The sequence below is a fragment of the Pinus tabuliformis genome, chromosome 8, assembly GCF_031772625.1.
Source record: "Pinus tabuliformis cultivar Carrire ecotype Pingquan chromosome 8, CPIR1, whole genome shotgun sequence".
Lineage (NCBI taxonomy): Eukaryota > Viridiplantae > Streptophyta > Pinopsida > Pinales > Pinaceae > Pinus > Pinus tabuliformis.
This window is the reverse complement of record NC_142294.1, coordinates 1,404,745,005-1,404,878,500: the sequence shown is the minus strand read 5'-3', so window position 1 is coordinate 1,404,878,500 and position 133,496 is coordinate 1,404,745,005. Positions and strand designations below refer to the sequence as shown.

The 133,496-nt window shown below is 38.7% G+C and overlaps 1 protein-coding gene across 1 annotated transcript; it reads right to left on the bottom strand.

Annotated features, from left to right (window-relative positions):
- Window positions 1–16,287: 16,287 nt before the first annotated feature.
- On the bottom strand, window positions 16,288–129,368 carry LOC149240812 (uncharacterized). Its single transcript, XM_089373844.1, has 6 exons — window positions 129,007–129,368; window positions 17,671–18,232; window positions 17,349–17,449; window positions 17,129–17,218; window positions 16,920–17,047; window positions 16,288–16,693 (listed from the first exon to the last, which is right to left on the bottom strand). The coding sequence occupies exons 1-6, from the start codon at window positions 129,193–129,195 to the stop codon at window positions 16,549–16,551; spliced, it is 1,215 nt and encodes a 404-aa protein (XP_089229970.1). The 5' UTR covers window positions 129,196–129,368; the 3' UTR covers window positions 16,288–16,548.
- Window positions 129,369–133,496: the final 4,128 nt, after the last annotated feature.

The following is a 133,496-nucleotide window of genomic DNA, read 5'->3' as shown; positions in this document are numbered from 1 at the left end:
TTATGGAAGTACCTAAAACTAAAACGAAAGAACAAGAAAATGAATGCACCAACGCCACAAATGAACACAAGATGTAACCTTGGAAAACTAATACGAGAGAAAACCAAGCAAGGATGTGAGGTTTATGTTATGCTCTATTTTTCCTAGTTAACAAATATAAGTACAAATAACATGGTACTCACTATGGAATTTCCCTAGGGATTATGACTTGAACAACTACTCTAGAGTTTGTTACCTCCTATATTATGCTTCAATAACCCACTCCTATATGTTATTCTCAACTATGGAACAACAAAAATATTTAAAGAATGGACCCCTTCTCTTCCTAGTGGCCCAGTGTTTAACATGGTTTGATAGTCATTTAGGGTTAGGGTCATGTTTTTTGCATGCTTTAACCCTTAATTAGTGTTAGGGTTTTTGACCGTATAGAATCTTCTTGAAATTCCACACCTGACTAGTCCCGCATGTTTGGGTAATGGGGGCTTAAATGGCATCCAATTAGTACCATGGTGATCAATAGGGTAGGTCAACTGGTGAGAGTAAAAAATTTCACAAACAAACTCTAATTTAGGTTATTTTCACACCATGGGAAGACTTTCAATTTGTACAACAACATCAAGGGGATAATATCCATGTTTGCAAAGTTTTAATCCCAAAAATGTGTCATTTGTTGCCTCAAAATGGTTCTAGAAGGTTCCAGACCCCAAATCACTAAACCGAGACTTGCCCCCTAAAATGGGCCTTGTAAGCTAATTCCTCCAATTTTTCCACCCAAAAAGTACCAAGGTAGATGATAAATTTTCTCACAAACCATTCTAGATCACTCCCTCTAGGTTGTGACTACAATATTTTTCTCTTTTCTTTTGCTCATCTATCAACTCATTTGTTGTTGCCCTTTTTGAAGTCCAATATGATGTAAACCAATTTCTAGTTCATCTCATCTATGCTTCACACATTCAACCACTATATTATTTTCGAATATGCCTCCAATGTGTAGATTTTCCTGTAGATTCAACAACTCATGTACTTTTTCTAAAACACAAGACAAGAATATACTCTACTTTCAATAGAAGAAACCAATCAATTGATTAAAACAATAATCAGCAAGAGAAAGATAATCAATCACACATAACACAATATTTCTCTAGGAAAGCAACTGCTCAAAACCCCAACTATCTATATTGCATTAATCATAAATCCAAGAAGAAAATACAATGCTTGTTCTCACTAGAACAATCCTTGCACAAGTATGATCAACTGCTTCACAAGCCCGCTCTAGCAAACACTTATCCAATTATGCTGCCTGCCAAGCCCCTATTTCCTTGCGTATTTCCTATGAAGATCAGCCCATATTTAATTGGGAAATCCTTCCTCCAAAACTATGCAATCCAAACTTAGGTCCATAACTAATTGCATGCATGATCTGTACAACTTGGAAAATCATACAACTGATAGTACATTGTCCTTGCACTATAGAATCAACTGGGTCTTTCTCTAAAATGACATGCATGAGTTTCTCTTGAGTGAATCTCTAGTTAGCTAGAGTAACACTGAGGATGCACAAGTGCACCAACTCACTACTAGACCTCTACTAGTTCCTCCAACATTTAGAACTAGTTTAACTGACCATAACTCAATCAAACTGAGTTATCTAATTACAACTCAAATAAACTCATCATGGACACCTAAAATTTAGGGATCACACATACATGACTACTTAAATACTTCCAACTCAAAACTCCTAAGTCAATTAAGTTAATTAAACTTAATTAACTATTTACAAGTTGCTATGAGAATAGAATTCAATTTAATTCACAGTTTAATTCAAGGACAAATTAAACTAGAATTTATTGTGCCATTTCTCAACACTCCCTCTCAACAAGAAAGGGATTACCATCTACCCCGATCTTGTCTCTGTGAAAATCAAATTTACATCTTGATAATGCCTTTGTCAAAATGTCAGCATCCTGCTCCTTTGTGGGAATGTACTCCAACAACATAATCTACCTCAATACACAATCTTGAAGATGATGATATCATATATGAATATGCTTGGACCGATCATGAAAAACATAATTTTAAAAGAGTTTGATACAACTCTGATTATCATAGTAAATCACAGTTGGATCCATATGCTAATCAAACAAACCAACAAGAATCTTCCTCATCCATATGGCCTCACATGTTGCTTGACGTGCAGCCATGTACTCTGCCTTTGCCAAACTGAGTGCAACCGATCTTTGTTTCCTAATGTACCAAGAAACAGTTGCTGACACAATGCTGAAGATCCCTCCTCATGTTCTCTTCCTGACAGATGGACTCCCTACCCAATCTGCATCGGTGAAGCCTTGAAGCTTCACTCCCTATGTCTTTATGTATGACAATCTATACTGAGTAGTGCCTCTGACGTATCTCAACACATGCTTGGTCACCTTCCAATACAGCTTGGTTGGCCTAACCAACGCTTGACTAAGTTGGTTAACTGCATAGTACATGTCCGGTAGTGTGTTCACCAAATACATGAGTGAACCCACAAGTTGCCTGTAAATGGTAGCTTCCACTACTTCACCCGAAGTAGAATCTTCCCAGCGCTTGACTAAGTTGGTTAATTGCATAGTACATGTCTGGTAGTGTGTTCACCAAATACATGAGTGAACCAACAAGTTGCCTGTAAATGGTAGCTTCCACTATTTCACCTGAAGTAGCGTCTTCCTTCCTCCAGTTACCTCTTAGAGGAGTCTACATGGGTTTACTGCTCTCTATGTGGAACCTTTTCAGTATCTCATTGGCATACTTGCCCTGAGAGACAAAAATTTCCCCATCACCTTGCCATACTTCCATGCCCAGAAAGTAATGCATGAGCCCCAAGTCCTTCATCTCAAACTCTCTTGCAAGATCCTCCTTGCAATACTTGATCAACTTATCATCACCTGTCAAAATCAAATCGTCGACATATAAAACAATGATCAACAATTTACCTTCCACCACAATGTGGTACAGGTTCACATCCGCTTCAATTTTGGTGAAGCCCAACCCAGTGAAGTAGCTATCGATCTTGGTGTACCAAGCACGGGGTGCTTGCTTCAGCCCATACAATGCTCGCTTGAGTCGGCACACATGCGACTCACAGTCAAAGGTCTCAAAACCTTCAGGTTGCTCAATGTACACCTCTTCCTCAATCTTGCCACTAAGGAAGGTTGTGTTTACATCCATCTGATGTATCTTCCAACCCATATGCATTGATAGTGCCAATATGGATATGATCAATGAGTACCTTGCAATAGGAGAAAAGGTCTCATCATAGTCAATCCCCTCTACCTATGAAAAGCCACAGGCCACAAACCTGGCCTTATATTTCTCAACACTACCATCCATTGCTTGTTTTACCTTGTAAAGCCATCGAGAGCTCACCACTAACTTGTCTACTGGTCTGGGACCTGTTGTAGTTTCGAAATTATCTGCCTCAAGATCAGGGAAAACCACCTGCTCGGGACCTTAAATCATATTCCTTTCTGTTTGGGATGGTGGTCCTTATTGGTTCAATTGGGTCCAATTACTCTCTCTCTACCTCTACTGGCTTAAAGTATAACTTTCACCTACCAATAGAGAAGGGGCATCAGATCGAGTTTTCTTGCTGATCAGACAAGAAAGTGATCCTTAAGATGATCTAGGGCTCAGCCAAACCACAACTAAGTTCTGCCTAAAATTTAATTTAACAAACCTTTACGATATTAACTTATCCTAATACTAAAGTTATATTAGTCATTAATATATAATAATATATCTCTTCTATGTGACTATAACTAGTATCAAATTATATTAATATCAAACTATGATAACTAATATTTTATGTTATTAAAATAACACTAATATTACTTATTAATATATAATAATATTAAGATCTATCACAATATGTTCTAAATAATATTACTCAATATAATCCTAACATGAAACAATTAAACTATATATATTGTTCATATATATTGTATTACTAAATCTTATTTTAATATATAATCTAACTATATTAGAAATATTAGTCTTACCGAAAATTAATATTCTAATTAAAATTAAATCTAATTAAAAAAATTGTATTAATTATTATTAACTATCTATTCTAAAATACACTATTCAATTAATCTAATTCCACACAGATATGTATACATTCTAACATTACAAACTAATGTGTTACCTTTACCCATTATATTAAATCTATTAAATTAATGTTATAATAATGAGTTATGTTAACTTTAATGTTAAAAAACAATCAATGTAATTAATTCTAACATTAATTGAAGATTAAAATTAATCCTACAAAATGAAAGTTATCAAATATTAAATATTGTTAATTAATCTACAATATGATATAGTTCTTTATGATTGATTTTTTAGTGATTTGAATAAAGATTGGGACCAATCAAAAGTTTGATTGATATAAGGGCTCAATCTGGCCACTGAGAATCAAAATGTTTGCCTCTATGAAAGAGGACTTTATGCAAAGTGGAAATGGAGATGCATGTGTGATTCTATCCTACAATGCAAATGTAACTTGTCTGAGCCAAGATAAGAATTGTCTTATCTTAACTAAGAGCGAAAAATTAACTCACAAGGGAAGGGGTTGTGTTTGAATTTGGATTTAAAATATTCGTAAGACACTAAAATAGTTCAATATCTTACAAACAATGAAAACAAATATACAATGAAAAGATGTTAACAAATAGTTGTTAATTCTTCAAAAGTTCACAAACAATTAATAAATAGTTATTTACTGTCACAAAAGAGTCTTCAGGAATTCTTCAAAAATAATTCCGATTGAACCAATAAAATCTTGCAAAGATAATTTCACAAAGACAAATAATTAGAATAAACAAACAAAATTAACAAATAGCGTTAACATTGCTTATTTATACCAATTATGCTGATAAAACCAAATTAAAAATAATAATAATAATAAATCTACAAAAACAATATAATAATGTAATTGAAAAACAGACTTATCATTATAGAATTCCTTCAAGGACATAATTCTACAATAATGCGAGAACAATTTAGTTTACAGAATTCAAAATTCTCAATTATCTACAACTTATTTCAACACATCACAGTAATACAATACATTAAAATCCTCTTTGACAGTCTCCTTTAATGTGCAAAAACACAGACTCTCCATTATCCACCAGCAATCCAAATCATAAATGTGAAACTATTATAATTTATTAAATCTAAAAAAAATCTAAATAACATTCAAACATAACTAAAATCTAATTTAACACTAAAACAATAAAATAAAATATTCTAACCTAAGATATAAATAAACTATAAAACAATAAATTAAAATTTTCTAAAATCAATGTAATAACATTAAAATATAATTAAATAAAAATTAATTTAATTTAAATTGAAAATAAAAATAAAAATAAAACTTAAACTAATTTTAAATTACTAATAAAATTCAAACAAAATAGATTAAATTAAATAAAATATTATGAAACTGATCTTGATAATGAACTACACTTGTTAGTTTGAAATGCTTCTTTTATATAATTTTCACTTAAAAACTTTTTTCCGTAAATTAAAATCAAATAAAAATAATTACTTATATTAAACCAAAAATAATGAAACCTCAAAAAATCGACTTCCCTTCTTTTCTTTTTTTTTGAATTAGCGAAAATTTCAGTTCTCTTACGCCGCCATGCACCGCAGGGTCTTCTTTATTTTGCTTGATTCATTATCTCTTTAGCATGAGATTTTATTTCGGAAGGTTTAGAAATTTTATAAATCTCACGTGAAAATGACATGGTTTCGGAGTTCCACTAGCAATTTTGTTTTGAGTAAAAAAAATTGATTCGACCCCAAGGATCGGCCTTCTTTACTCTTCACACCGTCTCAGAAGTTGGGGCAAATCCGGGATTCCTTTCACCAGATTTCACCCATAGATATTCTAATCCCGTTTGCATTGTCACGAAGTACCTGCAATAAAGAATTAAAAAAAAAGGCGCAATTAGTTTGACATAACAAAGAAATAATATGAGAAATTTTGTTTTATGCCATCTTATCAAAATTTGTTAAATTCCGAATGCACAGGGGTCCGATTAGCAAGTTGGGGGAAGATTTGCTAGGCGTGGATCAAGATTAGATTGGTTATGTTCAAGAATTTATCTTCAACAAAAAGAGTATATTGGAGATTGCATTCCATGGAGAGTAAATATTCTTATTGAACAATTAAGAAATTCCACCTCTGACTGAGTGGATGTCTCCACTCCAGGATCTTTTGCATGTGGCTGCTCCACATCAATCTGAGGCCCCTCAACAGCGTGTCATTGAAGCTCCCTCTCAAAGGAACATCTCATGGCCTTCTCCTCATCGAATCTAACATCCATGTGAACCATTGTTACCTTGTTGGTCGGCAAATACACCCAATAGTTGTGAAGTGTATCAATGTAATCCACAAATATCCCCAACTCTGCTGTTAGCTCAAGTTTTTTTCGTGCATCTTTGGTCACATGGCAATATATCGATGACCCAAAAGTCTTGAAGTGAACAACATCTAGTCTCTTCCTTGAGAAAACCTCCTTTGGTGTACTCATCCCAAGAATCCGATGCAACCTTCTATTATGCAAATAAACAGTTGTGTTGCATGCCTCAGCCCACAAGTGTAGTGGTAGGCCTTGATCATGCAACATCATTTGTGTTGCCCTTACAATGCTTATGTTCTTCCTTTCGACCACCCCATTCCGTTGTGGGTTATGTGGTGCCATCAACAAACGTTTAATCCCTTCTACCACACAAAAGTTCTTAAACTTAATTGAGACATACTCACCATCGTTATCACTCCTCAGAGCTTTAACCTTCTTGCCAGACTCTTTCTTGACCAATGCTTTAAATTCACAAAACTTTGTGAAAGTTTGATCTTTCTTCTGCATGAAAAAGATCCAACATTTACGAGAAAAATCGTCAACAAATATAACATAATACATGTGTTTGGTTGTGGATGTTGTCGAGAATGGTCCACACACATCTGAATGGACTCGCTCTAGAATCGTTTGTGCTCGATTGTCTTTGTCGTGAAAGGAAGCTTTGGTGAATTTTCTCAAAGTACACCCCTTGCATGTATCAACTTGCTCTAGCGTACCTTTTGAAACACTGGTAGAAATCTGTTGCATGATTTTCAAAGCCCCATGACGCAACTAACCCAACTGCTTGTGCCAGAACTCACTGATGTCTTGGCTCTGCACCTTCTCTATTTTCGTGCTCATGGTAGTACAATCTTCTATCTCCAACTTGTAGAGATTCCTCCCTTGAATCCCTATCATCTTTACCTGTCCCATGGCTATATGACAAAGGAACGTCTTTTCCTTACTAAAGATCACATCATAGCCTCTATCCTCTAGCATGGCAACAAATAGCAAGTTCTTCTTCAACCCGAGAACATACATAACATATCTCAAGGTGAGAGGAGCACCTAACTCCCTCTAAAAGGTAACCATACCCAATCTAGTAGCACTATACCTCCCTTCGTCACCCATCTCTATGCATCTGGAGATCCTTCTCCTCCATGTCACTTAAGAGCTCCTTGTTGTCAGTCATGTGGAATGAAGCCCCACTATCTAGGTACCATACACTACCCATCATTAATGACACCATGCATGCAATGAGAGTAAAGTCCAATTTGAATTGAAAGGCAAGAGCCTCACCCACCACTCCTCATTAGGACTTCTTCTTGGAATTCTTGAGTGGACAGTTTATAGCAAAATGTCCCAGCTCATGACAATGAAAGCACTTGACTTTCGACATGTCTTTCTTCTTGCCTCCATGACAAGAATTTGATTTGAAATGGGACGCCTTCCCCTTCCTTTTCTTTGCCTTACCCGCTAAGGCACAATGTTCTTCATCACCAGTCTTTGATGAGGATCCATCCCTGGTGCCCCTCTAAATCTCTTCCTGTACCAAATCCGACCATAGTCGTTCCCAATCTAGCCGCTTCTCTCTCCCATTGACAGAGTCCTTATAACTATGCCAACTCTTGGGGATTCCTAGAAGAGCTAGGCTCACCATATCATCCTCGGCAATAGTAATCCCAACACTTCAAGCTCATCTTAACAATGAGTGAACTTGGTCAACTATTTCGGAATTGAATCACCCTTCTCCATCTTGATCTTTCTGAGTTTGTCCTTCAGTGACAACTTCCAATGGTCACTGTTATTCTGAAACAGGTCCGTCAATTCTTTCCACATAGCATACGGAGTTTCCTTGCCATGGAGACTCGAGACAATGTGGTCTCGAACTCCCTCAAGGATTATCCCCCTGGCCTTCGCTACACACTTCTTCCATTCGGCTAGATCGTTAGCATCCAATGTTGGAGGCTTAGGAATGTCTTGACCAATGAATTCCTTGAGGCCACTGTCTTCCAACACTGCTTCCATCCTGTCCTTCCAGGCTATGTAATTTGAGTTGCCTTCCAAGGCATACTCAAGTCTCAAGCCGTAGAATGTCATTTGCCAATCCTGAAGTATGAATTGCAAATTCAAATTTCACTTATAACCCCAAACTCGAAATCTCCTCTAGTATATTGTCTTCAGCTCCAATACCATGTAGATTTTCCTGTAGATTCAATAACTCATGTAATTTTTTAAAACACAAGACAAGAATCTACTCTAATTTCAACAGCGGAAACCAATAGATCGATGAAAACAATAATCAACAAGAAGAAGATAATCAATCGCACATAACACAATATTTCTCTAGGGAAAGCAACTGCTCAAAACCCCGACTATCTATATTGCATTAATTAGAAATCCAAAAAGAAAATACAATGCTTGTTCTTACTAGAACAATCCCTGCACAAGTATGATCAACTCTTTGCTTCACAAGCCCACTCTAGCCAACACTTAGCCAATTATCTTGCCTGCCCAACCCCTATTTCCTTGCGCAATTCCTATGAGGATCAACCCATATTTAATTGTGAAATCCTTCTTCTAAAATTGCACAATCCAAACTTATGTCCATAACTAATTGCATGCATGATCTGTACAACTCGAAAAATCATACAAATTATAGTATATTGTCCCCACACTCAAGACTCAACTAGGTCTCTCTTTGAATTGACATGCATGAGTTTCTCTTGAGTGAATCTCCATTTAGTTGGAGTAACACTGAGGATGCACCAGTGCACCAACTCACTACTAAACCTCTACTAGTTCCTTCAACAATTAGAACTAGTTTAACTGACCATAACTAAATCAAACTGAGTTATCTAATTACAATTCAAATAAACTCATATTGGACCCCTAAAATTTAGGAATCACACATACATGACTACACAAAGACTTCCAATTCGAAATTCCTAAGTCAATTAAGTTAATTAAACTTAATTAACTATTTACAAGTTGCTATGGGAATAGAATTCGATTTTAATTCACAATTTAATTCAAGGACAAATTAAACTGGAATTTCTTGTTGCCATTCTCAACACAATGTATCTCACTATCCACCTATGTTCATTCAAAGAGATACCTAAGATGATGGTTTGTTTCTTGAACTTGAACACATAATTTAATATAATTTTTTGTTAGTTTTGTCAGAAGTATTTCTACTTGTTTCGCTTTGAATTCCATTATATATAGAACTATGATTCCAACAAATTTTTAGAAGTCTCTCGTTTATAACCATGGGTTTCTTTCCTATCCTCGAGGCTTCTACATGGCTCTCCCACCATAATGGAGCATGTCTAAACAATTTCAACTAGGGAGACAATTTCAAGAGTCGTTAGACTCGTCAACCTTGGGATATTTCGTACTCTGTTACTCAATGCTTACATCATATCTCTCTTCATCCTTCATTGTCAATAGTTGTGTTATCATCTCAATTAATGTAGCAATGCTCTACTCCAACCAAGTAAACATAGGGTTGTGGCCTTCCTTGGATTGTTTGACATTATAATTCTTTGCAACTATGGCTCTCCACTCTTTTGATGTACATTATGGATGTTTATCACATTAGTTGTTCTCCAAATATTTTTAAACTTGTTCTAATACCAATATGATATGTAATCACTTGGCATAAGGGGCCAAGTCAATTCACTGACATAAAGGTTAGTTAATTTTGCATAATTTAATTATGGTTTATATTTGTTTATTATCTCACTGTGAACTAAATATAACTACATAATACTTTAGTGTAATTTAAAATGTAGTAAAGAGTGCTAAAAAGGTGAATTAGGACACAATAATAAGACACATTTTATCCTAGACAAGTGGACTTTGTTAGTGCTTTATTATGCTCATGAATGGTTACAAAAAAAAGATATACACTCCTAGGTGGAGTTTTTGCACATTCTTACTTCTTGGCTATGATTTGTAGATTGCTCCTTGGCTTTGACACAAGGTTTGTTCCTTGTAGGTAGGGTTGTACATTACTCTTTGTCATCTCAATCTAGGAACACTTCTCACTCCAAATCTCAATGTTTTGCTTCCACACCATCAAATTCCCAACCTTTCCAACTCTCAATGATACCATACAATCAAGAATCGTCCACTTTTTCTTGTCTTAGACTTGTCTCTTTATTACATGTCTTCGTCAAATCATTTGACCTTGAAACAATAGAATCTGGTTGTCACAACTATGTCTCCATGTTCTTAGCATAGGCTCAAATGTTTCCAATGGATCCCTCAATATTACTACCTATTGTAACAGATTTTTGGTGTTACAAATCTTCTTTTAGATTTATTTTTGCCAATGTGAATGCCACATGGCATCTTCCTATTCATTGGGTTGCACATGTGCCACCAACCTATGTGGTCACATCCTCCAACCAATAGGGCCTCAACTATCCTATTAATATTTCTTCATTGTGTGGGGCAAGCCCTCTCTTTAGCAATGTGGATGTATCGATCTGAAGGTCTAACAAGTCTCTTGCTCCAGATCTTTCTTTGCATGCCCTTAACTTTTGCAGAGGTTGGAGCACAAGGGTAATCTCCATGCATCTAAAGATTTGTGTCCCTAGATCTCCACATAAACCAAATCTTTGTCATTTTATGTTGGATCACCCTTAGTTCCCCTTAGATGCATCTTAGTTCCACATGCACCAAGATTTCTAAGGAATTGTTAACAATGTTTCAAACATACTTGTAATAAGGTTTCAACAAAGGGTTGTGGTCAAAAACCTGGGACTTCAACACTTTAACTGAACATAAAAACCTTTAAAAACAAACCATTTCTCTATTAATTATTCACATTGGACCACTTGGTGATATCATTTCTAAGGGTTGCAACAAAACAAAACCATAACTAACCATGAAATATTAATCATGCAAGGCCTTCACAAGCCGCCTTCTTTATGCCTTTCCCACCTAAAATGTAGTCAAGGTCCTATGGAAAGATGTATCAATATTCCTCCTTCAGGGTAGAGAAGAATATTGTCATTATGTCTAGCCTTTCCCCCTATGTTGGCGCCTTAACCTTCACCTGGGTAGTGAAAACCATCTTGAGAATTGCTCCATTCAAGTTTGGTCCACTTCTCATGGATGTCGAACCCCAACATGCAAAGTTCTTACCCCTTTTGTTATCTTCCTCCATGTCTTTGAATGTGTGTACCTTTTACCCAATATCTAAAAGTTTAAATATACATAAAAACTAGCACAACCATATAAATTATTAAATGGAAACATTAATAGGCATCAAAGATATATCTTATATTTCCAATGTTTAAAAAAAAATAAAAATAAAAATTCCTTTAAATTATTATTATTATTATTATTAGTATTATTATTATTAAAAAAAGAATACAAGTTAAACATATATACATATGAGAAAAGATGTAACAAGATTCTTAACCATGGAGATTCACCCCAACTTTACCATGGAGATTTCTTAACCTATAAGTAGGCTTTGTTACACTACCATGGGCCAATACCATGGTTTACTAATACCACATCACCCAAAAAAACAGTAACTCATGTTCACATGACAATCTTTTTAATGAATCAATTTAATTAAAAATGCAGAAAGTGTTGGGAGTTGGGAATCACAATTGACGTTAGACCAAAACCTGCAAGCCTTAGTCTCTGCTACAATTGTCAGAATTAAGATCCATGAGAGGCAGGTTAGTCCATGTCACAAAATACACAGGAAGCGTTGAACCCAATATCCATCTCCCACCCCCAGTGCAAGTCAAGATCCATGAGACGCAAGTTAGTCCATGTCACAAAATACACGGGAAGTGTTGAACCCAATATCCACTCCCACCCCCAGTGCGAGTTGACTGAGTTTCGAACTCAATACTTGTTGCTCTGATACCCCTTGTTGGGAATCACAATTATTGTTAGACCAGAACCAGCAAGCATTAGTCTCTCCTACAATTGCTAGAGCTAGGATCCACGAGAGCTAGTTAGTTCATGCCCCGAAACACACTGGGAGCGTTGAGCCAAATATCCAATAAAAAGAGTATCTAAAAATATTTCAGAATACGTTGCGTAAGTTAAATCCCTACCACCCACCTAATAATTAAATTAAAATTTTAGAAATTTATTTCAAAATAAACAAACCTATATACTTAATTATATGAAAAAAAACACATCTATTAATCAAAATGACATAAATAAATAAATAAAATACACAATAATGTATAATCATAAAACTACCATATATATATATAAGTATATATACAAAGTAAAAAACATCATTTTCTTGATAAACTTAACTACATAAAAATTATTTAAAAAATAATAATAATAATTAAATATATTACATTTCATGTGGCAAATAAAATTTGATATTATGATTCAAATTATATAGGTGAAACACATTAGTATGGATATTTTGACTCTTTAAAATGTAAAACAGTGATATAATTTATGAATAGATTATTACTTAGATTTGTTCTATTTACCAATTAAGTTTTAAATTTAATAATTTTTATATTTTAATCTGGTTAGGTATAAACTACTTTCTTTTTCAAATTATATATATATATATATATTCAAAGAAATAGTATTTATATTCAATTTTTATATATATATATATATATATATTTCAAAGAAATAGTATTTTTAATTCATATAAATGTAATTTTAATTTATTTAAATTCATAATATATAATTTTTTCATTTTCATATTTAGCAATTTCAATTTTTGTAAAAAACAGAATATGCTGGGTCAAGTGCTGGGTCCAGTAAGTGCCTTTATTCGCTAAAGTGCATGGATTATACTTTTCATTTCCTGCCTGTCTTCAGCCGGTAGGACAGGGTGGTCTTATACAATCTTTTTATGATAGCAGGAAGGAAGAGGAGATTTCTTCTTGTCTTTTTCATTTGCTGCCGTAATGACATATATAATGAGAGTGATTTCCTAGCTAGAGAGAGAGAAGAAAGATTGGGGAAAAAGAAAAGAGAGAAAGATTTCTTCGCTCTTCTCTTCAAATAAGAAATCTCTTTCTTTAGATAAAAAAAAAATATTATTACTATAGCAAAAATACAAATTGAGTGGTTGATAAATTAACTCATTATAAATATTAAAACATTTCATTATACATTTTACATTGTTAAAAGTTTAGAAGTCGTAAAATTTAATTAAATTATATTTGTAGGTGTTAAATGTTAGAATGTAACTTTTTTTTGGTTATAAATTAACACCTATTTTATCATAGATATTATTAACTTCTAAATAGATTTTCTTACAATACCATGGACCAATAACATGGCTTATCAATACCATATACCCAAAAACCATAACTCATTTCAAATATATATATATATATATATGTTTTATTTTAAGTTAATTTTATAACATTTTTTTTAAATTAAAACATAATACTTACAATAAACATATAATATAACAAAAATTTTAGTCATGGATATTCATCTTCATTTTATCATGGATATTATTAGCTTGTAAATAAGTTTTGTTACAATACCATGGGCCAATACCATGGTTTATCAATATCACGTACTGGAAAACCATTACTCATTTCAAAATCAAAATATTTTATAAATGTTTTATAACATTTTTAAAATTAAATCTAAAAGCAAAAGGCTACAAAGAAATGATGTGGCGGTGTATATGGTTGTAAACATTTACATGTGGGCTCAATTAAAAATTAATAAAAGGTTAAAAGTAATTGCCTAAAAGGGCACTATCCAACAACTGAGTATATGTCTAGTCTAAACATTTTGACTAAAAAATTATTAAAAATATTAATTATAATTATCAATAAAATATTTTGGCAATTATAAATTATAATTAGTTATAATTAATAATAAAAAATCGTCAAGAGATCAAATCTCTTTAGATACAAACATTTTTTAGAGTAAAAGGAGCTTTGATCCCTCTCCCTCTCAGTGCTTGGTATATTCAAAGTCAAGATGGATCTAGGCCACTGATAAAAGAATTAATATATAAGTTAAACATATCTACATCTAAAAAAAACATGTCAAGAAATTCTTAACTATACAAATTCACTCCCACTTTACAATAAAAATTCTTAATTTATAAACATGTTTTGTTACAATATTATGGGCCAATACCATGGCTTACCAATACCACATGTTAAGAAAACTATAACTTAATTAATATGACATTTTTTTAATTATTCAATTTAATTAAAAAAGACAAAAAAACAACAAATGAAACTCAACCTTTAATTTGTAAATACTACAAAAAAATATTATTAATACAACCTTTAAGTTGATACAATAAAAAATATTATTGAATATTTTGAGAGATCAAATCCTACACTTAACTAATTCACCTCATAATTATTAATAATTAAATTAAAATTTTAAAATCTTTATTTCAAAATAAAAATACCTATCAACATAATTACTCTTAAACTTCGCTGGACTCTTTTCAAAAAACTTCGCTCGAAAATGATTCGAGGCAAATTTATTTATGATTATAAAATTCACTGTTAGATTGTAATATAGGTTCGTTTCGTGCCTTTACTTTTAAATCCCTATGGTAAACTGCAAGTACTCAATTTCTGTAAGAAACCAAGCACTACTCAATAAACATTTTTTTTTGAAGACAACAAGACGGTTACGAAAGCATTTCCTTCGACAGCGCATCCAACTCTGAGTAAACACACCCTGAACACCCAAGGATGTACGCCTTCTTCTTCCCGTTCAATTTACGAGGATCTTTATACATGTACAAGCAAACTCTCAGTGTTTGGAAATGGAGGAATGCCTCCATTTTTCAGGACTCCAAGGATTCTATTAGCTCTACGTTGGTGCACATATCAGCTTTGCTCGAGCCGGCTGGTCAATGATGGTTCTTCTTCTCTTGTTTTGTTTCTATTCCCTCTCAGCTCTCTCTCTGTCCTATGCTGATCTTTTTCTACAGTATTTCCCTCTCTTTTTTGGATGATATCCTGGATGTTTTGATATATTGGGTCTTCACTTAAGGCAATTGTTCAGCTCTTTCTTGACATTGGCCCTGATTTTGAGCTTATGCTAGGCTTCAGCTATATATTCTCTGCTCTTTCAGAACTGCAGGCCGACATGTTTTGGCTCTTTTGTATGCTCATTATATTTTCTTAATATAATACTACGATGATTTTCTTTCTGAAAAAAAAAAGCAAACTCTCAGTAAACCATAGTAACACAAATCTCAAGCATGATGCCAAATTTCTATGACACAAATCTCAAGCATGATGCCAAATTTCTATTACGGTCTTATATAAACCATAGTAACACAAATCTCAAGCATGATGCCAAATTTCTATGACGGTCTTATAGAGATTACTTCTACGATGGTCTTATAAATTATTTTTAGTCTAGTGGATGTTAAAATATCATTTTATTTCTAAATTCATTTTTAAAATATCTTTCTATGACGGTCTTATAGAAATTACTTCTATGATGGTCTCATAAATTATATTTTTAGTTCCATGGATATTAAAATATCATTTTATTTCTAAATTTATTTTTAAAATATCATTTTATTTTATTTCTAAATTCATATCCCATCAAGCTTAGTGACTATATGGCTATTTTCTACTATAATCCATTCTTTTCTTCAATTAGTTCCAAAACACAATTAATATTTCTAAAACGTCAAAGCAAGTAAAATATTAATTGAGAAGTAAAGCACATCAATCATGTACATAAAATGAAAATTTCTATGTTCAAACTTTACATGGACACTCATACAATAATATCATATATCCCAAATACTCACACAAATGCTGCACCTTTTCAGAATTCCCGTAATCACCAATAATCACAATGGGTAGTAAAACAAACAGTTCCTCGTAATGGTTTCAGACTTGCTTGCTAATGAACGTACAACAGTATCTAAACTGGAATAAATATATTAATCTCATTGTAAATAGAAAATTACAAAGAACCCAATGCATTCTCCCAGAATGATATTTATAGCAGCATTCTTTTTGTACATGTCCTCTTTGTTATTTAGCACTTCCCATTCTAACATTCACAGCGACCTCCTCCCGGTGAGTATTTTTGGTGCGGGTCATCCATAGTCACATTACATTCACCTTCATTAGTGTTTTTACTTCTGGAAAGAAATGAAATAGAGGAAATGAGAACCACACAACTAATGAGTTGAGAGAGGCTGTGCCATATTATGGATTGCCCTGTAGCAAAGAAGACTGCATAGAGGAAGATTAGACTTTGAATCTCTATATTTGTATGTGTTGTTACAGGATGGCCCTGCACATTTCTCACGGGCAGGAGGATACCTGACAAAATAAACAGCATAAGCAATTAATTAGGTGGACTTAAATGCGTCGTCAAATTACTTCTTAAAAAAAGGAAGATATATAGGTACCCTCTGCACTGAATAACCCAAAATGCATTGAGCGAGAAAGCCATACGATTTATTACAAAAAGAATCCCAGTCGTAAAAACGGCAGTCTAATGTGATATGTTGTAAGAGCAAAAATCTAAAAATGGTTCAACGCTAACCTGCATGGTACAGAATTGAATATGCCTAGAAATTCGGCATCTTCAGAAAATGAAACAACTGTTCCAGATGGCCCAATAACCCATCTTATAGTATTTGGAGCCATTGTCTTTGCAGCATCCCTTTTCTCCTGTGATCGTTGTGCCAAGATAAGCAAAATTACTATAACACAGATCTTCCAAAATAGAATAAAGAGAACCAACCCACCTACCTGTGCCATTTCATCCCTTTGTCTGCGGAGCTTTTCCTCTCGCTTTTGCTTCAGAGTGTCTTGCCCTAATATTTTCTTAATTGCATCATCCTGTAACGTTAAAGTAGAGAAGATAAGTTAGTTCAAAAATAGAAGAATGACCACTTGGACTGCTACAATGTATAAACAAAAAGAAATTAGAGAACAAACTATCAATTATATTTCTGATAGTTTCATGTACCTGAATCTTTTGAGCTGCCTTTTCAGCTTGCATCCTGCGTCTCTGAGCTGCATCTGCTTTCTTCAATTGCTGTTCAAATTCTGGAATCTTTTCTTGCCGTTCTGTCAAAATTATATATACAATGTGTGTGATATTTGGCAATGTAACTTACAGAATGTCCAGAAATTGTATATCTATAGGATATCTGAGCACAAGCACTTTAAAAGATTAAAATATAAATGTTGGCAACAGCAACAAGAAAGATGAAACATAAGTAGAATGGAACTCAAAATTTAACTGAAAAAATGGCAGGGCTTTTACAAAAAGTTTGTCAAATACTTACTCCTTTGACTAAAGTGAGGCAACCCATCTGGAAATTCAATCAAACTTTCTCTGGCTTCTGGAACTGCTCTTGAGAATTGAACAGCCCTCTGCCGTGCAGTCAAAGGAACTTTCTTACTGTCAACTATAAAAGATGGACTGTCGGCTTTCCTCGTCTTGACATCATCAATCTCAGAATCTGAACTTTCAGAATCTTCATTACTTGATGGAGGTCCTTTGTCATCCTCATCATCCTGATACAGTTCTTCTAATCCCCTCTCAGATTTCAACTTTCTCCTAGACTGTGGTGCTTCATAATCATCCTCATCTTCAACATATTCATCTTCTGGCAAATATTTCTTTGGAATCCTGGAGCTCTTTCGCAGTGGTAGGGGTGGACTACCATTCGTTGTGTCAATCCTTCTAAATATTCCTCCATCTAAATTTCTGCTTCGAATATCTTTTACAGTGGAATCAGAATGCCTACCAGCGGCAGGTATTTTAATTGTCAGTGAATGCTTTGGTGAGTCTTGGAAGTGTTGTTCTGTATTTGGAGAAAAATCATCTTCATCATCTGAATTTTCCTGTGAGAACATTGTCAGAAAAAAGCACCGCTCAGATATATTCTTCATATATTACGTAGAACCTTACTCACCGCACAGAATATAGAGAGTGATGAATATAAGCTCATATTGAAAGCCTATGCTGGTTTACTAGTCTCTCTTCAATTTGACATGACATAAATAGCACGAGGTTAAGCAATAAGAATTGATCATATTCCAAACATAATGTTCACAATGCACAAATCACAAGTTTTGTTCATAAAATATTTTGGAATTTACAAGCAGAAGTCACAGTCTCTTTGACTCTTCACACCAGAGATTGAATATTACAAACACAATAACAAAACATTTGATTCTTGCCACACACTCGCAAATTCCAAATAGTACGAATCAATTATATATAGCACTATTTTAACTAGCATAGATCCATTTTAAGGAAGGATATATCAAAGTACCAAGAGGAATAAAAAACACTCGAGGTGCAAATGTCAATATTTTGTTTATCACTCTCAATGCGTGCTAGATCCAAGGTTGAAACTCGAGATGGATCTAGGCTAGTTTACTTCTTGAAGATAGATAAATAACAGGTCGACTCTTTTTTTGTTTTGACTCTGGAAATCAAGATAAATAAGACATTGGCTCTTTGTTTTCAATTTTTTAGTGTTACATACACAAACGAAGTGTTGAATGCCTTCTCCTACCAGGGCTGTAGAGAAACGTGTTTCTCTCGACACAAATAGTTCTTTAAGTGGGCCAAAATCTAATGGAGTCCTTGTTAGTGATTTGGTTAACTGGTAAGCACATTTCCTCTTCGTGTCATCTCAATCCTACGTAGATGATCCACTAACAATCAAATTGGCCTGCAGCAGCATCCAACCCTTACCCTACTAGGTTGCACTTGAGCTACCTGTTCGTCTTCCAATTGTCCTTACCAGCATCATCTGGCCTCTTCAAATCAGACTTTGAGTCATATTCAACTCCACTTACCATCCCTGCTTCCTAAGTTGAATTGCCAATTTCAAAAGAAAATACAGGTTCCATGTCATCAACCTGATCTGAATGAAACAAAGACGTTATGACTGCCTCATCTTCAATTAGAATAGCTGGATATCCTGGCTCGCTGCTTTAAAATATTCAAACCTATATACGCTCACAGAGTGTTATACGAGTGCATGCTCTCCCAAATGGGCGGGGCACACCAAACACTTCCCTGCATTCCCTGATTGAGCAATAAGGAGACACACAACATTTCCCAATAAATGGGGAGTATTTACGTTTTGTGGGGGACCCCTAGGCACTCCCCACCAAAGGGGGATGCCAGGTTGCCCCATCACATAAGGAAGACTTTTTCTCGATGACCTTAGAAAAAGTACAAAATAATGAAAAAAACACAAAAATTATAATAAAAAAAACATAAGTGAATGTGAATATTCATTGTCCATGTTTCTGACTTGTCATTGTTTCTCATAATATTTAAACTTTTATTCTCTAGAGTTTCAGATGGGTTCCCGCACATTGAACCCCAACATTTCTTTTGATGTTCTTAAAATTTTGGGGGTGTCTCCGCACATCCCCTGGACATGTTTCCTGTCGCTGCGTGCCCCCATCCTGGAAACTTGGTTGAACACTATGCTTAAGGGTTCCTTCAGCTCCCTAAAGAATATTAGCATCGTAGAATTTCTGATGAAGCTCCATATCCATTGTTTTCAATCTTTAGTACATGATCCACATCCTGATCCTCCTGTAATCTCTGAGAGAACTTAAATTTACATGAAACCTTACTATTCAAACTCCAATTTACCAAATGTAAATATCAAAACTAACTAACCGTGGTTCCATGAATTCATCGAAATCTTTTTATCTCATAACTCTCATTCCGTAATCTCACTTTCCCTTGGCTCATTACTTCCCTACTGTAAGTCCACTATTCTACATTCTGAATCCCTAACCTTCTATTCAGCCTTGGATTTTGATGCAGGGTTACCCCCGCTTAAACCCACATTATGCATAAAAGTGCATAAACACAGCTGTCCCAGGTATTTAACTCTCAAAGGAGTCAAATCTTCATAATATCAATGGTTAAGGCCCTCTTATTATCACATCCGGAATGATTCATAAACTTTCCAGAGTCTACACATTTACCCACCTTTTCCTTTAGAAAGGAAATTAATCACCCCACTTAAAACCTCCTATCGGGACTTCCTAAACTTCTTATGCCCGCATATATAACCTTTTTCCCACTTATATGTAACCTTCCCTCTTTAAACATTGCTACACATATATTTAAACCACAAAGGCTTTTATCAGTGCTATTTCCCTTATAACTCATTTACAAAGGAAAATACACCCAAAACATACCTTTTTTCGCCTTTCGTACGACTCCTGCACGGATCCCGAGATACCACCTTTATCGCTGATCGCAATCGACTATTAGGACTTTTGCAGGTCACAATACACAATTCAGAACCCTTATAACTATCGGGATTTCCTTTAGAAACCCGAGACCATACATTAATTGCAATATAAAGGAATAACGGGAAAACCCGCTCCGGCGCACAACGGGATTTCAAATCTTATTGACCCGCCACTATAAACTCCATCGGGTCCGTATCCTCCATATTATCTCTTCCATACTCTGATTGCCGACCTTCGATTCCTCTGATCGCCGATCAGCGCTTATCGTTATCGGCGTATCAGCCCTTCATTATAACACCGAAGCCAACCCTTTGACCTCTCCGATATTCGATAAGTGATCAGATCTAGACCGTCTATTTGAATCTTGATCCGACGGTCCACACTTAATCACATGCTCGCGATCTCTCCATTTCAAAAGGCCCGTTCTGATGTCTTCAAAAGGGATTCCGCCGATGCGACTTAATCCTGGTTGTTGATCTTAATGATCCAACGGCTGCTGAGCATCCATCCTTTACTTCTCCGCTCGACTCTTTTACTTGGTTTTTCGCGTTTTCTTCAGTTTTCTCTTTATGGTTCAGGTTTCTTCAAAGGTTCTGCCTTACATTTTTCTGCTGCACAATTCATTCCCACTTGAGCTTACCTCCACATGCTCCATTAACCAATGTCCTTTCAGAGTATTACTCGACCCTTTAAATGGATGCAACAATCCATTACGATTCCTTTGAATCGTTTTTCTCTTCTGCACAGTTCTTCAGCACTCTGCCTTCTGCTTCCGCTGCTCAACTTCCTCTGAGCTTAACTCTGATCTTCTTCTGGATTCTAAGACCAGTAATGATTCCTCTGAATCATTTTGCTCCTCTACGCAACCTTCAGAATTCTGCCTGCAACCCTGTTATAGAACCTACGAATTCATAAGTAATTCATTCAAGAAATACTTGTTTCACGCATACTGACATAGTCATGAATAAACCACTATATATATATATATGGACAAATGATTACATTCAAGACTTCTCTGTCTTGCATAGACCTATTCTTCACTATTGTGGCCTCTTTTCTTTGACACTGCCCGTGGGCTTACATATATGCCAGTGAGTTTTGTTGAACTTATCCTGGTTTCACTCCTAGATCTATTGAACCAACTCCTAGATGTACTCTATCCTCTATGTCCATTTCTAATTCATTGAATTCTTAAAAGCTCTCCCTCTAGTTCCTTGAATCATGCAACTGTTTAAGAGTTGTAATTGACTTTGAACTCTTTTGTCATTACTGCTCACTCATGTCCCTCTTATTCGAGAGTATTTACAAGATATCTCACACATCTAATTAATTCACTTAAAAGCCTAATATTACATTAATTTATCACTTAGGAATCCAACTTCCTAAAAATACATGACCCCCTATGTCTACTTAATTACAATGATTTTCTCTTGGGTTGAATGCTCCTGCATCAGATTTCTCCTGGAATAAATCTCATGATAATTTACAATTCAATTTTATGAGGTTTCCAAAATTTCATGTGTCCTTGAAAATATCAGAATGAATATTTCTACCCCACAGTTCTAACAAAATATTACCGAAGTTATATTTTTTTCTCGCACTACTAATCTTTGTTCTAATACACTCTCTAGCAAACAGCAACCCTCACAATGCAATCATTATCCTTCTTCGAACTCTTATTCTCTTTTTCTAATGTATGAGAGGCCTCGTAGAACTAAGAATAATTCTACAAAAATCTGCATCCGCCTGCATAGCAGTTCGTAGACTATTTTCAATGTTCATGACGATCTAGATCTTTGCTGGATTTGCTCATACATGCTGAATACAGCATCATCCTCAATTTCTGGCTCCAACCCACATAAATTAAATTATCAACTGGAAAAAGTTAAACTCTCCATCCCTGTCTATCTTCCATCTTGCTAGAGAAACTCATTTTCCAATACTAGTAACATCTTATTAGATTTGTTCTTTTTTATGGTGTCCCCCCTCTTCTTTCTCAAAGAATTACTTACTGTTCTTTTGGGACATTTTAGGTTCTTATTACTGCAAAATCTAGCACCTTCGTGCAAAGCCTCACTAATCAAACTAGATGGAGAACAACAACGAATTAGTTACCCACTATCACTCTATGTCACAAGACATGGCCCTTAGGGGTCCCATGTCCCATATCCTGCGTGTTGAACACAACACGACCCATAAAACGTATCATAAAATCAGGACATATGTTTGGGCTGTGTCGGACACATGCCCTAATGTGTCCTGATTTTAGGACACATGTTCCACTAAAATCCCAAAGTAAAATGCACCACGTCTTGATTTCTTTTCATTTTTTCTGTCAATTTCGTGTCTGTTTGTGAAAGGAATACTGCTGAGTGTGCGACTCATCGGTTCGTAGGCAGGCAGAAGGATTTGCGGGCAGATCCTAATGACCCAGTGCTAGAGCCAGTGAATTTTGATGATGAGTGTCTTGAGGGCTCATCCTCCACACCAACAAATGTAGCAACACATCTTGGATTGGGCATAGTGGAGGAGGACAGAGCAAAGTCAAATGGCAGTAGCAGTGATCGTGATTATGACATTGGGGAAGACTTGGACTATTGATAGAGTCGTGACTAGTGAGTTCTGACCAGTACCACTAGCGAGCTATGATATTCCTACCTATTTTGTATTTTCCAATGGCATTCCCTCAGTATCTATGTAATACATTTTGATTTTGATGACTTAATGAAAAATCTGCAATTTGTGGTTTTAATATCTAAGTTCTTCTAAATTTCTAGTTTTATTTTATCAATCATGATATTTCTAAATTTCTAGTTTCTAATGTGCTTGAACAATTGTTAATAACATGAACAATGAACAGTGAACAGTGAACATCATTGATGTAGTAAATTAATAAACTAGCTAGTTCTAAAATTGTGAAATTGTAAATACTAAATTACTAAATACATATCATCATAATTCATATCCGTAGATGTTCTAATTTCTCAAACATATGGATCAAGCACTATATTTCAGTGTTTTTAATATGTGTGTGTGTGCACGTGAACATTTATAACAGCAGAGAAAAATGCCAAAATCCATGATAAACATGTGAAAATTTAGGGCTATTCAATGAGTAAGGGAAATCAATCACAGCAATTTTCAACCGCTGAAAACATATAAAACAACAACAGAAACCCTAGACGTCAGCCCTAATTAATAGCTGAAGAAACATTTAAAATGATATTTTCACTTTTCCAATTGAATGCATGCAAGGTCTAGCCCTATAACAATAAGGTCCAAGGTAAATAAGGCTGAAAATGCAGAATTTGTTGTAACCAAACCCTAAGTTACCCCAAAAAACATAAAAATGAAAATTTTAAAATTTTATTTTTATTATTTTGTCAATTGACAAGAGATAGGACTAGTAACTTTCTCTATTAAGGGTTAATGGAGTCTAAGGCTACAATTCTATGGAAGAGCACTGATAAAAGAAATTTCAAAGAAAGGGAGAAAGATACACTTAGGTTTCTCAATTTCTTAAACCCTAGCATCCTTCTATCTTATTTAGCAATTAAAAGCGAGGAATTTATGCTTAGGTTGCTCATGGGAAACTTAGATGAAAATTTTCAAGGAGATGGTAAAGCCATAAAATATTCAATAACACTTCAGTGAAAATTTCAACAAAACCCTAATTCTTCAACAAATACAAGATGGAAGAAGATACTCTCAATAAATTAGCACAAAATCATCACAGAATCTCCAATCATCATCCAAGAGAGAGAACCATCCAACCAAAATATCCTCCCCAAGACAATTAGCTCAACTAGTGCTCCATAACAACCAAGAAAGAAGAAGCTAACTAGTGCCCATTAGTCTCCAAGTGTGTGTGACAATGATCCAAGGATAAATCGACTCCCCTCTACTTATATGAGAGCAACCAAGTCGATTTATCCAAAATTAGACTAAAATCCCTAAAGTAATATTAAATGCAATTACAAGTTGGATAGGTCACAAGCCAACCCTCAAAGATAGCAAAGATAAAACAAAAATAAGCCTCTTTTAACCCCACACATATGAGCTAAAATGGCTCCAAGGGTGACATCATCCTCCATCTCTCATCAAAATGTGACATGAATGACTCAAGGGGGTGGCGAGTTGTGACATCTCATACCAAAAGTCACATCTCATCAAATGGTGTTCAATTATCAAGCAAGGCTTCATTTCTTGTTCATCAAGCAATTACCAAAACAATGAAGATCACAAAGAGACAAAGTACACAAGATATAGGCTCCAAGCTAGGGAAAAACCCCTCTAAGGGGAAAACCCAGAAAGAATACTTCTCTTCTTATAGAATCTGTTCAAAATGAGACTTCCAAGACCCAAAGACCAAAGCCCAGAATCCTCCCAAGCACCAAGTCAGCCCACCAACAAGATCTCTTCAAAGCAGCTTCACAACTTTGACCTTTTGCAACTTCACTCTAGAATTTCAGCTCTGCAACTACACTTTAGAATTTCATCCCTGCAACTGGAAGCTACACAAAAACCCTATCAACTTTGCACATGTGAATAGAGAGAGATATTATCCCAAGAGACTTCGATTTCTTCTTTTCTTCGTCCTTCCAGCTATTTTTCCTTCTTCGCTATTGTTGATCAAACTTGATAAGATGGATGCTCCAAACGAGCAAACTCCTCTTATTTATAGCCTTCTTAAGGGGTCGAATACCCTCCTTAGGCTGACTTCATCTTGACTGGGTCAACTTGGTCTTGGAGGATGAAATGGCTTTCTTTGACTCAAAATAAATATTTTCTTTTGTTACAATGAGTCCGAATGGGACTATAATACATGACATAAATTCTTCTTTGACCAAGAAAGACCTAGAAAGACCTAGAAGCATGAAGAACATGCTTTTGACCTAAACTAGAGCATGAAACCCATGCTTTAAATAAAATAAAATTTTCTTTTTCTTTCTCTCTTTCATCATATACAAAATATACAATATGCCATGATTCCATAGGTCATTATGAAGACCGAACCTAGTTACAATTTCCAACAGAAGACAGTGGGCAAAGTGATCAAAGTTGACCAAATCTCCAATATAACAAATCGTTCAAGAGAACAATTTAGATTAGGTCACTCAAAAAGGGGCAAGGATAAAGTACAAAAATTGTACTGATGTACAAAATAGATAAAGACAAATATAATATATATGTCCACTAGAATGTCTCGCTGCTCTTCCTCATGCCAATCTCTATTGCAAACATCATCAATTTATAGCCAATGGCAATATTTTGCAATGTCCAAGCCTCCCTGATAAATCACCTTCCAAAAATTGCAAATTTTTGGAAAACAATTGGGCATCATGATGTGAAGTAAAAATCACATTTTTTCTTCAAAAAATCATGTCATAATAGAAAAAAAAAACATAAGATTCTCTGTGTAGAATTTCCTTGAAATTCTGGAGCTGCTTGATGAACCAATTGAAACTGGGTTCGATTCACCAAGACCCAGAATTTCTCTACCAAAAAATTTGCAGCAGAATAAAACACAGAGATAAAGACACAATCACACAAAACAATAACACAATATTTTCTAGGGAACCCAACTGGGAAAACCCTCTGCTAGTTGTAGAATTTTATTGACAGAAAATAGAGCAATCTGATCTCTTTTACAAGGCAATTGTTTCAACAGAGAATACAACTTTTCTCACTGCTTGGACTAAGCTAGAAACCTCCCTGCAAGACTCGACCTTCTGCTCCCTATTTCCTTGCGCAACCTCTGCTCTTATCTCACTGGAAATCTCCTATTTCCTAGCGTTGAGTAGGCCCCTATTATTTAGGAATTCTTCCTAAATCCTAGTGCACTTCTGCAAGGAAATTATCTGCCTCAAATCTGCATCTAGGCTGCTCCTAGATACTCTCTTCCCACAACAAGCTCTCACACACACAACCTGTGCATACAAGAATGAATTACAAAGGTGCCTTCGTCCTCCTTATAAGTAATTCAACTCAGCTAAATCTGGCAAGTTAATTTTGGAACTCGGACTTGTGATTGAATTGTTAATTGAGTCAAACTGACTCTTCTAACGCGTTTTGCCTTAATTAGAAACTGAAGCTCACTAACTCGTCTTTTTCCAAGAATAATCTTGCACTCGGAGACAAACAAAACTGAGCCTCCAACTCCTGCACATGAGTTAACTACTCCATGACTCGTCCTGATTTCTAGTAACTCGTGCATGCTAAAGGAAGATTGTTTGTGGTCATCTTGACTAAGGTACCAGTCAAGAAATCCTTCACTCACTAATTTTCAACACTATGATCCCATATAAGCCCGAAGCTACTTTTTCTTGAGAGTAGATGGCTATTGAGAGCAATCGTTCTCATCACCATCAAAGAATTTTTTGTGGATTGGAGATTGATTCCTATCTTAAATTTTCATATTCCTATGTATTTGTTAAAATTCATGATGTAAATTTTTTTTCCTGAGATTGATGCAAGGATTTGCAAAATGCATAGTGCTTGCCTCCTATTGATTTGTCATTGGTTATATAATGATTTTATAGTTCTGGTCTGTTTTTAGCAGCATGCTTTTATGTTCAGTTATCTGGATTTTTTTCCCTGGGTTGGAAGTTTGAACTAGGATGTCACCTTGCCAATATGCCAAAGACTTTGAAAACCATTTTGGCAATAAGGCAAATCTAAAGACAGGAAAACCTACAAAAAATGAGTTGTAAACTGAAGAAAGATTATGATGTGAGGGATTAACCACTTGAAATACCACCTTGCTAGAATTGCAAGGCATGAGGTTGACATTTTCCTAGTTCAAGCTTAAAAATCATGCAAGATATTGATCAATCTATCCATGGGAAGAATAAGAATGATAAAGCCATTCTCCAACTTGAAATTGCCATCCGAGTAGTTAGAAACACAAGAACCATAGGGATGTCTAAGACAAGGGGCAATTGGAGGGACTCCCTAGGTTCACCTTCTATAAGGACCTCGATTTTATTTGTTCTAGGAACTGAACTAGGGGCACAACCTTCCCTCAAATCAATGGTTAAAATAAGGGAGAAGGAAGAAGCTGACAAGATTTTGGGAAGAAGTTTTCTTTAGAGTGACATATAATTTAGCATGGCAAAGAAAAAATTAATCTACCAAGCAATGTTTGATATTGTCACTCTTGTTGGCCCAGAGAATAAGGCTCCTACCTATGATGAGTTGCAAAGGCCAATCCTTCAAAAGAAAAAGGTCAATACATCCACTAGTTTGGAGGACCTAAAACAATTATGGATGGACACTAGACGCACAGTGATGTTCGATGGTTGGATGGATGGGAAGGGTAGGGAAAAGGATGTCAGGAGTGTCATGTTTAGGGGCTCTCCTATTCTAGAATCATGCTCCCAATCAATTTGCTCAAGGAGCACACTCACAACCATTAAAGAATGCATGGTACCCTATGTGAGTGCCCCACACTCCCCATCATGCTCCTAGGAAAGGAACAACTACCACACAAGGAGGGAAAAGAAGTTGATTTTTCTTTTCATTTTTAGTAATGTAAGGCCCACCAATAAGCCCCACACCAAATGCCTTCTAGGTCAATGCACTTCAAGGTTTATAGGAGACAAGATAAGATTCACCAGTACTATACTAGATGGAATCCTAGTCTAGCTAGATTTTCTTGTTTAGAGGTACCTCGTGTGCTTGAGATTATGGCCTAGGTAAACACATCCATGCATTAAAACCCATCCCCATCACTCTTTCCATCATGTCAGTAATCTTTGAGTAGGAGTCTGTTTATTTTGGAGTGCAACTTGGTCTTCTTGCTAGTTTATGAGGAAGGCAAATTTGTGAGACCTTGGAGTGGAGAAGAGATCGAATACAACCATAGCCATATTCTACTATTTCTAATAGTTGAGATAGTCATATTCTACTATTGTTGATGGTTAGAATGCTAAATATGTAAACCCACATCCCATTCACTATAGTTTTTATTTCATTGTGGATTTGTTATATTCTCCTACTCTTTCTTAAACCTCCTCCTCCCTCATTCTCTTGCAAGTTTTTCATTTAATACTTTTAAGAAAATGTTTTTCATGTGGTGTATGCTTCAATTTCATAGTGTTGATGGGAAATAGACATGATGAGGAAGAAGAGGACAAATGTCAAAGTGATCCATCTTATGAACATGAGGAAGGTTTGAAAGGGGATGGAGGTGACTATTAACAATTTTTCTTGCAAAAATCAATATTTTATGAAATTTTGATTTTTATTATAAAATACATTAGAGAGTGTTTTGTCAGGGGCCTTAATACCCAGCGATATGACCTACATACCAAGTAATGGCGCTTATTTGAGTCCTATTCTAAGTCACATGACACGAGGACACGTAAATACGAGTATTAGACACAACACAACAACCCCGGAAACAGGACACAAGGGACATGTTATATATATATATATATATATATATATATAGATAGATAGATATTAAAAAAATACTGAAATATAGTGCCTGGTCCATATTTTTTAGAAATTAGAACATCTACAGATATGAATCATGAAGATATATATTTACTATTTAGTAATTTACTACATCAATGATGTTCACAGTTCAATGATCATTGTTCGTGTTATTAACAATTGTTCAAGCACATAAGGAACTACTAACTAGAAATTTAGAAATCATGATTGATCAAATAAAACTAGAAATTTAGAAGAACTTGTGCATTGCACTCTCAATGTGAAGCTGTGAACTGCGCTCTCAGTGTGAAGTTGTGAGCATTGTGCTCGAATCCAACAAAATTCCTCACACTGGCTAGCAAATTCGATTTCGGCGATGAGCAAACTCGACTCCGACGGCTAACAATGACAAAAAAAACCCAAAAGTAAACCATGTCACAGGTTTTAAATGTCACTTTTTGTGGGACACGTCTTAAGAGCCAAAAACGTTAGGGCACATTTTTCGCCATCTCTAAAACACATTTCTCGATTGGAGGACACGAGAAAAAACGTTTTCGACACGTTTTAGGGCATGTTTCGTGTCCGACACGTGAAATACGGGACACGAGACCACGAGGGACATGTCCTGTGAGCTAGGTCCTATTGTGTATTGTCTATGATTGCACAACTTATATTCATTTTGGCCGACTAATATGCACAATAATTAATAAAGGTGGGGCGGGGATGGGAGCAATGTGGCATAATCGTGTTCATTTCAACACCCCCAAGTAGTATTCCAAAATTGTTTTAATTCCCCCAAAAAATTAACACGAGCCTGATAAGTAGTAGGGTAGATTAGTAGGGTATGTTAGCAAGGAACGTCGTGAGTGGAGAATGACATCAGCATTAAAGTGTCACACATTTGTAACTCTATCAAATAAGAACTTGCTGTGTGGATATAACTTTATATTATATGAAATAGAAATTGGTAAAGTTTGTAGTTAAAGTCAATACAAAAGCACAGACTCCCAAAAAGTATCAAGCTCTTTTACAGCGAAGAACATTTGAGTATTGTTGATACTCTCTCTCATTCTTGTTTCGATTAAGAAATAAGATATGGAGATAGAGACTCATCCCAACCTGTCTTTCCAAACAACCTCAACGATTCAAACCCCAATTGAATATGAACAAAACTTAATTAACAGAGATTCTGATATTTTTCAGACTGTCCTCTCCTAGTTCAATCCTCGTGAATTGAAAAAGGTTGCTTGTGAGATCTGCATGATTGTCTGCATATTTGGGAGTCAACCCTATACATACTTGTAGTTCCACAATGGCACAAACCTATTGTTTTCCCAGGTTCATCCCCTGGTGTCCTTAGAATTACTTATCCAACAAAAGAACTATAATTTCTGCAAATGGGTTTGTTTTATTTTATATTAATCTCGAGTCTATTTTGAGAATGTTATGTCTTCCCTAGAACCCTGAAGACCAAACCCTGCATGAAGAAATTATGTTTGTTGAATATAATGAATTGATTCCAAATAAAAAGCATGTTTTGTTATAGTCTTATTTAGATAAAGATGTTGTTCCAAAAAGCCCTCCTACATATAAATATAGGAATTTTCCTTAAATATCTAAACAAGCTATAACTATGATGTGTATGATACTAGGTCATGACCATGACCAAACTATAGACAAGCTATCTAAGGGTTTATGTCAGACATTTGTCCTCCAAGTATGAAAACCTTTATCAAATTCAACAATGCTCATATTTGGTTGACATTATGCATTCTCACTGGGCATGATTCCAAGCAACCAGATATTTAAAGTATTAGTCCTATTTGGTTTATTTGATCTTGTTCTTTCAAGCTCAAACTTTTCAACATATCCAGTTGAAGGCAGATGATAATTTAGGAAATCCCTATTTAGTAACATAATGGACTTTCATGGTTAGAAAGAAGTCATAAAACAAGGGTTTTCTTCATATTGTTAATCAATTTATGTTTGTGGCATACATATTTTGCATGGAAGTCCAGCACCAAGAATATTTACAGAACTTAAAGGCTTTTGTAGTTGAGTCCAGAAAACAACATTGGAGATTGGTTGCTATCTGAAAATCATACAATTATTAGAATATATGGTTCACAACTAAAACCCTTTAAGTTACTAGTTTTCTTGACACCCAGAATATTTGCTCCAGAGTATATAAGACAAAAACTTGATTCAAAATATATACGCTTTGCTTCTAAAAAACATCAAGTTACCTTTAAATTAAAAAGGAAGTTGGTCCTATTACCCACCACTTGTGGGTGACACCCATAGGAGAAATTTTTTCTCCTACATTGTCTTCAGTCGGCAGCCAGGAGCCACCAGATAGCTTGATGTGCCATCATCTCTGCCAACTGAGCCAACCATTATGCACCCTCGCCCATCTGTCATGATCGTGTGTTTGAACATGGGCCTTCTAACCCCGAAGGTACGACTTTCATGATGTAATTGGGTATTTTTGCTTACTTATCATGGACACTTCTGGGCATGGATTAGTGGGGGGATTCGCCGAAAAGAATGGGCTTGGTCTGCACTCTTGTCCCCTCGTCCAACTTGGTGGTTAACCTTGTATCCTAGTCTCATGGGATCTCCTCTATTGACTACTAGCTTTAAGAGTGGCATTACATGGGAAACCCCGATCTTGGTTGCATGCTCTTGATTCCCGACATCACATACATCACTTCCATCCGCTCATTATAACCCCTTTTCACATATTTCCCATCCGGGACCACAAGGAGTTAGCCCCCCTCTCCCCTTGTCCACACTTTGGGTCGGCCCTAGAACGTTGCCCTAGAGGTTGATGCAACTAAAAAGAAAGTTAAAAGCACAATTTGGCCTCTTACAACAGGAAATGTACCATAAAATACAAGAGATGGCCAACACATAAAAATTTAGCACGTGGGCAAAAGCCAAACATGAGCTCTATCTCGTATCATGGCCATCACCCTGGTTCCTCGGGCCCTTATGTGAGCCCCCTACATCATTAAGGAACCCCTGATTGTCCGAACCCCTAGTGAGCGATGAACTACCCAACCTTAAGGGGGTATTCACTGCTATATCATTCATGTCATGCTCTCATTCCCTGGTGCCCCAAGCAGTGATAAAAGAAAAATCAATAAAAGGCAAAAGTCATATGAAGGGTGGAAAAACAAAGGTCGGGGTAACTTGTACCACAATTGCTCCCTCCTACATCTATAAACACATGTGGACCTCCCTCGTCATAGCTACCTGTGTACAACAGCATGTGGTTTGGAGCCTTCCCCTGATGTCCCACTCCATTCCATCATTATGTCACATGACACTAGCCATATGGTGGATGTACCATGGACCTGTCACTCCCTTAGAGGTTGAAACCACTTAATAGGGTCCTTGATTAACCTCCTCCTTGAACTTGGAGACACTTGTACACTCTAAAGCCCATTATGGAAGGGCATGCCACTATGAAGTGCTTACTTGGTTGCATGACTTGTAAGCTCATTTGCTTAATTACACTAATGATTTGTTGTACTGGAAGGTGAGAAGATGCATTGAATCTTATGCAGGATTGCAGGTGGTTATTCATCTTGGGGTTTGGTCTCCCTATACAAGGTCCAAGCCCTCCAGAGGGTCATATTGGCATTTATAGGGTGTGCGTTGAGAGTCATGGCACTCCACTATAGCAGAGAGCAGATAGCCATGCCATGGGATCCTTCAGCACCACTCATTGCTTGCTCGTGTTCCACTTATTTGATGATGATGATGCACCTAGACCACCTTGCCCAACTAGCTACACACTTGCACCACACACTTGGCAGTTGATCTAGGGCCTAGATGGGGTTGTGTCTCACCATGGGAGACAAAGAGAGGGCTTGCATCATTGTTCTAGCCCTTGTAGATGGGATACATGCTTGTTCAATTCAGTTGGAGACCCATGAGGATGATTTTGTGCCCCCACAACCACTTAGGGGCACCACAGGTCATTTGCTTGGAGATCAAGGGGCCATCCCCTTCATCACTATTTTTGGAGCCCTTTTATTCATTTTGGCACATGTTGGACTCCATTTGTTGAAGAATCTAGGGAAAATAAGTGGAGTGTGATTCTTTGTTACTTGATAGCAATTTGTGGAGTCTTTTTACTTTTTCTTATTAGCTTAATCTTCTTCTTCTTATTATTAATGAATGTGTGTGTACTTCATCAAACTACTACCAAAACATAAGAATAAGAACACAAGATGTTGGCTCTCTGCCAGGGCCAAAACCTCTCTACTCTTGAGAGGAAAACCCTTTAGTAAGTTTTTCTTATTGAAGCTTCTTATTGATCAATGCCAAACCCTAGACCCTTGACTAGAAGATCCTCCAAGCACAAGTCAAGTCCTTCCTTTTCTCTGCACTATGTTCCCCGGCACTTTGTCTACCTCCTTTCGACACTGTTCCTCGACACTTCGTCCTTCTTCTGGCACTTCATTCTTCCTTTCTATAAGTAGATCTTCTAGGAGAGATACTTTTGCTTCACCTAAGGATACTCATTCCTTCTCTAGATCATTTGAGTTCTTTCTTGATGTATGGTGGTAGGATGAGTGTGACAGCATTGTAGCCCTAATCTTCGCACATGTGAGAGTTCTTGTTGTAGTTATAGGGCTCCCTCTAACTTCGCTTGAGGTCCTTCTCTCTTCGCTTGGATAGGAGGCCTAGTAAGCCTAGTTTGAAGCCCAAACAATGATGGATGAGCAACCTTAATGTTGTTGTTGTAGTGACCGCAGTCAACCCTTTTATTTCTCACACGTGTGGTTGTAGCTTACCCTAAAACAGTCCTTAATACTTCAGTTATCTTTCCTCCTCCTTCGCTGCTCTAGAGGCTCCCTTAAACTTGACTTTTCCACCCTTTACTTGGTTGCACTTGCTCGCTTATTTCAGAGATGATCTTCGCTATCTTTGGAGGAGTGGACAACCTCTATATATAGAGGATTGTCCCTCCTTTAGGCCGACTTGTAGGCCGACTTGCTGCATTGAGGCCGACTTGACTTTTGTTGCTGCAATAGGTGCTTTTAATGGTGCCATTGCTTCTTTTGATGGTGTCTTTGCTAGGAGGAGACTTGACTTTGCTTGGAGGTGTCTTCTTTGACTCTTATACATAATGTAACATGCCCTTAAGGTCTTCAACATAATTCTTTTGACTCTTTGACTTTCCTATAGCACTTTGACATGTGCTAGACCTACTTCAATGAGCAAGAAACTCATTGACATATATTATAAAAATAATATTTCTTTTCTTGAATAAATACAAATATCAAAAGTACATTTATGAAGACCAAACCTAGTTACATTTCCTTCAACACCATTTGGCCTCCCAACGGCCCTCCTAGCTACTTGTCTATCATTTCGGCCCTCTTGAGAGGCTTATTTTACATATTATGGCACTATTTGGTGGGCTTGTCACCAAAGGGTTGTTATTTGTACATTATTTTATTATTAGGGGCATCATTAGGCCTAATTAGGCAATTCGAATCTCTTAGAGGATCATATAAATTGATGAAAGGTTCATTTCATTCCTCATCGCCACCTAGATTGGAATCTCTTTGGAGAAAAGAACTTGGCCCTGCTATTGTTTTTTTTAAGGGTGGCTCACGGACACTGGGTGGCCGCTACATCCAAGGGAAAATCCAGGCAGATCAACCCGAAGGGACCCGTCGGCCAAACAAGCAGGGCCTAACCCCAAGGGCATCGAGGAGATTTGACCCTGTGACCTCCCAATTGGCGAGGTACTTAGCAACAGGAACTTGACCAACTGAACTAACCCTTGGGGTTTGGACCTGTTATTGTTGGATGAATTGGATGTTAATTGATGCATTTTGATGTTTGGAAGATTGTTATCTTGTCTTGGAGCTTCATTATTGCAAATCAAATGGATGGATATAATCTTTTTGTCATGTAAGTGCTTTCTTATGCGAAATTTTTCATGTTTTATGTCTAATGTATGGAATGCTATGCTTGGATTATGTTTGTGCCCTAATTATTGATGCGAAATTCATAAACACATATAATCTTGGCTCGTTGTATATATTACTCATCTTGGCAAGAAGATCGAACTATTCCTAGGGGTGGGTTAATACCTTTCACCTTGAAACTCCATTAATTTGTCTAAAGAAGTATAAATTTCTCTTGTAACCTAGTTGTTGCATCTCTAAGGCATGCAAAGTTGCAGGAGGACTCCTTGAAAGAGCGAAAATCCTAAATCAATTTCACTTTGACTCCATTCTCCACAATTGGCTAGGCACTGGTCTCAATCCTTGATGATCACCCTAAATTTTCCCCTTTCCGAAATTTTTTTTGCCCTAACCCTAGACAGCCTAGTTAGGGCATCGAATGATTTCCTCTATGGCCATCTATTTGAGATGCGAGTTGGTGGAGGAATGTGTTGATGTCTCCTCTCCTTGCCCTCCAATTTTGAAGACAATCCCACGGTTGGTTTTAGAGAAATATCAAGCCCTAGTCTTGAAACCATTTTGGTCTAGGTCTCCTTAGGTTAGTGGCATTCCAAAGGGTCTATTGCGCTTGAAAACTCAAAGGAAGTTAATCTCTCTTGACCCTTTCCTCTCATCCTTGCTTGACCTAGTAGGGCAATGTTTCCCAGCCCTACTCAAGGAGTGTGAACATGAGGGTGCCAGATCCCAATGAACCAATGACAAGTTAGACCTGAAAAATGGAGGTGGTATTTGAGGCTTGTAGTGTGGCATGGAAAGTGTCAAGTATGGTGTAGAGGATAATGAACACGTTATTTCTATCCAAGTTTTCCAAGTAGTGCCCTTCCTATAACCCTAAGGCCTTAAGGGAGGTCCCACTAGACTAGGGCTAAAGATTAACCCCCTGGTAAGGTGAGAGAACAAATTTACAGTCAAAATCGGTCAATCTTCCGGATCACCCTTTATTGATATTAAATGTCCAAAACAAAGAAGTATAAGCACCCAATTGCAAAATGATCAAAGTATCTTTTGAATAGCCTCCCAGAGTCCCACCCACCTTCATCGAAGTAGAAATGTCGGATGGTGAGAGGTATGTGGTTGGTGCACATGGCAGAGACATGGCATATCATCAGTGACTAGTGAATATCAGGGGTGTCATTGGTTGGTTAGCTGTCAGATGTAGGAGAAAATTTTCCTCCTATGGGGTTACCCATTTTGGTGGGTAACAGGTCCATTCATAGTAAACAAGGGGTAGTCGAAAAGATGCTTCTAGAGTTAGATCTTCAACAAGGAGAAAAATCGTACTATGATCCATATTAGGTGATTTCCAATAAAAGGGTGTAACTTTGATCTGCCCCTTATGAACATCAAACATAACCAACATTGCAGAAACATGCAAATTAGAATAGTTGCAACCAGGTACAATGTCTATTAAAGCAGATGGAATGCTTATATTGCAAAGTCAAACATAAAATTTTGATCAGGAAGAAGGTATACTATAATCATCAGTCAATTGAGTCTCCCTCAAAAGTTCAAGACAAATAAAAGAACATATTTGGAGTCTTCTAAAATTGTTTTAGATATGGAAGAAAGTAAAAATTCAAAAAGACCAAAGATTGAGGAGTGATAAAAAAATAAAGGTAGACAAGTACAAATTCAAGAAGAGACTTCAACAGTCGAGCTTGTTTTTTCTATTGAATATATTACTTAAACTGTGATAGAAAGTCCACATGTTCAAGAAGGCCAAGAGAATATTACAAGTTCAGACCAATCAAATTAAAACAATTCGTTCCTCAATTTATGGATATTAAAAAACAGAAAGTCCAGGTAACAAAAGAAATGTATCCTCAAATTTGGAATCAGGGCCCTTCTCAAACAAGGTTATTGTCAACTTTGGATTTTTAAAAGAGAGATTTGAATCTGACAATTTTAGATCAATAATAAAATAAGTTGGAAATTATGGAGCCACCCAACCAATGTTGCATGAAGCATGGATGTTTTTTGAAAGTGAAGCATCATTTTCCAAAAATCTAGGAAGCTAAGCGTCTCGAAAGCGTCTATTACATATACATATTTTTTTTTTGCATTTTTATTTAAAAAAAACATCCAAAATACCAAATTCGTTGTAGAAGATATGAAAACATGCATATTTGTACATAAATCAATATAGATATGGCAACCACTGTAAATCAATGATTAATTATTTGAGCATCAACCATCTAAAATCTAGGTTCATCTCTTCTTGTCTAGCCTCTGCCTCTACTTTAATTCTACCCTAAACCTTGCAGTTATGAAGGTAGCTTGTCCCCTTGTAGGAACAAAGGCACGCGCTGGCTCGTAAGACTCAAGGGACGGGTATCGTTAATGACACCACTATGTCCTCGCCCCCTCTTTCTTACAGTCACCCCAATTTTTACCCTTTGGTAAGAGCTCAAGAGGAGGACTTCTCATCTAGATTAGGCATTTTAGATTAAAAGTAACCAAGATAATTGCATCCAAATCTAGTGTAGGTGCATTTCATATTAACACATCTCATGGTTTTACTTGCAATTGGTCATTTTACTTGTCATTGCTGAATTGAATACTTTGTTTTGGCAAGCATTATTTCATCTATATTTTGCAAGTAGAATACTAATTATTTTCCTTTTGCAAGATATCCTTGTATGTTTTGATTTAGCAATTGATCATATATCTTGGAGGCATCCTTATATCTTGTATTGATTATTTTATTGTGCTAACATTTTCTTGTTTCACTTTCAGGATTACTTGTGCTTTTATTTGAAAGCATTTCATTTATATTAAGCAAATATCTTTCATTTTTTAGCAATACTTTAAAAGACACTGGTTTTTCATATGTTTATGCTTATCTCATGTGTTGATGGTTGTTAATGGTTATTTCATTTCATATTGCTCACATCATATTTGCTTGTAATCTTAAAAAGTAATCCACTTCACTTTAACATTCTCCTAGAAACCTCACATCTTTAACTTAGTTTTCCTTTAGGGACCACCCCCCATAACTAGCCTAGGAGATAGCTTAAACGGAGAGAATTGGGAATAGGTTCCTTGCCACCAACTACACCTTGTGGGGTTAAAAGCTTCTCTCACTAATTGTAGGTAGGTGTAGGTGGCAGGGTCAACGGGTCCATATAAGGTTAGCCTTCCCCCTTCCCTTACCCACACCTTGGGTCAGGCTTGGAATGATGCCCCAAAGGTTGATGCAACTGCAAAGAAAAGTAAAAGCATAATTGGCCACATCCAACAGGACAATGTACCACAAAACGGAAAAGATGGTCGAGACAAACACATTTAGCACGTGGGCAAAAGCCAATACATGAGCTCTACCCCATTGTCATGGCCATCACCCTCATTCCTATAGGCCCTAGATGAGCCTCCTTTATCATTCAGGAACCCATGATTGTCCCAACCACTGATGGGCAATGAACTGCCCTACCTTAAAGGGGATATCCACTGCTACACCTTACACATCATGCTCTTATCCCTTGAGCCCCGAGCAGTTAATCAAAGAAAAATCATAAAAGGCAAAAGGCATATAAAGAAGGGTGGAAAAATCAAGGTCGGGGCACCTCATGCACCACGATTGCTCCCTCTTATACATTATATACCCAAGTGTGGGCTTCCCTTTTACTAGCTACCCTTGTACCCCAACATGTGGCCCAGGATTGCCCCTTTCATTCCCTACTCCATTCATCTCTTTATCACATGCCACCACCCTTTGAAGGATGTACCTTGGACATATTATCCCCTTTAAAGGTAGAAACCACCTAATAGGGTACTTGGTTAACCCCATTTGGAGCTTGGAGACATTAGCACATATCAAAGCCCACTATGGAAGGGCATGCCATTATGAAGTGCCCACCTGTTGTCCATGGTTTGTAAGCTCTTTAACTCGATTTCCTTAAATGACTTGTTGTACTGGAAGGCTAGGGGATGCATTGGATCTTATGCAGGATTGCAGATGGTCTCCATTTTGGGTTTGGTCTCCCTATACAGGACCTAACCCTCCAGAGGGCTACATTGGCACATGTAAGGTGTGTGTAGAAAGCCATGTGCCTCCACAGTAGTAGACAACACTCCATGGATCCCTAGAGATGTTTAGAGATTGCTCGAGATTCACCTATTAGATGAGGAAGATGCACCTGGTTCACCATGCCCAGTCGGCCCCACAGTTGTACCATGCACTTAGTAGATGACCCAGGACTTGTATGTTGATGTGGCATCACTTACACCATCATCTGAGCCCTTACAGATTGTCTACAACCATCTTCAATCTACTTGGAGACCCATGAGGTTACTTGTGTGCCCTCACACCCATTGGGAGCACCACAGGTTTATTATTTGGAGAAAAAGGGGTCAACCCCTTGTCCACTACTTTTGGGAATCCTATTCATCATTGTGACAGTTATGGACTTCATCAACCTTCTCAGAAGGCCTGACGACATGTATTATTGATCATTCGACCTCTTAAGAGGCTTATTCTTTTGTTTATGAGCTATTTTGGTGGGTTTGTCACCAAAAGTTGGTTGTTTTGCACATTATTTACTCTAGGGGCTAATGTAGGCCCAAGTAGCTAAATCGAACTCATTAGAAGTGTATAAATAGAAGTGATGAGGATTCATTTTAGCATCATCACTTGGATTTGGAACTTGTATCTTTTTAGAGATTTTCGCTATCCTTCTTGGAGGACGAATTTTTGGAGCATGGAATGAATTTTGATGTTTGGATAATATTCATATGTCTTGGAGCTTCTTGAATGGCAAGTTTTTGGATGGTTGGATATATTCTTACGCATGTAATTACATTTTAATGCTATTCTTTCTTTCTAATTATGTCACATACATTGTTGCTGGGATTTCGCTATACTAGGGCTTATTTGTTGTATCTCTTATGCAAAGTTGTGGAAATTTTGTTCCTGGATAGTGAATGCTTCATGTATGGGCTATGTATAATGAATGAATGTTCCTAGGGATGTTTCATTATTGAAATTCATCTTTATAAGCCATCTGTCTTGCAAAACGAAGTACAAATTCTTTGAAGCTTCTTTTTTTGTTTCCCTAGTGCCAAGCGAAGTTGTTTTTTAGGCCTCCTTGACCTAGAAAATTCAAAGGCCCATAGTCATAATTCTACCTGACTCAAGTCTCCCCAAAGGATTAGGCACTGGTCCACCCAAAGGTGATCACCTTAAACCTTTTTCATCCTACAACCTCTCCTTTTCTAGGCCTAACCCACTAGGTCCCCTAGGGCATCATCTATCTTGCAAACCACCCATCAAAAAAATTTGATCTCTTGGCCCCTACTGTGTTGGTGTGTCTCTTAGGCACCCTCCAATTTTGAAGAAATTATGACAGTGGGATTTTGAGATATCTCAAGCCCTAGCCTCGAGATTGAATCTTGCCCTTGGTATCTTAGGCTAGAAGCCTCATTAGGACCCTCACATTGGTCCGTTTCTCCCTCTGAAATAAGTCCAGCATATTAGCGGTTGCTAAAGCCTACCCCCTTTACCTACCCCCAAGTCCACTTGGTCCTGTGTGGTCCCATACACTATTAAGGGTAATTCTTCAAGGATCACTACGAATCCAAATCTTCACAAGAATTTCAAGGTCTAGGAACCTCCATTATAAGATACATACCCTAAACCTAAACCTTGAAGTTCCCCTTAAGCCCTTCCTTGAGAGCATTAAACATTGCCTCTAAAGCAAGCAAGCCACACATTTGAGCCTCTCTTGTGAAGAGGCTTTTAGGATCACCCCTCACCCTATCATTGATCTATCCATTTAGTGATCCCCATCATAACGGGTCTCCTCCCATTGGTAAAAGTCTGTAAAGAGCAAGGAACCTTATCAGAGGTGACAGTGGGCTATTGCTCAATTTGTTGCCCTTAGCCTAGTAGTAGTCCTTCAAGGATCCCCTTTTAGGACGCCTGCTAGTTTGAGTGGTAACAAGCCTAATAGTGGATGGAATAAAGGATAGCCTCATCCCACATATATCCAACATAGATTTTGCGCAAGAGATTTGGAAGGATACTTCTACATTCAAGCAATTATGGAATGCATGCAGTCAAGAAGAAGTCAAAAAATCTTTAGTACGCAACAAGGAGAGTGAAGAAGAGAAAATCTCGAATTCCTATTCCACTCATCACAAGAATAAAGGAACCTTCAAGAAGTCCAAAGGGCCAAGGAAGATAGACCTATCCAAGATTGAATGCTACAATTGTCACAATATGGGTCACTATAGAAATAATTGTCCTGAGAATCCAAGGAATAAAAGAAGAGATAGGGATCAAGCAAACATTGCCAATGAAGGTTCACCAAAGAAGAACAAGATGGAAGGATCCAAAGTCAAAGACCTATTTTCTAGGGACTCTTAGGGACTCTATCCCTTACATATCTTTCTACTCTAAGTTTTGAATTGTTTTCCTTTATGTTTTGATTTCTAGTACTTGTAGGTATAACATGCTTTGGAAGAACATTTTTGAGTTGTTGTAGGTATCCCTCGAGATTGGATTAAGAGGGAGCACTTACCATTTTACCAAAGATAAGTATCTTACTCCTTGTATTACCTTTTCATATTTGGTTTCTCTCTCTTATCCAAATGTGTTTGTATTAGATGCTAATAACATTTTTTTTCATATTTTCCTTGTTTAGGAAAGCCTTGTTGAATGCTCAAGGGTTATGGAGAAGACCTCACAAGACAAAGCATGATAGAAGTTCTATTGGAATTGATGTCCTACAAGGTTTGTCAAGAAAACAACTCAAAGGTATGTCTTAGACCATAAGCTTTGTTCTCTGCGTGATAAAGATAGATTCATTCATTCTAATAAATCTGCTTTACATTACTAACAAGTGTTATGTCTAGGACCTTTGAATATTATAAATTCTTATTTAGGTGATTAATCATCAAGTTGAATCTACCCTCCTGAAAATCATCATGTTTATGGAACCCTAAAAGGTTCTCTATAAAACCCTAACCTAAGGGTATGCCAATGCTAATGTGAAAACCCTAGACTACTTAGGGTTACTGATGAAATCTAGAAAATAATATTCTTTTGATGTTAGGGGTTTTGATGGTAATGGAAACCCTAGTCCTTTAGGGTTGGATGGTAATGTATTCCTAGACCTTGAGGTTTTGGTAAATTAGGGTTTATGAGCAAAACCCCTATAATATCTAGAGTAAGCTTCTAGGAATGAAACCCTAGGTGTATGTTTGTCTGTCATATGAAAACCCTAGCCCAATCAAGATTGTTATATGTCTAACTTTAAATGCATTGATATTTGTGTCTTGGGATTACCTAGTGGATATTGATATGCTTGTGCATGAAATCCAAGATGTGTACATGTGCTAACTTAATTGTTGATAGTGTGTAAATTCTAGGGTTTGTAACTAAGCCTTAGTAGAAGTTTGATATTCTAGGATATGGTGATATTGTTTCCATTATGATGGTAAAATCTAAGGATTTACAAAAGGGTTGGTCATATTGTTGAAACCTTAGATTGCGTTGTTATTGGTTTTGATTGTTGAAGCTTAGTGTCTCATGTATGGAATCTAGGTTTGCATTAAATCCTAGTAGAAGTATAACATATGAATTCTAAAGATGTTGGATGCATTATAGAACTATATTTTTTTGAATTGTTTCTAGGGTTTGAAATATATTATAGTAGAGTATGTCATATCTCTGTAAGAAATATTGAGACCCCAGATATAATGGGACTGATATCTTGATTAAGCCACTAATGTGATCTTGGGGTTATAACCTAACCCGAGCAAGAAGTTGAGGTTTAAAAGTATGTGTCTCTTGTTGATTATGAGCCTAATGAAGTTTAGGTGTTGTCTAAAGTCTAATACTTCCGTGATTCTAATATAGTTAAGTTCATGTTTCTATATATGTATTTGGTTGTACTTGCTATCTAAGTTGTGTAGGTCCATAATCTTCAAGAGGTTAAAGATATTCGCAAGTAAAGTTGATTTAATTGATAATCATGATGAAGGAAGTTATATGAATGATGATAATCAAGATGACTTTAATAAGAAGGATTAAAGCCATGAAAGATTCTCCAATGCTATGGAAAAGAGTTGATCTCCCTAAGTTAAGAGGGAGCCTGGATAAAGGAAAGAGTACAACTCCCAAGTTGAGAAGGAGGGCATATTAGAGTCATGATGGATACCTTGAAGAAGAAATTGAAGAATGAATGTTGAGGTGCTGCTGAAAGAAGGAAAGCAGGATCCGGTTGTAGAATATTTTGTTGCGTGTAAAGTAGGAAGGGAAGTTGTATGATTGAGGAATCTTCTGTCAAGATTTGTTTGGGAAGCCTCTAAGTCCTACTGTGATAATTGTGAAGTAGCATCAAGATGTTTGAAGACCCCAAAGGTTTTTGCTTACTTATGTGTAAGGTTGTTACTGATTGGGGTTGTGATTGTTCAAGTAAATCTCTCGAAGTTTTGGAAGCATGCTTGATGTTACCGATTTGTTTGATCGGGAGAGATTTGATGTGTTGAGGCTTTGTGTGTAATACACATTACTTGGGAGGACATCTGGCCGACCTATGTGTTGATGTCTAGTTCCCAAAGTAGGGAAGGTGGCATTGGTCATAGAACTTTGACCTTGCATTATGCACCTAGTTCCCTGGGTTGATGGTTAGCAAGTAAGCCTGATGGTACCTAGAGAGGCTAAAAGCTTTAGTCCATGTTAGTCCCACCCGAATAGATTGCTCTAGTCAAGAATCTAGTCCGTGGTACCATGTGCACTTGAACTCTTCGTAGTTCATGTGTTTTGAGATCTTCCATGTACTTATATATATATGAATGCCCCCTAGTTAAGAGGCGGTGTTGAAGAATGTAACTAGGTTCGATCTTCATAATTGTATTTGAGTCATAATGAAATGTATTCTTCAAAAGAAAGAAAGAGAATTTCTTATTATTATTATGACTTATTAAAGCATGGGTTTCATGCTTGGGTCATCATGTTTTAGGTCAAAGTCCCCATTGAGGACTTCTAGGTTCTATCTTGAGTCATTAGAGTCATTATCCATTTAATGAGACCCTTCTTGGGCTTTTGAATTATGTAAAAATAATTATTATTGAGTAAAATAAGTCATTTGTCACCTCCATACCAAGTCAGCCTTTACCTGATCAAGTCGGCCTACATGAGGGTAATTCGAACTCCAAGAAAGGCTATATATATAGTGCAGTTCGATTCATTTGGAGATCACACACACAAGTTCGATATCCAAGAGAAAGAGGCAGAAGAATACGAAGTCGCAGAAGAAACAGGAGATTTGCTAGGGAAGAAATTCGAAGTTTTTGGGTTGTCTCTCTCTCACACGTGTGGATTTACTGGACTATTTACTGGAAGGTCAAAGTGCTGCATCAAGGTCGAGTTTTTGCTGCTGCATCTAGGTCAAAATTCTATTGTTGCTTCTAGGTTAAATTGTTCCTTCTACTAGGTCGAAGTTTTTGCTAGGTTGAAGTTTTGTTGCTGCTTCTAGGTTGAAGTGTTGCTTCTACTAGGTCGAAGTTTCTGCTGGGCTGAAGATCTGTTGCTGCATCAAGGTCGAAGTTGTTGCTGCAAGGTTATCATGTGCAGAAGAAGGGAAGGGTTGACTTGGTGATTGGAGGAAGTCTGTGTCTAAGTCAAGGAATCTTGGATCGTCTCGTGAAACTAATAAAAGAAGAGTTGTTCACTGGGTTTTCCCCTAGATACGGGTTTTGCCCTGGTTGGCCGCCTACATCTGGTGTCTTTGATCTTCATGTTATGGTTATTGATAATTGCTTGATGAACTAAGTTAAAAGAAGAACACAAGAAAGTTAATAAGAACATAAGAATATCATAAGTAATTATCAACATAATGAATCTGCCTCTCTATTGATGAATCAACGGCCGAGATTAAGTCCCTAATCAACAGCTAAGATTAAAATAGACTTGATCCTTATCTTTTGGAAGCTTCTCAACCTTATCTTTATTAATACCCATTAATATTTTTATTTCCCTAAGTTTAGACTTAGGAACTCATTAAAAATATTAATTATTTTAATAACTCTTCATCCAGATGGATTTTTCCAAAACCATTTCTGGGTTTTGGAGATCTCATGTGCTTTAGCCTCTCCACCAATTTTCATGGCTAGAGCACATCCAATGCTACTCCAAATCAACATGTTAGAGTGTACATGTGTTTCCTTACTCAAGAAGAGATATTAGTCCAGAACCATATTAGGTGGTTTCAATCCCTAAGGGAGTAACAGGGCCATGGTACATCCATCAAGAGGATGGTGTCATGTGAAATAGTGTTGGAACGGAGTGGGGCAAAAGGGAAGGCTCCAAGCCACATGCCACGGTACAAGGGTAGCTATAATGAGGAAATCCCACACATGGGTGCATAGATGTAGGACGCACCAATCATGGTACATGAGTTACCTTGGCTTTTGTTTTTCCACCCTTCTTCACATGTATTTTGCCTTTTATTGGTTTTTCTTCCTTTTAACTGCTCGGGGCTCCAAGAGATGACAGCATGATGTGTGTGATAAAGTAGTGATTACCCCCTTAGGTTGGGCAATTCATTGCCTACTAGGGGTTGGGATAAATCATGGATTCCTCAGTGATGCAAGGGGCACTCGTAGGGGCCCTAGGAACCAGGGCGATGGCCATAATGATAAGGGGTAGAGCTCATGTTTGGCTTTTGTCCACGTGCTAAATTCTTATGTCCCAGCGATCTTTTGCATTTTATGGTACATTTCCGGTTGTAAGTGGCCAAACTATGCTTTTAACTTTATTTTTAGCTTGCATCAAACTCTGGGGCATCACTCCAGGCCCAACCCAAAGTGTGGCCAAGGGGAGGCTAACTCTTTGTGAACCTAATGGACAAATGTGGACCCGGATGGGAAAAGTGTGAGAGGGGGTTATAATGAGTGAAGGGAAGTGATGTATATGGCATCGGGAAGCGGGAACATGCAACAAAAGTCGGGGTTTCCCATGTAGTGCCACTTCTAAATCTAGTAGCCAATAGAGGAGATCCCACAAGACTAGGATACAAGATTAACCACCAAGTCGGGACAAGGGAACAAGAGCACACTCCAAGTCTAGTCTTTCTGCATAATCCCCCCACTAATCCATGTCCAAATGTATCCAGGATAAACAAGCGAAAATACCCTATTTGCATAAAGAAAATCGATACCTTCGGGGTTGGAAGGCCCACCTTGAAACATATGATCAATAACAAATGGGCGAGAGCACATAATGCCTACCTCAAGTGGCAAAGAATGGTGGCAAATCGAGCTATTTGGTGGCTACAAGGGGCTGCTGACTGCTGAATGAAGACAAATTTAGGAGAAAATTTCTCCTATAGGTGTCACCCACTGGTGGTTGGTAACAAGATGAAAAAGAAAAAATAAACGAGAAAGCGTCTTAAACATTACCATTAGGAAGTGTCTACGGAGCATCAAGGGGGCACCGTGGGAGTGTTTGGGAAGCATAATTCTTTGGGTAACAGGATGAAAAACAAAAATAAATGAGAAAGTGCCTTAAACATTACCATTAGGAAGTGTCTAGGGAGCATCAAGGGGCCACCTTAGGAGTGTTCAGGAAGCATAATTCTCTGGGTAATAGGATGAAAAAGAAAAATAAATGAGAAAGCGTCTTAAACATTACCATTAGGAAGCGTCAAGGGGGCACCTTGGGAGTATTCGGGAAGCATAATTCCCCACATATAAGTTTGAAACCCTAATCAATTACAAAAAAATATAAAAAAAACAAGTCCACGGAACCGTTCGCCTTTCTCCCAGATCCACTCACAATCCACGGCCTATATGTTCCGGAACCACAATTCAAGTTGCCCCAATTTCATTTTTCCAAGAATCGCGAAGAAAATATGGAACTGCGGATCTGATCCGATTTTCGGATCCACGGTCACACTTGAGGATCAGTGGCAGCTCCATCTGGAACGCAAATCCACCTCCAGATCTGGGGGGAAAGGATCCTGCAACATTGCACCAGACTCAAATTTAAGATGGATGACATAAATATGGCAGATAAAGTGGATCTACATAGGTAGATTGGGGAAATGATATACAAAGATATGATGCAGACTTTAGTCAATCTAGACAAAATTCAAAATATGTCCAGCAAAATTGAAAAACAATGGAAATAGGAAAAAGTGGCCAATAGAACAAAGCAGATAATGATCAATGAATTGGAGCAATGGATAATGTATTTGGGTGCAGACAATTATAAAGCAAAATCTATCCAAGCTTTAATTAAAATGAAGGCTATTGATATCCAAGCATTAAAAAAGAAGTTCAAGATGCCAAACATTGATCATGTGCAAACATTAGAAATTGAAACAATACAACAAGAAAAAGATCAATTGTTACAACAAATAATTCAAACGAACAATCATTTGAAATTGAATCAACAACAAACTCAAACATTACAAAAAGAAAATGATGAACTCAAGGGTTTAAAAGTCTTCTTCAAATCAACCATCTACACCACCTAATCCTACATATCAATTAACAAAGACACTTTATCTTATTTAAATATTAAAGAAATTGAGACTGGGGATCTTAAAAGGTTGATCATTATTAAAAATAATGAAATTGATATTGTCAAGGATCAACTAAGGGGAAAGGAAGAAATGGTAACCAAAGAGCAAAGGATCAAAGAAAAACTGCAAAAGGACTTAGAGCAAGCATAGGAAAAGTTAGCTAGGAAGTCATATTTGGTTGGAGCTAAGCACATTCTTTGGGATCATATTATATCAGAAATAACAAAGTTTTGGAATTCTTTCATATTGGTAGTTGATCAGTATACTTTAGCTTCACAAGTTCATGAAAACATGACAAAATTTCAAGAGTTTGGAAACATGCCACTAGTGGTCAAAAATCTCATAAAATTTCTTAATTCAAAAATATGGAGTGAATTAAAAGCTTTAGGTGTCAATAATCTGTTAGTTTTTTATGGTTGGGTAGCATCGGATAGGTGTTCTAGTCTCGACTTTGGTCAAAGAGGCTTAGAAACACTAAAACTCTAGAACCCATAAAAAGTTTCAGGAGGAAACACCTAGACATCACTCAATTAAGTTAATTAATCAAATAATTAAATATTTCATAAGTCTAACTTAGGAAAAGTGATTAATTAACATAAATTAATTGAGAAAGGTGAGATTTCTCTGGAAACTAACATGGATCAACTTAGTGATGATCTTAGCCATTGATGAGGATTTAATCATGGCCATTGGTGAACCAACGAGAGATTATAAGAGGAGGTTGTTAGGGTTGGAGCAAGACACGCTTGCTGAACAAGTCCCTTGGGCAGATCGAGCTATCCAGTTGTCGTGTTTAGTGCAGGAAGAAGAGTTTGAGCCAGAGATAGAGGAGCAACAACAGAGTGATCCAGTGGAGGTTTCCAGTGCCAGAAGAGGCAATAGAGAGAGGTTGAATTGTTCCAAGCAAAGGTTGTGCGGGGGCTTGCACAGAGCCTCAAGAGGGCAGATCGATTCAACTAAGGAAGAATTCGATTCCGTTGTTGGAGGTCGGGAAAATTCCCAGTAGGCCAAGTGAATCACTTCCAAGGGCAGAGCCAGGTAGGACGTCTGATTCAAAGTGAGTTTCAAGCAATGCGTACAAGAGACTATGCAGGGACTACGCAGGGCCTATGCAAGGGTGGACGCAGATCTTTCCAGGAGCCCATTTCTGAGCCCAGATTGTCACTAGATTGCTTGTGGAGAGAGAAATTTTCTCAGTTGATTTTTCCAGTATTTCTCTCTGAGAAGATTGCCAGTGTGGCATTCATTTTATTGTACTTAGATTTATTATTGAAGAATTAATAATAAAACCCTCATCTGATGCACCAATTTTCCCACATTGAGTTTTTCCGAGGACATTTGTGCAAAATAACTGTCAAAATTTTGTGTGTGCTTTATATTTCTCAGTTCCAACATTTTATTTTCCACGACGTTTTTATTTGTGAAGAATTACAGTGTGATTTATTCATTGTTTGCCATAGCAAATAAACGGCATAATTAATCAGTTAGAAGAATAAATTTCTAGTTGTTGCAATTTAAGTAAAATTCTGCATGGTATCATAGCCAAGTTTGACAGATCAAAGGCTTAGAGGTGAAGAGAGAGAAATTTCGCAGTGCAGAGGGATTCTGAGCGAATTTATTTTGGGTCTGCGCAGAGGTTGGCCAAGCAATTTGAATTGTTGGACAATGGTTTGATTTTCCATTTGCAGGTGGCAAGAAGAGTTTGATTTGTTCAGTAGCAGTTCCAGCAGGCAATAGTGAATCCGAGAAACATTTCTGGTGAGCATATCAGTATTTTCATTGAGCAAATATGGGCACAGTTGTTTTTTGCACTAGTTTTGTAGTAGCAGAATCAGCGTCGAGTGGAAGAGAAATAGCACACAGGATTATACTCAAGATATCTCAAGTGAATTGTCCAGTATGGCCATGGACAGATTGGATATTCAGGGGGCTATAGAATTGTATTGCAGGTTGGAGGACAAATTTGCTTGCTTGACTACCTCAGCTTCACAAGGAGTCTGGTATATATATATTGGAGTGTCAGCGCACATGACAAGAGTTCGAGAATATTTCTCCAGCTATTATGAGGAGAAAAATGACTTCCAAATAACAATGGGAAAAAGGACGAAATGCACTCTAGTTGGGAGAGGTACCATTGACATAGAGAGGGAGTCAAGAGCAAACACCAGTGTTACAGATGTATTGCATGTGTCGGGATTGGGTATGAACCTGATTTCAATATCCCATTTACAAGATAAGGGATATGATGTCCACTTTGTAGGGAAGAAGGTGTTCATCAAACACCAGAACTGGAAGAGGGTGAAATTGATTGGGTACGAAGCAACAGACTGTACAAGTTGCAGTTCGACTCTCCAATGCCACTAGTAAGCAGTGGCAATGACAGTGGGAAAGACATGAATGAACTATGGCATAAGAGAATGGGATATTTACACCATGGCGCACTCAAAATGCTCAGGGAGACAATAACAGGTGTTCCAAAATTAGGCACAGAACATGACAATGTGTGCAAGGAGTGCGTGTTTGGGAAGTACGCTAAGGCAACATTCCCAAGAAGTGACAGCAAATCAAATTATGTGTTACAACTTATTCACTCAAACATTTGCGGTTCTATGTCTGCTAGATCTCTCAAAGTGTACGAGTACTTCGTCACCTTTATTGATGATCATTCCAAGAAAACCTGGATCTATTTACTGAAGACCAAGGATGAGGTCTTCGATCACTTCAAGGAGTTTAAGGCTCTGGTGGAGAATGCGACAGGGAAAAAGATCAGGGTGTTTCACTCAGATAACGGAGGTGAATACATAGATAGTGATTTCACAGGTTTCAGTGTGAAGGAAGGCATCAAGAGGGAGTGGGCAGCTCCATACAACCCACAACAAAATGGGGTAGCGGAGCAAAAGAATAGGTCTATAGTTGGGGCTGTGAAGGCAATGTTATATGACCAAGATTTTCGCAAGTTCTTGTGGGCAGAGGCATGTAACACGACAATGTATATTCAGAACAGGGTTCCTCACAGGGCATTGGGGAAGATAACACCAGAAGAAGTCTTCTCAGGGAAGAAGCCAGGAGTAAGTCACTTCAGGATCTTTGGTAGCATAGCTTATTGCCATGTACTAGATGAGAAGCGTACCAAGTTGGATCAGACTATAGAGAGAGGATATTTCATTGGGTATAGTGAGACCTCTAAGGCATACAGGATCTACATTCCTAGCAGCAGGAAGATTATCATGAGACGAGACGTGAAGTTTATGGAGGACAAAGCCTTCAAGAAATCTCGCGAGATGCCAACAGGTGATCAAAGTGAGTCAGCAGAAGCTCCATTGGTTTAGCAGCAGGGGCAGCAGCTAGGACCGCTGCAAGGATAGTCACAGGGATCCAGTATTGTTACCAATGCCAGCATATCCTCAGGCGCACAGGATCTAGAGAGTTCGCAGCAAACGGAGAAGCAGAGGCAAGATGAGGAGTTGGTCGATCGTCCCACCACTAGTGGTCGAACCAGCAGGGAAATTCGTCAAACATTAAGAGATGCAGAGGAGTTCATTGGAGCTCCTAGGACGAACAAAAGAGAACACAGACAACCAGACAAGTACCAAGCTTTGGTGGCACAGGTTGAAGAAACTTTCAACTATCAAGGGGCCGCACAGCAGCAACTGTGGGTTGATGCCATGGTAGAAGAGTATAGCTCTATTATGACGAATGATGTTTGGGAGGTAGTGTCAAGGCCTAAGGGCAGGTCAGTTGTCGGCTCTTGATGGATCTACAAGATCAAGTACGCTACAAATGTCAGCGTGGAGAAGTAAAAGGCTAGGTTTGTGGCAAAGGGCTATGTGCAAAAAGAAGGGATAGACTATGAGGAGACCTTCACCCCAGATGCCAGATATAATTCTATGCAATCAGTTATATACTTAGCAGCATAGATGGGATGGCAGATTCACGAGATGGACGTCAAGACAACTTTCTTTAACGGGTGATAGAGGAGGTATATGTAGAACAACCAGAGGGCTTCGAGACACATGAGAGGTGCACACATGTGTGCAGGGTGAAGAAAGCTCTATATGGGCTCAAGCAGGACCCCGGGCATGGTATGGTCGGATTGACAACTACTTGCAGCAAATGGGATTCATCAAGAGTGACACAGATCCCAACCTTTCCTATATGATGGTAGAGGATGAGCCACTCATCCTAGTGTTGTATGTGGATGATCTCTTCTTAACAGTGCCATCAGGGCTCATAGAGGACTACAAGAGGAACCTGGCAGCAGAGCATTACTTCCTAGGCTTGGAAGTGTGGCAGAAGGACGAGGAGATCTTCCTTGGTCTAGGGAGATATGCTACAAAAATTCTGAAGAGATTTAGGATGCAGGATTGTAGACTACAAAGATTCTGAAGAGATTCGGGATGTAGGATTGTAGACCCATGTCTACACCTATGATTACAAAATGGAGGAAGATCGATGCATCAGAAGGTGAGGACGTTGAACCCACCTTGTATAGACAGCTTATCGGTTCCCTCATGTATCTAGTCAACATTAGGCCAAATATATGCTTCGCAGTCAACACTCTCAGTCAGTTTATGGTGGGACCGAAGACAGTGCATTGGAAAACAGCGAGGCACATTCTAAGGTATGTGCACGGCACAGTCGAGTATGGGTTGAGATATACTTGAGGTGATGGTGTCAGACTATGTCGATTCACAGATGCGGATTACACAGGTACTTCAATGCACAGGGAAAGCACCTTAAGGCGTTGCTTTAGTGTTAGGTCAGGGATGGTTTCTTGGTGCACCAGGAAGCAGAAGTCAGTAGCACTGAGATTTTCCAAAGCAGCGTATATGTCAGCTAGCACAACCATGTGCTAAGTTATATGGCTTTGGAAGTTATTGGTAAGTCTGCTCAATCAGAGGTTAGAGGCGACCAGTATCTACTATGATAATCATAGTTGCATCAAGCTCTGTGAGAATCTAGTGTTTCACGATAGATCGAAACACATAGACATTCAATACCATTTCATCTGAAATTGTGTGCAACATGGAGCAATCCAACTACAGCGCGTTCCCACAAAAGAACAAGTTACATATATACTCATGAAAGCTCTAGGAAGAGTTAAGTTCATTTATTTTAGGGAACATATGGGTATAGTGTAGAACCATTTTCAGTAGTAGGACACAGTTGATTCAATTCTTAGTTGCAATAGTTGCAGCAGCATGAGATCAGTTGCAACATAGAGAAGGGTTGGCAGCAGTACAAGGTGTACAATGCAGTGTCATCCGCAGCACAAATGCAGGATGGTCTGCTCAATCAGAGGTTGGAGGTGACCAGTATCTACTGTGATAACCAGAGTTGCATCAGGCTCTCTGAGAATCCAATGTTTCACGATAGGTCGAAACACAGAAATTCAATACCATTTCATCCGAGATTGTGTTCAACATGGAGCAGTCCAGCTAGAGCATGTTCCCACAAAAGAGCAGGTTGCATATATACTCAAGAAAGCTCTAGGAAGAACTAAGTTCATTTATTTTAGGGAACATGTGCGTATAGTGTAGAACCCTTTTTAGTAGTAGAACACAGTTGATTTAGTTCTCAGTGGTAGTAGTTGCAGTAGCATGAGATCAGTTGCAGCACAGAGAAGAGTTGGCAGCAGTACAAGGTGTACAGTGTAGTGTCAATCGCAGCACAAATGCAAGATGGTTCAGCTCAGAGTGGCAGATGAATCAGAGTATGCGCAGTGGTGGGCAGTGGCAGTTTGTCACAGTTGTCAAACATCAACAATGTGTATGGGAGGATGTTATGAGATCATCCAAAACACCTTCTTTGCTAAGAGGGAGTGTTAGTTTTTTATTGTTGGGTAGCATTGGACAGGTGCTCTAGTCTCGAATTTGGTCAGAGAGGCTTAGAAACACTAGAACTCTAGAACCCAGAAAACGTTTCAAGAGAAAACACCGAGAAATGGCTCAATTAGGTTAATAGGTTAATTAATCAATAATTAAATATTTCATAAGTCTAACTTAGGAAAAGTGATTAATTATCAAGAATTAATTAAGAAAGGTGAGATTTCTCTAGAAACTCACATGGATCAACTTAGAGATAATCTTAGTCATTGATGAGGATTTAATCATGGTCGTTGGTGAGCCAACGAGAGATTATAAGAGGAGGTCGATGGGGTTGGAGCAAGACACACTTGATGAACGAGTCCCTTGGGCAGATCGAACTATCCAGTTGTTGTATTTAGTGTAGGAAGAAGAGTTCAAACCAAAGAAGGGAAGCAGAGATAGAGGAGCAACAGCAGAGTGATCCGGTGGAGGCTTCTAGTGCCGGAAGAGGTAGTAGAGAGAGGTCACATTGTTCCACGCAGAAAGTGATTAATTAACAAGAATTAATTGAGAAAGGTGAGATTTGACTAGAAACTCACACAGATCGACTTAGAGATGATCTTAGTCATTGATGAGGATTTAATCATGGTCGTCGGTGAGCCAACGAGAGATTGTAAGAGGAGGTCAACGGGGTTGGAGCAAGACACACTTGGTGAACGAGTCCCTTGGGCAAATCGAACTATCCAGTTGCCGTGTTCAGTGCAGGAAGAAGAGTTTGAGCCAGAGAAGGGAAGTAGAGATAGAGGAGTAGTAGCAGAGCGATCCAGTGGAGATTTGCAGTGTCGGAAGAGATAGTAGAGAGAGGTCGAATTGCTCCACGCAAGGGCTTGTCTAGAGCCTCATGAGGGCAGATCGATTCAACTGAGGAAGAAATCAATTCAGTTGTTAGTGGCCGGAAAAATCCCACAGGCCAAGAAAATCACTTCCAGGGGCAAAGACAAGCAAGACGTTTGATTCAGAGGGAATTTCAGGCAGTGCATACAAGAGACTGGCAGGGCCTGTGCAGAGTGTGAAAATTCCAAAACCGAAATCCTATTGCAGCAATTGGTACCTAATTGTTAACAAATTTAACAATTTATCTGCTACGACAAATATCGAAATAAACACATTACAACCTTCACAAATAAAATACTACAGAAAAATAATGCACTGGAAACTGAGAAATGCTAACACACACACACAAAATATGAGACAATTATTTTTGGACAAATGTCCCCCGAAAAACCCAACTTGGAAAAACTGGTGCAGCAGTGAGTGTTTTTATTATTATGCAACAATGAAAATCTAACTACAATCTTGATGTCGAAATCTGGAAATCCTACAAAGAAAAACACTGGCAAAAATATAGTGAGGAATTTCCTCACCCCATAGGCAAACCCCGACACAGCCTACCTTTAAAAAACTCAGCCCTCTGACCCTCTATGTCAGCCTTTGTGCTGCACTGCGTAGTCTACTTGACGTCAAGCCTCTAACTGATCTCTGATGAAGTCGTTTTGCCTTCTACTAGCTGGGAAAATGTTTCTTCGACACTCTGGGACTCCTTCCCGGCCTCTGGAACTGAAGACGTCTTTCCCTCTCAGCAAATCGAACTTGCCTCTAGAAGCTACTGCGCAGTCCCTGCGTCAACTTCTCTGTGGCTCTTCTACCTCTCTGCAAATGCACTCACTGGATCTGGAATACTTCCTCTAGCCTCACTGTCTCTGCCCCTCACACACTGCTTCAATCTTTGGCTCTCTCCAGCAACTGACTATTGCTACTCTGGAAATCGATCTGCCAAGAAATCGAACTGCTCAAGTGTCTCAAGTGATTTCTCCATCACCACATCGATCTCCTCTTATAATCCTCTGTTGGAGCACCAACGGCCAATATTAAAACTTAATCAATGGCTAGGATCATCTCTGGATCGATCCATGTGAGTATCCAGATGATTCTCGCCTTGACTTAATTAATACTGATTAATTAATTAACCATATTCCCTAAGTTTAGACTTAGGAAATATTTTAAAATTGGTTAATAATCTAATTAAGTCATTACTAGGTGGAATTTCCAGAAAGGATTTATGGGTTTTGGAGATCTCATGTATTCTAGCCTCTACACCAAATTTCGTGGCTAGAACACATTTGATGCTACAAAAATTAACACTTCCTCTTAGCGAGGAATGTGTTCTAGTGCTACACTCTCTGCCACAACACCCTGTCTCTGCATCATCTCTTGTCACGCTGCTGATGTCTGGCCACACTGCCCACCAACCACAGTGCAACTTTGATGTATGTTGCATCTGTGTTGCTGCTGATACTGCCATACTGCTGCCAACACTGCATCTACACTGCAACTCCCTCTCATCTGTTGTTGTTGTAACTGCAACATCTGCAACAAAAAAGCATCCAAAATACTGAATCAATTGTGTTTAGTATGATGCATATGTCTCCCAAGTCTCTGATTGCTACTATCATTTGCACTGTCACTGTAGGGTCTGCGTTGCTGCTGACTCTGCACTATGCCAACTGCTCTGCTGCCAAATCTGCACTGCGCTCCTCAGCGTCTGACTGCTACTAGTCTGCCACTGTCACTTTGGTACTAACTGCATCAACTACCACTGATCCATCCTGCTACCGAATACCACAGGCCCCCATAGCTAGGTAATGATCCATGAGTTGGACTCCTCAAGGATCCTGCCCATCAGTAGGGCTCTGGGGCTACAACACCAAGTCACCCCACACTTCTACAGGTATATCAGCAAACATAGTGAAGTCTTCCTCCGGCCCGGAGGAAAGCCTATCGATCTCTACTGAAGCTGCCTTCTGGTCCTGCTTCTCCTCCTTGTCCTTCTTCCTGAGAGGACACTGGGTATTGTAGTGACCGAGCTCTCCACACCTGAAGCACTTGACCTTTGACAGATCCTTCTTCTTCTTCCTTCGCTCCCCCTGCCCCCGACTGGGACCCTTTGATGTGAGGGCCACATTCTCCTCCTCAATGTTGCATTAATCGTTATCGGGATATTATCGACGCGGGGAAAAAATCGGAAAAAATCATAAAAATCAAGAAAAAATCGGTAAAAATCGGGAAAAAATCATAACATACAAAAATATTCATTTTTTTCAATCTTTTTAATATCTAAAGCATCTACAACATAAAATAAATACATTGACACATAAATATGATAAAAGAACTAATATATAAGATGTTTAATATCATTTCTAGTGCTACATCACACATAACAGTGAATCATGTCTTGAATAGTAAGTCCTGACTCATGACTCCCAACTCAGCCTCAAAATATCAACAAAAAATATAATAATGTATCTCATGATTCATATCATGAGTCATAATGTCATATACAATGAAATGAACCAAATAACTAAAGTCTAATACTATTGATTTCCTCTGCCCCTCTTGCGAGAAAATGCAATAGCTTTCCCTTTCCCTCTAGATGTAGATGCCAGTGGAGTTGGCAGTGGACTCTGTTGTGCTCTAGAAGCTGAAGAACTAGGAGCTATAGGAGGTAGACCACGTCCTCTACTGGTGGTAGGGGTAGCCCGAGTAGGTGGTGTCACCTCCTCCTCCTGTTGCTCCGCCGCCTCCTCCTCCTCCTCCCCCTCCACTACCTCCTGCACTAACCAATCATCAGCAGACTCCATGAGAGGCCTCTCGGCCTCAACCCTCCATGCAGCAGTGGTGTCAATCCCATCCAATGAGATGGCCTCCATATCAGGTGTCCTCTCAAGTTGCCTCACCCACAATCAAAGATTGTAGTAGACGTAGACCATGTCATTAAGTCGTTGGGACTCCAACCTATACAAAGATCATGAAATAATCATTATAAAAAAAAATATATTGTTTAATGAATTCAAAAAATTATTTGGAAATTTGCAATATTTTAAGTGTTAACCTATTGCGCTTCTTGTTGTGTATTTTTTCAAATACACTCCAGTTGCACTCACATCCTGAGGAGCTACATGTTTGGCTGAGGATTCGAATGGCAATCTTTTACATAAGGGGTACCCTAGCACCATACATTCTCCACCATGCATCTACAACAAAATTACAAATAAAATTTTAAATAAACATAAGAAAAAAAATGAAATTTGAAAGTTGAATCAAAGTATGAAGTTATGAACTTGAAGAGACAATGAAATTTGAAACAAACTAAAAAATACCTGGCATTTTAGTCGTCCTATCAGTCACAGCCATGTCAAAGCCAAATGTGCCACCTGCCATCCTGTATGTCTCAATTTCTTTGGAGATTTTTGTACGTTCTGCTGGAGATCGCACCATCCTCTGAACACAGGTTAAGAATCCATCCATGATCTCAGCATCAAATACGAACCCACATGGGTAAGAAAATGCGGGGTTCAAGTAGATCCCTGCAGCATGAATGGGACGATGGAGTGTGTTGTTCCATCGTTCATCAATCACTTCCCATAGGAGGAGTTGTCTCTGAAACCCCTCATCTCCCTTATCATCATAGTAGGCCCGAATGGATTCTTTCGCCCTGTCCATGGCCTCATACAAATAGCCCATTGCGGGTTTCTCACCATCAACTAATCGAAAAACCTTTACCAAAGGTTCAGTAACGGTGCACACCTCCTGCACTCCCGCCCAAAAGTCTTCCTGGTATGAAACTAGTCTGCATATGGCCTCTCCCTCTGGTTTGCGGCTCATTGTCAAAGCACGCCACTCCTCTGAAAGAAACATTCTCTTCACATCCCACATAGAATTCAAGAGAGATTGAAGAGATATGAAACTGGTGGCAAACCGTGTAATGGCGGGGCGCACCAACTCTTTGTTGTTGGTGAATTTTCTCATCAAGCTAAGCACAGATGTATGATTATATATAAATTTTGTAATGCTTTTTGATGACTCAACAATATCTTTGACAAAGGAAATTTTCCCTATGTCCTCCAACATCAAATCAATACAATGTACAGCACAAGGTGTCCAAAATAAAGTAGGATGCCTCTCCATAAGCATCCTGCCAGCAGCAACATAATTTGCAGCATTGTCCGTTATGACTTGGACAACATGTTCTACACCCACCTCCAAAATAAACACATCCAGCAAATCACATAAAGTTTTTGCATCTTTGATATGTGCAGATGCATCAACAGATTTCATAAACATAGTCCCCTTGGGACAACTAACCAAGAAGTTTATAAGGGTTCTCCCCTTTTGGTCAGTCCAACCATCTGACATCACAGTGCATCCTGTTTGTGCCCATGATTCCCTAAACTCCTCCAATCTTTTGGTGCAGTCAACCTTTTCATTTTGAAGAATCCAGCCTCTAAAGTCATGATAAGAAGGGATTTTGTACCCTGGGCCAACAGTTGCAATAGCATCAACAGCAAGCTGGAAAAATGGATTATTCCTTACAACGCTGAAAGGAATATCACTCCAAAGGAGAAATTTGGCCAACAACTTGTCAGCTTGTTCTTTCTCAGTTTTTTTAAGCATTGAAGTGATAGATGGTTGTGAACCAGGCGTGGTTCTAGGAACAAAAAATGATGAGGCAACTACCGGGTTGGTTGATGCTGAAGTAGAACCAGTGCCACTTCCTTGTTCACCTGAGCCTAACACAGACTTTGTTAGTTGCTTCTTCATTTCTGCTTTGGCCTCTCTATTGTGCTCTAAATTTTCCAATGATCTCATGGCTTTTCGGATGATTTTAGGATTTGTATTTGTGCAAGGCCCTACATCAAATCCAGGGATTTGTGCAAGGTGATACTTCAATCTGTACACCCCCCCTGACATATGTTGCCCACACAACTTGCAAGACAAGTTTATTCTATCAATCCCTCCATCAGGTTCACCAAATTCCCATAGAGGGTCCAATTTCCTTGGCATGTTTGACTTTGAACTTTGAACTTTGAACTTGAAGTTGAATGGTGATTCGGTGAACCTATGGCAAAATAAGGATTACAATTTACAAGTTACAAACTTACAATTTACATTGTACAAAAACTAAAAAAAATTACATACATGAGTAACATAACAAAACACATGGAATTTTTGACAATTTAAGAAATTTTAACAAACAAAATGAAAAATCAAATGACAAAAACCCCATCAAGATTCAAATCAATTCAAAAATATTTGATAACCCATTGAATTCTTTTGATAAACAATGGGTTATCCAGATTCCAAACCCAACCAAAAACATAGAAAAAAAACCAAAACAAAGTTACAAAACACAAAATGTTGGTGCCCATACCGGTTTGATGGAGAAAATTCGTCTCCTCCTTAGCTCTCACTCCGTTTTTCTCCTCCAATCAGCGGATTCAGCTCCCAAACGACCAAGAGGTCACTCCAAAACCCCGTCGCTGTCGGCGTGCCGCTGTCTGTGCAAATGAATTAAAAAAAATTGTGATTTTTTGTTATATAAACGCGCTGTTGGAGAGGGCCACGATTTTTTCAGGTCGAATCGCAATTTTTTTGAGAAAATCGCGATTTTTTCAAAAAAAATCGCCAAAAAGAATTTGTTTTTTTTAATCGGGCGATAATATCACCGGTTTTAAAAAACCCTCCTTCACCACCTTCGGCCCGCTCCTACTGCTGCCACTGATGTAGCTCTTTAGCAGAGCTCACCTCAACTCCTCCTACTGCAAGTTGGCCCACATCTTGTCCCAATCTGGTAGCTTGTCTCTGCCCAATATACTTTGGACAAAATCTTGCCACTCCTTAGGGACACTGTTCAGTGCCAATCTCACTAGCTCTCTTGGTTGAGGCATCACCCCAACAACTGCACGCTGGTCCCGAACCTCTTGAATCCTAGTGAGGAAGGGATCCATGCCTTCCCCCTTCTGCATCTTGATACATCTCAGCTTCTCCTCCAGGAACATCTTCCGCTGCTCAGAAGTGCCCTGATATAGCATGGCAAGAGCATCCCACATCTCTTTAGCAATATCCTTGCCAGTTATGTGTGAGACAATATGGTTGCGGACTCCATCCAGGATCAACCACTTCGCTCATGCCATCTCCTTTCTATATTCCTTTCGCTGATCCGCACCCTGGGGAACTACCACAACACCAGAATTCCGTGGCTAGAACACATCCGATGCTACAAAAACTAACACAAAGGTGGACGCAGATCTTTCTAGGAGTCAGTTTTTGAGCTCAGATTGTGGCTAGACTACTTGTGGAGAGAGAAAAATTATCTCAATTGATTTTTCTAGTATTTCTCTCAGATAGAATTGCCGGTGTGGCATTCATTTTACTGTACTCAGATTTGGTGCTGAAGAATTAATAATAAAACCCTCATTTGCTGCACCGGTTTTCCTTTTCCACAAACATTTGTCCAAAATAATTGTGTCAAATTTTTGTGCGCTCTATATTTCTCAATTCTAGCATTTTATTTTCCACAATGTTTTTACTTGTGAAGAATTGCAGTGAGATTTATTCGATGTTTGCCGTAGCAAATAAGCTGCATAATTAATCAGTTAAAAGAATAAATTTCCAGATGCTGCAATTTAAGGAAATTTTCACATAATCATACTTCTTTGATCATGGAAGCTACTAAAATTTCAACGAAAATAAATTTAACACAATAGGCTCAGACTAAATGCAATCTAACGCAATGAGGTTTTGATACTTTTACAAGTAAATTCCAGAACTTAGTGGAGATGGGATTGCCTTCACGTTTAAAAAGGGAGATCTTTTTCAATTTGAAGCATATAAGGAATTGTTATTAAAATCCAAGAATGAAGCAACCAAATTTCAAAACATGGATGGAATGTTAAAAGGCATTATTTGATTCAAATATTAAAAACAATTGAGATTGGGGATCTTAAAAAGTTGTTCATTATTAAAAATAATGAAACTGATATTATCAAGGATCGTGTAAGGGAAAGGAAAGAAATGGTAGCCAAATAACAAAGGGTCAAAGAAAAACTACACAAGATTTAGATAGGATAGGAAAGGTTATTTGGGAAATCCTATTTGATTGGAGGTAAGCATGTTCTTTGAGATCATATTATTTCAGAAACAAGGAAGTTTTGAAATTCTTTCATATTGGTAAGATGATAAGTATACTTTTGCTTTACAAGTTCAAGAAAATATGAGAAAAGTTTAAGAGGTAGGAAACAAATCATAGGTAGCCAACAATGTCATAAAATTTCTTAATTCAAAAACCTGGAGTGAATTAAAAGCTTTAGGTGTCAATGATCATACTTCTTTGATCATGGAAGCTACTAATGTTTTGACAAAAAGAAATTTAACACAATAAATTCTAGAACTTAATGGAGATGGGATTGCCTTCATGTTGGAACATAAAGGGAGAACTTTTTCAATTTGAAGCATATAAAGAATTGTTATTACAAGCAAGGAATGATGCATCCTAATTTCAAAACATGGATGGAATGTTAAAAAGTCAAACTATTGTTGATCAGTTAATACATGAATTGTATATATTATGGCAAATCAAAACTATGTTTCCAAGTCCTCCTTCATATGAGAAATATATTGAATTGGACGCCTTCAAGAAAATAGTCAACTACAATTATCCTACCAGTGACAGTTGGAGAAGCATAGCTCAATACTCCTAAGAGTTGATCTAACAGAATTAGTTGTCAAACATCCAAAAGTTTAGCGCAGTGAAGGTCCACTCATTGTTGAATTTTCTACAAGATAATACACAGTAAAAACTGATCTTATGATCTGATAATTACTTCCTAATTATTTCCAATTGGTTTATCTTATGCCACTTATATCATTGAGCAATTATACACAGAAAATCTCAACAGTAATGTAATGACAACAATAGGATCATAAAGAGATAGTGAAGCACAATAGAGACAACAAATTTTCCCTAGGAAACCCAGACTTGGTAGAAAACCCAGCAACTTTTCTTCTAGGGGAAATTATTCTTTAGCAGTACTTACAACTCCAAGAATATTCTAGAAATTTGTGCCAAAATCCAAGTCCAAGATACCAGTCAAACCTAGTCAGATACCAACTTAGTCAACACTAGTCAAGCCATCAAAATAGTCAATGCTGGTCAACTTTTCGGCTTGGTCAACCTATCTCCTGCAGTCAAATTTGAACCCGTGGTTGACCCCTGCTGTCAACATGGACTTACGGTTGACTTCCTATGGTCAACTTGGGGTCAAACAGTGTCTCTCTGTGGTCAACTTTGGACTTCCCCTATGGCCAAACTTGACCTATTCCAGCGGTCATACTTGGACAGATTTTCGATCAAACGTGACCAAATATTTTGGTCAAAAAGAGCAGGTCAAAACTCAATCAAATGGCAGCTTCTATAACTCGATCAAACTTCAAATCTTCTCCTTGACTTTGCACGTGTGGCTAAGAGAGAGAATGTGTGATCCGAATTGGTCAAAATGAGGAAGTCAACTTGTGTATTTATACTTGTCAAATGGTTGATTTTGACCGAGGGTCACACCCTTTCATGGTGGGTCCGACTTGAGCATTTGGAGCCTACAAGAAGCCCAAAAATACAAATTTTCATTTTCATTTTCATAATTCTCTTGGTCGACTTGGGAAGCCTTTTTTGCATGCGAGAATACCTCCATATGCTACACAAAAATCAACACTCCTTGTCTGCAACAGATTTCCCCTTTCGCTGAAATTTCTCCTTAAGAAAAGTTTATGAGCTTGTCATGTTGATGCATGTCTATAGATAACTCCATCCTAGAGTGGGCAATGTAACTCCTCATATGTACATGTGTTAAAATTGGAAACTAGGGCCAAATTCCACTTTGGACACTCATTTGATGGAGATAATTATTGCATTGAATTCTTCTTTTCAAAAGGACCAAAATTGACCTAAAGATCACCCAAATCGGACAAGGAGAAATGTGTTTTTGAAGTGAAGTCCATGTATGTGTAATTTTTCAAGGTCGGCCACATCATCATGTAGGCTCATGAAGCCCCAGCGACATGTCTTTCAACCCTCAACGACTTGTATAAATAAGGATGACCTCAAACCTCATTTGGCACTTCATCAACTCACACATTCTTCTCTCTCCTCATTTGATTGGTTCGTACACCTCATTGGGCAGCTGATTTCTTCACATGTGTAGCAGGAAGGAGGACAAAATTACAGAGCCAAAATTTCTAAGCTTTTCTATAGTTTGACCAAGGTTTGACCAGCATTGACTATGACTTTCTGGGCACCTTTTGACTTCAATTTTTAGGGAGAATTTATGTCTCAACATGCCGCATTCATTGGCACAAAAATCAAGATTTTATGGGTTGTTTGACCTGCGTTGAGCGCAGGTTTGACTTTTGTTTGACTAGGTTTGACCACTCTAGAGGATTGTTTTGACTGTTGTTTGACCAACTAAGGAGGCCGAGTTGAATGCACTTTGACCGAGCTGCTAAAGGGTTATTTTGACCCTTGACCATTCACTGGTTAGGGCACACACTGTTGTTGATTTGACTGTTGTTGACCAAGGACACAATTGCAAACTTGACAGGGTTGTTTTGATCAGCTATTGGCAAGTCAATTTGACTTTAATGTACTCTTTCTCTCTTTTGAACATTTGATATAATAATAAGAAGAATTGATCAAAGGGTTACCGTTTTCCCCATCTTGGGGTTCTTCCCTGGGATTCACCAAACACTGGTGTTCTCTTGTCTTGGCTTGTCTTCTTTTATTGTTCATGTTCTATCTACAGTTTCTATTAATGTGATGATTAATGTGATTGCTATTGGAAATTAAATTGGAAATTGTCATTGAGCTAACTAAAGGACGTTGAAGAAGTTGTTACAAGCGTAGAACATACCAAATATGGTTGACTTCATGCTTCTACAGATTTGGTTGTACTTGCTATCTAAGTTGTGCGGGTACGTGATCTTCAAGATAGTGAAGATGTTCATAAAGTAAAGTTGATGTGATAAGCATGATGTGAATAATGGTCATGACAACTCTGATGAGAAGGATGAAAGCCATGAAGGATTTTTCGATGGCCTAGAAAAGGAGTTGAGCCCCCTAAGTTAAGAGGGAGCTTGAAGGAAAGGAATCTCCCTAGGATAAGAGAGAGCTTGGGTATATTCCTTGTATAGGAATGATTAGATCCTCCCTAGCTAAGAGGGAGTTGATGGATATGGTTCTCTAATTCATGTGTCATGCACTAGACCAGGACTAACAGCTATAAGCTTTAGTGAAGGCCATGAGTGAAAGAAGAAAATTGGAGAATGTATTTTGAAGAGTTGCTGAGATAAGACAACCGGAACGATTTATGGAATATGTTGCTGCATGAGAAGTAGGAAAGGAAGTTGTATGAGGAATCTTCTGTCAAGATTCATGGGGAAATCTCTAAGTCCTAATATGAAAAGTTGACAAGCAACATCAAGTTTTTTGGAAGAACCCGAAGGTTTGTATCTATTTATATACATTTGAAAGTTTGTTACTGATTGGGGTTGTGTTTGTACAGGTAAATCTCTCAAAAGTTTGATAGCATGTTTTACATGCCTAGAGTTGTCGATCAGTTTGATTAGGAGAGGTTTGGTGCCAATCAGGGAGGATTTGTTACTGATTGAAATAATCTAGAAGTTGAGGCTTTGTGTGTGAGACAATGCCTGGGAGGACATGTGGTCGGCATTGTGTGTTGATGTCTAGTTCCCAAAGTAGGGAGGGTGGCATTGGTCGTAGAGCTCTGGTCTCGGATACACACCTAGATCCTTGGGTTGATGGTTAGTAAGTAAGCCTGATGGTACCTAGAGAGGCTGAAAGCTTTAGTCCATCTTAGTCCCACTTGGATAGAATGCCCTAGTCAAGAATCTAGTCCATGGCATTGCAGTGCCTACACTGTTGAGAGACCTTGGATAGATTGCCTTAGTCAAGAATCTAGTCCATGGCATTGTGGTGCCTAAACTCTTCATATTTCATATAGTTTGAGATCTTTTGTATGAATACCTCCCTAGTTAAGAGGGAGTGTTGAAAAATGTAACTAGGTTCGGTCTTCATAAAATGTATTTGTCAAAAGAATTTTTATTCTTGTTACAGTGACTTATTAAAGCATGTTTTTCATGCTTGGGTCATCATTTTATTATTCAAAGTCCCCATTGTGGACTTCTAGGATTAATAAAGAGTCATTAGAGTCATTGTATATTTGATGAGACCCTTCTTGGGCTTTTGAACGATGTAAAAAGAATTATTTTTGAGTCAAAAATAAATTATGTAACCTCCACACCAAGTTGGCCTCATGAAGATCAAGTCGGCCTCAAGGAAGGCAATTCAACCTCACTAGAAGGCTATATATACAAGGCAGTTTGACTTCATTTGGATCCTATCAATCTCTCAAGCATAGTTCGATATCTGGAGCTGGAAACTGGAAAAATGCGAAGTTGAAGGAAGGGGCTAAAAGGAGTGCGAGTTTGGTCAAGAAGGAAGGGAAGAAGAAAATCGAAGTTTTGGTGTCTCTCTCTCTCTCATGTGGGTTGGTTTAGGATATCAAAGTCTCCTTGTCAAGGTCAAAGCTGTTGTTGATGCCGGAAAGTCGAAGTTGTTGCTGATGCCAAAAACTGCCAAGTCGAAGTTGCTGCTGATGCCAGAAGCTGCCAAGTCGAAGCTATTGTTGATGCCGGACGCTGCCAAGTCAAAGCTATTGTTGACGCCGGAAGCTGCCAAGTCGAAGCTGCTAGGGTCAAAGTGCTGCTGCTACTAGGTCGAAGGTTGGATCGAAGAAGAAGAGGTTGGCTTGGTGTGGAGGAGGTCTTTGTCTAGGTTGAAGAGTCTCAAGGAAAACTATTGAAGGAAGAGATTTTTACTGGGTTTTCCCATAGATAGGGGTTTTTTCCTAGCAGAGTGCCTACATCTTGTGTCGTGTGTTTTTGTGATCTTCATGCACACATAATTTGGTAATTGCTTGATGAAAGATAATATAACAAATAAGTAAAAGAATCCAACATAATTCACAAGTAATTATCAAGAAAGAGAAATCTAACCCTAATCCTACTAGCATTGATTTCTCAATAGTGAACACTCTGTAAAGTTAAGTTCTATTTCCTGTAGAATTTACCTTGTTTTCTATAGAAGCTCTATTTCCTGTAGAATTTAGCTGGTTTTCTATAGCAATTACTTTATTTCCTGTGACACTTATTACTACTTTAATGGTTGTTTACTTTCAAGCATTGGGTTTCAATTTCTGGTGTGAAGGGGAACAGCTGCAAAATACCTAAGCCATCATTGGATAAGCTTGTTACAATAGTTAGTTGCATTTAGTAGCATTTAGTTCCACGGTACATAAAATTAGCAATGCAAAATTAATTCAGCAACATCTGAAACCTTGAAGGTTGCATAAAAAACGCACAACACTTCACAAGATTTTGCACTCTAGTCAATAATTTGAGTAAAAGTTAGGAGATTCGGTAGCTCATAAATTTTTGTAATTCTTTAGCTGATATTTTTTGGCATGATTGCCACGGAAGTGCTGAAACCCTTAAGCAAGAAAACACTTATGAATTGGAACTCCACTATAAGTGAAGAATGAACCTAAAGTTCTCAAGTGCTTTTCTCTGCAATATCTTATTTTCTGCATTATGTAGCTTGTTTTGAAGTAGAATGCATGCATTCTCATAGAGATAAGTTAGCTCCAAACATTGATAATCCTTGTGCAGGAGAAACAGAGGGTGATAGGCAAAAACAAGAGGGAATATGAGAATAGCAAATGAAAAGCAAGAAGTGAAGAACAAAGAATTTCTTAAAGGGTTCTTTAGACAATTTATGAGAATAGCAAATGAAAAGCAAGAAGTGAAGAACAAAGAATTTCTTAAAGGGTTCTTTAGACAATTTGCTACAGGAAGTTCAAGTGAGGCAAAAAAAGGATTAGAAAGGAGTGACGAGAAGCCTAAGAACAAACAAGAAGGGTTAGTTGCTGCTAAGAATTAGAAGATTTTGAATCTTCTTCATTTTCTTCTCAAGGGCTTATTTCTCTGTTCATGATTGCAGAGGAAACAGTATATGAGGAACCAATGTTGTTTGAGTTTCCCATCCAAGAAACTAAGAAGGAAGTAAAAGTAAAGAAGAACAACCCAGGTATCCTTCTTCATTTCCATGAGATGGCTACAGACAACCCTAACATATTCCTCTTTAAATTTTGAATTCCTTTATGGAACCCATGATTACAAGACCAATGCTTAGAAACTTACACCATTGTCTTATGCTTTAAATGATGTTGCACTCTAATGGTTCATGGACCCTGATGGAAATAATATCCATGCATGGGAGCAAATGAAAAACCTATTCACAAGAAAGTACCGAAAGTATTGTAAAGCAAGAAACACCAGAGATAAAATCTTCCGGATAACTCAAGGAGAAGATGAGTTTTTGGAGGATCATGCTCAGAGATTTCACAACAGCTATAAGATGTTGGAATTTCTAAGTCTGACACATTAGAAACACTTCATGCACTTTATTGATTTATCCCTACCTATTTTTTTTGTTAATTAACAAGTTATTTACCATGTAAATACTGGAAATAAATACAAGTACATGCTTAACACATTACAGATCATCAACTGAAGGAAATAGAAACAAGCACACAAGTGACACCGTTGTTTTTGGACTAATGTCCCCAGAAAAACCCAATGCGGGAAAACTGGCACAGATATCTGAGGGTTTGATTTATTAAGCAGTTTCAGAATACAATTTGGGTGTCGAATCCGACTCACCCAAGATAGAAAAACCTCGACAGTAGCACCTCTCTAATCGGAAGCAAATATTCCGGCTGAAACCCTGGATAAACACTTTGACAGCTCCATAGCTCCAATCTGTCCCACGAAACCCCAGCGTCAACCTCTAGGGACTGCGTCAGCCTCTCTTTGGCCCAGCGTTAGCCCAACGTCACTCTGGCTTGCCCCATGTCAACCTCTGGAGGCACTGCATCAACCCTCTAGCCCTCTAAGTCACCCACGTTGGCCCTCTAAGGCACTGTGCAGCACCTGGTTGCCTCTGCGTGAACCCTTGACTGCTTCTACGTCCCTCTCTCCGGCTACTGCGCTGATCCTCCGGGTGTTATCTCTGCCTCTCTGCTTCTGTATTCACTACCCCCAGCTGCAACTCTGATCACTTTCTCAACTTTCTCAATAAACCCGGCCCCAAAAAGTCAAAATCTTGATCTCTTGGTGCGTTCTCCAAGTGACCCTCAAGCCTCCTCTTATACTTTTCTCGTTGACAAATCAACGACTGAGATTAAGTCCCTAATCAACAACTAAGATTAGATCTGGCTTGATCCAGGACTTTTGGACCATTCTAACACAGTTTTATATTAATTCACATTAATATTTTATTTTCCCTAAGTTTAGACTTAGGCACTCCATTAAAAATATTAATTATTTTAATATCTCCCAAACTGTCTAGAATCTGCCCAAACCCTTTCTGGGTATTGGAGATCTCATGTGCCTCAGCCTCTCCACCAATTTTCGTGGCTAGAGCACATCCGATGCTACCCCAGATCAACACTCCCCCTTAGTGAGGACTGTGCTCTAACAATACTCCTCATCAAGTATTACCCTAATCATCCGGCATCGATCCCTGTGCTGATGCTAGGCCTGCTGCCCAACATCCTATGCACTGTTGCATCCTATATTGCTACCCATGGCCCTGCCACTGCCACTGTTGCATCCGTACTGCAACTCCGTCTGCATCCATGCTGCTGCCCATGGCTCTGCCACTGCCACTATTGCATCTGCACTGCAACCCCTCTCATCATGTTGCATCATGATTCCCATAGCACTACCACTGCTAACTGCTGCATTGCAACTCAGTTATTGAGAAGTAAGTAACTAATCTCCCAACTCTAACATCTCCGTAAGGTTAGAAACACCCTTGATGCTGAAGCTCCCTCTGTCACTGACAATTTCTCCCTCTCTGACCTCTGCGCTGCTGCAACAACTCCATGCATCTCGCACCGTTGCACATCTCTTTGTGCCATCCTGCACTGGTGTAACACTCTCGTGCCTCTCGCACTATTGCAACCTACTAGCCTTGCGCTGTCTTGGGAATCCTGCACTGTAGCTCCCTCTGTCGCTCCATCCGCATCTGTCTCTACTGACATCGCCAGTACTGTTACTCCTCTTCGAGGCTCCCATAGCAAGGTATAATCCAAGAGGTTGGGTACCTCGAGGATCCTGCCCCTCATCGCCTGTAGTCCTCCTGACTACAGCTCGATGTCTCCCCACTTCCGCTCAAGTGGTGTGTGTGCACTCATGGCACACAGAACAGAAAGGATCTTGGCCTTCCAGATGACAAAGTTGGATGCCTCATCCAACCTGTCCTGATCCCTCAGCCCATTCATGGCCATCTCTCTGCTCTTCTTGTTGACTCCTCTGAGTCTCTCTACTTCCCGCCTGGAAGTTCTCTGTTCGACTCCTACTGAGTCTACTTCCCGTCTGGAAGTTCTCTGTTCGACTCCTGCTGAGTCTCTCTACTTCCTGCCTGGAAGTTCTCGGTTCGATTCCTGCTGAGTCTCTTCACTTCCCGTCTAGAAGTTCTCTTCTGGACTCCCTCTGAGTCTCGATTTCCCACCTGGAAATCCTTCTGCCAACGTCAAGTTGCCCCTCTCCGATCGTCTGTGCAACAACAACACTGATCCGGATTCCTTGGCTAGAAATCTGCCTCGGCAGCAACTCCCTCTACCTTGGCCTTGCCCTGTTAGGTATTGTTCTGACTACAATACCCCACCAGCTCCACTCTGCAACTTACCCACAGCCTCCTAAACCCCAGCAAACTGAAGGTTAGAGCTCCTAGGCTCTGCGCAATCCCGGCACCAGCAAATCAACTTCCTCAGCCAACTGCGTCAGCCCTCCTGGCCTCTGTGTGGCTCTACGTGAGCCTATCTTTGCCTCCCTCAACCTCTACGCAGCCTCTTCTTGGCTCAATCTTGATGACGCAAGCACTGCGTCACCCCTTCCTTGCTGCTACTCTGCTAGGAACAACTTCTGTCACTCGGGACAGCTGTTTTCTGTTGTTGCTGCTCTGCTCAGCTGATGTCCTCAGTTCTCCTGTGATCTGCAACCACGCTCTGATACCATGTTGGAATTTCTAAGTCTGACACGTTAGAAACCCTTCATGCACTTTATTGATTTATTCCTACCTACTTGTTCTATTAATTAACAAGTTATTTACCATGTAAATACTGGAAATAAATACAAGTACATGCTTAACACATTACAGATCATCAACTAAAAGAAATAGAAACAAGCACACAAGTGACACCATTGTTTTTGGACTAATGTCCCCGGAAAAACCCAATGCGGGAAAACTGGTGCAGCTATCTGAGGGTTTGATTTATTAAGCAGTTTTAGAATACAATCTGCGTGCTAAATCCGACTAATCCAACAAAGAAAAATCTCGGCAGTAGCACCTCTCTACTCAAAAGCAGATATTCCGGCTGAAACCCCAGATAAACACTCCGACAACTCCACAGCTCCAATCTGCCCCACGAAACCCCAGCGTCAACCTCTAGGCACTGCGTCAACCTCTCTCTGGCCCAACATTAGCCCAACATCACTCTGGCTTGGCCTGCGTCAGCCTCAGGAGGCACTGTGTCAGCCCTCTGCGTCAGCCTCAGGAGGCACTGTGTCAGCCCTCTGCGTCACCCACGCTGGCCCTCTGAGGCACTACGCAGCTCCTCGCTGCCTCTACGTGAGCCCTGGCTGCCTCTGCGTGAACCCTTGACTGCTTCTGCGTCCCTCTCTCCAGCTACTGTGCTGATCCTCCTGGTGCTATCTCTGCCTCTCTGCTTCTGTATTCACTACCCCTCAGCTGCAACTCTGATCACTTTCTCAACTTTCTCAACGAACCCAGCCCCAGAAAGTCGAAATCTTGATCTCTTGATGTGTTCTCCAAGTGACCCTCAAGCCTCCTCTTATACTTTTCTCGTTGACAAATCAACGGCCGAGATTAAGTCCCTAATCAACGGCTAAGATTAGATCTGACTTGATCCATGACTTTTAGACCATTCTAACACATTTTTATATTAATTCACATTAATATTTTATTTTCCTTAAGTTTAGACTTAGGGACTCCATTAAAAACATTAATTATTTTAATATCTCCCAAACTGTTTAGAATCTGCCCAAACCCTTTCTGGGTATTGGAAATCTCATGTGCCTTAGCCTCTCCACCAATTTTCGTGGCTAAAGCACATCTGATGCTACCCCAAATCAACATAAGAGATCTACTAAGTACAGAATAAATGGAAACTCTCTTGAAATAGTAACTCCTAAGAGGAGTAAAGATGAATGGATGGAAGCATTAAATTTTATCGCAGCTAGAGACATCTCCAAGTGCTCATATGATGAGATAAAGGGTATTTTCAACAACTATTCAAGAGCTACAATAAGAAAAAGTAAGGGTCTAAGAGGAATTGTTGTACAACCCTCTTAAAAGCAACAGTTGGACTGACTAAGATGGAGATTAGCAACTTCAGAAGATATGAAGGAAAATATCTTGCATTCATTAGTATTGCAATTTGATATGTCCAATCAAGACGAAGCAAGAAGAGAGAGAGAAGGTTCTGGAAGTTTTCTATCCAAAATGCACCAAAAAGTGTGCTAGTCCGGATGCCCACTAAATAATGTGGAGGTCTACAACATTTGCAAAGAGAATCATAACACAACTCAGTGCCCTCAATTGCATAGCTTGAATGCCTTGTATGAACTACGAAGGGGCTAAGGAGAATATGAAGCAATTTTGCTTCATCAACCAAAGCAGCACCTCGACAAATGTTTCAAGGTATGCCTTACGAACATCCTCAGTATTCCAATTCTGCTTGGGATAATAAAATGAACCCTTCCACAAATTGGTGCTATCCCACTCCTCAGCCATGGACAAATCAAATATTATCTCCACAGTAGTGGCAATATCCAATCCCTCAAGGACAGTAGCCAACAATGTTTCCATACCAACAACCTCAACAAATAGAACGGTTTGCCCCTAAACATCCATGGAGGCCTTAGCAAGGGTGGCTGCAACACTAGCGATAATCATTGCTGCCACCTCTTTAGCAAATAACAAGTCTCAGCCGCAAAAGAGCCACCACTATCTACCCAACTTCCACCAAATCCAAACAATAATAAGTTGGTTCAACAGATATGCAATATCAAGATGATCTCACATTCTACTTATTCTGTGAAACCTATTGACTATAATGAGCTTCAACTTCGCTCAAGGAAGGTGGTGGCAAATCCCTTGCCACCCATCATCACTGAGCCAACTGAAGAGGAGCAGCTACAGAATTAAACTTCCAACTCCTCCAGATCAACCACAACGACTTTCTCCTCAACAAGAACAAGAATAACTAGAAGACAGTCCACCTTTTCCAAAAAGAACAGAATTGATTAAGACAACTCACCCCGACTTTGATTTCTTTGGAGAATTTTGGAAACTACATGTCAAATTCCTCTAATCCAAGCCATCAAAGATGTTCTATCAACAACAAGGTAGGAAGAGGAAAGATCCTCAAACCATCCATGTCTAGGTCTCCTTGCTAATCTTATGCTAAGGAAAGTTCTTACTCCCAAATATTTTGATTTAGGCAACCCTGCAATGAACATACGCAAACACTTCCCTGATATATAACACTTTGATTGACTTAGAAGCAGGCATCAATGGCATGAATAAAGGCACAATAAAAAAACTGAATCTCCAAGAACTCTTGAGACAAAACCCTATGGTTTTCTAGATGACTGACAGATCTATTAAACCATAAGGGCTGTTGGAAGATGTTGTAGTCTGAATTCACCAATGGAAGTACCCTACAGAGTTCATGTGCTAAAGACAAAATCTACATTCGGTGGTTATCCTCGAATCCTTGGTAGGCCTTGCTTGGCAACAGCTTATACCTACATTAGTTGTAGATAAAGAGATGTGTCCATCACTCATGGCCAATCTCTTAAGAGACACACTTCATATCCTCCGGCTAAACCATATTTAGACATTCAAGAACTACTTTGGGTTGATCTATAGGAGGGGGATACACTCTTTGGAGTTGTTGCCTAACCTATTCTTCCAAATGATAAAGCCTTGGCACTGACAGATCTTAACAAGGACAATAATTTCAACTTTATGCAAAACCTTTAGCCCCCAGAGGTCCAATTTAGGGGATGCCCCAAAGAATCTAATACAAATAACTTACTAATGAAGATTCAATGATAGTTATAAATTATAATACTAACAATTGTGTTTGCAAGCACAAATGGCTCGACTTGCATTAAATACTTGGATGATGTTTTCCCTGCTAAACTCTCAAACCCTTTTATCACTACAGTAAAGATATTTCCATGTAAACATGAAATATCAATAGCTAATTAAATTATCTTCAATAGAAAGAGCTAGTTGTCTTACTTCAAATCCATAACATCGTGTTTGTTTAGGAATAGAAAGCAGTGGATGGAATCAACCGCAATATCTACAAACATCAAATTTATATCACTAACAACTCTCATCCAATTCAGTAGCCTCAACGCTAAATGAATCTTGCCGTAAAGATATTGTTAAAACAAAGATGTAGAAATTGCTAGATGTTGGTTTCATATGCCCTATTTTTCATAGTGAGTTGGCTTCCCCACTAGCCATTGTCCCTAAAGAAAAGGAAAATGGCAATTTTGTGTGGACTATCAAAAGCTCCACAAAGCTACTCAGAAGGATCACTTTCCCTTGCCTTTTATTAACCAAGTAACTAGATGGCTTGTCTAACAAGAAATACTTTTCCTTCCTTGATGGTTTTAGTGGCTACAACCAAATCAAATTGCTCTATAGGACTGAGATAAAACAACATTTACTTGACCTTGGGTACCTTTACCTATCGGGCTCTATCTTTTGGCTTACATAATGCCCCTATCAAATTCCAGAGCTTTGACAGTTTGTCGTTGGACATCTTTTCAAATTTAGTCCATGACTATGTAGAACTCTACATGGATGACTTCTTGGTCTATGGAAATTCTTATGAAGAATCATCAGCTAATCTAAAAAGCATGCTACAACATTGTTAAGATATGAATCTACCCCATAGCAAATGAGAAATGTTTTATGTTGATGGATGAGGGAATAGTGTTAGGACACCACATCTCAATGTCAAGCATTTAAGTTGGCCATACAAAAATTTATACTGTTCAAAATTACCTATTCCTCAAAAGCAGCATGATGTCCATAGCTTCCTTTGACATGCTGGTTACTACAAAATATTCACTACTGAATTTAGCAAAATTGCAACACCTTCTTACTAAATATGCTAAATTTCTTTGGAATGCAGACTGTCAACAAGCTTTTGAATCCTTAAAAGACAAGCTAATCTCAACCCCTGTACTAAGTGGTTCTAACTGGAATTTTCCTTTTCACATCTAGACTGATGCTTCAAAAAAAGGCTCAAGTGTTGCTTTCGGGTAGCAAGATGTTACTAATATGTATGCTAGCTATTACATCAACAAAAATCTTATTGGAGCCAACTTAAACTACACTGTTACTATGAGGGAACTCTTGTAGTAATATATGCCATCAAAAGGTGAATGCTAAAAGTAGGTGAAGAAATATTCATGTGCCTATTTTTGTGGCTACAAAACTTTCATGCACCCACTGTTGCTGCTATAAAACTTTCTTGTACCTAATAGTGTTCCTACGGAATTCCCATATTACAACTGATTTCATTAACTTGCTTCACAACTCCAACACCTCCATCACTTTTGTCAACACCAGGTAACTTAGGTATAATTCTTCACATCTTCTTTGCAATGTTGTTGAATCATCTTTGCATGTTTTATTCTTTAATATTCGGTGATGGCTATATCGATACACTCCATTCACCAACCTCTCTTTCTCCAGCCCATATATATTTTCCACTCTTCCTGTCTATTCCTTAGGTGTTTGTTCTTCCCCGGTGCCCGAGGTCAACCAATTCTTCAATTGGGAGGAGGTTCATCAACATCTATTCCGCTAAGCTAATGAATTCCTTCACTTCTAATTATTTCATCCCAGACATTAGCAAACATGGTTGTATACATCAACCACTAAATCTATTGATGAACGACTACTAAGTTGCTAATGTGATGACTACTAATTGATCAAAATTTGACAATTGACAAGTTGACAACAATATTAATGTTGCATAATTGTGATGACATAGGGAATGAATGATAACCACTTATGTACAGTTATGGCTACTAAATTCGTTGATAATTTCACCAAACATGCAACATCTGTAACCAATTTTCACTGAAATTTTACATGTGTAAATAGCAATGGCGGATTTTAAATTTCATTGTGTTGTATTGTAGAGTTACTTTATGCCATTGATATTCCCCACTGCAAAGTTCACTGACTGAGTTTCAAGTAGAAAGTAACAGGAAGGTTGTCAAAAAAATTATCAAATTGTAGCTAGGAGACAGAATTTGCCAGTGAAATGGAAGGAGGATTGAACAAGCATGAGCCTATAGAGACAAATCAAGTTCACTACAATCTCGTAGTCCTTTGCATCTTTGAGAGAGAGATATGGACGACATTCTTCAACAAACTTCAACGGAAAAGTGGAGCAATTGCTCAAGAGTTTGCCCAACAACTCCACAACACTACTGCCACAGTTTGTGGACTAATTGTGGAAGTCACTAAAGAAGACTTTTCAAGTGACTGGCTCAACATCCACAAGGGAACACTAGTTCAAAAGCAAAACAGAGGCTCATGAAGAAGAGGCTTTTGCGTGTTGGAGAAATGATCACAGATCCAGGAAAGGAGTTTAAATGGTAAACAATGTCAAGACCATAAGATGAAACTACCCTGCATATCATCTAATACATTACTTGCAAAGGCAAGCACAACATTCTCCTTGCTTACCATTTTAAGCTATTAGAGCACTTAAGGCATCAAAGACACATTATTAACATTCAATTTTTCAATTGCAATCTATTACAACAAAATCTAGTACCCACCTTGCATTTACAACCTATACTTCCCTAGCTACCATTTGAGATGTAAGTATTCAACTTTATAGGACCCTCCCAATGAAAGCAAAGACCACTGGAGCAAGATCTATTATTAATCATTTTGGGTAAAATATCCCTACACTTTCATCCACAAGGACATCTTTGTTGATCATCATAGTTGCCTCATCTAACAAAATGTAAGCATTAGATTGGTCACTATAACCAACAAATATCAACTTTCTAAATCATGTATCTAGGATTGTTCTCCTCTTCTAGAATTAAAACATATGCTATAAAACCAAAAACTTTATGATGATTGACATGTGGCTTTCTTCCAAAACAAACCTCCTATGGAGTGACTTCTTGCACTGTTTTTCCAGGCTTTTGCAGGACACTCATTAAGTAGATACACAGTAGTATGTATTGGTTTAACTCAATATTCATTCAACACAGCTCTTAACTCCAACATGTATCTAGCCATTTCAACCATTGTTCAGTTTCTTCTTTCCACAATCCCATTCTAATGGGGAGTATATGGTAAAAGGAACTACCTATGGATGCCTTCTTTCTTTCAAATATCAACAAACTCGTTAGAGAAAAATTCACCATTATTTGTTCAAAGGATCTTAATACACTTACATGATCCCTTCTCAACTATTGAATTAAAGTCCTAAACTTATCCAAGGCATCTAACTTATAAATGATGACTTGGTTAGATGGTAAAGTAGGGTTTTCCTTGGGTAGATGGTAAAGCAAGGGTGTTTCATCCCTCTAACCCCCACCCCAAAAACCAAGGTTCAAATCCCTTCTAGAGACATGTTTCAACTCTTGTGGACGACCTCACCCATCCAAACAAGTTGCTTCAGCAGTGAGGTACAAATCCTGGGCAACTTTGGTAGAGTGGATACCCCTGACCCATGACTTTTTAGCTAAAGGGATCTTTCTAGAGTGTTATAAGGTGTCTCACATTGCATTGCAATATTCCTAAATAAGGTAAGGGCACACGTGTCGCACAATGACAATAAGAATCATATTGTCAAAAATAAGAAAGTTGGACCCACAATGTTCTAGCATAATCATCGACAAAAACCTAAAAGAATTATAGAAAATAAAAATAAATAATAGAAAATGCACCAGACCCCAAGGCTAACCTCGTAGAACCACATATATTGCCATGGAACAACCCAACACTGTTGTAGCTCTCCAGAGTCCAATGCTTAACATCTTCAAAATCCAACCTATGTCGTTTTCTTATTAAGCACATTGGAAATCTTACTTCTTCTCCTATACTTCAAACAAATTTGAGTACCATTTTACACTTGGTAAGGAAAAGATATTGAAAATTGAGGTGTCCATACCTCTAACGCCATAGTGACCCACTACTACTACTACTTCCACTATTAGTCACCAAACTTTAAATTCTCACGGGTCATGGAAGTGCATCCCACCAAGTATCCATGTGGCATTGCCTAATTTATCTAATCAGGACATCAAGATGTGTAGTCGCAGACAAGGGAGGATAGAAATCATGAATTGTTTCCTTTAGATGGTTTCAAAGTGACTTATACAAGTTAGCTCAAACTACTAGAGTTGACTAAGTGGAACAATGGTTAATTAAGAGAACCCCTAATTAAAAATGAAGCATGCCAAGGAGTTTGAGGCAAGTTGGAAAGGATGAGCACCAAAGCAAAAAAAAAGAATTATATATTTGTGGAGAATGACTTGCTTACAACACGTCACTTGGATTGAAGGGGGAAGAGGTGATTTGGTAGCTTTTACCATCCTCGTTAAGCCTATAGGTGTTGAAAACCCATAATATTGTGTCCTTCTATTACATTGGTAGGGCTCGACAACAACATATCATAATAATCTAGGGTAGTAATATCATAGTCAATTGTATCAATGAAAGGTCATATGGTAAAAGTGCAAGTGATAGGTGTGCACAAACCTATTTCCTTGAGCCTCCTAAAATGATATGGTTGTGGATGTAGTGTGGTAGGGAGCTACAATGAGTCAACATAGTGTCATGAAACCAAATTCTTTTGGCTGCCATTGTGCATGACCAACTCTCCACATTTTTGTTTGATATGGAAAGTGCACGTGAAGATAACTTCTCGCTCAAGATTAGTAGAGTGCTTATCCATGGGGAATAGTAAAAGGTTGGAGGGATTAAGATCATGGAACTCAATTTTTTGTAGTTATTCCTTAAGGGTAGGTTCTTTTATTACTTGTCGCACAAGGAGAACTTTGGCCTTCGTCTTGCAAGGCATGACATTCATCAATGAAATGACCATTCCACATATGAAAATAGTGTTATCTTCCCTTCACTTCGCCAACGAGACACACTGTCACTTGAATGTGTGAAACCAACAAAAAAAATTGACAGAGCAAAGAATATAAACACTTTGTCTTCAAGGGTTGTGGTGACCGCTTGGTGGCTTGTTAGAACTTTAAACTACAAGGGCTCTAGAGCAACTAGAGAATGCTCATTATAATCTTATACAATGTCTTTGTACTATGAGCAAACAAAAGTGCATATTTATATCTATGGATGAATTTCTGCCTTGGGAAACATGTAAATCTGCTGTTAGGGTACCAAAATCTGCCTTAAAAAGTGTAGATCTGCATGTAAAAATGTGAAAAACAGCAAGTTTAAAGATGGAAATTATGAATTATGATTGCAGTGCCATGAATCTTATCAGTTATCGAGTCAGAAAATTGATTAAGAGGAAGTGATTCCCGATGCTAACCAATTCCTAGATTGAAGCAAAGCAAAAGATATAATTAACAAATGAGATATGGCAGCCAAATAGATGTTGCCTTTATTCCAAAGCTACAACTATTACAAAGTTTGGGGGATAATAGATTCTAGTATTCTACTACAAAGCACTCGAGGGGGTGTCAAACCACTTCTAAAGCACATTCTCACACCAAAGCTCTAAGATGAATTCACATGAACAAGGCAGGAGAAACCTCTATTTGTCACTGAAAGCTATGAACTCTCACACCCTCTCCAACCTGAAAGTGGAGTGTGAAAACAATCATCAACAATAAGATCCTCCCTTTCTCTTCATCGCCCATTTTTCCTTTGTAGAATAGGCATAGAGGTATATAAATATATCATAGCTTTCAATATGGAATAAAACCACCACATGCCAAAACACAACGCCTCCAAAGAGGGTTTCATAACCCTCTTTTGTTTAAGTCAAGGCTTTTCCATCTCATGCACTTTCTTTCTTGAAAAGGTTGACCCATGTAACAATAGGCAAGTCAACAAATGTAACCCTCCTACAAAGCACAAAAAACTCATCAAAGCATGTGTTCTACTAGGGTGATAAAGTGCTTTAGCTTTCCCACAAAACATCTCCTGAAGGCATGCACTTTACTAGGGTGATAAAGCACTTTAGATTTTCCCCAAAATACCTCAAAGCATGTTATTTCTTTGTTGGTTGTGTTACCCACCATTTTGTGCGTAATATTCCTAGGAGAAAAATTTTCTCCAAGATGGTCCTTAGTTGGCAGCCATCAGCGAGCTCGCTATGCCATTTCTCCACCACCCATGTCGGCCATGTGGTCCCACGCCCATTTGCCATGATCGTATGATTGAAGGTGGGCCTCGCGAAGCTAAAGGTATGCCTTATCATTTTGAAAATGAGTCTTGTAGTTTCTTATCATGGACACTTCTGGGTATGGATTAATGGGGGGATTCAGCAGAAAGAATGGGCTAGGTATGTGCTTCTGTCCCCTAGACCTATTTTAGGACTTAACCTTGGATTCTAGTCCCCTAGGATTTATGTTACTGACCATTTTGGTTTCAGGGATGGTATTTCATGGGAAACCCTGATTTTGGTTGTGTGGTCCCGCTCCCTTATTCGCTTACATTACCCCCTTTCCATTCATTATTCCATCCATCACTTCTCCCACCTGGGTCCACATCCCTCCATCGGGTCCAAATAGGGTTAGCTCACCCCTTCCCCTTGCCCACACCTTGGGTCATGCTTGGAATGAAGCCCGGAGGTTGATGCAGCTAAAAATAAAGCCAAAAGCATATATGGCCACATTCAACAAGAATAGTACCACAAAATGCAAAAGATGGCCAAGACAAAAGCATTTAGCACTTGGGAAAAAGCCATTACATGAAGCTCTACCCCATCATCATGGACATCACCCTCGTTCCAGCAGGTTCTATGAACCTTCCTCATCATATAGGAACCCATGATTGTCCCAACCCCTGGTGGGCAATGAACCACCCCACCTTAAAGGGGGGAATTCATTGCTATATATTATACATCATGCTCTAACCCTTGAACCCTGAGCAATTAATAAAAGAAAATCATAAAAAGGCAAAAGGCATATAAAGAAGGGTGAAAAAATCAAGGTCGGGGCACCTCATGTACCATGATTGCTCCCCCCTACACCTTATAGACCCAAGTGTGGGCTCCCCTCTTATTAGCTACCCCTATGCCCCAACGTGTGACCCAAGGTTGTCCCCTCTCATTGCCTACCTCATTCACCTATCGGCCACATGACACCACCTTTTGACGGATGTACCTTGACTATATTATCCCCTTTAAAAGCAGAAACCACCTAATAGGGTACTTGGTTAACACCATTGGGAGTTTGGGAGACATTGGCACACCCAAAGCCCATTATGGAAGGGTTGGCCATTATGAAGTCCCCGCATGTGGTCCATGATTAGGTAAGCTTATTCACTCGATTTCTCTAATGACTTGTTGTATTGGAAGCCTAGGGTTCACTTATTAGACGAGGAGGATGCCCCTGATCCATCATGCCCAGCTGACCTCAAATCTACACCACACACTTGGTAGATGATCCAGGACTTCTACAATGATGTGGCATCTCCCACATTGTCATCCTATCCCTTGAGGGCAACCTACAGGCATCTTCGACTTGTTTGGAGACCCATGAGGACACTTGTGTGCCCCCACAGTCATTTAGAGCACCACGGGTTTTTACAAGGGGCCAACCCCTTGTCCACTGCTTTTGAAGGTCTTATTCTTCATTGTGGCACCCATGGACCTCATCAAGCCTCTTAGAGGGCCCTACAACATGCATAGATTATTATTTTTCCTCTTGAGAGGCTTATCTTTTCATGTGTGAGCTAGCTTGGTGGGCTTGTCACCATAGTTATGTCATTTGCACATTATTTTATTTTTAGGGACCAATGTAGTCTCATTAGCTAAATCGAACTCCTAATTGGTGTAAAAATAGGAGTTAGTTGGATTCAGTTGTATCATCATTTGACTTGGGATCTCTCTATCTTTAGATAATTTCGCAATTTTTCCTTAGAGGATTATTTTGGATGATGGATGAATTTTGATGTATGTATTTGGGTTATTTCTATCTTGGAGCTTCTTATTTGCAAATGCGGCGCTAGTTGGATATACTCTCTAACACTGTAAGTGCAAATTTAACATTATTTTTCTTGTTGCTGCATACATTTGAATTTCGCTATAATTATGGCTAATTGCTGCATGTACAAAATGTGGAATTATGTGTCTACTTAGCTTATTCTTTGTATGGGCCATTGTTAGACGAACGAAATGTCCTAGAGATTGTGTTATCTTAATAAGTTTGCACCATTTGTATGAAGTATGAATGCTTGAAAGTCACTTTTCTTCTCTTTCCTCTAACATTGGACGAAGTTGACTTTTGGAGCCTCCTTTAACAAGAAACTAAACCTTTCTTCATTATTATCCTTGACTCCATATCCCCAAGTGAATTAGGCACTGGTCCCTCAAAAAGGGTGATCATTTTAACCCTCTTTTTACCCCTTTTCCCTTTTTCCCTAGGTCTAGCCTCATTAGGTCACCTAGGGCATCAATTTCCTGGGAAACTGGCCACAAGAAAACTTCAATATCCTAAATACAATTGCGTTGGTGGATCCCCTTGCTCTCCTCCAAATTTGAACCAATTCTGACGGTGGAATCTCCAGATACCTCAAGCCCTAGCTCTAGGATCAAGTTTTGCCTAGGTGTTCCCAAGGCTAGAACCTAGTAGGATCAATTTAACATCTTTGGTAGAAATTTCTTGTTTGATCCTTTCCCCTCACCTTGGCCAAGTTAAGAACATCATTGGTTTCCAAAATCCGTTCCCTAACCTGGGCTGGGTCCACTTGGCCTTGTGTGGTCCCCTCACCTTGGCCAAGTTAAGAACATCATTGGTTTCCAAAATCCGTTCCCTAACCTGGGCTGGGTCCACTTGGCCTTGTGCTGTCCCGTTCTTCACCAAAGCCTATTTAGCAAGGACTACTCGAGAATCCAAGTTCTCATAAGGGATTGAGAACATCTTTTATAGGTCTTATACTTATGCCTCAACCCTCCAATCCTCATCCCCTTTCCCTAGAAGATCAAGTCCCTTGCTTGAAGAGCAAGCAAGCCCTATCCTTCAAACTCTTCTGGAAAGGGAATCATTTGAGTCACTCCACCCCCTCATTGATCTATACTTTATAAGTTACCTCCCAACTATCGGGTCTCCTCCCATCAGTGAAAGTTCGTAAAGAGTAGGGAGTCTTAGCTGTGGCGACAGTGGGTTAAGTCTCCATAGTTGCCCTTGACCTAGCAGTTGTCCTCATAGGAACCCCTTTTAGGTCCCCTGCTAGTTCGTGCAGTAACATTTTGGCGTCATTGCCAGGGACACGAGACGTGTGTTTTGTTCCCCATACTAATATCAACATATAAATATTGGCAACTCCACTCAAAGAACGAAGCCCTAGTTCTTCCTTGAACTTTAAAGTTAATGCTTGTAGGGTGAAGCAAGCATCTATCAAGGCACTTTAATTCACCTTGGCGACTCCATTATAATCTTAACATGCAAAATCATAGAAAATGGAGATTTCTCTTGGTCCTATACTTGAAAAACTCAATAACCAAGAGATTCAAGAACTCCAAAAGAAAGCGGTGGAATATGCAAAAACTTTTCAAAATATGTTGGAGAGCATGGGTATGGAACTCATGATCATGTTTTATAGGTCACAAGAAGTACAACTCGACATAGTAAGGTGTTCTTATGAAGAGGATCCTAGTCGTCTCCTTGACCTTGCTCACATAACTTGTGCGGTGAAGATTCTAGATAACCTCATCAATAACAATGTGAAAGGGAATACCTCCTCTAATGATGACGAAGAATTGGATCCCACAAGCCTCCAAGTCATGCAAGAAAGAATGGATGAATATACTAAGTCATGCAGGGAGGTAATGAGGGAATATAATTCTAATGAAGTTTTCTCTTGCTTATATGATGAAGAAGTGAAGCTTCATAAGATGAAATGTGAATATAAAGAGAACCCACTAATGCTCTCCTCCTAGAGGCATACTACCAGAACCATGTAACAAATACCTTAGCCATTGTTCTTGAAGAGAAGAGAGAAGAACAAAGGTCCCATTGGTCAACCAACCAAGATGAGGATGACCTTGAGGGCCCTGGTGATGAGCAGGAAGATGAATCCTTGTTGGGGCTACAGGACGAGCATGATGATTTTGAGAGAACATGTGTTGAGGACAATGAAGTTATGGAAAGTAAGGCCGAGACTGACCTTACATTTCTCAAGGATACCACTCCTGATGACTCTCCTTTTGAAAACCTTGAGGAAGGTGATCCCATGAGCTCCTTCGAGAATGACATTGGAGATTATTTCCACATTGAAAAGGAGAAATGGGAGATCGTTGGGCCCCAATTTGTGCTCCCATTTATGATACTGACAAGGAAGATGAGATTGAGATTGGTTCTTCCTTTATCCCGAACATTACTTACAATGACATATCCATCAATGCCTTTGGGAAGGAGAATTATTATTTTCCCTTGCATGAAGAAGGACAGTTGGGAATGATTGATTCTCCTTTTAACAAAAGCCCAATATTTGATGCAGGCTCCCACCAACCCACTTCATGACAACGTATTCAAATCACTTGAGCCTTTAAACTATGGGGAGGGAAATCTCGTCCAATATGACACTTCGCCCTCCCCTTTGTCTTTCCCTCTTATTCATAACCTTGAGTCTTCCTCAAGTAATTCCCTCGTCTCTTTTGATATGACCTCCAGTGAGAATGCCCCTTTTCCCCATTCTGAATATGGTGTCAAAGAAGAACCCTTTATTGAATATATTTGATCCCCTTTAACCCATCCTTGGGATTATGATCACTCTACGACCTCCCCTCCCCGCTGTGACCATCACATTGAGAGAACTATTTGTTGATTTCCTTCTTTCTCTCGCCCTTCGTTCCCCTCTCACCATCACACTAAGAGACCTATTTGTTGCATTCCTTCTTTCTCTCACCCTTCATTCCCCACTCATCAAAACCACGTGACATCCTCAAAGCATGATATTACAACCAGTAATTGTGATGAGGAGTTCTTGAGAGTGATCATCCATTCCTCCATTTTGTACCTAGAAGGAGAGCCCTAGACCTCTAGAATGACCAATTTCCTTTCTCCTAGGACCTCCCTCTACCTTGAATGGAGATCATTTTTTCCCACGTCCTGCCTACTTCATCCACCATGTGACTATGTCCACATTCAATTTGGGGGTTGCTGCATGAGTAATCATACTAGCAGGCAATGTACATTGATGTGATGATATGTTGGTTGCACTACCTTTATGATTACACTTAGTACTAGCCTTACTATATGCATGTTAGGGTAGGATGCATTGCATGTTCATTTTCTCATTAGAAATAACGTCATATGATATTTCTCATGGTAGATTAGTTGCACTTAGATTAAAATCCACACATATTTATATTTTTGTTGATTTTATGGCCTAAAATATTAGCATGTGCGATCATGAGATGTCGCAAAAGCATGTTGCCCCGTGTTTTTCCATCTATTATATGTGCAGGTGACAGGTCTACGATAACCAAGAGATTGTTGAAGTTCTCGTGACCTCTCGTTCGAGAAGCTTTGCCCACTTCTTCGAGAGATCACGTCCCAGTTGGAGCCAGATGTTACCCACCATTTTATGGGTAATATCCCTAGGAGAATTTTTTTCTCCAAGATGGTCCTCAACTGGCAACCAGCAGCCCCTTACAGCCATCAACTAACTCACTGTGCCATTTCTCCACCACCTGAGCCGGCCATGTGGTCCCTCGCCCATTTTCCATGATCGTATGTTTGAAGGTGGGCCTCCCAAAGCTAAAGGTATGCCTTGTCATTTTGAAATTGAGTCTTGTAGTTTGCTTATCATGGACACTTCTGGATATGGATTAATGGGGGGATTCGACAAAAAAAATGGGCTAGGTTCGTGCTTTTGTCCCCTAGACCCCTTTTAGGACTTAACCTTAGATTCTAGTCCCATGGGATTTCTTTTAATGACCAATTGGTTTCAAGGATGGTATTTCATAGAAAAACCTGATTTTGGTTGCGTGGTCCCGCTCCCTTATCCGCTTACATTACCCCCTTTCCATTCATTATTATCCCATCCATCACGTCTCCCACCTAGGTACACATCCCTCCATCAAGTCCACATAGGGTCGACTCACCCCTTCCCCTTGCCCACACCTCGAGTCATGGCCTGGAATGAAGCCCGAAGGTTAATGCAGCTAAAAAGAAAGTCAAAAGCATATATGGCTACATTCAACAGGAAAAGTACCACAAAATGCAAAAGATGGTCGAGACAAAAGCATTTAGCACGTGGGCAAAAGAAATTACATGAAGCTCTACCCCATCATCATAGTTGTCACCCTGGTTCCAGCAGGTTCTATGAACCTTCCTCATCATATAGGAACCCATGATTGTCCCAACCCCTGGAAGGCAATAAACTGCCCCACCTTAAAGGGGGGAATTCACTGCTATATATTATACATCATGCTCTAACCCCTTGAACCCCTAGCAGTTAATCAAAGAAAATCATAACAAGGCAAAAGGCATATAAAGAAGGGTGGAAAAATCAAGGTTGGGACACCTCATGTACCACAATTGCTCCTTCCTACACCTTATAAACCCCAAGTGTTGGCTTCCCTCTTATTAGCTACCCCTATGCCCCAGCGTGTGACCCAGGGTTGTCCCCTTTCATTCCCTACCTCATTCATCTATCTACCACATGCCACCACCTTTTGACCGATGTACCTTGACTATATTGTCCCCTTTAAAAGCAAAAACCACCTAATAGGGTATTTGGCTAACCCCATTGGGAGTTTGGGAGACATTGGCACACCCAAAGCCCATTATGGAAGGGCTGGCCATTATGAAGTCCTTGCCTGTGATCCATGATTAGGTAAGCTTATTCACTAGATTTCTCTAATGACTTGCTGTATTGGAATCCTAGGGGACGCATTGAATCTTATCCAGGATTGTAGATGGTTTCCATTTGGGGTTTGGTCTCCCTATACGGGCTCCTAATCCTCCAAAGGTATACATTGGCACATGTAGAGTGAGCGTTGAGAGCCATGGGTCTCCATAGCAGCAGATTGCACTTCATGGATCCTCGTAGCCATTCAGAGAATGCTTGTGGTTCACTTATTGGACGAGGAGGATGCCCCTGATCCATCATGCCCAGATGACCCCAACTCTACACCACATACTCGGTAGATGATCCATGACTTCTACGATGATGTGGCATCTCCTACATTGTCATCCTATCCCTTGAGGGCAACCTACAGGCATCTTCGACTTGTTTGGAGACCCATGACAACACGTGTGTGCTACCACAGTCATTTGGAGCACCACAGGTTATTACAAGGGGCCAAAACCTTGTCCACTTCTTTTGAGGGTCCTATTCTTCATTGTGACACCCATGGACCTCATCAGGGCTCTTAGAAGGCCCTACCACATGCATAGATTAGTATTTATCCACTTGAGAGGCTTACCTTTTCATGTGTGAGCTAGTTTGGTGGGCTTGTTACCAAAGTTATGTCATTTGCACATTATTTTATTTTTAGGGGCTAATGTAGGCTCATTAGCTAAATCGAACTCCTAATTGGTGTATAAATAAGAGTTAGTTGGATTCATTTGTATCATCACTTGACTTGGGATCTCTCTATCTTTAGAGAATTTCGCACTTTTTCCTTGGAGGATTATTTTGGATGATGGATGAATTTTGATGTATGGATTTGTGCTATTTCTATCTTGGAGCTTCTTATTTGCAAATGTGACGTTGGTTGGATATACTCTCTAACATTGTAAGTGCAAATTTAACGTTATTTTTCTTGTTGCTGCATACATTTGAATTTCGCTATAATTAGGGCTAATTGTTGCATGTACGAAATGTGGAATTATGTGTCTATTTAGCTTATTCTTTGTATGGGCCATTGTTAGATGAATGAAATGTCCTAGAGATCATGTTATCTTGATAAGCTTGCACCATTTGTATGAAGTATAAATGCTTGAAAGTCACTTTTCTTCTCTTTCCTCTAACATTGGACGAAGTTGACTTTTGGAGCCTCCTTGAACAAGAAACTAAATCCTTCTTCATTAATAACCTTGACTCCATATCCCCAAGTGAATTAGGCACTGGTCTCTCAAAAAGGGTGATCATTTTGACCCTCTTTTTACCCCTTTTCCCTTTTTCCCTAGGTCTAGGCTCATTAGGTCACCCAGGGCATCAATTTCGCGAGAAACTGGCCACAATAAAACTTCAATCTCCTAGATACAACTACGTTAGTGTGTCCCCCTGCTCTCCTTCAAATTTGAAGGAATTCTGACAGTGGAACCTCCAGATACCTCGAGCCCTAGCTCTAGGATCAAGTTTGCCTAGGTGTTCTCAAGGCTAGAACCTAGTAGGATCAATTTGACATCTTTGGGAGAAAATTCTTGTTTGATCCTTTCCCCTCACCTTGGCCAGGTTAAGAACATCATTGGTTTCCAAAATCCATTCCCTAACCTGGGCTAGGTCCACTTGGCCTCGTGTGGTCTCGTTCTTCACCAATCCTATTTAGCAAGGACTACTCGAGAATCCAAGTTCTCATAAGGGATTGAGAACATCTTTTATAGGTCTTATACTTCTACCTCAACCCTCCAATCCTCATCCCCTTTCCCTAGAAGATCAAGTCCCTTGCTTAAAGAGCAAGCAAGCCCTATCCTTCAAACTCTTCTGGAAATGGAATCATTTGAGTCACTCCGCCCCTTCATTGACCTATACTTTATAAGTGACCTCCCAACTACCAGATCTCCTCCCATCGATGAAAGTCCGTAAAGAGTAGGGAGTCTTAGTTGTAGTGACAATAGGCTAAGTCTCCATAGTTGCCCTTGACCTAGCAGTTGTCCTCATAGGAACCCCTTTTAGGTCCCCTGCTAGTCTATGCGGTAACAAGCTGAAGATAGCATGGGCAAGGGGAAAGCTCCACAAATATTTTTAGGATTTTACACACTAAGGATTTAGTTAAGTTCAACTTGGTTTAATGTGTCTTCAGGTAAAAGTGTGTTTTTCTAGTGTGCATTAGTTGCGTTGTAATTTGATAGTCACAATATGTTCTAGACAGAGCGATCGAACTACCCATATTCTCCTCAATACTAACAGCTATTGATCTATGGCTTAGGACTTGATTAGTCAATGATCTCTATTTAAAGAACATGGAGCGTCATTATCGATGATCGACTGTGAAAAACTCTCTTATGTACAAATTTTCTTTTGCATTAATAAAATTGCCTCAAGAGGCCACATTCGTTGGGTTGTGGAGTGTTTCCCTCTTAGAGGATTTAAACCACGTAAAAAAATTGGTGTTATGATCTTTGATCTAGTTGTGTGAGTGGTTATTGAAAGTGTTTTGTCCTGTATGGAATGCCCCATTTTCCAAATAAAAACAAGTTTTCATTGACGCATGTGCTCCACTCCTAGACCATGAGAAGCATGTGTATATGGTCTCCATTACTTCCTCCAATATGTGGTGTGATTTAGCGTAAGGACGAAATCCTAAAACAAAAAGTACATGCGAACTCATCAAATAGTGGGCCTACCCAAAACCTCCTAGGATGCTCTAGACCTTGCAAATTCCATCAAAAATAGTCTCAAAATGGGGTGAAATTTGACCAACATGCTATACATTATAATCAATTTTCCAAGAATAGTTTTCCAATCCCAAAAAAAGCACACTACTAAACATAGCCCAAAAATCAACAATCTCCACTTACCACCAAACATCACCTAATACTATGCTCAACGTTGAATCTCTAAAAATTTGACTGTCTCAACACCAAAGGTTTCTATTTTTAAGCCCCCAGTTTGATGAAATTTGATCATCATTGACCAACTTTGATCAAGAGGCCTAAAACATGTTAGAACTTCACCAAAATGAAACTTCATGCTTAACTTTCCAATGGGTATCCAAATCAACTCTCACATTTCAAGAAACATGCAATTTCAAAATTTTAGGAATTTTCCAAGATAGTGAATCTAAAGTGCCCATTTAACTATCCTCCATCCCCCATGCAACCTTCAAAATCTACATGTAGATTTGATGCATGGGGCATATTGTTAAAAATAGAATGTTAGAAGTCTACCCTAAAATCAGTTAGGCATAGCATAGGATACATTATCCCCCCAAAACACTGATCTTTAATCCCTCCCTTTTAGGAATCAGTGCCTAATTCACTTGGGGATATGGAGTCAAGGATGATGATGAATAAGAACTTGGTTTCTTGATCAAAGAGGCCCGAAAAGTCAGCTTCATCCAAAATTGAGAGAAAGAAAAGAAAAGTGACCTTCAAGCTTTTATACTTCGAAGCAAATGATGCAATCTTATCGAGACAAATAATCTCAAGGGCATTTCATTCATATAATATTGGCCCATACATTAAATTAGCTAAAACATGCTTAATTCCACATTTCAGTTATGCAACAACTAGCCCTAATTTTAGCAGTATGCAGCAACAAGAATAACGAATTCAAAATTTACTTACAACGTTGTAGAGTATATCCAACTAGCGTTTTGTTTGCAAGACAAAGCTCCAAGACAAAAAAATAGCCCAAATCCATACGTCAAAATTCATCCATCTCCAAAAAATATCCTCCAAGGAAAAAATGCGAAGTTCTCTATGATTAGAGAGATCCCAAGTCAAGTCATGATCCAAATGAATGTATCTAACATCGATCTATAGCCTCCTAAGGAATTCGAATTAGCATATGTGCCTACATTAGCCCCTAATGATAAAATAATGTGCAAATAAAACCCCTATTGGTGACAAGCCCACCAAACTAGTTCACAAATGGAAAATATAACTCACAAGGGGCCAAATAATAAAATGTACATGTCGTGGGGCCCTCCAAAGGCCTAATAATGTCCTGAAGTGCCATACTGAGGAATAAATTCCTCGGAATATGATGGACAAGGGGGTGGCCCCTTGATCTCCAAGTAGTAGCCCTGTGGTGCTCCCAGTGGGTTTGAGGGCACATAAATGACCCCATGGGTCTCCATATGAATCGGAGATGCATGTAGATCCTCTGCAAGGGTCAAAGTGGTGGAATAAACACTACCATGACACCATACAAGTCCTAGACACCTGCCAAGAGTGTGGGGTTCCTATGGGGGCCGGCTGGGCAAAATGTACCAAGCATATCACTATCATCCCAAAAGTGGATCGCTAGTAGTCTCTGAGCATCGATGAAGATCCGTGGAGTGTTGTCTGTTGTTGTGGAGGCCAATGCCTCTCTATGCACATCCTACATGTGCCAATGTAGACCTTTGGGGGTTAGGATCTCGTATAGGGAGACCAAACCCAAATGGAAGCCACCTGTAATCCTGCATAAGATCTAATGCATCCCATAGGCTTCGAGTACAACCAGTCATTAAAATAATCGGGTAAAAGAGTTTACAAACGATGGATAACAAAGTGGGCACTTCATAATGGCATGCCCTTCTCTAGTGGGCTTTGGCATGTGCTAGTGTCTCCAAGCTCCAAAGGGGGTTAACCAAGTACCTTATTAGGTGGTTTCAACCCTTAAAGGGGATAGTATGTCCAAGGTACATCCCTCTAATGGTGGTGCCAAGTGATAAATAGGTAGAATGGAGTAGGGAATGAGAGGGGCCCTAGGCCACATATTGGGGCATAAGGGTAGCTAGATAAGGGAAAGCCCACACCTAGGTATGTAATGTGTAGGAGGGAGCAATAGTGGTACATGAAGTGCCCTGACACTGATTTTTACACCCATCTTTATATGCCTTTTGCCTTTTATAAATTTTCTTTAATTAACTGCTCGGAGCTCAAAGGAAAAGAGCATAAGGTGTAAGATATAATAGTGATTACCCCCTTTTAGGTAGGGCGATTCATTACCCTCCAGGGCTTGGGACAATCATGTGTTCCTGAATGATAAAGGAGGCTCATTTAGGACCTATGGAACCAGGGTGATGACCATGGATTGGGGTACAGCTCATGTATTGTCTTTTGCCCACATGCTAATTATTTTTGTCTCAGCCATCTTTTTGCATTTTGTGGTACAATTTCCTGTTAAATGTGGCCAATTATGCTTTTTTCTTTTTCTTTTAGCTGCTTCAACCTTCGGGGCATCATTCCAGGCCTGACCCAAGGTGGGGGCAAGGGGATAGGGAGGTTGGCCCTATGTGGACCCAGAATGGAAATGTGGACCCAGGTGGGAGAAATGATGAATGGGGGTATAGTGAGTGGAAAGGGAGTAATATATGTGGATAAAGGAGCGGAACCACGCACCCAAAGTTGGGGTTTCCCAAGTAGTACCATCCTGGAACCAAATGGTCAATAAAGGAGATCCCACGGGACTAAGCTCCAAGGGTAACATCCAAAAGAGAGCAAGGAGACGAACACAAACTAAGCCCACTGTTTCCGCCAAATGCCCACTCTTTCCGCCAAATCCCCCCATCAATCCATACCCAGAAGTATCCATGATAAGCAAACCCAATACTCAATTACCAAATGACAAGACATAACTTTAGATTCAGGAGGCCCACCTTCAAACATACAATCAATACAGGTGGGTGAGGGACCACATGGTTGGCTCAGGTGGCAGAGAAATGGCACAACGAGCTAGTAGGAGGTTGCAAGGGGTTGTTGGCTACTGGCTGAGGTTCATCATGGAGAAAAAATTCTCCTAGGGATATCACCCACGAAGTGGTGGGTAACATCTCGCTCCAACTGGGACGTGATCTTTCGAAGAAGTGGACGAGGCTGCTCAAACAGGATGTCACGAGAACTCCAGCAATCTCTTTGTCACCATAGACCTGTTATCTACACATGTCAAAGATCAAATCAACGGAACATCATGTTTTTCACGGTGTCTTATGATCACCCATGCTTAATGTTAGCCCATAAACCAACAATTTTTTTTAAACCTAGATGCAACCTAATCTATCATAAGAAATATCATATGATGTTAGTTCTAATGCGGAAATCAACATGCAACGCATCCTACTCTAACATGCATATAGTAGGGTTGATACTAAGTGTAATCATAATGCCAGTGCAACCAACATATCATCACATCAATATACATATGCTTGTCAGTATGATTACTCATGCAGCAACTCCCAAGGTGAATGTGGAGATAGTCATATGGCGGATGAAGCGGGTGGCAAGCGAGAAAATATGATCTCCATCCAAGATAAAGGGAAGCCCTAGGGGAAAGAAAATAGGTCAATCTAGAGGTCCCGGGCTTTCCTTCTAGGTACACAATGGTGGAATGAATGATCACTCTCAAGAACTCCTCATCACAATCATTGTTTGTAATATCATGCTTCGAAGATGTCACATAGTTGTGATGAGAGGGGAACGAAGGGTGAGAGAAAGAAGGAGTGCAACAAACAAGTCGCTCAATGTGATGGTCACATAGGAGAGGGGAGGTCACGGAGTGATCATAATCCTGAGGATGGGTCAAAGGGGATAAAGTATATTCAATGAAGGGCTCTTTCTTGACACCATATTCAAAAAGGGGAAAGGGGCATGGTCACTCAAGGTGATACCAAAAGGGATGAGGGACTTACTTGAGGAAGACTCAAGGTGATGAACAAGAGGGAAAGGCAAAGGGGAGGGTGAAGTGTCATATTCAACGAGTTTTCCTTCCCCACAATCTAAGGCTTAAGCGATGTTAGGAAACCAGCACAAAAAAAGATAGAAAAGATAGATCAACGCCTTAGAATTCAGCCTCTTCGAGGAGGCAACCTCGTTTACATTACACAAATGAACAATTCTTGGATGATACAAATGACTAAACCTCCCTTCTATGTATAGGAGTCTAAGGGGTCACAATATAATCAAGCCGACATAATAGTAATAACATAAGGGCACAAAAATAACAATAGTGGGTTTCTATGGGGCATATGAATAACAATATGGGGACAATAGGGGCACAATAATAACAATAAGGGATACAATGACAATAGTAATGGGTGAATCACTAGTGTTATAAGGGCCTAACATGCCCCTCTCCTTCCGAAAAGCGTTGTCCTCAATGCTTGAGTAGTTTTGGATGCTTCTGTATAAAATTCCCATCCTCCCATGTGGAATCTTCAGTGGATAAGTTCTTCCACTTGATGAGATACTCCGAAATTGATCAATTTCGTAGCTATCGAGTTCTTGTTTTTGTGACTGCTTCCAGTTCCAATATTATTTTTCCTTCCTCGTCAAGTTCTAGCAATATTGTTTGAACTGGGAGCTTGTCACCTATAACCTTCTTTAAACATGAAACATGGAAAACTGGGTGCACTCGGAAGCTACAGGAAGCTCCAATTTGTATGCCATAGTACCAATCTTTTGCAACACCTTGTACGGACCATAATACTATGGTGATAATTTATTATCATTCTTAGCTTGCTTGAGGGACATTTGTTTATATGGTTGTAGTCGTAAGAATAACTAGTCACTATTCTTTCGCTGCGATGTTGATCTACCTATTGTTTCATTCTATTCTGCGCCAACGTGAGGTTATCCTTTAAGAGTTGGAGAACTTGTTGTTGATGCTCGATGTGATGTTCCACTGCTTGAACCTTAGAATTTTCTCTTAAATATGATGTGATGGATGGTGGATGATATCCATAAAGTGCCATAAATGGGGTCATTTTTGTTGCAGTATGGAAGGAAGTGTTATACCACCATTCAACCAGAGGCAACCATTTGACCCATTGTGTCTGTTTATCAGATACAAAGCAACGAAGATATCCTTCCAAACATGTGTTTACTATCTCAGTTTGCCCATCAGATTGAGGATGATAAGATGAGCTATGAGCTAATTGAGTATCAAGACAAGAAAATAATTCTATACAAAAATTTCCAGTGAAAATGGGATCTCTGTCGCTTACAATAATCTTTGGGTTTCCATGTAGCTTTTGAATTGTTTCCATAAATGCAGTAGAAACTGTACTGGCTTTAAATGGATGTGATAATGCACAAAAGTGTGCATACTTGGTAAGTCTGTAAACTACCACCATGATAACACTCTTTCCTTCGGACTTGGGTAAACCTGTGATAAAATCCATTGAAACCTCCTCCCAACGTTGGCTTGGAATGGATAAAGGTTGTAATAGACCTGGGGTCTTAATTGTTTCAACTTTATTTTGTTGGCAAACCAAACATCCCACCACAAACTTTTGAATATCTGATTTAAGGCCATCCCAAAAAAATTCCTTCTTAATCCTGTGGTAAGTTTTTAAAAATCCTTAGCACCCTCCTAAGGGAGAAGTGTGCAATTCCATAAGAATCTTTTGTTTGAGTTGGGAATTCTTACATAGGTATAAGCGATCTTTGTACCATAACGAATCATTTTTCCAGCTAAATGTATCAGATGTACTGGGATCTTGTTGTAGCTTTTGAATGAGTGCCCACACTTCTTCGTCATTCTTCCATTCCTCCCTTGCTTCGTTTATCCAATCTGGTTGGATAATAGAAATGGCGCACAACAATGATTCCACATCCTCATCCTCTCTTGAGAGTGCATCTGCCACAACATTTTGCTTCCTTCTTTTGTAGATGATTTCAAAGTCATAACCCAACATGTTTGTGACCCATTTTTGTTGCTCTTCAGAGGATAATCTTTGATCTAAAAAGTATTTAAGACTATCATGATCCGTTTTTACCTTGAAGTGTCTTCCCATTAGGTAGGGTCGCCATTTCTTAAGCGCATGCAGTATTGCCAACATTTCCTTCTCATAAATAGCTTTGTGTAAATACTTTCCCTTGATTGGATGACTTTCGAAAGCAATGGGTCTTTCATCCTGCACTAAAACAGCACCAATTCGATTTCCTAAAGCATCACATTCCACAATAAAGGTTTTTGTGAAGTCCGGCGTAGCTAAGACCGGTGCTTGGCACATTACCTCTTTAAGATGTTCGAAGGCCTTTGTTGCTTCTGGAGTCCATGAAAATGCATCTTTCTTCAATAATGTTGTTAGAGGTGCTGCTATTCTCCCATAATTCTTAACAAACTTGCGATAATACCCTGTCAACCCAAGAAATCCTCGCAGACGCTTTATGGATGTGGGGATTTTCCATTCCTTAATGGCTTTAATTTTGCTAGGGTCTACCTTAACACCATGAGATATAATATGACCCAGATATTCCACCTCTTGTACTCCAAAGAAACATTTGGAGCTTTTTACATATAATTGTTTCTCCTCCAATAGTTTGAGCACCCTGTCAACATGTTCAACATGATCCTTCCAAGACTTGCTGTAGATTAGTATATCATCAAAAAATACTAACATAAATTTTCTAAGGAAGGGTTTGAAAATGGAATTCATTAAACCTTGAAATGTAGAAGGTGCATTAGTAAGGCCAAAAGGCATGACCAAAAATTCATAATGACCCTCATGAATTCTAAATGCTGTTTTTGGAATGTGTTCAGTCTTCATTCTGATTTGATGATATCATGAACGAAGATCCAACTTGGTGAAGTAAAATGATCCATGCAATTCATGACAGGAATGGGAAATTTATCTTTAATAGTGAGCTTGTTGAGTTCCCTATAATCCGGACACATGCACCATGATCCATCATTCTTGTGCACCAATACTACTGGAGCAAAGAAATAACTTTGACTAGGTTGAATTATACCAGCCTCTAGCATTTTTGCAATCATACGTTCAATTTCACTCTTTTGGGCATAGGGATATCTGTACGGCCTAATGTTTGGAGGAACACTTCCTGGAATAAAATGAATAGCATGATCATGATCACGAATAGGTGGGAGACCTTTGGGAGTCTCAAATACCTTGGAATGATTGTCCAAGACTTTTTGGAGATCTGGAGAAATAGATGATTTCGATGTGGGAACCTCTAGCAAACATAATTGTGCAATTACAACTCGTCGTTCCTTCTTTAGAAGCTTTGTCATACCATTAGATGATTATCTTTCCCGGTTTCCCTACAATACCCCTTAATTCAACTTCCTTTCCTTCCACACAAAATTTCATGAACAGATCTTGAAAATTAAAAGCTATTGTACCCGAGGATTGTAGCCATTGGACTCCTAGTACAACATCATCACCACCCATTGGAATGGAAAGTATTGGGCTATTCAATACATATTCTCCCATGGATAGCTTGATATTATGGCACTTTCCAGAGCAGTTTATGGTTCCTCGACTTGCAACCATCACTTGACACTCTGGTGTTGGATATAGGAAGCAATTCAATTCCTTTGCTATCTTACAATGAATAAAATTATGGGTACTTCCCGAATCAATCAACACTATTACCTTTTTCTTCTTGATATGTCCTTCTATCTTGATAGTTTGAGTGGTAATTCCAGCCAATGCATTAGAAGATATGGTCGGATTCATTTCTTCTTTATCTAGGGTTTATTCCTGGAGTATATCCTCTTCTTTTGACATTTCTTGTTCCTTTTCTTCCTCCTCTTCACAATATATGTAGAATAATTTCTTCTCAGCACACTTATGACTTTTAGTGTATTTGCTATCACAACTGTAACAAAGCCCTTTTGCTCTTTTTTCTTCCAATTGTTGTGGTGTCAACCTTGTAGGTTGTGGAAGGCTAGGAGCAACAACACTTCCATCTTTATAGTTGTGAGTGGTAGGCTTCATGGTTGCCATAATTTCACTTTCCATTTTTCTTGCTAACCTGAATGCCTTCTCCAATGAATCAGGTTCCCAAAGGCAAACCTCATGTTGGATATTATCCTTTAAAGTCCCTATGAACACATCAATCCTATGCTCCTCTGGAACATCTTTTACCCTTATGTTCAATTTTTGGAAGTCCTCAATGTGCTCCATCATTAAACCCTTTTGTTTGAGATTTATCAATTAGCTGAAAAAGGTGTTGCTTTTTGTATCCTCATAATGTGCTATCATTTCTTCCGTAAAACTGCCCAAGTGACAATTTGTTTACAAGAGCAAAGCCATCGATACCATACAAAGTGATTTGGTTCCAAATATAAAGTTGCAATATGTACCTTTTGTGTGTTTTATACATTATGGAGATCAAAAAATTGCTCCATCTGTACTATCCATGTTCCGGGATCCTTGCCATCAAACTTCCTCATATCGATTTTTGGAACATGGTGGGTCGTCTTTAATCCAACATTAGAGTCTATGAAATCATGATTAACATTTATTTTGTTCTCATCATGAGTTTCCTTTACTACCCTTTCACCATTAGTGACCATTTCTTGTAGTAACTTATTCAAATTTATCTTCAATTCTTCCATCTTATCGTCCATGCCATTCATCTTAGCGTCCATGCCATCCATCTTAGCTTCCACGCCATCCATCTTAACTTGCATGCCATTCATATTAGCTTCCACGCCATTCATCTTGGTTTCATTTACCTTTAGTGAGAGTGAAATTTGTTGTACTTGGTCTAGTAATTTTGATATATCATATTGCATTTCTTCCTCTTCTTCACGAGTCATGCTAGAGCTTTCAGGTTGCTTACTAGGTGTTTCCATTTTCTTTCTTCGGGGCATTAATTAATGCTAATAATTCTTCATTATTCCCTTTGAATTCCTTCAAACTAATTTTTCAAACCAATCTTATGCAAAATTTTAAAAAAACTACACACCTTTTTTTCACTTTGTAAGAGCTCGATATTGAATCTGTTGTATCTCTGTAACTGCAGATCTCAAATATCTGAAATCTCGTCCTATGGTAGCCCTTTGAGTCCTCTTTCTAACCCCGCAAGTATGATCAAGATTGGATTCTCCAAGGAAGAGTTATGCCAAATCTCCCACGGTGACCTGATTATAGACTAGTTCAGTAGAGTGAACTTGTATGACGTGCCATGTGTCACTATTTCGACCTTAGTACCTGAAACTGATACACAGAAAACTACAGGCCATCCTCTTTTTGAAACTTCTTACGAAATTTCAATCTGATGCTCAAAACAAAAGTTATGACGATTTTCCCCAAGTCACCTGTTTGGAATGTAATTCGGGAGTCTACAAAAACCCTAACTTCCTCATATCATATCTCCGCAAATATAGCGAGACAAGCTCTGAAATTCAGACCTGAAGTTCAGAACGATTTCAAATCAAATGGGTTTTTTTTGTAGCTTCTGAAACGTCGCAGAAAAAAGTTATAGCGAAAATTCCACGATGACCTGTTTGGAGCAGCGAAACCCTAGAATCCAAAGCTCTTATACCAAATGTTAGGAAACCAGCTCACAAAAAGATAGAAAAGATAGATCAACGCCTTAGAATTCAGCCTCTTCGAGGGGGCAACCACCTTTACATTACACAAATGAACAATTCTTGGATGATACAAATTACTAAACCTCCCTTCTATATATAGGAGTCTAAGAGGTCACAATATAATCAAGCTGACATAATAGTAATAACATAAGGGCACAAAAATAACAATAATGGGTTTCTATGGGGCATACTAATAACAATATGGGGACAATAGGGGCACAATAATAACAATAAGGGATAAAACGACAATAGTAATGGGGGAATCACTAGTATTATAGGGGCCTAACAAGCGATTGGAATACATAATCATAAGGTGGGTAGGTAAGAGCCTCGTTTCTTCCTCATTATAAGCATCAAAGATTGGGCCTTCATTAAAAGGAGAGTCAAAGATTGGGCTTTCATTAAAAGGAGAGTCAATCACTTCCATCAAAGATTGTCCTTCTTTATGCAAGGGAAAATAATAATTCTCCTTCCCAAGGGTATCAATGGGTATGTCATCATAAATAGCGCCTGAGGGGAAGGGAAGACCAATCTCATCCTCATCCTCCTTGTCGGTGTCATAAATGGGAGCACAATCAAATTGAGGACCAACAATTTCCCATTTCTCCTTTTCAATGTGGAAATAATCTTCAATGTCATTTTTCAAGGGGCTAATGGGATCATCTCTCTCAAGGTTTTCAAAAGAGGATTCATCAAGAGTAATATCCTTGAGAAAGGTAGGGTTGGTCTCAATTTCACTTTCCATAAATTCATCCTTCCCAGCACGTGTCCTCATAATCATCATTTTCATCATGTGGAACCAAGGAGGGCTCATCTTCTTGCTTGTTACCTAGATTCTCAATGTCTTGATGATGCTCGATGAAAGCTTCCTCTTGGATGCTTAATGCAAGGTGTACTTGAAAATTTCTACGAAAGCCCTCAACGAACTCTTAAATAGATGAAATGCTCCTAGATTCGCGATCATGTAACCATGAGTTATGACCACTGAGCAACCCCATGAACAACAACATAAGGACATCTTGGTGAACAACCTTCTCTCTTGAAGCATGTGCATTAAATATTTCTATGTGGTTAATTACGGAGGGTGGATCACCATCAAACACGAGCATCCCAAGTAGCATCCTTCCTGTGAAATGATTAGGATGTCCAGGGTTACTAGCAATGTCCAAAGCGGGAAATTTACAAAAGAATGACAACCTATTTGAGGTATACATGAAACATATGTAGGAGTCGCCAGGGTGAAATTAAAGATGCCTAGAAAAATGCTTGCTTCGCCCTACAAGCATTGACCTTAAAGTTCAATGAAGAACTAGGGCTTCGTTCTTCCAATAAGGTCGCCAATAATGATATGTCAATATGTCGTATGGGGAACAAAACACAGGTTTCATGCCCCCAGCAACGGCACCAGAAATGTTACCACTCAAACCAGAGGGCAATTGTTAGGTTAGAGGCAACGGTAGAGGCTTAGCCCACTGTCACCACAGCTAAGTCTCCCTACTCTTTACAGACTTTCACCGATGGGAGGAGTCTATCACTTGTAAAGTGTGTGTGTCAAAGGATAGGTGGAAAGTGACCTTGGAAACCCTTTCCCAAGGATGGAGTGAAGAATGGAACTTGCTTGCTCTTTAAGCAAGGGACTTGGTCTTCAAGGGGTAAGGGATGAGGATTGGAGGGTTGAGGGAGAAGGAATAGGCTTATAAACGTGGTTCTCAATTCCTATAATCCTTGGGAAACTTGGATTCCAAAATGGTCCTTCACAAATAATCTTTATTGAGCAGTGGGACCACACAAGGCCAGGTGGACCCAGCCCAGGTTTGGGGATAGAATGCAACAACCAATGATGTTCCTATCCTGGACAAGGTAAAGGGAAAGGACTAAACAAGAATATTTACTTCAAAAGGTTGAATTGATCCTGTTGAGGTCTAGCCTTGGGGATGCCTAGGCAAAATTTGATCCTAGAGCTAGGGCTTGGGATTCCTGGAGATTCCACCGTTAGAATTGCCTCAAATTTGGAGGAGAGGGAGGGGATCCACCAACGCAGTAGCCTGTAGCAGATCGAAGTTTTTCCTTAGGTCAATTCCCGAGAAATTGATGCCTTATGTGACCTTTAAGGGCTAGACCTGGGAAAAAGTGGTAAAAGGTGAAAAAGGTGAAGGAGATGACCACTCTTTTTAGGGATCAGTGCCTAATTCACTTGGGGATATGGAGTCAAGGATGATGATGAGTAAGAACTTGGTTTCTTGATCAAGGAGGCCCGAAAAGTCGACTTCATCCAATATTGAGAGAAAAAAAAAGAAAAGTGACTTTCAAGCATTTATACTTCAAATCAAATGATGAAAGCTTATCGAGACAAATAATCTCTAGGACATTTCATTCATATAACATTAGCCCATACATTAAATTAGCTAAAACATGCTTAATTCCACATTTCAATTATGCAGCAACTAGCCCTAATTTTAGCAGTATGCAACAACAAGAATAATAATGTCAAAATTTACTTACAACGTTACAGAGTATATCCAACCAGCATTTCATTTGCAAGACAAAGCTCCAAGACAAGAAAAATAGCCCAAATCCATACGTCAAAATTCATCCATCTCCAAAAAATATCCTCCAAGGAAAAAATGTGAAGTTCTTTATGATTAGAGAGACCCCAAGTTAAGTCATGATCCCAATGAATGTATCTAACATCAATATATAGCCTCCTAAGGAGTTCGAATTAGCCTATGGGCCTACATTAGCCCCTAATGATAAAATAATGTGCAAATAAAACCCCTATTGGTGACAAGCCCACCAAACTAGCTCACAAGTGGAAAAATAAGCCTCACAAGGGGCCAAATAATAATATGTACATGTCGTGGGGCCCTCCAAAGGCCTAATAATGTCCTGAAGTGCCATACTAAGGAATAAATTCCTCGAAATATGATGGACAAGGGGGTGGCCCCTTGTTCTCCAAGTAGTAGACCTGTGGTGCTCCCAGTGGGTCTAAGGGCACATAAATGACCCCATGGGTCTCCATATGAATCGAAGATGCCTGCAGACTCTCTGCAAGGGTCAAAGTGGCAGAATGAATGTTGCCATGACATCGTACAAGTCCTGGACACCTGCCAAGAGTGTGGAGCTCCTATGGGGGGTCGCTGGGCAAAATGTACCGAGCATATCACCATCATCCCAAAAGTGGATCGCTAGTAGTCTCTAAGCATCGATGAAGATCCGTGGAGTGTTGCATGCTATGCACACCCTATATGTGCCAATGTATACCTCTGGGGATTAGGATCCCGTATAAACCACCTGTAATGCTGCATAAGATCCAATGCATCACCTAGACTGTTGACCTAGGTTGTCATTGATGTCAATATGGCAATATTCCAGATACCAGATGATGATATGAAGCCAAGGGGAAGCAGAGCAGATCCATGAGGGGAAGCAGAGCAGATCCATGAAGAGACAGGAGCAAGGCCATCAGGATAGCCAAGCCATTAGCAAGAGGAGTTACCAAAGGAGGCAGATCAAAGCATATCACAGGATATTAGAGCAAGAGAGGCATTCATATATGCAAGGAGGTCTTTGAAAGACAGTGCCAAGCCAGAGGAGCCACATTGGAGCAAGAGGAGCTAGAAGAGGAGCCATATATATATGCCAACCATATATATATGCCAAAGAAGAACAGAGCCATGGGAGGCAGCAAACAGAGCTATCGGAGCCACAGAGGAAGCAGACAGAGGTTTCGGGAGCAAACAGAGCTATCGGAGCTACAGAAGAGCCATATATATGCCATATATAAGTGTTTAATAGAGCCATACCGAAGGAGCATAAATAGAGCCTACCGGAGGAGTATAACAGCGGAGCAATATATATACAGGGTTAAAGGAGTGGAGCTATATACGCCATCGGAGAGCATATCGGAGCGCAGACATATATATGCATGCATTTAACAGCCATCGGAAGCCATATATGCCACAGATAACACTACGGGAGCAAGAATGTCAAAGAATGCACTATCAGGGAGTAATATAGTGTATATGCAGGCAGATTACACTATCGGGAGCTATCGGCGGCCAAAAACCCATATATGTATGCTTTAACACTATCGGCGGACACAAACCATATATATATGCATTTGCACTATCGACGGCATAAACATACATACATAGGCAAATACACTATCGGAGGCGGAAAGCGGACTTGAAACTTTATACACGGGAGCGGTGAGTCATATCGGGTCCGGCACCTAATATCGCATCGCTACAAGGGAGTGGTCTACGTTAAGGTCTAGACTTGGACCTTTGCGATGTGCGATTGCCGACATATATCGCATCGACACTTCGGGAGCAGGAGTTACAACGTGTCAAGTGGTTCTTTGCGATCGCCGATAGCGATATCGCATCGGACCTCCACCAAGGGCAACCCCCGATTGCGATACATATACACGCGCCGATTGCGATTTCACTATGGATCCGATACAGTATAGATGCAGGTATACAATTTCTTGAAGTCCGCCCTTTAGCCATTTTTGCATGTTTTTCCTGTGTAAATGAATTTTTGGCTTGCGCACTGTTTGGAGGCAGAAATACACTACAAAATGCTCCCGATAGTTCAGGAGGTTGAACTAATGTCGATGGTGATTGCGATCAGGACGTGGCAGGTCCGTTAAACGAAACAGTCCCTGTGTATGCCTGCTATCATGAGAAAACAGGAGTGTTGTTACAGTTTTTTGAATATGTGTCCTCTGCGTATGACTCGGTCCTCGCCATTGAATCAACGTGTCCTATGAGCACGAATAGACAGAGGAAACCGAAAGCCGGGAAGCTGAAGAAGCAAGCAAGCACAGAGGAAATGACAGTGACCGAGGAGGAAGCTGATAGGATAAGCGAGCGTTGAGGAAGCTAAAGGGCCAACGAAGAGAGGACGTCGGAGACAGAGGCATGGGGAACGAATAAAACAAGTAAAAACAGAGAACAGGTATGTTGTTGAAGGTTGTTGAACGCTGTGGAAATAAGCTGGAGGAGACAGAGGCAACGAGAGGATCCAGCAGAACAGAAAGAGGGCCAAAGGGCTAACAGGACAGCAGACAGTCAAAGCGGAGAAGTAGCCAGCAGAGAACATAAGCTTGAACAGGAAGTTGTTCTTTATGCAAAGCTTAGTGCAACTAACAGTTGATTGACTAAAGTTGTGTGAAGACATTATCAGAGAGCATGAAAGCTATTGGAGACTGCGTGGGCAGTGTGCAGAGTTGTAAAGACTTCTTCATAAGAATATTGGCTGTCATTGATGCTATAGCATGGAGACTACAGTGAAGCTATAAACATACAGAACTCAGTAGAGAAGAGTTCTGGGAGCAGAACATTACTATCAAATGTGCTTTGACAAGATTGGGTCAGAACCCTTGGGGTTGGTGCCTCAGAAGTAAGTAGGATTGGAGTCCTTGGGGTTGGTGCCTCAAAAGTAAGAAGGATTGGAGTCCTTGGGGCTGGTGCCTCAGAAGTAAGAAGGATTGGAGTCCTTGGGGTTGATGCCTCAGAAGTAGGAAGGATAGGTGTCCTTGGGACTGGTGTCTCAGGAAATGAAAGGATTGAAGTCCTTGGGAGTTGGTGCTCCTAAGTCCAAGATTGGTACCTTGGCGAAATAGAGTTGGAGCTCTAGAGGTTGGAGCCTCACCAAAGTCCAAGTTGGTGCTTGGCAACTCATTGCAACCATCTATATGTTGTATCTATTTTACTGCAGAATTAGGTAAAAGAGTTTACAAACCATGGATAAGAGGTTCACTACCAATAATAAATCATCAACATACAATACCAAAATCAAAAGCATACCTTGGACTGTCTTAAAGTAAAGATTTGGATTTGCATTGTTTTTGGTAAAACCAAGTTTCATCAAGAAGCTATCTATGTGAGCATACCAAGCTCTTGGAGCTTGCTTCAAACCATAGAGGGCTTTCTTCAACCTACACACATGAGTTTTTGGATCATGTACTCCAAAGCCTTGTGGTTGCTCCACAAATACTTCTTTAAGGAAGCCATGCAGAAAAGTAGTCTTCACATCCATTTGGTGAAGAGACCATCCTTGGCTAGTAGTTAGAGCTACAATAGATCAAATGGTGGTGTAACAAGCAACAGGTGCAAAAAATTCATCATAGTCTATTCCCTCTTTCTGAGAGAAACTTCTCGCCACAAATCTAACTTTATATTTTTCAATACTACCATCAGCACCATGTTTAATTTTATACAACCATTTAGAAAATACAACAGATTTACCTTGGGGTCTTGGAACCACTTCCCATACATCATTATGAATGATGGATTCATATTCTTCAGCCATTGCATCTTTCCACACTTGGACCTTTACAGCTTCTTAAAAAGTGCATGGTTCAGCTTGAATAATGTTGCTCATGGCTACAACAAATCCTTGGAACCAACCAGGTTTTTTACTTTCTCTAAAAGTTCCTCTGGGGGCAGCATCTTTATCAACATCTTGAAGAGTGTCACAAAACCATAAAGGTCTCCTTTTTGAAGGAGGATCACATGGAGGAGGATCCAAAAGATCCATAGGGTCCATGGGTTCATCAGCAACATCAATTTTAGCTTCAAGAACTTTTTGTATTACAAATACATCATCTTGACTATCAACATTAGGAGGAGGAAAGAGAGTGTCTCTTGCTTTTCCAAGAGTTGCATCTTCATCAAATGTTACATCCCTGCTAAATTCTATATTTCTTTGACCAAGTACGTATATTCTGTAAGTTTTAGAATTTTCACAATAACCAACAAATGTGCCTTTCTTACCTAAAGCTTCCAACTTGTTCCTTTTCTCTTTTGGGACATGGAAGTAGACAAGAAATCCAAAGATCCTCAGGTGCCCAACTTTGGGCTTCTCGCCAATGAAGACTTTTTCAAGAGTTTTGTTGTTTAGGGCACGGTGGGGAGATTTATTTTGGACATAGACAGTGGTGTTCGCAGCTTCTCCCCATAGAAACTTTGGCAATTTTTTATCATGCAACATAGCTTTGACCGCTTACATGATAGTTCTATTCTTTCTCTGGGCAACACCATTTTGTTCTAGGTTATGTGGTACAGTGGTCTCTTTTTTGACTCAGCTTCTTTACAGAAGTCAATGAAATCACTGGAAGTGAACTCTCCTCCATTGTCAGATCTGAAAATTTTGATCTGCTTTCCAATTACATATGACATGATTGAGTTACATATGACATGATTGAGTCTCATTATTAAGAGACTTGAATTTATTTTTAATAATAATATAATAATATCATAAAGAGGATAATAGTAATAATAATAATATTGATGATTAAGTTAAATATTAAACAATCAAGATTGAGTAAGGACAAGTTAAGCGATTTTCCATCATATATATATGATTGCTAATTGATGGAAGGTGATTTACTATTTTTGTAAAGTCATGGTTGCAAAGATAGACATGACTTTCTATTTTTAGAAAGTCACTTTAAATAGGTCAGAAATGAAATTTTATTCAAGGAAATTCATCCCACAGCTGCGAATTTTCAACATGCTTGAAGGACTTGGCCTCCCTTTCTTCCCTTGGAATGGTAATGGCTAGGCTGGTTTGGAGCAATTTGACCTTTCCCTCGAGTGATTTTGAGTTAAAGCTTAGATGATTATCCCTTGGGGGCTTCAATTTGCATCATAAAACTTCAACGTTCCAACATTAGCCCTTATTTTTCCTCTTTACACCATCTAATAGCCCTAAAGAGAATGATGTCATGCACACATGTGGAATAAATGATTGAAGAGATTGACTTGATGTCACTTTGCTTGAGCGTTGAGATGATTTGGCTTGTAGATGGTACTTGCTTGTCTTATCTTCTTTGTCTGCTTCATCACTTGCCTTCAAATCTTGTTGCTTGCAATGCCACATGGAAAGCCCTCTTGCCCCAAAAGTGAGTCCACTGTTGTAACTAGAAATTCGTGATGGCGTTATGACTACTTCGAAAGACAAGTGGTTCATCTTCACAACAGAGAATCAAAAGGACACCTTCTTTGCCTCAAAGGACGTAATCATGATGCCTCGGGAACTATGTTGCAGGAAACATTGTCCAAGAGGGCATTTCAGCCCGGAAATGTAAACGAAACGCTGAAAAGTGTTTGATACAGAACTAAAATGTGTTTAAGGTCGTACGGCCGCGTTTCACGAGGCTGAAACGCGGCCCTTACGGTCGCATTTCCAGCAAAAAAAACTTGTTTTCTTTTCATTTTTTTTATTTTTTCCTTTTAAGTCTCTTTTGATCTACTATGTCCATCGTTTGATACTTGTTGATGTAGCATTGTACTTTCAGCCTCATATATAAAGGTTGATTTTGGATATATATTCATAATAAACCTCATTTATCAAGGTTGTTTTTGGATATTACTACTTATTATGTGATAATTCATGAGTAAATATGATGTTAGTATGTTTCATCATCATGTATAATTGATAGACTTATAGTTTATTCAATGACATTGGACAATGTAATCATAACGTAATAATGTATCATGCAATGTGGAAAAAGTCGAAGTCGGGATTAAATCGGCAAGGGTCCAAAAGTTGAAAAACTCGTTAAAGTCGGGAGTTTTTTGAAAAAGTCGGCAAAATTAAAAAAACACAAAAATATTCATTTATTTTTATTTTTTTTAGCATCTAGAGTATCCACAACATCAAATAAATGCATTTCCACATAAACATGTAAAGAAAGCTAATATATAATATGTATATGAAGTCTAGTGCTACATCACATATCAAAATAGTGAATCAACCCTTAAATCTTGAGTCTTGTTTGAGTCTCAACTCTCAAGATGGTCGACTTTTTCGGTCGACTCCCGATAAAATCGGGATTAATTCGACTAAATCGCAATTTTTTCGGCAGTGAAAAAGTCGGCCGATTTAATCGTTTTGCTGAAAAAATTAGGTTTTTGGGATTTAATCCCAACTTTTTGCCGACTTTTTCCACCATTGGTATCATGTATGATTTATAATTGCACATAACACTTCTTAAATGTCCTAACATATATATATATCGTGTTTCCCCGTTTCTGTAATTTGGGGGGGTCACGTTTCGTACCCACACCTATTACGAAAACTCATACCTGTTTCCCTGTATCATGCAACTTAGATTGGGAACTATAAGACTATCAAGATACAAAGCCAAGGCCAAAGGAGAGTGCAGAATACATAAGACACATGGCACATGTGGGGTAGCAGGTGCACCGAGATCAAAAGGGATAATGTCATGGAAAAGTATATATGGTGATCACCCTTACAAGGCTTTATTGATGCAAATGCTCCCTTAAACCATGAGTCCTAGCAATTCCTACTCCATGATACCCGCAGACCATCCCAAGGTATAAGAATACCCATCAAGGCAAGGAGTTATCGCCCACCAAAGAGAAGTCAACAATGCCACAGAGCCAGACATATAATAAAATAAACAAGACAGGGAGTAGCCATGCCCATCCACACCAACCGGGATCTAAGAGTCACTTTCACAAATAACACACACCCACATGGCTTTACAGGACTATAAGGCACATCCTTTAGGCTTATATGGCGTGGCCAAAAAGTTCTAGAGTACTCATGTTGAAGAGGGGTAACACCTCCCATGTACCTATATGGCCAAGGTACTCAACAACTATCTACATTGAATGGTGAACTATGTAACTTTGAGCTCACCCCATGTAGTATACATGAAAATACACTAGAACATAACACTCAAACTTTGTGTAGGCAAATCTGGTGTTAAAATTGTATTCATCTAAGGGGATGTTCCTCCCTATGGGATGTTGAGAATCCTAGGACCATGAAGTTGATCAATATCTATAAACACACATTTGGAAACATGTCAGTGACTCAAATCAAACCCCTAGAGATAACCTTAGGACTTGACCTAACTCAATGTAACCACCCTCCAACCTAAGACACAACATACAACATTGAAACTCAAATGTCTAATTTGACCATAATCTTCACAAGAAAGAATTTTTATTCGGAAATAGACTCTAAAAATGTTGAAAGCATCTCATGGATGACTACTAGATTTGTCCATGTACCTGAAAAGAAAACTTTTTTGGTGAAAAATAGAATTTGAACATGTAGAAACTATCTTGTGAATGACCCCAACATTGAAATTCAAATGTCTAATTTGACCATAATCTTCACAAGAAAGATTTTTTATTCAGAAATAGACTCTAAAAATGTTGAAAGCATCTCATGGATGACTACTAGATTTGTCCATGTAAATGAAAAGAAAACTTTTTTGCTCAAAAATAGAATTTGAACATGTAGAAACTATCTTGTGAATGACCCATTCTAGCATACTCACCATGGAGAGTAAAGAATGAAAATCATTTGTTGAATAAACATAACATGAAAGCAAATAACTAAATAGGAATAGCAAAACTAAAACCCAAATCAAACTTACTCTAGAACTAGAATTATACACAAACCAAAAACAAAATAAAAAGGGGACTGGAAGTCTAAACCTAAATTATAGAAATATTTGTCTTTTTTTTTCCTTTGTTTCCCTCTTTTTTTCATATGTGGCCCAAGCCATTCATTACCAATCAACATACTCAAAATACTAATGAAGGCACTCAAGCTATCAAGAAGCTCTTAAAACTTGTGAATGCACTCAAATCTCCAATGAAGCCAACCATGAAGTTGGCTAATGCAAACATTTGTTTTTATGTGCTAAAAAATCAACGAAAGCAAAGGAACCAAGAATGATTAATTATGCACTTACTAAGATGACAAATCCTTATCTAGAAAGAAGGAAAAAACCCTAGGCATTTCATCGTCATCCTCTAAAATAGATGCTCTACGTATTGCTCCACTAGATCAACAAAGCCTCTTGAATCTAGGCAATGATCAAACTCAAATGGATGATGAAATAAACTTAGGCTGAGATACCATTACCAAATCAATAGATTTTTCCCATTGCTCAAAAATAACAATAACTGCTAGCAAATTCTCACTACTATAGGAAAACCAATTTCACCCTAAACTAGAAATTCTATGTCATATATAAAGGTACTTCAACTTTAACTTTAACATGGCAACTAAGGGATATCAATTGCTTAGGGACTAGAGTGTGTACATCATCAAATATAGGAAGGAAAGACATTGTTCATAGAAGGAATCTTATCAACCACTTCATCCTTATCAAATTCAACAAATTCTCTTTCAAGAAAGGAAGAAGGGGTGTCGAAAACAACCTCACCATCATCATTCCATGATGAACAATAAACTAAATCAACATCTTCCTCAGAAACATCATTATCTTCATTAGGGTATATGAACTTGCATATGCATTCTACTTCCAACTTCAACAAAGATATAATATAACTAAAGGTAACCATGAATGAACCACCCTAGAGAGTCTCTGGCGAAGGACATCACAGACAACTTCATCAACCCATCTTCATGTTTCATATCAAAACAGTTAGTAAACCAATCATAATCTCTAAGATGTCGGTGAACTGACTCACCCCTTAAACCTTCATAATATGTAAAGTAACTACACCACTTTCTTTCCTCACTAAGAAATGGATTAAGATATCCTATGCGGCATCAAAGTTTGAGGGAGAAAACCTCTAATCATCTTTAATCCATATTTTCTCTACTGATAATGCTATCAATAAAAGTGTGTGATCCCTTAATATGCATGGTTCATATGCAACAATAACTATCATCAAACAAACTAGATCCTACATCCAACGGTCTCAATAGGTGATTAATATTTACAATAGCAACCTGATGTTAGGTGAAGAATACCTACAATAGGAACCTAATGCTATAAATACCAAAAAACTTGGCTTGCCCCCCCAACAATGGTACCACACTATAAATGTTCACAAGTAGTTGATGTCGAATGGTGAACTTTGTAACTTTTAGCTCACCCCATATAGTATACATGAACATATGCTAGAAGTTAGAACATAACACTCAAATTTATGTACAAATTTGGTGTTAACAAGGCTTATTAGCCTAAGGTAACTTAGCTTCAATCTTGAAAGTTAATCGAAAGGCAAATCTAATGAATAAATTGGAACGAGGATTATCTTTAGAAGGAAGCATAGGTAAACTCAACACAGAGTATTTTCAAGATCCCTTGCCTCAATTTCATAGGTTTAGTTGAAGTCCTCAATCCTATTGGACAATTTGCCCAATGCTTTATCTTAGTTGTAGCCATTGTGTTAGCACTACATCAATGTACCCTAATGGGTAGAACCACTTGCAAAGGACAACCTTGAAGTCATCCCAAGCAATGTTGCATGATCCTTCCCCCCCACCCAAGGTTCCAAAGACAAAACCGCGTCCCATACGGATCTGTGGGGGATCCTCTAGCAAAACCACGAATTCTAAAATCGGATCTGCAGTTCCGCCGAATTGGGTTAGTTCATGGAAATTCGGAACTACGCGGCCATGATCCGTGGTTCCAAACAGGGATCCACCTCAGGTCCGCAATGGATCGAGCACAGATCCAGACGGATCCCGAGTGGATCCGAGGCCCAATAAGGGGTTCCACAGAGGCTGACCCACTTTTTATTTTTTATTTTTTATTTTTGCTTTAACTTTGAGTTAGGGAAAGAATAGATGGGGATAAAATTCATTTCCCCTATATTTTCCTCACTCATGCATCTTTGGAGAGCTTGGAGAAGAGAAACTTGAGGAGAACTTGGAGGAGTGAAAGAGGAGGAGTTAGGAGGAGTGAAGGAGTAGGAGCTTGGAGGAGTAAAGAAGGGTTTCCATCTACAAGAGCTAAAGAGGTAAGTGAAAACCCCAAACTCCCTCATTTTTCTGTCCTTGTTTGTATTTTTTTTCCTCCCTCCTACTCTTTCCCATTCTTTCTTCTTGCTCATTTCATTGCAGGTTGTCCATCTATATTCATATTCCAAAATGGTGTTCTTTTGGCTTGTATGTATCATTCCACTTTTGGTTTTCATGATGGTAAAGGGGGGGTAGGAATAGAAGGGAAGAAGAAAAACAAGAGGATAGTGGTCCCCATATGAGTGACCCAATGTATGATGAGGAGGAAGGGTTTGAAGAGGAAGGGGATGAAGAGGACACTGAAATGCAAGAGGGAAAGCTGCTTTGACACCCTTGTGGAATTATGTGACCAAACTTGAAGGGGGAAAAGGTGGTGGTAGCTGGAGGAAAATCATATAGTGGTTCATATACCCGTGTGAGAAGGCATCTTTGTGGGGTGATGGACAGTGATGAGAAAAAGGGTGTCATGGGGATAGCAATTTTCCCTAAGATTTCAACTAAACAAAAAAGAAAATACATCCAAATAGAGGAGGTTGCACAACAGAAAAACATGAAACAAAAAACTCATTCTGAATCAAGTGCAACCTCTAGATTTGGTAGCTCATCTCCTCATGGTACTTCTGCAACCTTTGGAAGTAGAAAAACGATAGGGGATTTCCTAAATGTTGTTGGGAAGGGTGATGTGGATGCAAATATAGTCTGGTTTCTTTATGCTTGCAGTGTACCACTCAATGTGCTTCGCTCACCCTATTGGCATGATATATTTAAGGGCATCAATGAAGCCCCGAAAGGATACAAGTGCCCCAACTATGAGAAAGAATAGCATTATTAGAAAGAGAAAAAACAAAGGTTCAAAGAGCTTTGACACGTTTTACAAATGAGTGGGTGAACTGTGGGGTATCCATTGAATCAGATGGGTGGACAAATATTAGAAACCAACATTTGATAAATGTTCTTGGTGTTTCTGCTAGTGGTGCAGTGTTTATTGCAAGTCATGATTCCTCCTCCTCCATCAGTGCAACTTCCCAAAACATTGCAGATCTCCTATTGCAATCAATCAAAGATGTTGGTCCTAATAATGTGGTTCAAGTGATCGCTGATAATGCAGCAAACTGTAAGGCAGCAGAAAAAAATATTGAATTCATCCACACATCTTTTGGTTCAGGTGCTTGGTGCACACATTGAACCTTTTGATGCATGATATTCTGAAGCATAAAGAATGTGGATAGATTAATGAGCTTTATATGAGAGGGAAGCAACTCATTAAATTTATTACAGGGCATACAAGGGTAAACTACTTTTATAGCACTTACTCCAAGTTGCAATTGCTTAAACTTGCAAAAACAAGATTTGCAAGTTATTACCTCACCTATAGGCAACTAGTCAAGGTGAGACAGCCTTTAACTAATATGTTGACCTATGAATCATGGGATGGCATTAACACTAATAGAGATTGTGCTAATGTAGCCAAGGACACTATTCTTGACAGTTACTTTTGGTCACAGATTAAATATGTTTTGCAATTCACCAAACCAATTTATTACATGATCAAGTTTGCAGATTCAGATCGCCCAATAATTGGGGAGGTGTATGAAAGGATGGATAACATGTTGGGTAGATTAAAGACATTGTTGATCCTAGAAATATCACCTTGTACAATTATATTCATGCAGAGGTGGAAAAACGATGGGATATGCTAGACATTCCATTGCATGCCTTAGCATATGTTGTGACACCTAAATACTATCATCCGTCATGGCTTTCAACACCAACACTTGGGGAGGGGTGCAGGGGAAAACCACACCTAGATCCAGAGGTTCTATCTGGTTATATGAAAGCTTTGGATAAATTAGTCCCTAATGAGAAGTCTGCCATGCTACAGAAACATTTGAGCAACTATACGCTTAGCACTGGTCCATTTGGGAGCATGAATGCAATTAGAGATCGAGAGAATTTATCTTCTATTGAATGGTGGAACATGCATGGAGGTGCTACTCCACTTCTTAAACTTTGGCATTGAGGGTGTTATCACAGGTGGTAAACACTTCTTCTGCAGAGAGGTGTTGGAGCTCTTATTCTTTCATCCACAGTGTTAAAGGAATAGGTTAAATTTAGACCAGGCAAAGAGCTTGGCTTATGTTCACTACAACTTGTGATTGTTGTCCCATTATTGTGATGATGCAAAGCGTAATAAAGACCTTAAGGTTTGGGACAAAAATCCAAAGGAGCCCAATTTGGAGGATGGAGTGTTGCGATTAGAGCAATTGGAGGATACTCTTATCTAAGATGATGATGATCGAGTTGAGATGCCACCCCCATCCGGTCCCATGGTTCCCAGGTTCCATGCTTCAACACCAACAGCAAGGGATTCATCTTCATCAGTTCCACTGCCACAACTTCCAGAGCCACCATCTTCTTCATCGCCAGCACGTGGAGGTTCACATACTATTTGTGGTGGAAGGAGGAGAGATTAGTAGATATATTCATAGTTTAAAACTTTTTTCATAGATTAGACTTGTAGTCTTGTTGTGAATTTGAACTTTTTTGTCTTACTCTTCCTAGTTCAGTGTGTACTTAAGTCTTGGTGTTGGCCAAGTGATGATGATTCAAAGCGTAAAAAAGACCTTAAAGGTTTGGGACAAAAATCCAAAGGAGCCCAATTTGGAGGATGGAGTGTTGCAATTAGAGCAATTGGAGGATGTTCTTATCCAAGATGATGATGATCGAGTTGAGATGTGTTAAAATTGGCAACTAGGGCCAAACTCCATGTGGGTCTTCTTATTCATGGCAGCTGATATTTTTCTTGGATTCCTCTCGTCGAGAGGTGTAGGATTGATCTAAAGATCATTTGATTCCGACATGTATTCATGGAGATATGAATTCATTTGTGTTATGTGACAATTCGTCAAGGTCGGCCAACAACCAAATTGCCCCCACTTGTCGTCCACGTTTTATTATAAATAGAGGTGGCCTTCAAGTCATTTGACACACACCTCTTGTGATCTCTTCCTCTCCACTTGTCTTTGGGTTTTGGTGGGAGGAGGGATCTTAAGATGTTATGCTGCCCTAGAGAATGCCCTAGACCCTAACATTGTCATAGAGGAGACACAGCTTCTTATAGGTTGCCAAGGAGAGCCCTTATCACCATAGTTTTAAAAACCGTTTTGAAAAACCGGTAACCGGTCAAACCGGCCGGTTAGCTAGCTGGCCGGTCGGAACCGACCTAAAAACCCGGTTTAACCCATCACTTGCCCGATTTTTTGACCTAACCGGTAAAAACCGGCGGTTTTGTCCTAAACCGTCCGGTTTTAGGCACAGACTCTGTGACTCTTCATGTTGCTCTTCTAAAGCCGGAGACAAGTTTGATTGTTGCTCAGCACTTGTGCTTTGTGTCCTTTCTGCATTTTCCCCATTATTCCTTCCATGTTCTGAGCCTTTAGTCTCTCTTGCTATATTAATGAGTAAAGGATCTTCCTCTGTTTCCACATTCGCATCTGGAGAACTACTGGATTCTTTGTTCTTTTCATCTGTTGTTATTGTCAGCTCTGTTGTCTGCATGCTAACTGTTGGAAGCATCCCATCAATGCTTCTGCTCTCTGGCTCTTTTAGCTCTTGAACACCACTGCTTTCAAGTTCAACAACTTTTGCATCCCCTCTTTCTTCATTAGTAGCCTCCGCTGTTGCATCAATGACAGAAGTCCTATTGAATTCTTTATGAAGTTCTTCCTGTAGTCTTATTTGTTTTAATTCCACTGTATCATCCTTTGCATTAAAAGTCTTAATGACTGCTAGTGCTAAAATAGTAGGTTGAGCTATGTCGGATTCCTCATATTTCTCTTTCAATGATGGAGATGACACATTTAGTTGCTCATCAACATCTATATTTTTATTATTCTGGTCAACTTTAATATCCTTGCATTCAATTTCCACATCTAGTACAGCCTCTGCTGCAACATTGTCAGCCTGAATGTCTTTTTTTATTGTTGTAGTTGTACATGATAGTTTGTGATGTTCTCCTGTTTGGAGTGTGGCATTTGTTCTATCCATCATTGGAATATTAGCGTTTGATGTTACTGCACTGGCAGGTGGTGCTGGATATGGGTCTTTACCCTTGTCTTCTAGAGGGTCCTGCTTTTTTTCATCATATATACTTGCTGTCTCTTTTGCTTTCCTGATCTTAATACTTTGAATATCCATGCATTGCCCCTGTGCTGCTGTATTTAATGCTGTAATATCTACCTCTTTTGTTGCATCAGTTGCTATTGGATCCAGGACTTTGTGCAGTTCACCTGAAGTAATTGTTGGGTCTGCTTCCCAGGCATTGTTCCTTGTATGAAGCATCTCTCCATCTTTTACTTCATTGATAAATGGAGCTGACTGCATTTTTTTATGTTGCTCTTCCAAAGCAGGAGACAAGGTCAACTGTTGCTTATCATCAACTGTGCTTTCTGTTTTTTCCACATTTCTCTTGTTACTGTTTTCATATCCCATACCTTTATCCTCTGTTGCTGCATCAATTTGTAGAACAGTTCCCTCTGTAGTCACATCACTAGCTAGAGCTCTACTGGTTTCTTTTTGTTGTTTATTTATTTGTTCTGCCAGGTATGCTATCTGTTCATTTTCTTTGGTCGGAAGTATCCCAACAACTTTTGTTGTTGTAATATTTGTTGGATTACTTTGTGATTTTGTCTGTTGATCTTCCATAGCTGGAGAAAGAACTGTTTCTTGTTGGTGATGGACTTGTCGATGATATGTATTGCACTCGGTGCCATTTTGATATAATCACCTTTGCATGGTATATAAATGAGCAAACTTTGCATATTTTGTCTCTATTGGCTTGGAATCATGGTTTTACATCTTAAAAATAGTTTTGTTTCATTAAAAATTAATTATTTAATGTATTTTTTTAAAACGGTTCGTTTAGACCAAACCAGTCCCGGTTAGACCGGTTCCGGTCGGTAAACGGTTCATTAGGTGGACCGGTCCGGTCACCGGTTCCGGTTTTAAAAACACTGCTTATCACAGTCAAGGAGAAGCCCTAGACATGGAGCTGAAAGGGTTTTCTAAAGAGACCTACGCTGCCCTAAATTACAGTCCATGAAGCCAGCCTTAACGCTGGTATGGAGAAGCCCTAACCACTGCTAAATGATGCCCTAATACATTGTCCTAGACCGCAGTCATTAGGGGTGTGTATGCAGCAAGAAGAGGCACTTAACACAGTCATGATGGAGGCTTCCATTCACTGTCAAAGGGAGCCTCTATACGCAGCTAAAGGAAGATCCATAAAAGCCCTAACCGCAGTCCTCAAAGGGAGATCTAATCCGCAGTAAAGGGAGATCCTTTCACGCTATATTAGGAAACACACAGCAGCTAGAGGAGGCTCCTAACCGCAGCACTTAGGGTGCACTAGGACGCTATCAATAAGTGTTTTATATGCAGCTAACGGAGGCTCCAAACAACAACATTTAAATGTGCCCTAGGACGCAGTCAATAAGGCTTTAATCCGCAGCTAAAGGGAGCTCTAGTCTCTGTCCTAACCATAGTAAAGGAGGCCTAAGAAGAGGCTCCTATCTGTTGTCCTAAACCGCAGATCTAGAGGTGACCCCATCTGCAGTTAAGGGTGACTGTCCATAGCTACAGGAGGATGGTCACAGGCAGCCTTACACAGTCACCTAGCCACTGAGATTATGCCACATTGTTGTAGGTGACAGCATGGCCATTTGTTTGGGTATGTTATGCTGGGCAGAAGTATCCAATAGGGCTGCTGCATAAAGTTTGATTGGGTCACTGTGTGAAGGGACAAGCAAAATGAATATGTTGCCTGAAGACTGTGTGTTAGGCCGCAGGCCATAACATCACAGTCAATTTCGTATGGATATTTAAGGACTCATATCATTAGCATTATGTATGGAGCTGTTGTGTGTAATACTGTTGAGATCTCAGACTATTAGAGGGTTGTATGGTGATGTTCCAATATGAGATGGACAGAGCTATAATCATGGGTTCATTGAGGATTAGACAGCTAGCTAGGTGCAGCATGGTGATGAGATGCAGCATGATGGATGCAGCATGATGATAGATGCAGCATGATGGATGCAGTATGATGGGTGCAGCACAATGATGGGTGCAACACAGTGATGGGTACAGCATGGTTATGGAATCACATGTGTTCAGATCTGCTACCTCCTGTGTCATCTTCCTAGAGAAGATCTCTGCTCTTATTTTGACAAGTCAAAATGTTGACATCTAATGTATATGTACTATCTCTCTCTCTCTCTGTTGAACTATTGAAGAACATAAGAAGAATTGATCAAGGGTTTCCCCACATTGGGGTTTGTCCCTAGCTGGTGCCACATCTTGTGTCCTCTTGTCTTGGCTTGTCTTCTGCGATTTTTGTTTATGTTCTATCTGCATTTTAATATCATGCTAAATGTGATTGCTAATCTGGAATTGATATTGAGCTAATATGGAAAATTGAAGTAAATTTGCTCTCAGCATAGAACATACCTAAAATTAACAAGATGCCACCCCCATCCAGTCCCATGGTTCCCAGGTTCCATGCTTCAACACCAACAGCAGGGGCTTCATCTTCATCAGTTCCACTGCCACAACTTCCAAAGCCACCATCTTCTTCATCGCCAACACGTGGAGATTCACATATTGTTCGTGGTGGAAGGAGGAGAGATTAGTAGATATATTCACAATTTACTACTTTTTTCATAGATTAGACTTGTAGCCTTGTTGTGAATTTGAACTTTTTTGTCTTACTCTTCCTAGTTTAGTGTGTACTTGAGTCTTGGTGGTGGCCAAGGCCTATTTTGTAAACATTATTATTTGAATTTTGGACATGACTCATGTTGACTATTGCTCACTTGCTAGATAAGTTACTTGAATGTTTGATGATTTTATCTTCTAAATGTTTTATGTTTTATGATATGCTTAAAAATTTGATGTATGTTTGTAATTGTTAGAATCTAGATGGTCGATGCACGAATAATTAATCATTGATGTACAACGGAATCATGGATGCCATATCTATCTTGATTTATTTAAAAATATGCATGTTTTCATGTCTTCTACAACTAATTTGGTATTTTGGAATTTTTTTAATATAAATGTAAAAAAATATTATATATATGTATATATATAGTAGACGCTTCGCTTCCTAGATTTTTTGGAAATGGCGCTTCTGCATCCCCGCTTCGTGCAACATTGATCCCAAGAGCTAATATAAGGTTGACCAATGGTTGCAACATGGTGGATGTGTATCTATCACTATGCGAGGCCCTACTCCTCCATGTGTGCCCCTACTACAAGGATTTTCCAAGCATTTCTAAAAGTAAATCGAATCATAAGGTATGGTTCCCGACTACAAAGTCGAGAATCCAACAAACCCCCATTCAACGCTTCACTAAATTTCAAGACAAATGGTTTATGTCCAACACGAAGGACTATCAAGCAATAGGGGTTGTAGTAAGTAGATTATGTTGTTGCAACATTGGGTGTTGTTAGGGAGTCTTTCATAGGCTTTGTTGCTAGGCGTTCATTAGTTGCTAAAACATGGAGATCATGTTTTGTATCAGATGAATTTTAAACTTCTTCTACAATTGGCATTGTGCCAATACTTGTTCCAAAAGTATTTTTTGTTGCTCCTACATTTTCTCTATCAAGATTTGAGCAATGGTTGAGTAATGAGAATCCATGGAATCTCTAGAAGAATTGCAAAGCCATAGAGAAGGACAAAATGTCATTGTATGTCGATCCAAAGAAAGAAATAGTGATATGAAACAAAATGGGCCACATTAAAAAAAAACACATGTACTTAATTGTACAATAGATTTTTCAAGCAATTTACATGCAGTAGTAGTGGTTCAAGTGTAAACTAATGGTACTTGTAAAAAAACCAGCAATATTGATGAAGAACCAACAACACAGACCAAAAAGAACCGATAACTTTGCCAATCATGTGTTGGAAAAAGTAACTATGTTCGGTCTTCAATAATGTACTTGAGTCATTATGTAATGTACTTGTCAAAAGAATAAAGAAAATAATTTTTACTATTGTAACAATGACTTATTAAAGCATGGGTTTCATGCTTGGGTCATCATTATATTAGACAAAGTCCCCATTGTGGACTCTTAGGATTAATATTGAGTTTATAGAGTCATTGTACATTCGAAGAGACCCTTCTTGGGTTTTCAGATCATGTAAAAAGGTTTTGTATCAAGTCAAATATGAATTGTGTCCTCCACATCATGTTGGCCTTAGGACCCCCATTCGACCCACAAGAAGCCTATATATTGAAGGAGGTCGAAGTCATTTGGAGCACTCACTCTCAAGCAAATTCGATATTTCAAGAAGCGCTAGTGAAGTGTGAAGTCTGATGCTGGGAAGATGAAAGAAGTGCGAGTTTGGTGTCTTTGTTAGAAGTTGCTGCCTAGTCGAAGTTCTTGGAAGGGGACGAAGATCTTGGAGGCTGACATGGTGTGGAAGGAAAGTCTGGTCTTGGTCTAGGGTAAAGAGTCTCAAAGAATACTATTGAAAGGAAGAATTATCTTGACTGGGTTTTCCCCTCGAGGGGGGTTTTGCCCTGGCATGTGCCTATATCTTGTGTCTCTTGTTTTGTGATCTTCATGTATGTATAATTGCTTGATGAAAGATAAGATAATAAAGAAGTAAAAGAAGCCAACACACTCACAAGTAATTATCAAGAAAGGAGAATCAAACCCTAATATAATATCCTTGATTTTCTAACATGGTATCAAAGGTAAGATCAAGAGAAGTCGAAGATCACTTTGTTGGCATGGATTCTCCCTCTATGGTGAACTACATAAGTTTGGGTTTCAACTCTACTGGAAGATGGATCAAGAAGATCATCTACTACCTATTCAACAAAGTCAAGAGTCATGGATTCTTGGCTGCCCTTACAGGATCTCTTACTGATGACAATGCATGGATCATTGATAGTGGAGCATCGAGACACATGATAGGTGAAAGTAGGCAACTACACACACTATCAAAGGAGTCATCCTCTCATGCAGTGGAATTGGGTGACAACAAAAGCTATGTTGTTAGAGGCATGGGATCTACATCATTAAAGCTGGACAATGGATCGAAGTTGCATCTCAACAACATTCTCTATGTTTCAAGTTTGAAAAAGAATTTACTTTCTATTTCTTGTTTAGAAGATAAGAGGGAAAGAATTGCTTTTATTGATGGAAAAGTATTGGTTTGGGGAAAGAACTCTAATATTGACAAACCTAGGGTTATTGGAGTTCGTGAAGGAAATCTTTATCACTCCATCTCCTCAAGCTCTGCTTCATATGGAAATAAGTCCCATTGAACTATGGCATCGAAGGTATGGCCATCTTCATTATAGAGTCATCCCTCAATTGGCTCATGGTATTCCTGATATGAAGTTAGACCATGAAGCTATGTGCAAGGGATGTTCTTTGGGGAAGCATACTAGAAAGCCATTTCATCATAGTGAATCTAGATCTAATGAAATATTAGATCTCATCCATTCCAATGTATGTGGGGCCATTTCCTCAAGCTCTGCTTCATATGGAAATAAGTCCCATTGAACTATGGCATCGAAGGTATGGCCATCTTCATTATAGAGTCATCCCTCAATTGGTTCATGGTATTCCTGATATGAAGTTAGACCATGAAGCTGTGTGCAAGGGATGTTCTTTGGGGAAGCATACTAGAAAGCCATTTCATCATAGTGAATCTAGATCTAAAGAAATATTAGATCTCATCCATTCCGATGTATGTGGGCCCATGTCTGATAAGACACTTGGAGGTCATCTCTACTATGTAACATCCATTCAAGGAAGACATGGCTCTACCTACTCAAAACTAAAGATGAAGTATTTGATAAGTTCAAGGAGTTTAGGGCTGAGGTAGAAACCCTAACTGAAAAGAAGATAAAGACTCTAAGGTCTAACAATGGTGGGGAATACACCTCTAAAGAGCTTATTGCATATTGTAAGGATGCAGGTATTAAGAGGGAGCTCATTGTTCCCTACTATCCCGAACAAAATGGATTGGCCGAAAGGAAGAATAGGTCAATCGAAGAAGGCATTCGAACTATGCTCCTTGATCAAGATCTACCGAAGTTCTTATGGGGTGAAGCAGCGATGACTACCGTGTACGTTCAAAATAGAAGTCCTCATAAGAGTCTTGAGAATACTACACTCGAAGAAGTATTCACAGGAAAGAAGCCAAGTGTGGATCATTTCTGCATATTTGGAAGTCCAGCATATGTCCATGTTCCAAAAGACAAGCGAAAGAAGTTGGACTCGACAAGCATCAAGGGAATATTCGTTGGTTATAGTCTTTCCTCAAAAGCATATAGAATATACATAAAGGAGGGAAGATACATTGAAGTAAGCAAGGATGTCATATTTGATGAGAATCAAGCTTACAAGAAATCAAAGGATATTCCTATTGATTCTGATGACGAAGAAGTTCCCGTATTTGAAGAAGATGAAGTTCATGAGAACTCTACTACAAATGATGAAGAAGAAGGACCAAGTGAGCCTATTCAATCGGTGGTTGTCCCAACCACAAGGAAGAGGCCAAATTGGTTGAAAGCTACATTAGAAGATGTTGAAGGACATGAAGTTGCAAAAGGGTCCTCCAGGGAAAGTAAGAAACCGAAAAGGTATTCTGGTTATGTTGCATATATGACAAAGTTGATTGAAGTTGAACCATCTACATTCAAGGAAGTTGAGCATGAAGAGGTTTGGAAGAAAGCTATGCAGGAAGAATATCAATCCATCATGAAGAATGGGGTTTGGGAAATCGTTCCTAGACCTAGTGACAAATCAGTTGTCACATCGAAGTGGATCTATAAGATCAAACATGCTATTGATGGAAGTATAGACAAGTACAAAGCAAGGTTCGTTGCAAGGGGTTTCTCTCAAAAGGAAGGCATTGACTATGAAGAAACATTTGCACCTACTGCAAGGTACACTACCATTAGATCGTTGGTTTCACTGGCTGCTACAATGGGGTGGAATATCCATCAAATGGATGTTAAGACCACATTTCTGAATGGGACCATTGATGAGGAAGTGTACATCAAACAACTTGAAGGATTTGAAGTGAATAGCAAGGACTCTCATGTTTGCAGACTCAAGAAGGCTCTATATGGCTTGAAGCAAGCACCAAGGGCATGGTATGCAAGAATGGATGCATATCTTCTCAGGATTGGGTTCGTGAAGAGTATTGTTGATCCGAATCTATATATCAAGGTCATGAATAATGAGCCAGTCATTATTCTACTATATGTGGATGATCTATTCATCACCAGTGTAGAACGAAGAATTCAAGAATGCAAGAAGATGTTGGTAGCTGAATTTGAGACGAAGGATCTAGGACTGATGCATTACCACCTAGGTCTAGAAGTATGGCAGAGACCTGGGGAAATATATTTGGGGCAAGGAAAGTACATCATCAAGTTATTGCAAAAATTTGGGATGATGGACTCCAAGCTGATGGTTACTCTTATGATCACCAACCTCGAGAAGTTGAGGAACTCCAACTCGAGTCTCATGGATCCTACCTCATATCGTCAGTTGGTGGGTTCCCTGAGGTAGCTGGTAAATACTAGGCCAGATATATGTTTTGCAGTAAACAATCTTAGTCAGTTTCAGTTGGAGCCTTGTCATGATCGCTGGATAGTTGCCAAACATATATTGAGGTATCTTCGCGGCACTATACATCATTGCCTAAAGTATGATAGTAAGGAGGTCAAGCTAATTGGCTTCACAAACTCTGATTGGGGTGGCAATGAGACCGATGGAAGGAGCACTATCGGAGGATGCTTTAGTCTGGGAGCTGCTATGATCTCATGGATGAGTAGGAAGCAAGATCCCGTTTCATTGAGTAGTGTTGAGGCAGAATATGTGGCTGCATGTGAAGTAGGAAAAGAGGTTGTTTGGTTAAGGAAGCTTCTGACAAATTTGTTCGAAAAATCTCTGGGTCCTACTGTGATTAACTATGATAATCAAAGTTGTATCAAGATGTCTGGAGATCTCGTGTTTCATTCGAGGACGAAACATATCAATAATAAGTTCCACTTTATTAGGAACCTGGTGCAAGAAGAAATCGTGAAGTTAGAATATGTTCCGACATACGAACAGGTAGCAGACATACTGGCAAAGGCTCTTCCTAATAAGAAATTTGAATATCTAAGGAAAATGTTGGGTTTGGTAGATATTGATAATTGTATTGATGATAAAGAAATGGAAGAGATTTGTTGAGGCTTTGCGAGTGAAGCATTGCTTGGGGAGACATCAGGTCAACACTCTGTGTTGATGTCAAGAATCCCGGAATTGAAAAGGTGGTGTTGTTTATTGAGCTCGATTTTGGATACACACCTGTATGTTTGGGTTGGTGGTTAGCAAGTAAGCCTGATGGTACCTAGAGGGGCTGAAAGCTTGAGTCCACCTTAGTCCCACTTGGATAGATTGCCCTGGTCAGGAATCTAGTCCATGGCATTGCGGTGCCTAAATTGTTGAGTGATTGGTTGGATAGATTGCCCTGGTCAGGAATCTAGTCCATGGCATTGCGGTGCCTAAATTGTTGAGTGACTGGTTGGATGGATTTCCCTGGTCAGGAATCTAGTCCATCGCATTGCGGTGCCTAAACGTTCTTCATGTTTTCATATAGTTTGGGATCTTCCATTGTATTTGTACATTATGAATACCTCCCTAGTTAAGAGGGAGTGTTGGAGTAACTATGTTCCGTCTTCAATAATGTACATGAGTCATTATATAATGTACTTGTCAAAAGAATTTTTATTAGTGTAACAATGACTTATTAAAGCATGGGTTTCATGATTGGGTCATCATTATATTAGTCAAAGTCCCCATTGTGGACTCCTAGGATTAATATTGAGTTTATAGAGTCACTGTACATTCGAAGAGACCCTTCTTGGGCTTTCGGATCATGTAAAAAGGTTTTGTATCCAACCAAATATGAATTATGTGTCCTCCACATCTGTCGGCCTAAGGACCCCCATTCGACCCACGAGAAGCCTATATATTGAAGGAGGTCAAAGTCATTTGGAACACTCACTCTCAAGCAAGTTCGATATTTCAAGAAGAGCTGGTGAAGTGCGAAGTTTGTTGCCGGGAAGACGAAAGAAGTGCGAGTTTGGGGGAGTCTCTAGAGAAGAAGAAAATCGAAATTTTGGTGCCTCTCTCTCTCTCTGTTTCTTGGTCTGGGTTGGGAGATCAAAGTCTCCTAAGATTTCGCTATTGTCGTAAGCTGCATGTTGCTGGAAGCTGCTGCCTAGTCAAAGTTGTTGGAAGGGGTCAAAGATCTTGGAGGCTGACATGGTGTGGAGGGAAAGTTTGGTCTTAGTCTAGGGTAAAGAGTCTCAAAGAATACTATTGAAAGGAAGAATTATCTTGACTGGGCTTTCCCCTCGAGGTGGGTTTTGCCCTGGCATGTGCCTATATCTTGTGTCTCTTATTTTGTGATCTTCATGTATGTATAATTGCTTGATGAAAGATAAGAAAATAAAGAAGTAAAAGAAACCAACATTCACAAGTAATTATCAAAAAAGGAGAATCAAACCCTAATATAATATCCTTGATTTTCTAACATCATGAACACAACCCACAACAACAGAAGAAGTTGAAGAATTTTTTTATAGGAATAAAGATTAAAATGTGGAAATGGAAAGATCAACCTAAGCAATCATAAGTTGCTTATATGTCAAGGGTCTAAAACCAACAAGGAGTTGATAATGTCTAGGTGTCTATAAATAACCCAAATTGCTTGGAAAGAGATAAAAGGAAAATACCAGGCAAGAAGAAAATCCCAAAGTGAGCCAAAATTTCAAAGCTCTTGAAAAGCCCCTAATCTTAAGGCTCTTAAACCGATTGATATGTGCACAAAATAGGAACGCAAAAATCACTCACACACAAGAAGGAAAACCTAACAGTAAGTAGGCAAGCAACAAAGAGTATCGGTGTGATGTAGACTCACTCCTCAATCTACATTCCCTCTACTTTAATCCTATCATTCTTCATTTACAGAAAACTCACTCCTCAATCTTTCAAAGACCCTAACGCTGCCCAAGTCCTTGACCTGGGTTGAAATTTATGAGTCAAGCTAGCAAGGTGGAAGAGCAGAGAATATCAGCACAGCAGCTTGTTCTCCCCTTCAGACTGGAAACTCAAAACATGATCAGGGAAAGTATGGAGTTCAATGAATCGATTAAAAGGAGAAGCACAGGACAAACCCCATACCCCATCACCCTCAACCAATTGAGGTAAGAAAACCAAATTATGTATGGCGATAATGGAACAAGATGACGATGAATTGGAGAGCGTAAAGGATAGTATCTAAAATTTAGCATTGGCTCTTGAGAACGTGGTCTTGAAGCTGGAAGAGATTATGGGGAGAACCACCAAGGAATAGCAAAAATGTCAGCCCAACAAATGAAGTAAGTAAATTCCAGAGTGAGATGAAATAAGCAGTTGTCTCCAGCAGATTGAAACAAATCAAAACCTGGATGGAACCTCCTTCAGGCAAATGGAGAAGGCTCCTCTGTCCATGCCTTTTCAGGCTTCCGCAAACAGAGTGGCGTCAGGCAGAAAATCTCTTCCCCCATTGGGCCACCGGTGTCCAGATAAGACATGATATGGGAGAATTTCAGTCCATTTTAAAATTGCATTGTATTACACATCGAGTTTTTATAGCCCAGTGGGGCACGGGGATGAGTTACTAGCCTTCAAAAGTTTAAGTCGTGTTCTTTGTGTAATAGTATGTAGGTATTTTCAGGTACCTGTACGTATGTCTATAGGTAATTTTGGGTTTCCGAGGCGTGAGAAACCCCAGACTGGATGTTATTTTCAATGAACACTAATATAATAGTATATTTTCCATCCATTTAAAAAGAAAAGTCTAGAGAGTTACGGTTTACGAAACTTTGAAAAGATAAATATTTACCAAGCAAAAGGAAAAGCTCAGAGCTCATAACAAACTATAAAACACCAAAAACAAGCACAAACATATAAATTAATATATGATTTGAATAGGCCCACGGCAATGCTCCAACGAGGCATTAATGATGGACACGGTCTGTCAGGGGAGGAAGAGGTGGTAGGAGACGACACCCTCCATATGGATAAGCAAGCTTAAATTGAAATGTAGAGCCATCATATTCAGCTTCACCACGAAAGGAAGACAAAGGAAGACAGACAGTTCCGTAGATGCCTTGCGGTAATGGTGCATTATGGAGGCAGCCGGGGACAGTCCGAAGAAGGTTAAAAGCAGCAGAGACTGCAGCCAGAGTTCAGACATGACAATTCGAAGGAAGATAGGCAGTTCCATAGATTCCTAGCGGTACTGGTATATCATGGAGGCAGCTGGGGACAAACCGAAGAAGGTTAAAAGCAGCAAAGACAGGACGAGGTGGCTAGAGGCCATGCAGAGAAATGCGGAGTCAAAACTCAAAGAAATGAGGAGCCAGGGCTCCTTCAGACGGAAGAGTCACTATCTGGTCATAATCTACTAAACCAGGTCAAAACTCTAATGGGACAAGTTTTGGTGGAGCTATCAAAAGAGCAACAGGAAATTCTTCTCTGTCCGGATGAATCTAAGGCAGATGAAAATATTGGATGGGAAGTTGACAAAGTTGGTTCATGCACTGGCAAAATCTGCAGTTTACTGAGTCGGGGCACTAACATCAGCCCACCTATAACAATTCAGGTGGACTCACCGTCTGAATCCATCATGCTATGTAGTCCACCTGTAAATGATCAATGCTATGTAATTTTGACCATCTGTCAAATTTCTTCTTTGAATTGATAAGTAGAATATGGTAAATGGCATAGTCTAAATAGTCCACAATTTTACACAGAAAATTATAGAAATGCTAGTATGATTTTGAGAAAATCCTACCGAAACTTCTGAAAATCCAAGTTACCCAAACTTTTGAAAATCCAAGTTACAGTTGTTAAGCTTTAAGATTTTGGATGCTTATGGGTTTTTGATAGTGCCCAATCTATTTCTGTCATCAAAAACGATTTAAACACTCCCACAGTCAGATTTCTTGAAAAAAAAAATCACCAAATTCTAAAGAAAAATTCACCATCCTAACAAAATTGTGGCCTCATTAAACAATGCCAATGTAAATTTGGCAAAGCTAATTATGATGATGGATTATTATAAGGTTGTTGTTTTAGTTTCTATTTTTATTTTTTATTTTTAGTTTATATTTTGATTTTTTATTTTAAAACATTTAGATGGACAAAATCATTTAAAACCATTTAGATGGACAAAGTCAATTTTGAAATGAAACTCTATCCATCTTTAAACATGACTGATGGATTATTATACTGTTGTTGTTTTAGTTTCTATTTTTATTTTAAAACAATTTAGATGAACAAAGTCAATTTTGAAATAAGACTATGACTAATGGATTATTATATGGTTGTTGTTTTAGTTTCTATTTTTGTAAATAATTTAGATGGACAAAGTCAATTTTGAAATGAGACTCTATCCATTTTTAAATATGACTGATATAGTTTCCTAGTGAAAAAGACCAAGTACTGTTTTAGTTTCTATTTGGATTTTCAATGAACAAAGTCAATTTTGAAATAAGAATATATAAAAAAATGTCACTGATCTAGTTTTCTATTTGGATTTTCAATGGATAGAGTCAATTTTGAAATAAGAATATATAAAAAATGTGACTGATCTAGTTTTCCAGTGAAAAAGGACAAAGTCAATTTTGAAATGAGACCATATAAAAAATGTGACTGATCTAGTTTCCCAGTGAAAAAGAATGAGAACGTATAAAAAATGTGACTGATCTAGTTTTCCAGTGAAAAAGGACAAAGTCAATTTTGAAACGAGACCATATAAAAAATGTGACTGATCTAGTTAGTTCCCCAGTGAAAAAGCACAATTATAGTGAAAAAGAACAATTACACATAGACATTAGTATGCAATAATTTTATGCTATACTATAAAGTTCTGATCTGGTTTCCTAGTGGAAGAGATAGACATGATTATGTAATAATGTTGTAATATAAAGTTCTGCCTTACAATAAAAAATATAATATATATATATATATATATATATATATATATATATATACATAATCTGAATAGCGAACAGCTTAGGAATGATTTGAGGATGTTTACTGTATGGATCACAAGAATTAATTCTTGGGGAATCGTTTTATTCGGGGTTACAGAGAACAGGGCCAGCCAAAACATTCGAAATTGAAAACGAAAAAATCAATTTTTTTGCGAATCTGATACCCTTTAATGCCATGAAATAACGGCCATAAAAACTAGAGACAGCCGTACCTGGAGAATTAGTCTTTGGCGACGCTGAACGCCTTCAGATGTTCGTGGAGGTTTTGCTGAAGGGGAAGTGTAAAAGTTGAGATAACTCCCGTGATCAGAAAAGGGATGGGATTCTGATCTCGGCCTTCTAGTGGAAGCACTCCTACGCTTGCGCGCACCCTCAAAATAAAAGCCTTCACCGTTGTCCATGGCCCCCGAGATACGGAATGGATTTATATAGTTTCCACAGCTTTATAGCGAACAAGAACAATGGAAAAGAAATTCTGCAAGAATATTAAAGATGCAAATGTATCTTCTGCCGTACTTTGTACTTGTCCTAAAATGTAAATTCCTCCTTTTAGGGGGATCGCGGTGGACACATTTGGTTTTTTTATCTCCACACGTCCTATCGTTGAACATATGCAGTGCCATTGATAACGAGTACAATAATAATTTTATAATATTATAATTGAGTTAAACTCTAAATTGATGTATGATATTTTAATGTACATTTTCACTATAATAGTTTTAACCTTTTTAAATTTAAAAATAATGTAATTGAAATATTATTTAATAATTACATGGTTGGAAAAACGTTTTTGAAATAAGGTTTAAATTACTTTCAATTAGATAAAAATTTGTATATAAAAAAAATTATGATAATAAATTTAATATTTTTTCCTATGTTAAAATAATTATGAAGAATGATGTTAATTTACATGTATAGAAATATAAATGATTAATGTTTAAAAATAATATATATATATATATATTGATTGAGTTGAATTACAAAGCCCGATTGAAATTTCGAAGGATGAACATCGAGAACTGATAGTATGGTTACCTGGCCTCCGAGCTGCAGTGCGGAAGGAGTTCGAAGAGTTAAGCCAGCACAGCGCAGAGCAGAGCTTAGTGAGTATACCATTTCGAATGGAATTAAAGTGAATTCCAGCTCATTATAAATTAGATCGGTCAGGGATGTCAGGCGATCGCTCAGGGATGTCAAATGTCATCATAGATATAGCTGAGAGATGGTGAAGAGGGAGAGATTTCCGGTAATTTAAAAATCATTCTACAGCCTAGGTAGACTACTTTTTGAAATAGTATGGTTATATAAATTAAATGTTTGATTAATGTTGATACACTTGTTATAATAAAATTAAAGTGTATCATTATAAAAGAATAAATGATCCATGTTTAAAAAATATATATATATATATAGATATATGAAATGTTAATCATCATTATAATTACATATTTTGTATATATTAGTTTTAGTTTTGTGATTTTAAATTAGTGCCGCTATATAAATTAAATGGTTGATTAATATTGATATACTGATTATATTAAAATTAAAGGAGTTGTCTTTAGTGCGATTTTTTGGAAGCTTTTACGGTGGGTTTTTCGGGTCAAATTTCTCTAAAATCTCGTAGGAATTTATTGAAATCACAAGCTTGATGGGTAATCTTGTGTAATCGAAGTGCCCTAGGGATTTTCGAGGGTGTTGAATCCATATATATAGTCAAAAAAACTAGCTTAAATAACACAAATCAAAATTTCACCTCAAATTTTTCCACATTCCAACACTGGAAAGTCCAAAAAGTCGCATTAAAGATAACTCCAAAATTAAATTGTATCTTTATACAATCAAGTGAACAAGTGAACTTTTTTTAACCAGCCTGGATCCATCTTAACTCCCTATCTACCAAGCTCCGAGAGGGATCAAAGAAAAAAAAAAAAAAAAAAAATCATATGCTTGATGTATTCATCCTTTTTTTTGTGAAACCTCACAATAAATGCTCCCAGTTTTGTGAAGCTTCATAATAAATGCTCCCATATGCTTGATGTATTCAGCCCTTATTTTTGTGAAGCCTCACAATAAATGCTCCCAGTTTTGTGAAATTTCACAATAAATGCTCCAACTTCTCAACAAACCCCTCAGATTATCCCAAGAGCTAGCTCCCACCATATCTACATAACTTTCCCTGTTGTCTTTGAAGGCCTCACATTCTAAAATGAAATGCTTTATCTACATAACTTTCCATGTTGTCTATGAAGGCCTCACATTCTAAAATGAAATGCTTTTTAGTTTCCACTTTTCTGCAATAACAAAAAATGCATAATCTTTCCTCCGACACTTCTTTTGGCCTTTTCCAGCGGGGTGTTTCACAATTAGTCCTTATGTGAGCAATAAGAATTTTGGCTCCCCAAGAGATATTGGCCTCTATGTATGCTTTTGGTTGATGACTATGAGTGGGATTAAACACTTCAATATAGTACTTTTTCTTTCTTCCTAGCTCCTTATCCCAAGTATGCTTGTGGAAACCTCTTTTACACTGAAAAGAGATTTGATCCTTCTCCATGCTCTAAGCTAGTTTAATTCCCCCCTTTAAATAGGTTATATTCCACATGAATATCATGGTTCAATACCATGGATTCTTAATACCATATGTCAATAGCATGGGTCAATACCATGGATTCTTAATACCATATCATGGGTCATTTTTATTATTATTATTTTATTTTTATACAGTTATTTTTATTTTGTTATTGTTATTTTTATTTTTTATGATGTTTATATTATATTACATTTATCTTTTAATTTAATTTAATTAATTATTTTTATGTAATTTGATTTAATCAAAATGTTAAACAGTGCATTACAACATCTCTACCATACTAGACTAGAGAGTGTGAGAGTGTCTATTAGGGCAATCATACTTTTTTTTCGCTTAGTTCCTTCCTACTTTAATCTTATTTTTGAATCCATTTTTTTATCTTGCTTTCTTTAATCTTACTTTTGAATTCTACTTCCTTTAATCCTTTCTTTTATATAGCAATGGTTATGAAGCACATGTGTGACTCTTGAAAAAAATCAAAATAAAATAATAAAGAAAAAATTGGTGAGTTACCAAGGTTAGGGTTAAGGTTTAACGAGGAAAAATATACCCTTTTTACTAAACCAACCTAGATCCATCTTAACCCCGATCTATCAAGCACGGAGAGGGATCCAATCTCTTGAGGTGCAAACCACTTTTTTTTAGTACAAAACTTGAGGAAAGGTTTGCACCTCAAGAGATTTGATCTGTCTTGACGCTTGATAAATCTGGGGTTAAGATGGATCTAGGTTGGTTATATAATATCTATATTTGTATCTATGTGTCTCTTTCGTATTGGCTCTCTCTATCTCACCACCAAACATATACACTCTCTTTCAATATCTATCTCTCTCTCTCTCCCTCCCTCCCTCTTCCCCTCTGCCTCTCTCTCCCCCCCTCCCCCCCCCTCTCTCTCTTCTCTTCCTCCCTCTCTTCCCCTCTGCCTCTCTCTCTCTCTCTTCTCCATTTCTCCCTTGTCACACCTTCTCTCTCTCCACCTTTCTCCCTTTATGTCTTTCTTCTTCCTTCCCTCTCTCTCCCCATGCAACTCCATCTCTATTAGCTTCTCTCTCTCCATTTCTCTCCCACCTCCCTCTGTCTCTCCCCCCATCTCTCTCTCTCTCTCTCTCTTCCCCACTCTATCACTATCTCCTCCCTCTCCCTCCATCGTTGCGTCTCCCTCTCTCTATATCCCCTCTTCTCCTCTCTCCCTCACCTCTCTCCATGTCTCCTTTGTTCTTTCCTCATTCTCTCTCCCCCTCCAACTATCTCCCTCCCTCTCACCCCCCTCTCTCACCTTCATTTTGCTGGTTGTCATCAATTGGATCCTTAGTTAAGATGGGTCTATGTTGGTTCTTATTAATATTATTTATATTATATAAATTCCACATCTTTAAATATGAAAGTATTTTATTTTCAATTTTATTAAAACTTTAATTTAATTTCTATGGGAATATCTCAAAAATAATTATAACATTTTTCCTTTTAGCTTCAATTAAAAAAATGTTATAAAATTAAATTAAAATAAAATGTTTTTATTGTGAAATAAGTTATGATGTTTGGGCATGTGGTATTGATAGTTCATGGTATTGGCCCATGGTATTGTAACAAAACCTATTTATAATATCCATGTTAAAGTGGGAGTGAATATCCATGGTTCTTGTCATATTGTTGAAAAATATTTTAATTGTGGAATAAGTTATGATTTTTTGGCATGTGGTATTGATATGTCATGCTATTATGCCGTGCTATTATAATGAAGCCTATTCACAAGTTCATAATATCAATGAAAAAGTGGGGTTGAATATCCATGATTAAGAATCTTGTCATATTGTTATAAAATATTTTTATTGTGAAATAAGTTGTGTTTTTTGGGCATGTGGTATTGATAAGCCATGGTATTGTAACAAAGTCTATTTACAAGTTAATAATATCCATGGTAAGGTGGGGATGAATATCCATGGTTAATAATATTTTCATTTATCTTTTTTTTGGCATGTGGCATTAGTAAGCCATGGTATTGGCCTATGGTATTATAACAAAGCCTAATTAAATTACAAGCTAATAATATTCACGGTAAAATGGGGGTAAATATCCACAATTAAGAATCTTTTCATTTTGTTATAAAATATT

Coding starts and splice junctions, on each gene's coding strand:
- LOC149240812 (XM_089373844.1), bottom strand. CDS start 129,195: ATGGACAACGGTGAAGGCTTTTATTTTGAGGGTGCGCGCAAGCGTAGG. Junction 17,450..17,670: donor GCCTCACTTTAGTCAAAGGA/GTAAGTATTTGA, acceptor TAATTTTGACAG/AACGGCAAGAAAAGATTCCA. Junction 16,694..16,919: donor TTCAATTCTGTACCATGCAG/GTTAGCGTTGAA, acceptor TTATTTTGTCAG/GTATCCTCCTGCCCGTGAGA.